This window comes from Sorex araneus, chromosome 3 (genome assembly GCF_027595985.1).
Source record: "Sorex araneus isolate mSorAra2 chromosome 3, mSorAra2.pri, whole genome shotgun sequence".
NCBI lineage: Eukaryota > Metazoa > Chordata > Mammalia > Eulipotyphla > Soricidae > Sorex > Sorex araneus.
In genome coordinates, this window is record NC_073304.1 from 220,964,838 (window position 1) to 221,090,121 (window position 125,284).

At 44.4% G+C, this 125,284-nt stretch overlaps 1 pseudogene; it reads right to left on the reverse strand.

Annotated features, from left to right (window-relative positions):
* Window positions 1-12,055: 12,055 nt before the first annotated feature.
* On the reverse strand, window positions 12,056-119,460 carry LOC129403533 (RAD52 motif-containing protein 1-like; annotated as a pseudogene).
* Between the last annotated feature and the right edge of the window lie 5,824 nt (window positions 119,461-125,284).

Sequence of the window (125,284 nt, forward strand, 5' to 3'; positions counted from 1 at the left end):
GGTAATTCCTGAGTGCAGAGCCAGGAGTAACCCTTGTGCATCGCTGGGTGTGACGAAAGAGAGAAAGAGAGAAAGAGAGAAAGAGAGAAAGAGAGAAAGAGAGAAAGAAAGAAAGAAAGAAAGAAAGAAAGAAAGAAAGAAAGAAAGAAAGAAAGAAAGAAAGAAAGAAAGAAAGAAAGAAAGAAAGGAAGGAAGGAAGGAAGGAAGGAAGGAAGGAAGGAAGGAAGGAAGGAAGGAAGGAAGGAAGGAAGGAAGAGAAAAGAAAGAAAGAGAGAAAAGAAAGAAAGAGTGAAGAAAGGAAGAAGAAAAGTAGAAAGGGAATAAAGAAATATAGATAGAGAAAAAAGAAAGGGAAGAAAAGGAAAGGGATTAAAGAAATATAGGTAGAAAAAAAAGGCAGAAAAACAAAAAGAGAAAGAAAGGGAACAAAGAAAGATAAGCAGGACTTAAGAAAAAAAGGGAAAAGAAGAAAAGGAGAAAGAAAGAGAGAAAGAAATAAAGAATAAATAAAGGAAGAAAGGGAAAAAAGGGCAATGGGTAATTCTGTAACATCTCAGCAGGATGCCTATGTTGACACTTTGAACTCTCTAACAAAAGCAGCTGGTCTGCCTTTAAAGGAACAGATAATAAGATGCCTCCTTGAGAGAATACAAAAGTACTGTCATTGGTTTAAGCCAAAAAATATGGAAAATTTCAATTTAGATTTATGGATAAAAGTAGGGAGAGAATTGTGTTATGCACAGGAAAACGATATTTACATTCAAGCCTAGCTAGGCCAGAGATTCTGGGATGTTGTACACCAACAACCAGGGAAAACAGGGGCTAGGAAGACTGGGTCAATGGTTGAACTCAACCACAGATGTGTGTGGGGCAGAGGGTATGCAAGAAAGAGAAGACGCCAGTATGACAGTAATTGTTGGGAATGATCACATTGGACAAATATTGAGTGTTGAAGGTAGATAAGGGGATATTCTTGATAACCTTCAGTATCAATATTGCAAACACAATTCCCAAAAGCAGAGAGACAGAGACAGAGAGGCAGAGACAGAGAGAAGAAAAGTGCCTGCCTTAAGGCAGGCAGAGTGTGGGGGGTGGGGTGATGGGAGGGAACATGGGAACACTAATGCTGGGAAATGCACACTGGTGGAGGGATGGGTGTTGAAACAGTATACGACTGAAACCTACTCATGAGCAACTACCATGAAACACTACCATGGACAGTACTGTAAAACAGTAAACCATAATGGCTACATAAAAAGATATTTTAAGATATGAACTAACTAGTTATAGCCTTTTCCATTCTTGCCAATTGGCATCAAATTCCTATGATTACCATGCTTTCATTAGCTAAAACGTCATTTATTGCTTGTATTCAAGTTGTATTCAAGTTTAATGACATACAAAACTCAAGTCGGCTACTTTGGATGTCAATATTTTTCTATATATCACTTGTGTCTAAAGTGACTTATCAATAAAAAAGCAATAAACACAGTAAAATGGGCAAAGGACCACCAATTCAAAAAAGGTTCAGTGAACATGAAAAGTATTTAAATTTAAAAATAAACAGAAAAATTAAAATATGGACTGGATCCCTTTTGTACAGTCATCAGACCAGCCCCCAAATGAAGAATGTCCAGAGGTGGATGGCATGGAGAATCAATGCTTTCATAAACAGTTAAATTAGCACAAATATCTTTGTCAACTAAATTTTCTTAACGACACATTCTTCAGCCCAGAAAATCCATTTCTAAATATCTATTAAACAGACCAATCTGCCCACATTCACAAGCCAGTGTGCTGTACTAATACATGTGACAAAAAGACAAAAAAACATATTTCTTACAGTATAGTGATTCGTACAGTATAGTGAAGGTGCTATTGATGTTGGGCCTTGGCACAAGCATCCTACAAGCCACTTCTCTGGACTGAGACCAGTACAGGAGAGGGTATTCTTTGTGCAGGTAAAGAGTTCACATATGTTGAAGGTCATGGGTACATTCTGTTCCAGTTGCTCAGGAAAATCTACATGTGCCTTTTCTGAAGAAGATCGTACACAGGGCAGGGCAGAAGAGTGAGACAGGGAAGAATGAGCTGTCCTTGATGTTTCTGGTTGTGGAGTTTCGTCCAAAGATACAGATGTGTGTTCACCCAGATCTGTGTGCTGCTGCTGACGCTGTTCTGATGGCAATCCCTGTGTGGGGATTGTCGAAGTGATACTTGTTGATATGCTACCTCAGCTTTCTTTGGGGCCTTTGTAGGCTGACCTGGAGTCTCTTGCACGATGGAGATATAACTGAACTGCCTTCAGTGACAGTAACATCCTTGTTTATAGGTGGATATGCAACTTTACTCAGGTTTGAATGAGGACTCAGAGACGGTGTGATAGGTGTCTCATTTGAGTGTTCTGTAGCACTGGTACTCGTCAGGGTTGCAAGGGTTTATTCTTCACTGTGCATTCTGGAGTTACAGCCAAATATTGATTTTAACCCCCAGACTGGGTAGAGCTGAAACTTTAGTTGGCCAGATTGAATGAGTCTGCACATGCCCTGATGGTTTTGTCACAGTGTGCTCTGTGGGAGTGGTAGTCTTCTTCAGGGTCGCAGAACCTTTGCTCTTCCTACTTGGTTCTGCCGTGATAGTCGTGACATGGGCTGATGATGGATGCTGAGTTGATGCTGAAACTGTTTGTTCCAAATGCTCTGGAGCCTGAGGCAAAAGGATATCAGTTGGTAGCTTTGAAAGCTGGGTGAGGGTCTCCTGCATAGGTGAAGAAATTTCCATTTCCTCAGCAGGTTCCTTGTCTGGTGAAAGCTGAGTTTGAGTCTGTCCTGAATGTAGAACTACCCTCTCACTCTGGAACATCTGTGTTTCTGAAGTGGTTGAAGATACAATCTGCCTGCCAGATAATTCCATGTTCTCAGAGAGGCCTGGAAATGAAGCCAGGACCTCCTGAGATGGAGATGATTCATCCTCCTGGGGAGATCCAGGAAACAGAGTTGGGTTCTCCTGGAAGCCTGGAGATTGCACTTGGCTCTCTTGGGGAACAGACTGTGATGCTATCATCTCAGGGTGCTCTGTAGACTGAGCTGCGTTTTCTTTTTTTCTTTTTTTTTTTTTTTTTGCTTTTTGGGTCACACTCAGCAATTCTCAGGGGTTACTCCTGGCTTTGCACTCAGGAATTGCTCCTGGCAGTGCTTGGGGGACCGTATGGGATGCCAGGGATCGAACCCGGGTCGGCCGCGTGCAAGGCAAACGCCCTACCCGCTGTGCTATCGCTCCGGCCCTAAGCTGCATTTTCTTGTTGGAATAAAAATATTTGAGAATCATTCGAAGGCTCATCTGTAGTCAAGTCCTCCTGAGAGACTGAATGTTGCGGTGGGGTCTCTTTCTGGGTTACAGATCTGGTTGTTGCAGTAGTCTGTAGAGGACGAGCTGAGACCGGATCCTGAACAAATGGTTTAATCTCAGGGTGCTCTAGTGAGTTTTTTGGGATCTCCTGGGAGACTGCATAAGTGTTCACCTCAGGAAAATCTGGAGTCTGAGCAATGGCCTCTTGTTGACCTGGCGTAGCTTCAATCTTTTCAAGGCTGACTGCAGGGTGATCAGAGTCTTCCTCATGGACCCCGAACCTAGAGAAAGTGTCATTTTAGATAACACTGATTGTGGTTGCTGAGCTTCACCCAGATCTAGAGGTGACGCTGTGACATTCTGATGTACAGATTTAGCTACAGGATCCATAGTTAACTCTGTAGACAGATCTACACTTTGTGCACCTTGGAACCTCACTGTCAGCTTGGATTCTTAAGTGGGCCCTCCTGCTGAATTTGAGAAGACTGAAGTCCTTCAGACTGTGTCGGGACTTCCTGATTGACTGAAGAAAGTATGAAATGATTCCCTCATCATTTCAGAGGGAGTTGAATACAGATCTGGGCCATCTTGTTGCAGTGCCAAAAGTCCCAGCTTTCCTGTGGAAACCAGAGAGTTGGCTGGGGTCTCTCACTGGGGTGGTGAAGTTGTGCTAACCCTCTGAGCCTCAGATTTAACTTTGGGCAATGTCAGAGGCAGAGGTTGATCCCGACTCACAACAGAATCTGTTGACACATCAGGTTCTGGAGGATAAGTTATTTCATTAGAGAGCCCTAGATTTTGATTTGTGGTTCCCTTTTTGGGTAAGGGGGCGGGGCCTCATTCGGGGTTAAAGATTCCATATTATAAAGAGGGGCTGAGTGTGTTGTAGCCTGCTGCCCATGTGGAGAATGCCCTGCTACTGTACTGGGGTGCACTGTTACGGCAACAACCACGTTGGCAGATTCAATCACGACACTGGGGATGTGTGAAGGTGAAGCGTGAGGGGGTCTTGGTGAAACTGTCATCTTCTGATTCTCCAGAGTCTGGCTTGGGAATGCTTCGTAAGTCTGAGCTGGAGAGTTTGGAGTTTTAGGAGAGGTGCCTGGCTGAGTTGAAGAAATGACTACCTCAAGATGTTCAGGAATCTTAAGCATGACGTCCTGCTGGGTTGCGGAAGATAAACCAGTTTTAGTGGTCTCAGACTTGTTACTTTCAGGTTTCTTACGATGAGCCTTATACCTCTTTGCAGTCTGAGGTAGCAACTGATAACTTTTGGAAATTTTAGGTGCTGATAAAGAAAACTTGGATGACAGGGAGCCAGTTCCAGATAGAGGGTGGAGCAGATCCCCTTGAGTGGTTATGAAGGTAATCATGAAGGTTCTCTACAGGCTGGGATGATTCTTGCTCCATAGTAGAAAAGCTTTTCTCTGGGTGCTCTGGTCCTTGAGTCTGCACTTCATGTAGGACAGAAGGTTCCCCGAGCACTGTGAGGTCGGTGCTTTCATATGATGAAAATGTAGTCTTTGTCCTGGCTCAAAACCTGGCTCAGAACCTGATGCCCATCAGGTACAGAACTCAGCTCCGCATATCCCATGTGTGGGATAGCTTCTTGTTCCCTGAAGGCTCACTTGTCGGTGAGCCTCTAGATGCTCCATGAGGAATGGAGTCAGGGATCAGAGACGCCTTTACCTGCACTGTCAGGGAATCCTCCAGACAACCGTGAAAACCTGATGTGCTGCTTCTAAGGTTCTCTTGAACAAGCTCCCTTTCTACCTCAGGGCTCAAATCTTGTCCCTGTACACCAGAATTTAATCTGTGGGGACTCTGGGTGGGAGAAATGGTAACTGTATCAGGGCAGGGAATATCCAAGGCAGTGCAGAATTGAAGGGAAGCTATACTAAGCTATAATAAGCTATACTAAGATTATTCAGGGTGCCTCAGAACCCTATGCAGACTTCACAGGGAGGTTGATGGAAGCCATAGAAAAGCAGGTGAAGGGTAAGGAAACTCAGGAGCTTCTGTCAAAAGAACTGGCCTTTGAAGATGCTAATGAGGATTGCCAGGACGTGCTGTGCCCCATTAAGGAGGAGGAGGAGGACATTATGGGGTACTTTAAGGCATGTGGGAATGTTGGTTCTATCAAGCACCAGGCACCTATGAATGCTGTTGAGGCCTATGCCATACAGAGGACAGATCAGGGCAAATGTTTTAATTGTGGGAGATCAGGCCACTTCCATAAGGACTGCAGGGCACCTCCAAACAGTGCCACTGTGAGAATACCACCTGGACCTCGTCCATGATGTTGTAAGGGAAAACATCCATTGGGCCAGAGATTGTCCCTCCCATCTTGGCGTGGCTGGTGACCCCAATTCGGGAAACTTACAGTGGGGCCGGCCCCAGGCCCCACAAAATCAGGGAACATTCCCAGCTCTAGACATTCCCTTCTCCACAACGTGTAGCATCAAAGTTCCAGGAAGTAGATTCACTGCAGGGCCTCCTCTTAGCCTAGAGATTGTTTATTCTCTTCAAGGCTCTCTGCAGTGCGAATTAGATTTAGGGTTTCAGGCTGGCTTGATGTTTCACCCTCATTGGTGACTCTTGGAGTTCTGGTAATCTGCAGATAGGCAGGTTTGATGGTGACAGAAGATATATTTGAAAGATGGGCTTCTTTCTGGATTGCAGACAGCTCATTCTTTGGATGCTGCAGTAAAGACTGCACTACCAGTTTCAGGCATGACTCTGAAGGCTGAGCTTCCACCTCCTGAGGCACTGGAGATCCCCCTTCCTCAGCAGCCAATGTAGGCTGAACTAGGGTTTTTGGCAGGACTGAAGCAGTATGACCCTCTTCAGGGGTACTGGACAGCAAATCTGAGTCCTGAACTAAAGAGGGTTTTGTTTCTAGGAGATACTGGAAGTGCAGCTGGGGTCTGTTGTGTGCTTGCTGAAACTTCAGCTTCCAGGGCCTTAAAGGGAAGCTGTTCTATCTTTTCAGAGGGTTCTGGATGCTGGGACTGGGGTGAAAAGGATTCAATCTTGTGAGGGATCTGTGGATGTTGCTCTGAACCTCCCAGTACATCCAAAGTTTCACTCTACTCAGGATAAGATATCCATACCAGAATCTAAATAATCATTCTGCATTTGCTGTGGCAGACGATGGGGTCTCTTAGAATTTCTTGGAGTTCCAACAATTTTAGCGGCATGGTGACGGCCAACTAGACCCTCCCTCCTGTTTTCAGGAGAAATAATGAAGTTTAGTACTTTTGGAATCTGTGCACTAGAGGTGGAGCAGGCATTTCAAATGTCTGGTCTTCAGGTTGTTCTAGATCTACAGTTGGAATTGTGCTTGTCCCTCTAGGAGACAAATCTAGAGGTGGACTCTGATCCTGAGTCCATCTTATCATTGGATCAACTGGGAGCCTCTGATGTGTTGCCAGCTTGTCATTCAAACCCTGGTGTGGAATGGCAAATCGATGGGATGTAGAGGGTAATTCTGGGTTTTTGTTTTTGTTTTTGTTGTTGTTTTGCTTTTTGGGTCATACCCAGCGATACACAGGGGTCACTCCTGGCTCTACACTCAGAAATCACCCCTGGCGGTGCTCAGGGGACCATATGGGATGCTGGGAATCGAACCTGGGTCGGTCGTGTGCAAGGCAAACGCCCTACCCGCTGTGCTATCGCTCCAGCCCCCTACAGAGGGTAATTCTTTACCTGAATCTTCATCCAGGGTGGGAATGAAACTCTTAAACTTCTGTGGCGGTAACAACATCCGGGGAACAGTTGAGGTGAAATGGTGATGAAAAAACCCGGACTTGGTCTGGAGTTGAAGGGCATGAGGCAATTCAGGTGCAAGAACACGGGAAGGTGAAATCCAGGGCTTGGAGGGCTCTGAGGGGTTGGGTATCAGCAGGACTGGGTGCAGGACCTGCTTCAGGATCAGAGGTCCCTGCATCAGCAACCACATTGGTCACCACATGAGGAGACATGAGACATAGGACATATAGCTGTTGCCAATGATGTAGGCAGGTAGATAGGGAAAATCCCTGGGCAATGAAAATTTAGATTTAACAGTTAAGCTGACAGGGCTTAACTTTGCCCTGGGGACTGCTCCTTCCTTTCTCAGTATATCAGTTTTCTCCCTGCCATTTTTGAAGGGTTAGATCGATCAATCAACTACAGACGTGTGCACATGTAGTGGTGTTTTTTTAGTCAGTTCATTGTCTGTCTGTCTGTCTGTCTGTCTCTATGTTGTATACTCGAGTGTTGGAGCCAGAGTGAAAATCAGTAGTAAAAATTAGACCTGGGGAAGCAGGATCACCACAAGAGATCAAAGTGATATGCAGTCCAGCAATTTAAAGGGTCAAAGAGGTGCTTTTTGGAACTTGTTAGACCAGGTTTAAACAAAGATTTCTTATGAGAATGTTGAGCCTACAGAGAAAGCAAAATTCTCAATCTAGATTTCTTATTGTAAGAAATGGCTATTAAAATGGCTATTAAAAGTTGTAATTCTTCTGAACTTCAGAATCTGTACTATCTAGGAAGAGCTGCGGAAGTAAAACTAAAACTAAAGTGAAATAAGAGTTCAGAGGATGCAAGGCTTTATCTTACAAGCCTCAGCCAATCTTAATGAGGAATTTAGCTGTTTTACAAGTAACAGAGGTACAGAAGCTATCAAAATTATGTTTTCTTATGTTTCCATAAACATTGACAGTCCAAGTGTTTTTTCTATGCTATATCAAAGTTTGGTTAAAAACAAAAAACAAAAAACAAAAAAACAAAGGGTTCTTTCTGTGTCTGAAAGCATGTTTGTATTGTGGAATTGTTAAAGTTAGAAAGCTCATGATTTGAAATAACTAAGGTACAAGAACTATTGAACTTAAGCCAAAGAAGGTTTACTCATGTTTCATAAAAATTGATGGTTTTAAAAAAATCGATGGTCTTATGCTGTTGTGTCAATGTACATATGCGTCTGCAATGGATTATTAGAATGTGAGCTGAAATAATTGTGGAAAAACAGGTTCAAAGAGTAATGGTTTAGTTAAAATATGAGTTTCTAGAGGTATGAATTTGGTTGCAAAACTTATCCTACTGTATTTTATTTGATCTCTGAGACTTTTGGTAACTAAACTTTCTAGAGATACTTAGCAAAGAATTATAATAGATTAATCTCAGGTGTCAGTCTGATAGTCTGAAGCCATAGCATTGCGCCTAGGTTAAAGCTTGAGATAAGAATGGAGATTTTTGTGGAAAATGTGGGAACTTTTACTGACTATTGTTAATCAGACTGGCTGTTAATCAGTCTGTCCAGTACATAAAAATGCATGTTATTATTCTGATAACTTTATTCCATGCAAAGTTTTGTCACCAGGTATCAACTTGACCTTCAGAGACCTTCATACACAAGTGTGAAATCTTGTTCTAGTACCTTTTTGGTAGAATCTATGAAGACGATATTGGATGGATTATCTGGACTCCTATTACAGTGCTCTTAGGGAATAGAATTCTTCAAAAGTTGCAGGAAATCAAAGTTTTTTCAAATGTGATTAAATGGTTTAGACATGTTTTACTCTACACTGGACTTCTGGTACAGTGCTCTTATTAATGGGAAGTCAAGGTTTTCGACATGGGATTGAATGGGTTAAATATGATGTTAAATTGTATACTTTATCTCTACCGATTTTAGCTTCTTTGACTAGGACCCACAACAAATGGGTGTATTGCATCTCATTGTGAGTAAAGTGAAATGTTTGCTTTTCTCTTCTTTTGTACCTTCAGTATGTTTTTGATGCTTCATGGCACTATGTTGGTTTGCATAAATCCAGATAAAAGTCTTTCCTCTCTGTAATAGGGTCTACCCCTCTGCAGACAGGAAAATCAGTTATGGGACCCCAAAGCCCTCTTTCAGGGAAACAGTCAAGGGATTGGTCTAAATGACAGGAGCAGGTATTTAACAGGTACTGTTTCAAGGACTCTACAAACCTCAGGGAGACCCTAGAGGCCGGCTGGCTCAAAGAAAGAATGGAAATCACCACTGCTATGGAGAATGAGGAATCCGGAAATCTGTGTGACTGACACAGCCTGGGCCTACTCTTAGCATCAAGAAAAACCCTGGAGACCAGGATCTCTCCCAGCCCTGAAGAAGGAGGGGATGGACTCCTTTCTGCCAGGATGCCTCTATGGAAAATGAGGCCCAAGGCCACCTCCAGTTCAACCTGAAGACTTGAGGCCATCCAGTTCATCGTGGGACAGGTCAGGCCTGGGTAACTCTGACGTGACACATAAGATTAATGCCATTATTGGTGTTTCCTGTCTTTAGCCAACCCCCAGGACTTCTCAGTAAATAACTGGGGTACCCCAAATGGAGAGTTCTCCAATCTTGCTGTATTTATGCAAAGGAACAAGTCAGATTTGTTAAGCCATTAGGCAAATTTTAAAATGAGGGTGGAGAGAAAACCATGTTTCTGTAACTTGCTTTTTAAAGAATCAGATTCAAATTCTACAGAGTGATCTAGTAAATGTATTCTAATCTTGATCTAAAAGGTATCCCCTTTGGGTAATTCAGGTAAAATGTGTTTTACCAACTGGAAAGTAAGCAGCCTAGTCTTTGGGACTCAATGTTGAACAAGCTGTCACTAGTCTGACCAGGGTATTGGAAGCCAGAGCTTTAGTAGGGGGAACCTCAGCTCAAAGTGCAGAATTAATTGATTTCCCCCAACTTGTCAATTGGCTATAGTGCCAAGAGTGGACATCTAAACTGGTTCTAAGTATTCAATTTTAGTTCTATGAACACAGTCATTTGGAGAGAACTAGAATTTTTTTTAACAGCTCTTAATTCTCGTCCATCATGGGATTAATACCCCATCCAGAGAATACTCATATAAGATACTCTGCAAAAGAGGAACAATAGGCATTGGAACAAGGTTTTCAAAAGGAAATTGACAGATAAAGGGTTACACTAAGCTTCCAACATGGGAAGAGATTGCTTTAATAACACTGGTGAAAGCCTTCATTCATGGGGAGGAACTCAGAACTGTGCTTTCTGTGCCATTACTGAACCTAGTGGAAAACCTGGGCCTCCTTTCCTAACACTTGTTCAGCGTCAAGGAACTTACCAAGGAGAGGATTGGCAGCTTGACATGCAAATGATCAAACGCTCATATTCAAGGTATAAATATCTACTGATTCCAGTTGATAGCTTCAGTGTATGGGTAGCTTTTCAAATCTGAGAAGTAGCTTGGTGCTTCTATGCCACTAGAAAAATCTGGATATAAGCCATTTTCTATCAACCATGGGTGAAGCAGTTATTCCTTTCCATTGTTTTTATGACAGAAATAGGTATGGCATTATATTGCTTTGGTTTCTGTTGCTTTAACTCTTAATGTTTCCTAAGACAGCAAACTATTCTGTCCTTACTAGGTCAGAAAGGACCTTCCACATCTCCAGGGTCTAATCATTTCAAAGTGCCATCCCTCAGTCTAATTGATCTGATCTTGTCTTTCAGATAACTTCAGGAACCCAACCAGTTCATTGCCTGGGGCCCACTAAAACTAAGGTAGCATGAGGTTTCACCCCTTGTGCAGGCAGGGCCAGCGCCCCTTTGTCAGCATGAAGCAGCTCCAGAAGATGGACCTTCAGCCATTTTCCCTTAAAGATTTAAGGTGGTGAAATCTCTGAGGGGGGCGGGGGGGATATGATATAGGCAGGTAGATAGGGAAAAGCCCTGGGCAATGAAAATTTAGATTTAACAGTCTCTGGGAAGGAGAATCTTAAGACTTGCAGATTCAAGAAAACAAAAGACCCAGAGGAAACCATCAGCAGACCCTGAGGATAATGGGCCCCTCCCCAGGAAGTTTCCCAAAGAAGGCCATCAGCACTCCCAACCTCCCTGGTAACCTTAGCAAGGAACTTTTACCTGGAAAGAAACCCCACGTGGGGGCAGGTTGAAGAAACCCTATAAAAGACACCTTGAACAAAGGAAGCTGCCTGAGCCCCTGTGCTGCTTGTGCCCACGTGGCCGAGCACATGTGTCGCCCAAGCACATGTGTTGCCCGCATCTCCCCTCTTGAGATGTGTACTTTCATGCTTTCATACTTTTGTGTCTAAAGCTCGGTTATGTGTCGGGGCTTCCTCCACCCTTGGAAAAGACCCCGTTCTCTCTTGATCGCGTTACTCTTACCTGTCTCTCCCTTTCTTTTATCCCTTCCTCCTATCCTCAGAAATCTCTGAATAAAATCAATTTACTTCACTGCTTGTCTTCTCCTGAAATTCTTTACCGCAAGTGAGACAAGAACCCAGTAACCCTGGGTCCCGGGTGGTAGAGGCGGTTGGGGAGAAAGTGACAGTCGAGTCACCTGTGGGGCCCACCGACATCACCAGGACATGACACGTGGATTAACTGGAGAGACATAGTCCAAGCGACTAGGGCGCTGGCGTCCTGACCTGAGGCCAGCCATTATGGCAGCCTGGAGATGCATGCGCGCACACTTAGGCACTGCTTGACCTTAGCAACTGCAAGCCCCTCCCCCGAGCACCTTTATGCCGCCTTTAAGCAGCCTTTATTGGGTCCAGGCAGAGCCTGGTCCCTGTAAACAGCAGGAGCCAGGCTTTCCTTCCTCCCTGGCAGGCACAAAAGATGTTCAATCAGGTCCTCTTCCCACCCCCTCCGCCCACCCCCAGCTTCCCCTCCCCACCCCTGCCAGCCAAACAGGACTGGGACTGCCAACTACTCTGGGCCTAGCCCCATGGTGGAGGTGAGGAGGGGAAGGAACAGTGTGTCCCTGGGTGGGCACGCTGGCGAATTCAACAGTACTAGTCCACTTGTGGTGGTCTTGGTGCGTCCTCCTCACTACTGAAATCCGAGACACATTCTTCCACCCCTTGGCCATTCTGCTTCCAAGAAAGCTAGCTGACCTGCAAAAGGAGCACTACTTAGGGTGGATGGGGGTTCACAAATGTTCTCATTTCCTTTATGTTTTTTTTTGTTTTTTTTTTTTTTTTGCTTTTTGGGTCACACCCGGCGATGCACAGGGGTTACTCCTGGGTCATGCACTCAGGAATTACTCCTGGTGGTGCTCTGGGGACCATATGGTATGCTGGAAATCGAACCCGGGTTGGCCAGGTGCAAGGCAAATGCCCTACCCGCTGTGCTATTGCTCCAGCCCCTTCTCATTTCCTTTGAACTCTCAGTATCTCTGATTATTTATCAGTCTCCGAGAGAGGGGATAGCATGGAATCAATGACCCAAAATTTTCTGAAGGAAAGATCTGGGGCCATAAACAGTTTATTCTGGGAGACCGACCTTAAACTGAATGAACACTCATATACACTCCTTTACACAGGCCTGGGGAAAATCCCCCTGTCTTGCATGGAGCTCAACATTAACCATAGAGAAAAAGTAGCAAGCCCCTTTCTAGAGGGCTGCCTGCCTTTCTAGCACTCCTAGAGAAACCACTGAAGACCCTAACATCAGAATGTAACAAGACTCTCTTGCCATACTGTGACTAGCACCCAATTTACTTTCTTCACAGTCCTTCTCATCATTTTCAGTTCTCATTATCTCACACTTCTAGAATATAAATTCAGTGAGAAGGGGCTTCCTCCCAGTGTCTAATTGAGTAGAGAGCTTTGAATGGAGTTGGTTCCAAGAGTGGCCTCATTTAGGGATGGATGTTAGTTTTCTGAATTCTTTGGCATTAGTACTAAATGTCTTCTCACGTTTCACAGTAAGGTGGACGTTTTTTGTTTGTTTGGGGGCCACACCTGTAGGTGTTTGAGGTTGCTCCTGGCAGTGCTCTGGAGGCCATGCAGTGGCAGGTATCAAACCCAGGTCTCCCTCACGCACAGTCCATGCTCTAGCCTGATGAACTGTGTCTCAGGCCCCTAAGCTAGTCTTGTTAAGACTCCATTGTAGGTGTTTGAATTTTCTTGATGAGTTTGATTTAACTATTTTAAAAATTATTGTTCAAAACTAGGTCAATAGTTCAAACAATTGAGTCCTTCAGTAAGCTCCTCAAAAGTCCTATCTTCCACAGCTATTTGACCACTTTCTGAAATAGAGTTAACAGAGATCAATTCAAAATAATTGTCTAAAATGACCTTTCTCTGAAGGTAGTACTCAATGATATTAGGTGTGTTCTTCCTTTATACATCAAATAATTTTATTTATTTTTTGCTTTTTCGGTCATGCCCAGCGATGCACAGGGGTTATCCAGTCTCATGAACTCAGGAATTACTCTTGATGGTGCTTGGAGGACCATACGGGATGCTGGAAATCTAACCTGGGTGGCCGAGTGCAAGGCAAACACCCTACCCGCTGTGCTATCGCTACAGCGACACCGCCCCCCCCCAATAATTTTATTTTGAAAGCATAAAATAAGAGCACTTTCCTTTTCAATGCAGACATTAAGTTTGGTTCTTTTTGTTTCTCTGTTTTGAGCCAGACTCAATGCTGTTCAAGAATTTTACCCACTTAGAACTTGGGAGTCACTCCTGGCAATGCTGTGCTGAGCTGGAACTGAAACTATGCATCCTGCATGCCAAGAGTGTACTCAGTCTTCTGAGCTATCTCTCCCACCCACTGCTTCTTGTACTTCTTTTATATTTTGGGTGTAGGGATCATATCCTCTGGTACTCAGGGGCTATTTCTGGCTCTGTGCTCCCTGGTGGTGCTAGAGGGGACCACATGCTGTGCCAGGGATATGCAAGGCAGGTACCTTGGCTCCAGTACCATCTTCTTAAGCCCTGAATGGTTCTTAAAGGTTCTTATAGTTGATAGAAATTTTACTAGATGACCAACGAAGTCACTTTTACTAGAAGAACTGCCCAGACTACAAGGCTGAAGTCAACCCAGCGTCAACTCGTGTAACAATATAAGATCTCTGACAACTTAAAATTTCTAAGACTGCAGGTATATAGAACAAGGAGAGCAATTCTGTTTGTGGATTCTCTACTGATTCTTCAGTTTCCTTCGAGGAAAAAATATAAATAATATATATATGTATATATATATGTATGCATGTATGTATGTATATATATGTGTATATATATATATATATATATATATATATATATATATAAGCACAACAGGCTCAACTGTTAACAATATGTCAGTAAGCTCTTACTGAAGGGCTTAATGGTCCCTGGGGGAAATACAACAATCTTCACATACTTTCTCTAAGGAAACATTTTTGGAGCATTTTCAACAGTTGGAGCGATAGCACAGCGGTTGGGCGTTCACCTTTCACTCGGATGACCCGAGTTCGATTCCTCCGCCCCTCTCAGAGAGCCCAGCAAGCTACCAAGAGTATTGAGCCTGCGAGGCAGAGCCTGGCAAGCTACCCGTGCGTATTGGACATGCCAAAAACAGTAACAATAAGTCTCTCAATGAGAGACGTTACTGGTGCCCGCTCGAATAAATCGATGAGCAACGGGATTCAGAACAAACAATACAAAATAAATTCTTTTGTTCTGCTTTGGGGCTGGAGTTCGGGATCGGGATGGAAACATCCAAAATACCATGATAGGAAGGTGTAATGGTGGAGGTATTTAAATATTAAATGTAATAAAATATTGTGAATTACTCTATAAATTTAAAAAGAAAACAGGATCTTGAGAAAGGTTTGGTAGTGGCATAGATGAGCTGGTTTCTCCCTGAGATTCACTTACTAGAGTCTGTTCCAGTTCTTTTTCTAACATCCCGGTTTTTTTGACTGTATACCCTAGGCCTAAGTGCCATAGATTCTGGGGGGAAAACATTTAATTAGTTTATTTCATTATCTAGATGAAGGTTTTGCTGGGATAACAGAAGATTACACATGATCTATACTTGAAAGATTACTTTGGAACAAAGAAGATTGTTGCCCCAAATAGGAGAAACACTGTTCCCATCCCATGCCCCTAATCTTCGTGGTAGGAAGACAGCTCTCAAATTGTGAAGTTAAGGTTCTGTCAGAGTGATAGTACAGCAGGTAGAGCACTTGCCTTGCATGTAGCCAACCCAGGTTTGATCTCCAGCATCCCACAGAGTCCTCTGAGCACCGTCAGGAGTGATTTCTGAGTGCTGAGCCAGGAGCATCATTAGGTGTCCCCAGCACGTCCACTTCCCCCACCCCACCCCCTAAAATTCTGTTCGTAACTACCTAAGGTTTAAACAAGTATTGTTAAAAACATCTGCCTAAGGCTTTAGCAGTTTAGCAAGGAGAGGGCTGTTTCTGATGTATCTGAAAATATGATGAGGGAGGGGGAGAGAGAGAAAGAGAGAGGGGGGGGGGGGAGACAGAGAGAGAGAGAGAGAGAGAGAATTCTTACCCACACCCCCATTCCAGTCCCCACAGAGACCTCACAGTTTATCCAAAGTCTCCTTAGCTATGCCAACTCCAGGGCTCTTGCAATCAAAGGGTGACAATACCACCTCTAAGCACAGAAGATCTTTATGCTTTTCTTCTGAAATGGTGCCACAATATCTTCATTTTCCCTTTCTTCAAGGTCAGAAAGATCCTGAAGCTGGATTTTAGATTGAAGGTCCTTCTGAACATCTCAATGCAGATTTTAAACTGTTTAATTAAAAACAAAACCTCAATTCCAGCAATCCGTGCTAACAGTTGAAGTAACCTGTGACTTCAACATTAAGCCAAACTTTCCATGAACTACACCAGCCACACACATACAGAGCACAAAAGTGCTATATGACACCACCATCAATTCACTGAGATCTTGATTGATTCTGGGGTGTGAACGGTGCTCAGAAACTTTCACTTTCAGCACAGGCTCTGCACTTGAACTTTCAGCACAGGCTCTACACTTGAACTCTCTCTCCACTTCCACCTTCACAATCCTTTTATACCATCCATTGAAACCAAAATAGTAGTCTGCCAGTTCCTGGCACTGGGAGCTGTTTAGGGCAAGGACACGATGCTGAACTGCTTTATGTCTGCTGAGACGAACCTAAAGACAGAAGAGACATACTCGAGGATAGGAACGACTTGCCACAGAGATCTAATTCAGCTGACCCAAGACTTCTCAATACAACTTTCATAAAGTGGCTGTGAAGAGCAAATCAAACAAACTTTGGTGGTTGCTGTTGTTTTAGAGCCATACTCAGCAGTAATCAAATACTCCTAGCTCTGTGCTCCGGGATCACTCCAGGTGGTGGTTGGGGCAATCATATATGCTACTGGGTATAGAACTAGGCTGGCAGCAGCAAGGTCAGCACATTAACTCCTGGCCTATTTCTTTGGTCCTTAAACATTTTAGGCGTTAAGTTCATAGTAAGGACTAATACTCATTATTTTCAAGCCATGGTACTTTTCTGCATTATTTCCATAGTCTCCCATTAATTTGAGCGTTTGTTTCCCTGATTCTGCTGGTCAGTGAAAGTATAAGTCAGGAAGATCTTCAAGACTGTAGATAAGCAAAAGAAGTAAATTGCTTCAGTGATTCTATCTAGCAGCTCTTGTCTGAAACTATAAGCTGAAGGAGAGCTAAGACAGACATGCCCCCAAGGAAGGACCTCCATGTGTAACACTCCCCTCTCCAAATTATTAGCCTTGCTAGAAGAGACTATGCAGCACTGTCGTAGCACTGTCATCCCCTTGCTCATCGATTTGCTCTAGTGTGCACCAGTAACGTCTCTATTGTGAGACTTCTTGTTACCTGTTTTGGCATATTGAATACACCATGGGTAGCTTGCCAGGCTCTGCCCTGTGGGCGGGATATTCTTGGTAGTTTGCTGGGCTCTCCAAGAGGGACAGAGGAATCGAACCCGGGTCAGCTGCGTGCAAAGTAAATGCCCTACCCTCTGGGCTATCGCTCCAGTCCAGAAGAGACTACAGTATAGTTATTTTTATAGCAATTTATGAGTAACTCTCATCTGCATAAGAGCTTCCTTATGAAATAAAAGCTATGTCTGTTATTAATTCTCTAGATACACATTATTGTGGACTTCTTACAACATTAGTTCTTAAATGTCAAATTCAACTTTCAGCCAGCATGTAGTATATGAACATATTATAAAAATTCAAATGCAAGGGTGGAGAGATAGTCCAATGGGTAAGGAATTTTTGCATTGCATATGGACAATCTGGATTCGATCCTCAGCACCCCATATGGTGTCGCCAAACCTGCCAGGAGTGATCCCTGAGAGCAGAGTCAGAAGAAAGCCCTGAGCACTGCCAAACAAAAAAGAAAAACAATTTAAATACAAATAAAAGCAAAGCAATATTAATTATTGATTTATGTGCCTATCACTATTACCAGTTTATAAGCACCTTGAGTGCTCAAAGGATCCATATTGTATCCTTTCTCATTCTTTGAAGCGAGAAAAGTTTGTTACCAGAAGTGTATCAATCGTTCGTTGGTTGAGAGAATAAATCAAGGAATGATAAAAGAGAACAGAATTTGACATATCTCATACTGCTAATATTCCAAGAGTAGCACTCCACATTGGATGGGGTTTAAAATAGAAGGCAACCAAACTTAGGGAATATATATTCCTCGAGAACATCATGCAACTACTGGAATGGGAAGGAATGGGAGTGAATATAGATGGTTGGCAACTATACCACCTCTGCTTCGCTACTGACATTGTTCTCATAACACCAAACATTAGCAAGCGGCACAAATGCTGGCCGACTTCAACTGCGAGTATGAAAGGTCGGACTGCAGTTGAATCTCAGCAAAACAGTATTCATGAAAAACGAACTAGTCCCTGACATTCCATTTGCTCTCAATGGAACATAGATCTCTGAATGCAGCAGTTATGTGTACCTGGGTCAAGAACTCAACATGAGAAACTACTTGGTGCCAGAATTGCCCAGGAGGAAGAGAGCAGTGTGGAACACTTTCAAGAGCATCGAGGAAGTGGTTAAGAGGACAAAGAACCTCCAGCTGGCCACCACTTTTCAACTCCATGGTTCTTCCTGCACTAACATAGGCCTCAGAGACCTGGGCCCTACAAAAACAGGATGAGAACGATATTCAGGTATCCCAAAGAGGAACTGAAAGAGCCATGCTTGGAGTATCATGTTTCACTCAAGTGAAAGAAGGAATCCGGAGTCCAGACATCCGTCAACGGTCAAGAATCAGGGACGATGTCTCGTTTGTCAAGGCGTCAAAAATCAGATGGGCCGGACGTGTAATGGGATTCAGAGACAACCACTGGACTAGAGCTGTTACTGACTGGATTCCATGGGACGTCAAAAGACCGCATGGCCACCCACCAATAAGATGGCCACACTTCTTTGTCAAAACCCTGAATGAACGGTTTGAGGCTCTTTGTGTTCCTGGAGTGAGCAGATATCATTGGGCTACACTAGCACGTGACAGAGACGAATGCAGACATTACTGGAGCCCGCTTGAGCAAATTGAAGATCAACAGGATGACAAGTGATACATGTGATATATACATATATATATATATATATGTATATATAAAAGCATAGGAGGCACAGCCTTTAACAACATGTCAGTAAGCTCTTATTGAAAGGCTTAATGGTGCCTGGGGGAAATACAACAAACTTCACATACTTTCCTCTAAGGAAACTTTTGGAGCATTTTCAGCAGTTGATTCAGAACAAACAATACAAAATGAATTCGTTCATTTTGCTTTGGGCCTGGGGTTTGGGATTGGGATGAAAACATCCAAAATACAGTGGTAGGAAGGTGTAATGGTGGTGGAATTGGTGTTCAAATATTGAATATAGTAAAATATTGTGAATTACTCTATAAAATTAAATTAAAAATAAAAACAGAAGCTTGAGAAAGATTTGTTAGTAGCATAGATGAGCTTCTTTCTCCCTAAGATTCAACTACCAGAGTCTGTTCCAGTTCTTTCACTAACAGCCTGCCTTTGACTGAATATCCTAAGCCTAAGTGCCATAGATTCTGGGGGAAAAACATTTATATTAGTTTATTTCATTATCTAGATGAAGATTTTGCTGGGATAATGGAAGATTACACATGATCTATACTTGAAAGATTACTTTGGAACAAAGAAGATTGTTATCCCCAAATAGGAGAAACACTGTTCCCATCCCCATACCCCTGAGCTTCTTGGTAGGAAGACAGCTCTAAAATTGTGAAGTTCAAGGTTCTGTCAGGGTGATAGTACAGCAGGTAGGACACTTGCCTTGCATGTAACCAACCCAGAATTGACTATAGTGTCTCTATAAGGTAAGGGAAAATAAAATTTCAAAAACAAAGTTAAATTAAATTTAAAAAAAAATACACCAAACCAGGGCGAGCTGTCCCTTTCACCAGGAGGCTGGCAGCAATGAAGGAGAGAGACAATCAAAATTGGTGGTGAAGATATGTAAAACGTACTGTACCTTTTAGGTTTTTTTTCCTTTTTGGGTGACACCCGGCGATGCACAGGGGTTACTCCTGGCTTTGCACTCATGAATTACTCCTGGTGGTGCTTAGGGAGCAATATGGGATGCTGGGAATAGAACCCGGGTTGGCTGTGTGCAAGGCAAATGCCCTACCTGCTGTGCTATTGCTCCAGCCCCTGTACCTTTTAGTTTTTAACAATGTGATAGTACTCAAGAGACTAACCAGAGGGACCAGAGGGAGAGTTTAATAGTCTGGGGCACACAGTCCATGTTTGGGAGATGCACATTCCATCCCTGGCAGCAGAGGGTCTCCCCCAGCCCCCAGTCCTAGCAGCTCCAGGAGCCACCCCTGAGCACTGAGCTGGGTGTAGGCCCTGAGCACCTCTGTGTGTGCCCCCTAACTAAAACAAACAAATGAAAAAGGTTAAACCTGGAATTAAACTGGATTCCCATTCTGTAGATAGTCTTGGTATTCTGGTCACTATTTCTTTTGATGTACAGAAATTTCTTGAAGTAGCATTTTGTAGTTTTCTTTGTATAAGTCCTTTACCTCCTTCATTAAGCTGATTCCGAGGTACTTGATTTTCTGAGGCATGATTACAAATGGGATGACCTTTTTCATATCACTTTCTTCTCTCTCGTTATTTGTGTATAGGAAAGCCATGGACATATGGGTATTGATTTTATAGCCTGCGACTTTACATGTTTACTGCTTCTAGGAATTTCTTGGTAGAGGCTTTAGGGTTCTCTAAATATAGTATCATGTCATCTGCAAATGATGAGAGTTTTTTTTCTTCCTTTCTGATTTGGATACCCTTAATGTTTTTTTTTCTTGACTAACTGCTATGGCAAGTACTTCCAGAACTATATTAAATAGTAGTGGTAAGAGTGGGCATTCTTGTCCTGTCCCTGATCTTACAGGGAAGGATCTTAGTTTTTCTCCATTGAGTATAACGCTTGTCGTGGGTTTATGGTAGATGGCTTTGAGTATATTGAAAAAGTTTCTTCAATTTCCATTTTGCTGAGACAAAGACAGTCTACACAATGGGAAAGGTTATTCACACAATGCCCCTCTATAGAAGGGGTTCATATCAAGGATATAAAAGGCACTGGTTGAACTCCACAAGAAGAAAACATCCAACCCCATCAGAAAATGGGGCAATGAAATGAACAGAAGAAGAAATCCTTTTTCTTCTTCCTCAAAGAAGAAATCTGAATGGCCAAAAGACACATGAAAAAATGCTCTTTGTCACTAATCATCAGAGAGATGCAGATGCCTACTGGTTCAGCCTTTCAGGAAAAGAATAAGGACACTTCTCAAAAACTAGAAATCAGTTCCCACTTGACACAGCAATAACATTTCTGGGAATATAGCCCAGAGATGCAAAAAGGTACAGTAGAAATGACATAGGCACTTGTATGTCTATTGCAGCACTATTTACAAGAGCTAGAATCTAGAAACAACCCTAGTGCCTGAGAACAGACCACTGCTTAAAGAAACCTTGGTATATCTACACAAAGGAATATTATGTAGCTGTAGAAAAAAAATGAAGTCATGAAATTTGCGTAGAAGTAGATCAACATGGAGAGTATCATGCTAAGTGAAATGAGTCTGATAGAGAGGGACAGACATAAAAGGACTGCACTCCTTTGTGGGCTACAAAGTAACATAATAGGAGACTAACACCAAAGGATAGTTAAGTAAGGGTCAGGAGACTAACACTAAAGGATAGTAAAGGTCAGGGGCACTGCCCCAAGGCTTGATAGCCAATCTCATGCTCTAGGTGAAAAGGTAGCTGGGTTGGAGAGAGGAGCACTAAATAAATAATGGTTGGAGGGATCGCTGGGGATAGTAGATGCATGTTGAAAGTAGATTATGGACCAAACACGATGGCTGCTTGTTACATGTATTGCAAACCATAACAACACCCATAAGGACAGAGAGAGTAAGAGGGATTGTGTCTGCCACAGAGGCAGGAGGTGGGAAGGGGTTGGGTTGGGGGTGGGGGAGGGATACTGGGAACATTGGGGATTGGGAATGGGCACCAGTGGAGGGATGGGTGCTTGAACATTGTTTGACTGAAATGCAATCATGAAAGTCTGTAAGTCTGTAAATGTACCTCACGATGATTCATTAAAATAAAAAAAATTAAAATAATTAATTAATTAATTTTTTTTTAAAAAAAGCAGATAAGAGAAGTTTAGAAGTGCATGTGTTTGCAAGGCCCAAAATGAATCTAAACAAGGGAATGAGCAGACTGTGACTAGAGGGGGATATTGGAGCAGATTATATAGGAGCTTGTTAAGGAGTTTGAACATTATATAGGTAGTGAGAAGTCATTTGAAAGTATTAAGTATAAAACAACCCACATTTTCTGTTTTAATATAAAAATGAAAATAGAAATAAAAACAAAATGTTAAGTAAATAAATAAGTACAAAAGAAGTAAACTGGATTCCCCCAATATTCCACTTTACATGCACTGAGGAGAAATAAAAACATACAGACACAAATATAATTGCAAAAGTGGCAGAGGAAAGTCCATCAGCCAGTGATAAATAAAATGTAACCTGGCCGTACAATGCCACCTACACAGGAATGTCAGTCGACAATAAAAGGGAATGATGCTGCTCCAAGGCTGAGCCTGTCATGGGGTGACAGTAGGGCAAGTTGTATGGTTCATGCCACTATAAGGGACCCTCCTGAACAGGCCTGACTACTAGCAAAGTGGCTGAGGGAAGGCCACAGGCCAAGGGCAGAGAGAGGACTGGAGAGAGACTGGTAATTGAAGGTGTTTCCTTCAGCGGGGGGATGACAAGGTTTTAAAGTGAAACTGTGGGGTTCAAGAGACAGCTCAGCAGGCTACAGAGCTGGCTTTTCACACAGGAGGCCCAGGCGGTATTCCTGGCAGCTCTGAGCCCCCAAGTGCTGCCAAATACACATCCTGGAGCAGTCTGAGTGTTGGTGGGTGTGGCCACAGGACCAAAAGAAATTAAACTTTGGTAATGGCTACACAATCCTGTGAGTCTATTCAAAAATTAAATTTTACACTTTAATTGGTGAATTAGAGCCCAATAAAGCTATTCTTAAAATGAAGGGCATGTATGTATGTACATGAAAGTGCTAGCAGTGAGGGCCGGAGGGAAGGGATATGGCTCAGTGGCAGAGCACAGGCTTCTAAGTATGAGGTCCTAGGTTCAACCCCTCGGATCACATATGCACACACACAAAATAAACATGTTAAAGAATTATAAATCTAAGAAGTAGAGTTGGAGTGATAGCACAGCGGTAGGGCATTTGCCTTGTACCCTTCTGAGCACAGAGCTAGAGTAACCCCTGAGCATCATTGGGCAGCTGCCTTCCCTTTCCCTGGCCCAGCCATCTGGAGCTGACCTCACACTGGACCTTTTCCACCAATGCTCAAGTCAAATCAACAACCACGGAACATCTGTCCCTTTGACTAACACACTGCTACATTCTTCCTTGGGGGTTAGTGACCTGGGCACTTGTTCGTGCCCATTTTGAGAGTTGGCATTATTTCCCTTGAAATATAGAGGGGCCACATAATTTTCTTTCATATATTAAGCCTTGTACCCATTTTGGTTTCTGAGCACATGTGATACACAGTCTGAGGTAACACATTTACTGAGTCACAAAGTGTTTGCAGATTACACAAAGCTTTCAAAATTTGTGTTTTCTCACATCCTATAATTTCAAAGTTGCTAACCTGGTTATGTGGTGCTAATGAGAGGCTCTAATTGGAAGTTTCAGATTTCTTGATTTTACAAAAAAATAGTGGGGTGGGGTGGGCAGAGACAGTACAGTGGGTAGGGGGCTTGCCTTGCATGCGGCTGACCTCAGTTTGATCCCCAGCATCCCATATGGTCTCCTGAGCATCACCAGGAGTGATCCTTGAGTACAGAGTCAGGAGTAACTCCTGAGCAATGTTGGGTGTGGCCCGAAGAAAACAAATAATCAAATGAAAAACTTCAGTAAGGGCTGGAGAGATAGCTGAAAGACCTGTAGTATTTGCTTTGCTTGTAGCAGCTCCAGGTTTAGTCCCCGGCACCCCATGGTATCCAGAGCACCACACCAGGAGTAAAAACCGAGCACCAGAGGAATGTGCCAAAAAACACCCTAAGACAGTACACATTAATCTATTTGGTGTTAAGTAAAATCACAGAGTTTATTTTCTATGCATCCTTTACTGCTACCTGTCTAATAAAGTTTCAAGTTCTCTTTCAAACAGATGGGTCACTATAAAAGATCCATAATTCTCTCTAGGAATCTTTACCGGTTTCCTGAGAATGGGAAACGGCAAGGGTGTGGCCACCCAGCTGAACTACTGGGTCCTGGTCTAAGCTCACAAGGGCCCATGCAGGGTTCTCCCAGGAGCTGTCTAGGGCTGGTTCCCTTGGATGATCAACACACTGGACTACTGCAGCAATACTCGGCCAACTGGTCTGCACGGGCCAATGTTAGGGCTCATGCCATGTGGTGAATGAAGCATGAGGAACTGGGACTTATAAATGAGTCCCTGTGCATGCAAGGCCTGTAACCCATGACCACAGAGCTATCTCCCCAGCTCAGGACTAGCCGTCTTTCAAGTGTCTAACCACATTATTAGACAATGTGGTTCCTTTGTCTTTTGTACCCTACATGGCAATGCTCAGTGGTTACTTCGGACTCTGCACTCAGGAATCACTCCTGGTAGTGCTTGGGGACTATATGGGCTGTCGGGGATCAAACATGGGTTGGCCATGTCACAAGACAAGCTCCCTCCCCACTGTACTATGGCTCCAGTCCCTGAAGAGTGTGTGGTTCTAAACCTGATTCCTGTCGCAGAATGAGATTTATATGAACTGTTAATTTAACATGGGCTAAGGGGAAAATAAAGGCTGAGTGAGCAAAGTGTCTTGCCTTAGGAAAGTGTCTTGGCACAGATGAGCCTCAGCACGAAGTCTGTGGTCAGATGAGCATTAGCTTCCCCCAGGGCTGATATGTGCTGACAGGACACACCTACAGGAAGTGTCTAGCACTGTGTCTGCCTCATCTCCTCGACTCACACCCAGAAGCCCGGGCTCCATCATTGCCAGGCAATGAATCCCAGCACTGGGAGGGGACCCAGGGCTAATGGGGAAAAGGCAGGGACCACTCAGAGTCACTAGCTGAGACACTTCATGGGGCCCATCTACCCCGCCCAGAGCTTGCCCAACTCACTGGGCTTGCGGGTGAGGGAACCACGATGCTCAGTCCGGCTCCATCCTCCCGAGGTTCTGGCTGGCTGCTCCCCTGGCAGGCTGCGCTGGTCAGCTCGCCCACCAGACCTGAATGCTGCTGGCATGGAGTCCTCCCTGCAGAGACAACAGGGGGAGTTCCCAGTGGTGGCAAGTCCGGGAGCCACCGTCTAAGGATGCTCGGAATTATCAAATGCTTCCTTTTCAGCAGGTCCAACTTCAGGGGGCGGGGGGGACTCCAAAGAATAATAGTGAGTTTTTGTTCAAATATTGAATGTAATTAAAGTAAAGAGAAAGTAAAGTGAAATTTATCAGCTACACAGGCGGGGTGGGGGGCTGAGGGGGGCGTGGAGGGAAGGTTTACTGTGGTTCTTCGTGGTGGAATATGTGCACTGGTGAAGGGATGGGTGTTCGAGCATTGTTTAACTGAGATTTAAGCCTGAAAGCTTTGTAACTTTCCACATGGTGATTCAATAAAAAAATAAATAAATAAATTTTTTAAAAAAGAAAAGGCTGGGTCAGGCAGGGCTGAACTGATGTAATGGGGTGTGGACGGGGCGGCACAGGGTTTGCTGCTTCCTGGGTTAGTTGGCAGGTTGGCACAGAGTCCTTCTGGGCTTTGCTGAATTCTGACAACACCTTTGGAAGTTTTAAACAAAAAAATACCCTGTATGACAAGTTGCCCACTAGGATGCCCACCACGGAAATCATACGTAGGGAGATATGCTGCTTTGTGATCTGAACACAGAGCAAACATCTCTCTGAGCCCTCCCCATGGGGACAGGCCTCCTCCCCCGCAGTCCCTCTGCTCCCCCAGCACAGAGGGCAGCAGGTATGAGAGCTGAGAACCTCGGGCAAAGGAAGCTGACAGGGCAGAGACAAAGGATGCGATGGGAAAGGGAAGTAAGTACCTTTGAACTCCAAAGCAGCCTAACTGTGGGCCTGCAGTTAGATCAGAAGCCCAGGCCCCAAGACTCCTTCCTGGGACTTGGAATTTGGTCACGTGGGGACCATTTTATTCTCAGAGCAGTGAGGTGCTGCTGGTTTACCTCTGTGCTGTGGGGACAGAGTGCATTTGTTTCCTGGTCTCTGCACCCAGAGCTCAAGGCTTTTCATGTGGGCACAAGTACAGACATGGGGGAGGGCACCACTCAGTCCCCCCCCAGGGGGTTTGAGCAAGGCCTTCTCTCCTCTCTGCATGCTTCTGGGGCCACAGGGAGCCAGTGTCCCTGTCTCTGTGGACGCACACCCTTACACATTCAGGCACACGAGTCTCCTTCTCAGCCTTCTAGAATGGGCACTAGGCTAGTGTTTTCTCTTCCCTTGTGGAGGTTTCTCTTGTTGTAGGGCCAAGAGACAGTAGCCTAACGGTGGCCCACATCTGCCCCTGTGGCTGAGAGTGCAAACGCCCAAATGTGGGCTCATGGGAAAGAAGACTTTTATCTGATAGTCTCCTAGCTGAGCTTTACTCTGACCTACCTTCATGAATCAGATCTTTCAAAACATCCTAGTCAAGAAGAGGTGATTAGAGGCTGGAGCCATAGCACAGTGAGCAGGGCATCTGCCTTTCACACTGCTGACTTGGGTTCAATTCCCCCAGTTCAATTGGGGGCACCCTAAATACTCCCCCACCTGGAGTGATCCCTGAGCACAGAGTCAGGAGTAAACCCTGATCATTGCTGAGTGCAGCCAAACAAAACAAAACAAAGGTAATAGGGGATCACCTACACATTTATGGTCAGCTTTTTAATCAAGGGCACCAAAATATCTGGATGCCAATATTTTTGTTCTTGTTAAAAACATTTTGGTTTTGTGCTGCTGACGTTAAACCAACAGGAGGGTTTGGAGTGATAGTACAGTGGGGAGGGTGTTTGCCTTTAGTGTGGCCAACCTGGGTTTGATCCCTGGCATCCCATATGGTCCTCTGAACACTGCCTGAGTGCAGAGTCAGGATTAACCCCTGAGCACCGCTAAGTCTACCCCACCTCCAAAATAAATAACTAAACAAATAAAACCAAAAAACGGGAAAGACAAAAAGAAAAATTTCAAAACAAGTTTAAGAAAGTTCATTTAGGGAGGGTAAGAGTGAAATGGTCCTGGGTCTATATATGTTGTAGAGGAGGATTTTCAAAACATTTTCTACTTGTCAATTTTTGGCAGTTTTTTGTTAGTTTGTGGGCCACACCTGGCAGCGCTCAGGGATCACTCCTGGTATGTTGAAGTTCAAGCCTGGATTGGCTGCAAGGTATGAGCGCTACCAGCTATACTATCTTGTCATCCCAACTTATATGTTATTAACAGAAATTATATAGTAAATGTTGGTGAAAATCTTAAACACTACAACATATACTCCAAGGGCTGGAGAGACAGTACAGGGAGGGGTTAATACACTTACCCTGTATGTGGCGAATCCAGGTTTGATCCCTGGTACCACATGCCCCCCCAATATCACTGAGGACAGAGCCAGAAATAGCCTCTGAGCATGGGAGGGTGTGGCACAACACCCTCCCCTTCCCTGCTGTGCATTTGTGTGAGTGCTCCCAACTTCTTAGACTGTAGCTCATGAGCCCTTAGGGTAACTCACGGAAACTGAATGTGAGAGGGTTGTGAGCATGTGGGCCACAGGAGAGTTATTATTTTGGGGGCCTTACCTGGCGATGCGCAGGGCTGACTCCTGGGTCTGAGATCAAGGATCACTCCTTGCAGGGTTCGGGGAACTGTAGAAGGTGCCAGGGTCAAACCTGGGTTGGCCATGTGCAAAGCAAGTGCTCTCCCCGCTCTCCTATCTCTCTGGCCCAGGAAAAGCTTTCTGAACTGAGCACTCATTCAAAATCAAGCTCCTCACGAACCCGAGGTGCTTCTGGCAGCACTTGCGCAGGGTGGCATCTCAGAAGCCAAGAGGGGCGGCGAGTAGAAAGAGTGTAAGAGGCCCCCTGTATGCTCTAGAACTTGGCACTGCTGGGGATTTCCCCGCACAGTGATGGCTCCACCCCCACCCCATTTCTGCCCCCACCCCACAGCCAAAGCTCACCTGTGAGTGATGGCTTTCAGAGGAGCCAGAAGGCAGGCTGCGACAAAGGCTTCCGTTGAGCACGCTTCTTCCTTTCGTCTCCCTCCTCGGCGAGGATGTGCTTGGTGTGCAGACAGTGGATGAACATGGCCTCCAGGGCACTGTACACGGTGTTGGCGTCGGCATCCTCACTCGTCACCACCGTGTCCCAGGACACGTACTGCTTCTGCAAGGCCTTCATGGAGCCCACAAGCCTCTTCTTGATGACCTGGAGGATGGCGCAGACAAACACGAGGTTGGTGGCACCCCTCGAATGCCACTCTGTCCTCCACCAAACACGGGATGAGACACACCCACAACAACGCTTTGTCCTGCTGAACTACTGAACTAGCACCACTTGAGGCTAGAGGCACAGAAGGAAAAATCACACATACACACCACTCAGAGGAAGCCGCTGTTTGTTAGGTTGTTTACTTATTTGGATACGGGGTGGAGAACGTGGATTTCAGGAGGCCCAAGGGCCTCTCCAGTGATTCTCAGTAACTGGCATGGCAGTTCAGTGCGAGGGCCTAAGGGTCTGTGCTACCTGTACTGTGCAGTGCTGGGCATTAGCTGGGTCACCCCTGGATTCTGGGTGCCACCAAGCCATGCCCACTGATGCTGGGAGGCTAGGTGGTGCTAAGAATGAAACCTAGGTCAGGTGCACACTAAGAGTTGCCCTAACTGCTATACTCTGTTCTGGTCCCAAGTAGCAATTAAAAAGTTTTTCAGGGACTGGAGCAATAGCACAGCGGGTAGGGTGTTTTCCTTGCATGCGGTCGACCAGGGTTCGATTCCCAGCATCCCATAGGGTCCCCCCAGAAACCGCCAGGAGTGATTCCTGAGTGCATGAGCCAGGAGTAACCCCTGTGCATCGCTGGGTGTGACTCAGAAACCAAAAAAAAAAAAAAAGGTTTTCAAGGGCCAGGGAGCTATGCAACAGAAGGGGCATAACCTTCACAAGCAGGAGGCTTGGGTCCAGCCGAGCACCACCAGGAGTAGGCCCCAACACCCGCCCGCCACACCCATCCAGGAATATCCCTTGAGCACCACCTGTGTGGCCCCACCAAAAATTACCCAACAAAATGTTTTTTATGCTTCCTCTTTCCAAAGCTTCCAGAAAATGGGCTGCCAGGATGACTTTAGCACATGTAGTAGCACCAGGGTTTGGACTTGTGGCCTCAGGAGCTTGTGACCTCATTTAGGCTTTAAGCCACTGGACCACCTATAGCCCTTGGTGTGTGTTTTTTTTTTCTTAAACAGAGGCTATTCCTGTTATGCATCGCTGGGTGGGCCTGAGAATGTTTTGGGGATGCAGTGACTGGGCTCAAAATCAGGGCCTTAAAGACAAGAGCTTGGCCACTGGCCACCTTCTCTATTTCTGAAACATGGGCTTAGAGCCACGTGGAACTGGGATTCAGAGGCAGACTCCCTCAGAGGGACTGCTCTGGAGCCTGGGGAATGCCTCTAGGCAGGGCTGAGCTTTTCACCTGATGCTAGACCTAGACTGCAGAGCATCAGTAAGAGGAAAAAGTACTGCATTAGAGCCAGAAAACAAAGGAGACAGGCATTTCTTTCTATGGTAAGAAAGAGTCCAGGGACCAGGTAAATAATAGAGCAGGGCTGACCCTTGCCCTGCATATGATCCCCTGAGCCCTGCAGGAGTGATTCCTGAGTATAAGCCGGGAGTAACTCCTGAGCATACGCCAGATGTGGCCCCCAAACAAAATACAGGAAAGGATTCTAGGGCGTTGGAGATGCTCAAAGGGCTGAGCACATGATACCTGGCATATACAGGGCCTGGCAATCAATCCTCTACACCGCATGCAGGAACTCCGGCGCACCGCTGGTGGAGAGCAGCACTGCTGGAGCCTCACTCCCACCCAAGAGGGAGAAAGACGTGAGACTGCAGAGGCCTGAATTTAGTCCGGCTGTGCCTGTCACCAGTTGGAACATCTAGACACTTCAGGTTCCTGAGTCCCAATTTCTATCAGATGGAAATAAATTTCCTCATCTATAGCACTGAAATTACTACACTGAGGGCAAGGCTGGATTTTTTGTTTGTTTGTTTGCATTTTGGGGTCACACTCGTGATGCACCGGGGTTACTCCTAGTCCTGCACCCAGGAATTACTCCTGGTGGTGCTCAGGGGACCAGATGGAATGCTGGAAATTGAACCCGGGTTGGCCACGTGCAAGGCAAATGCCCTACCTGCTGTGCTATTGATCCAGCCCCATGGCTGGAGTTTTTAATGTACTTTTCTGTCCTCCTCATTTGGCACAGTTCCTGGTACATGGAAGCTCTCAGTAAGTATTTGCTGAAAGAAGAAATTAAGTGGGGCAGAGGTGATGGCTCAAGGCCTTTGCATGTGGGGGACCTAGGTTTGATCCCCAGTACTGCATGAACCCTGAGCACCACAAGTCTTAGGAGTAGCTCCTGAACTTTGAGCACTGCTGAGTGTGGCCTGGAAATCAAGAATAAACAAACTTGAAGGAGGGCAGGGGAGACAGTTTAAGTAGGTGCCGGCACCATATGGCCCCCTCGGCATGCTGTTCTGATGGTCTGAAATCACCGAAATGTTGCCATGGTGCCCTGCTAGCACCTCTGGGCTAAGCATGAAGAGCATCACAAATGGTTCCATGATGCGACAATTAATTTACAAGAGATGTTCAGAACTGGAATATCTATAGAAATAGAAAACATCTGCATGGCTGCCAGAGACCGAGGGAAAGGGGAACAGGAGGAACTGCTACTGGGTGCTGCAGTACTTCTTTCAAGGGGGTGCAAATATTCTAAACTTAGATTGCGGCAACAGTGGGTGGCACAGTTGTGTGAATAAACTAAAAACCACTGACCTGTGTATTTCTGATGAGTACATGTCATGCCATATATGTACTCATTGACTATTTTAATATATTACCTTGAGAAGCATGTCTTTAAATCCTTTTTTTTTTTTTTTCTTTTTGGGTCACACCCAGCGATGCTCAGGGGTTATTCCTGGCTTTGCACTCAGGAATTACTCCTGGCGGTGCTTGGGGGACCATATGGGATGCCGGGGATCGAACCCGGGTCGGCCGCGTGCAAGGCAAACGCCCTACCCGCTGTGCTATCGCTCCGGCCCCTAAATCCTTTATTTTTAACTGGATCTGCTTTTTATTGTGGAAGTATGAAAGGCCTTTATATATTCTGGCTATTAGACCCTTTTAAGGTTTTGATGTTGGGCCAGAGACACAGTATGGGGGTTATGGCACTTGTCTCCCATGTGGCAGACTCCAATTCTATTTGCTCGTACCACATATGGGCTCCCAAACACTGCAAGAAATATTTACTGGGCACAGAGCCAGGATTGAACCCTGAGCAGTGCTGGTGCCCAATGCCCCACCTCCTCCCCCCCATAAATAAAGGATTTTAAATCTTTATGGAAGTTCAACTAAAATTTTTTTTCTACATTAGATAGTATTACTATATTATATAGAAGGTCCAATCAGGGGTCAGAGTGATAATGTAGTACGTAGCGCTTGTCTTATAAGCAACTGGCCTGGGTTTAACAACTGGTACCTTCTATGAGCTTGAGGCTGCCAGGTGATCCCTGAATGCAAAGCCAGGAGTAAGCTCAGTAAGCTCTGAGCACCACTAGGTATGGCCCCCAAACAAAAACAAAACAAAGATACAATGCTTCCTTCAGCTGAACTTCTAAGGGATAGTGTGGAGAGCCTCCACGGGACCGTGCTTTGTAAACAACACCTGTTTCTTGTTAATTGCAACGTGCTTCGAAAATAACTCCTAATAAGGAAACAGGATGTCCAGTCACACCCACAAGGTGTAACTAGCCTATCAGCTGCAGACACTTGGGCGTAAACAAGCAGCAACAGGTATATAAGGAGGGAAGCTGCCTAGCTAGTCGGTTCCCCGTTGTTGGTCCCTCTCTCCTCGTTCCGTTTTTTCGTTTCATCGAAAGTCCCTGAATAAATCGTGGCAAGAAGGATCTCCGAGTTGTGTGTTTCTTCGCTGGTCGAAGCGGCGTGCGACAGGGTAGGGTAGGAATAGACGACGAAGGCACATATGCACCAGAAGCCTACTGCCTAAAGACTCAGTCCTTGTCAGGATGCAGAGCCAGCCAGTGGCTCTGCCCAACCTCTGAGGAGCACTGGGAAGGTGGCATAGGGAACGGCCTTCCGAGGAGAACCAGCCTATGGAACAGACGTCCCAGTGGCCAGGAGGAGAGAAGACACAACTGAAGCTCGAAGTTCTTTGCTGGCAGAAAGTTCTCAGAATTATGGAACATCAGCAAGGAGAGAAAGCAAGCTCAGCTTCTCCCAGGAAGACACCTCAGAATTTGGTTTCCAGACAATCCAAACATCGTTCTCACACTCTGCCTCTCCCAGGGAATGCAGGGCCCATGGAGAGGCCAGGAGAGCCCAGGCCCACAGCCACCAACAGGTCCCCTTGCAAGGGCCAGAAGGAGGTAGTCTTTCGACTACATGGAAAGGAATGGACATCATGTGAGAGGGGAGGCTGGGGGAGCACAAGGTGAGGAGCCTTAACATGTGCAGGACAACTCACACACCATTCTGCCACCACACAGTGGCATCTCCACTTCCCCAGGCCAGCAACGTGACTGGAAGGACTGGGTCCTGCAGCTGCAGTGGAGTGAGCGACTGAGGCACCAGCACTCACCTTCAGGGATTTGGCTGCTGCCTACCAGGTGGGTGGCCAGCAGAGGGAGTCCAACACCAGTGCCAGACACACAAACCCCAGGACAGCCCAGGGAGATAGAAGGTGAGGAGAAACTCTGGCTACACAACAGGGGCGGCCCCCCATGCTAGCTGACCACTGGAGACCTTCAGGGGCCAGTCCAGCCAGCCCCCTTCACTGCCAGGTTGTGCGCAAGCGTCTGTATTTGGCTGCTGTGGGCAGTAATGGGGGTTGGCAGAGGGCTCTGAACTTTCTCAGACCGCATGGAGACTGGGTCAAGGGGCGATGGGTGCGGAGCTGAGGCCGCGGGCAGAGGTGCAAGGACCTTGCTGGGTTTGTCATGAGACCGATGAAGAAGCGGAGACGGGGCCAGGGAGGACCAGGAGGACACGGGAGTGAGGCGCTGAGCTCGGGCACATTTAAGGGCTGGTCCAGGTTGTCACCAAAGCGCTGGGCTCCACCGGCCACTCGCCTTGGCTGTGCCAAGCGTGTGGCCAGCGGAGGTGGAGGGGGGCTTGGAGGAGAAGCCCCTGGTTTTTGGCTTTTTTGGGGTAGACACCCGACAGTGCTCAGGGCTCAGTCCTGCGCTCCACACTCAGGAATCCCATACGCGATGCCGCGGGGGATCGAACCCGGGTCCCCGGGCGGGCCTCGTGGTGCACTACAGGGAGCTGAGGGAAACTGGGCTAAGGGAGCCGAGCCCGCGAGGGGCAGAGCGGCGAGGGCGGCCCCCGGGGTCGCGGGGCGATGGCGGGCCGGGGTCGGGCTCGCGGGCTCGGGTGGGGAAGGGGCTGGCAGACGCCGGGCTCGGGGCGGGCGCCCGGGGGGATCCGCGGGGGCTCCCCGCCGCCGCGACGCTTCCCCTCTGCTCGCCCCCTCAGTCGTCACTCACCACAGGGAGCCGGGAGGCGGTGACGGGCGCTCAGGGCCGCGGCAGCCCCTCAGCTTCGCTCCGGACGCGGTGGCCGCCTCGCAGCCTCAGACAACTGGAAGCAGCGCCCGCGGCGATGACGCAAGCACGTCGTCTGGAGGTCGGGCCACGCCCCCACGCGACGGCCCAATCGCGGAGCCCCGAGGAGGTTGAGGGCGGGGCCAGTCATTAGGGGCTTCGCCCCAGAACCCGGAGGAGCCTGAAGACCTTCCCCCTAGTGGGGCTTGCCACTGTCGCAGGTGTCTTAGGCTCTAGATCCTACTGGCTACCTTCCCTTGCCGGCCACCTTCTGTGTAAGGATCGGGCCGTCTGGGCTTCTGTGAGTGAAGCTTGCTCACTTGTGAAGCCCCCCGTCTTTGCTTTCCCAGGACGTTGGCGCTGGGGACCAACAGAGCTCAAGCACCTTCCTGCCCAGGGGGCTCTCAGGAAAACGTGTTTTCCCTACTCCTTATAACAGGAGCGCGCCCTGAAAGCCCACCGCGATGTTTTATAGTCAACTGTTTGGCATCTGTCCCAAAAACCCAAGACATTTGCACCCTTCTGGTCTTTGCAGCACTATTCACAATGGCCAAAATCTAGAGCCGACCCAAATGTCCAAGAATTGAGGACTGGTTAAAGAAGCTGTCTCTATCTTTAAAGGTACATCTAGAATGGAATACTACTCAGCTCTAAGAAAAGATGATAGCATGTAATCTGCTGCTTATGTGGATAGATCTGGAGATTATCAGGACAGATTAGTCAGGAGAAGAGACCCAGAATAACCTCCCTGACATATAAAAATACGAATCAGTACTTTGGCTCCTTTTTCCGGGTGGGATGTGGAGATCACTCTCAGGTCTGTGGTTGGGAAATGGTCACTCCTGGCAGCGTTTCTGGGACCATGAAGTGTTGTGGATCGAACCCTGGCCTCCAGCATGCAAACTCTGTGCTCAGCCAGTGAAGGCAATCTCTGCAGCCTGTGTGACCTTTGATGGCAGCCCCAACTTATCCTTCCCTGCAGGGCGGGGTGAGAGTTGGGAGGCTTCAGAATTCAACCCCAGCTCATGGACTTGGATGTGTGAGCTTGAGCACTTGAGCACTGGCTGTCTAGAGAACAGCCATCCCTTGCTCCGCATCCACAAACTGAGAGCCCTGACAAGAAAGTGACGGGCAGTTCACTCAGCACACTGACCTGCAGAATGTGCTGGCCCCAGGCTCCTTGCAACACACTCATTTCATATGTCCAGAGTGTCAGCATTGATGTTGTGCTCCTTTAGGTAGGTGATCAAATCTGGCTCACTGCTCATTTTCCTCGCTCTTGTATTCAACTTTTCCTGGCTTACAAGTGCACGGGTGATATATCAAGATGATTACTTTTCTTTTTGGGTCACACCCGGTGATGCACAGGGGATACTTCTGGCTCGCACTCAGGAATTACTTCTGGCAGTGCTTGGGGGACCATATGGGATGTGGGAATCGAACCTGGGTCAGTTGTTTTCAAGGCAAATTCCCTACCCACTGTACTATTGTTTCAGACCCCAAAGATCATTATTTTGGAGTATCTAGAAGTTATGAGTATCTTTGTTGGAGAGGGAGATCTGTGCTTCTTCCACTGCTACTGGGGTTCTTGCTGCCACAGATCTATCTCAGGTGGGATGGAAGGTGGGGTGCATGAGACTGGGATAAGCCCACTGGACCCAGGAGAGCCTCGGGCAGTACCTGGCTGCACCAATTTTTGGTTTTGGGGCCACACCTGGAAATGCTCAGGGGGTTCTCCTGACTGCACTCAGGAGTCACACCTGACCGTGCTCGGGGACCATATGAGATGCCAGAGATCAAACCACGTCAGCAGCACGGAAGACAACCACCTTTCCTACTGTCTCTCTGACCCCTCTTAATTTTTAAAAAAATATTTTGGGGCCATACCTATCCAGGTCTTACTCTTGGCTCTGTGCTCGTGAATCACTACTGGCAAGGTTCAGGGGATCATATTGTAGGGTCACGGATCAAACTCAGGTCACTTGGGTGCAAAACAAGTGCCCTACCCACTGGTCTATTACTCCCATCCCTCCACCAATGTTTTCTGAAATCGAGGTGGAGAAATATCATCTTAGTCAACTACTGCTCACACATTCATCTTTACTCTGTGCCTCTGGGCATCCTGCTCACTTCGGACTGAGGGGTTTGGTTTGTTTAGCTTTTAGAGAAGTGGGGCTTCGTCCCAACCTGGTGGTGGTCAGAGGATATTTAATGCTCTGTATTCAGGGGTGACTCCTAATTGGGCTTGGGGAACCAGAGGTGGTGCTGGGAGTGAATTACACCTTGGTCAGTAACCTGTAAGGAAAGGGCTCTCTTTCCAGCCTGGAAAACTATGTTTTTCATTGTGTTTGTGTTTTAAAATAATACCAAGCCCCCCCCCCCCAAAAAAAAGAAAATTTTCTGCAAGGTTTTAAGGGAGGAGAACCTTCAATACTAAGATAGGGCATGCACTTGTGAATAAGTCTGAGAGCTTGGGAAAACAGACAGGCCTTTAGCATCAACAGCAGTATAGACACAGCTGCAAAAGTTCTAACCATTTCAAGAGCCCGAAAGTGTGACCATAAGTAGGGGTAGGAATTGAATCTGCTGTCATTAATTGCTTTGGCACTTGGGGAGCACTTGGACAGAACCACAGGACTGCTTGTGATTTGCTTTAATACTCATCCCTGCTGGAGGATGATGGCTTTAACAGCTTTTCAGGAACGATTATTCTGGGGCCACAGGAGAGGCTCCCATCCTCCCATTCTCCCACTCCTCGTGGACCTCATCCCCGCCTCGGGGAGGGATTCCAGCTCACGTCCAGCATTTCCTGCCAACAGCCTTTATTGGTTACATGAACGTTGACCTTTTCGGCTTTACTTCCCAAGCCCATCGCTGGACTTATTCATGTATGCATTTTAAAGTGAGGAAATAGGTATTTTACAGGAAATGCTGAGAGGCTCTTCAGAAAATAAAATTTCCAGGTGGTGTGTTGCAGGGAGCTGCCTGCTCATGCAGGGTCCTTATTTGGACATAGCCCTAGGAGCTGCCTCACACAGAGGGCCAAGAACACTTGGCATAGTTCCCTGTACTGCCACCCCCAGTACGCAGAGAAGCTATTATATTGCCAACCCAAGCCTATAGAGATTAATACATTCCCACCCTTAGCCTACTGAGAAGTTAACAGGATATAGATGTGTTAATAGATTAGTAATCCCATCAAGGGCCAAGATCCAGAGACAATATGAAACAAATCTCCCAGAAGCATGAGGCCACTTTGTGGCTGCACAACCACTTATAGTCTAGCCCACTGATGTGCCTAAAGCAACACCCATGTGTTAGGTTTTAACAAACTTGCTTCTATTCACTGATATACACTCTCCATTCCTCTCAGAGAGTCTGGCAAACACCGAGAGTATACCGCCCACATGGAAGAGCCTGGCAAGCTCCCCGTGGCATAATCGATATGCCAAATACAGTAATAGTTAAAGGTCTCATTCCCTTGACCCCGAAAAAGCCTCCAATCATTGGGAAAGACAAGCAAGGAGAGGCTACTAAAATCTCAGGGTTGGGATGAATGGAGACTTTACTGGTGCCCGCTCAAGCAAATCGATGAACAACGGGATGACAGTGATATAGTGACAGTGAATAGATTAGTAGGATACACACGTAGCTGTACGGTCTGCTAATCATTAAAAGGTTTAGGAATGATCAGGTTGTTCCCCATTGCATTTTGTTATGATCAAAGAAATGTATGATCTTAGGAATATGCTTTTTGCCATTACAATGGATGACAATGCTTGCCAAGTTCCTGATAGAGATGTAGAAAAGGCTGCTTCAAATAAAGATCGAGGCTGCTGGTCCACAAGCACTCAGACCTCTCAACCACTTATTTGTCTGTGTCTTTAAGATCCTCACCTTCCCTCTTAGCCCATTCCTTTGACAGCCCGCATGCCCTCTAAGTGGTGCCAGAACTAAGGGCAAGAGGAACAGAGGTGTGTGGCCTGGAAAAGACAAGGCAGCTGCGGAATAGGTAAGGAAGTCTGGGGCGGGACAGATATTGCTGAGTAAGGGGGGACAATGGAGCAACAATTAAGTAATCAAAAACTGTTTGCACAGATGCTTGCTTTCATGATTCAAAGTGGAGGTTTAAAGTAAAATAAAGTCAGATTGTAAAATTTTTGCAGCATGTACATTCTGTTTCTCCTTGGTTTCCTAGCCAAGGAATTCTAAATGAGCCAACTCGGAAACAAGAGCTTGGATCAAGATCTCCAGCAGCATTTTAATAATTGTGGTCCTGATAAAACTCCAGTAGATAATTTTGCTCTCTGGACATTTATTATGGAAGGGATCTGCTTCCAGGAAGAAAAATGTGTTCCAGAACAAAAAAGGGAGAAAATAGAAACTAAGGAGGAGCCAGAACAAGGGACAGTCCTTCGGGTCCTCCCACTTCCACAGCTCCTATAGTAGCTGTTTTAGAAGAAGAAAGTACTAACAATCTTATAGCAGATCTGTTACAAAAATTAACTGTTGTTCCTATTAAACAGGATGAGAATGCTATTCGGGTATCCCAAAGAGGAATCAAAAGAGCTATGCTAGGAGTATCACGTCTCACTCAAGTGAGAGAAGGAATCTGGAGTTCAGACCTCCGTCAACGGTCAAGAATCAGGGACGATGTCTCATTTGCCAAGGCATCAAAAATCAGATGGGCCGGACATGTAATGCGATTCAGAGACTGGTCTAGAATTGTTACCGACTGGATTCCACGGGACATCAGAAGACCCCGTGGCCGCCCACCAATGAGATGTTCAGACTTCTTCATCAAAACCCTGAATGAACAGTTTGAGGCTCTTCCTCTTCCTGGAGCTAGCAGATATCATTGGGCTACACTAGAATGCGACAGGGACAAATGGAAATGTTACTGGTGCCCACTAGAGCAAATAGAAGGTCAATGGGATGACAAGTGATACAAAAGTGATATTCCTTGAAGATACTCAGCTTCTTCCTCCATATTCTGAGAGGCAATCTGTGTGGGAGGAAGCGATTGCAAAGGCTACAGCAGCAGGAGAGGATGTCAGGGAATTTACTCTATCTCTTGTCAGACTGAATGTGCAAGGAAACCGTGTGCATAATAGTCTTACCCTCAAGGAAATTAAATGGGTGTGGTTTGGGTCGCACCCTCCCTGGATTTTCCCCCACGGTCACTGTCGAGTGAGCAGACCCAGTAGTTTGGCTTTCTGATACACCTGTCTGAATTGAGCAGTGGCCACTTAATAAAGAAAATCTCGCTGCTGCAGAATAGTTCAAGGACAATTATATTTGGGACATATCGTGCCTTCTAATTCTCCCTGGAACTCACCAATTTTTGTAATAAAAAAGAAATCTGGTAAGTGGAGGAGGCGACGAGATCTTAGAGCAGCTGATGACATATGCAGACTATGGGAGCTCTGCAGCCGGCCTGCCAAGTCCTGTTGCTATTCCTGGTCTGTATTACAAAGTTGTTTTGGATTTAAAAGATTGCTTTTTTACTACACCTTTGCAAGAAAAATATTGTGGTTGCTTTGCCTTTCATGTTCCTAACATTAATTTACAAAACCTTATGAACATTATTATTGGGTTGTTTTACCCCAAGGAATAAAAACAGCCCCACTTTGTGTCAAAAGTTTGTAGCTAAAGCTATTCAGCCTATAAGAAAATTATATGAGCGTGTCATTATTTACATGATATGAATGATATATGTATAAATAAATATATATATATATATATATATTTGCTTTTTGGGTCAAACCTGGCGATGCACAGGGGTTACTCCTGGCTCATGCACTCAGGAATTACTCCTGAGGGTGCTCGGGGGATCCTATGGGATGCTGGGAATCAAACCTGGGTTGGCTGCGTGCCAGGCAAACACCCTACCCGCTGTGCTGTCACTCCAGCTCCCTGAATGTTATTCTTATGGCTGCCAAAATTGAAGATTTAATAAAAGAAGCATATGTGGCATTACAAGATAATCTTAAGAAATGGGGACTTGTTATAGCACCAGATAAAATCCAATGGAAAGCCCCATATGAATATTTCAGCTATAGGTTATTACAAAACCGAATTGTGCCACAAAAAGTGCAAATTTGGAGAGATTGTTTGAAAACTTTAAATAATTATTAAAAATCACTTGGAGATATTAATTGGATTCTACCTGATTTAAAATTAACTACTGGGAAATTAAAACCTCTTTTTGATATGTTAAAAGGTGATGCTGATCCTTTATCCCCCAGGGAGTTAACTCCAGAAGCTTCCTTGGCATTAGAAGCAGTAGAAGAGTATCTTCAAGCGGCTCAGCAAAAATACTTGAATTATAATCATCATTATCCTGGTGATAGATTGTTACAACTTGCCTTAAAGACATCTTTTATCTTTCCCCATGTTGTTAAAGACTTCTATTGCAGGGGCCTTAACTGTATTTACTGAGGGCACCCCTAAAGGATTTGCTAGTATAGTTGTGAAAGATACACTTCAGTTGTTTTCTATTTCTATTGCATCTGCACAGCAGTGAATTATATGCTATTTGGAAAACTTTGCAATTATGGAAAGACATTTTGAATATTTTTATGGATAGCTACTATATAGCAAAAAATTTGCCAGCAGTAGAAACAGGCATTTTGTCTCAAATGAGTACCTCTCCCATTGTTACTTTGTTTATTAATAATCAGCAATGCTTGCAAGCCCGGACCTCTAGGGTGTATATAGGACATATCAGAGACGTGTGGTGTCTATATAGGACATATCAGAGCCCATTCAGAGTTACCAGGTCCTTTATCTGAAGGCAATGAGCAAGCAGACCTTGCTCTTAGATATCATACTATTCTTACACCTGAACTGTCACTGTCATCCTGTTGCTCATAGATTTGCTCGAGTGGGCACCAGTAACATCTCCATTGTGAGACTTGTTGTTACTGTTTTTGGCATATCAAATATGCCACGGGTAGCTTGCCAGGCTCTGCCATGCGGGCGAGATACACTTGGTAGCTTGCCAGGTTCTCCGAGAGGGGCAGAGAAATCGAACCCATGTCGGCCACATGCTAAGCAAACGCCCTAGCTGCTTGGCTATCGCTCCAGCCCAGGCTATCGCTACACCTGAACAGTCAAATAAATTACATCCTCAAAATGCAAAAGCCTTTCAATATCAATTTGGACTTACTAGAAAGGCAAAAATTGTTAAAAATTGCCCTGCCTGTGCACGTCATTTCAGAATAGTTTCTGATGGGGTTAATCCAAGAGGACTCCTTCCTAATGAATTATGGCAAATGGATGTTACTCATGATCCTTAATTTGCAAAATTGAAATTTATTCATGTTTCTGAGGACACGTTTTTAGGTCTGATCTTTGAAACTTGACAAACTGACGAGGCCTTTAATAATGTATCACGTCATTGTTTTAGTCCATTTTTTCAATTTGGTATTCCACAATCCTGTAAGACTGGTAATGGCCAGGATATACTGGTAACGCATTTTATACTGGTAGCACATTTTAAAACTTTTGCGTTCACTGTGGGGCCTCTAACACCATGTCCTCCGGTGATGGTTCCTATTGCTCCTCATCAATCTGAGTTGAGATCTCCAGTGATGACAGGATCTCCTGGGATCTGAAGGACTCTCGTGCATGGGGGACCTGTGGAGCCTTGATGGACTGTCGTGCTGAGAGGGGCTGTGAAGACCTGATGGACTGTCGTGACTGGGGGGGAGTCTGTGGTGTCAGGGTGTCATGTAGAGATTTGCTGGTCTGTCGTGCCAGGGGGACAAGTGGTGGTGGGGGGTGCTGAGGTGCCTGAGTCTTCCGTGCTCCCTGGGACTTCATGGCTGCCTTGGTCTCCTTGGCTGCTTTCTCCTCAGGAGTCAGTTCTGTTTTCACTACTCCGACCTCCCTGAGCTCCCTGGAACAAGAATACAGTCAGCTCTCGCAATGGACGTCCCCCCTCTGCACCTCTTCCTGACTTCAATTTGGTATTGGACCTGTCCCATCATTTACCCTTGGTTTCTGTTGAAAGTCTCGTCCTCGTCAGAGGAATCCTTGTCTTGTAGCTTCCGTGCCATGTTTTTCTGACGTATGGCATTGAGTGGCTGATACATGTCCCTCAACCACAGGGGCCGCCTTCGCCAGAAAAAGTCCTCCTGGAAAAGGCAAGGGGAGCTCATGATCCTGAACCCCGGCCCACTCCTGTCCTGCCTCAGTGCCCCTCCTTCCCCTTGCTTACCTGAGGCTCATGTTCCACTGAACTTCTCCTACGAAGCAATAATCCAAAGAAGATCCTTGGAGGAAAACACGGACACACATCATTCATCATTCACCCATTTCCCATGCTTCCTAGGATGGAGGTCTCTGGTCTTGTTAGGATAACTACATCGGTACCTAGGTCTGGAGCCATGATGAGTCAAACCACTATGACCTGACACCTTGACAAAGTTTCCATGCATACCTGTGGCAGTTTTAAGACATTTGTTGGGTCCTTCCAAAGGGACCACACAGTCTCTCAAGAGACCATTACATGTAGCCTGGCTAGAAAAACAGGAATGACATGTAGTTGTGCTCACCACCATGGCCCCAGCAAATGCCCTGTGCAATGAACAAACTGCCCACCACACTGAGAGAAAGCACTAGAGTCTGTCCAGAAGCCTTTCCACTGGTTGCCTCTGGATTTAGTCTCTCAGGCACCCTTTACCGGAAGTTTTGGTTGGGGGAGGTGATTCTATCGTCCCAGCTGCTTTATCCCAGATGCTGAACTAGAGTAAATGCCTGTGTGCAGTTAGCCAAGTTCTTTAGCACACTAGCTTTCATCCTGCAGACAATCGCCAGTGAGCAAAGAAGCCACAGGTATCAGCATCAAAGGCAGGAACCACACTGAGGCACGGCGATGGGTTTTAGGTGTGAACAGAGGAGAGAGCAGTCTCGCGCTTTACAGGCAGTGTGTGTGTACAGAGCAAGAGGGCGCTGAGTGGAGGCAAGAAATGCAGCTCCCAGTTCAAGGACTCTGGTTATCAATGGAGAGGTCCCAAGGGACAGGGACCATGTTCTTTCCCACTCACCAGCAGTGCACCCCCAAGGGCAAGGTAGTTTCCATTTTCCCTCGGTTCCTTCTTATAAGAGTTAGAGACAGAGGTTGGGGGATGTGCCTCAATGGTAAAGTACTTGGCTTGCATGTGTGAGGCCCTGGGTTCAATTCCTGGCACCACACTGAGCGCTGAGGCTAGAGTAGCCCCGAGCTACTGGAAAGAGAGTTAAAAGGGCCTTTTGGGCGTGAGCCTCCAACTTTGGTCTCTGGCACCATATGGCCTCCCTGAGCACAGGTGGGCTGTGATCCCTGAGAGCAGAGCCACCCCACATGGGGGACTGAGCAGCCTGGCCTTACGGGGCCCTAAGACACTAATGCTGAACTCAGGCCAGGTCACAGGGCCAAGTAGCACACGGAAGGGCTCCAGAGTCCCTAAGCACGGCGGGGAAGGACACTCCAAGGTAAATGAAAGATTGACAGACTAATATTTACCTGGATCTTCCATCTTTACACTCCTCTGGTCTATGAGAATAAATCTGTTTTAAAAAAAAATATGATCATGATTATCACGGTGACCAATCTCTATACAACCTTATTAAATCCATTGATTTTGCTGTACCTACTCACTGATGTCACTTTTTGAGAACAGGAATTCTCTTCTGATTAATAGTCCCTGGACTCTCCTACAGCACATGACTTAAGGGGCACAGTTAGGAATACAGCTTAGTGACTGTTTTAGAGAAATTCAGCACATTAATCCAGATTTAAAATTTTAAAAAAATGAGGTAGGAAACAAAGTATCTGCCAATACCCAAACACAGAAACATTCTTTTTAACAATGTTTTCTAAACAATGTCAAGAACCAGTCTGATGCCTTTCCCATCGCCACTATTCATCCCCAGTGAGGAGTCCACCTCAATGCAACGAGCAGAGTCGAGTCTTACGGGAGACAAAACTTGGTTGCAATTGCAATGTTTCCTCCCCAAACAAACCAAATCCAATAAAGGTTCTATGAGATATGTCGATTCCTGGAGCTATAAATATACAGTGGATGGGGCACTTCCCTTGAACGTGGTTGACCCAGATTCGATCCCAGGACCCCAGATAGTTCCCTGAACCCTATTGGGAGTGATCCCTGAGAGCAGAGCCAGGAATAAGCCCTGAGCACAGATAGCCCCCAATAAATAAATAAATAAATAAATAAATATGTCAACTGTTAGACCGACTTCGACTGAAATTTCAATACTTTAAACATTTCCGTGTTTTTGTCCTTAAGGAGATAAAATGGAACAGTGGAATAAGGAGCACGGGCTGCTTTGCGTGTGACCCTCATGTTTGAAAGTGGGATGATGGGGCTGGGGAGGTAGCTCAGTGGGAGAATGCCTGCCTTGCATGCAGGAGACGGGGGTTTGGTACCCAGCATGACAAGAACAGCAGGAATGGAGGGATGCTAATGCTGCCCTTAGAGGACTGCGAGGATTAAACCAGACAACATATAGGAAACGCCTTGTACTGTGGTTGGCATAAATCAGTGCTGCTTGCTGGTGATGTCACAAATGAGCAGCTTACACATATCAAAGGCTCAGAGAGCTCTTTCTCAGCACTGTCACTTCTAATTTATTCTAATTCTTTGTTGGTTGTTGTGGTGGTGCCAGGGATCGAACCCAGGGCCTCACACACGCAAGACAAGTGCAACACCACTAACCTAGATCCCGAACCCCTTCAATCACATTTTGCTGTTGGTTTTTTTTTTTAAGGCTCTACCTGGCAGTTGGTACTTGTGGGGGCTACTTCTGGAGTGGTACTCAGGGACCAGGTAGCACTATGGCTAGCACCTGGGGTTCCCATGTGCAAAGTGAGTTGAAGTTTTAGTCTTTTGAGTTATCTCCCTGGCCCTTAAATCACTTATTTAATGTGCCTGCTGGGAAAAGTCAGTGGTGTGTAATTGAACAGTAGACAGATGTAGCTGAGCTCCTTGGAGTAACTACTGCACGCCTGCCATGATCAGAGTAGCCCAATGAGGGCTCAGGCTGCAGTATGCGTATGTTTGGTTTGGGAGCCACCCAGCATATGCAGGAACAACTTGATTTGCTCTTTGGGAGGAGCTCCTGATGGCCCTGGTGGGTCTGCGGGACCATGTAGTGCTGAGGATAGAATCCAGGTCTCCGTCATGCAAAGTATGGAAACTAGCCCTCGGAGCTATCACCCCTGTCTTAGCTGCAGTTTTAACTTCATCTACCAGGACAGACCTTAAACCTAAAGAGGGCTCCTGCACTGATCAGCAGGACAACAACACCTTTATCTTTCAGTCCCAGGAGGGTGGAGATTCTCCATTTTGATCCTTCCAGTCAACAAGGAAAGTAATCAGTAGAAGAATGTCAGTGAGTGGTGAGTACATCAAACCACTGACATTCTTTTGAATTTAAAAGAGGAAAAATATTTATATTGGGACCAGAGAGTGAGAGAGCTGAATGGTCAGAGTGCATGCTTTGCATGCAGAAGGTCCAGGCTGGATCCATAGCTCTGCAAGGTGCCCTGAGCACCACCAGAAGTGACACTCCCCCCCCCGCCCCGCCCCCCACAATGAGCTGGGGGGCAGGACCTGAACATTGCAGGGTGTAGTCCCCAAACAGCACACAGGGGGTTCATCTTTTTGTTTCATCTCTATCCTTCTTATCTTCAAAGTTATCTAAGAGCTTGTTATTTTGGTTTCACTTCCACAGTGACCTCCCAGGAGTCAGGTTTCTTCACAAGCCCTGGGATCATCTTTGCAATATGAGAAGCAAGCACACCTCATTACTCAAGACTGAAGAGGAAAATCAAGTGTCATAGGAGGAAAAGGGGCTTCTATTTTCCATTTGTAGCCCCTGAATCTATTATAAGACAGATTAAATCCTGGAAGTCTGAATGAACTGTTCTTACCTCAATGAGACAGAAAATTATAATCAATATCATCACGAGTACAGTCACAGATATTGCCAAGAATAATTTGTTATTATAGCCATATCCTGGAACTTCTTTTGTGAGCTGAAAGAAAAAGAACAGTTATTTTTATGCATTATTTTGGGGGGGCCACACCCAGTGATGATCAGGGGTTACTCCTGGCTCTGCAATTCAAAATCACTCCTGGAGGACCAAAAGGGATGCTGGGGATAGAATTTGGGGTGTTGGCATGCAAGGCAAGTGCCTAACCCACTGTACTATCGCCCCAGCACCCAAGAACAATTAGACAAAAAAATGGGAAGGATTCTTAAGCACATTAGAAAGAATGGCTAACTATTCTTATACAGTCTAAAATCCCATTCTCTCAAATGAGTGGACTATAGGCTTTTGTTTGATATGTTTTGGGGTTGTTTTGTTTTTGTTTTCAGCCCATACCCAGGGTCCTCAGAGCTACTGCTGGCTCAGTGCTCAGGGGCACTCGTGTTGAACTTTCTCCTTGGCCCCAATATGTTCTTACAGAGCACACCAGATATGTTACACCATCTTGTCTGTAGCCTTTCCTTCTACAATTTATTTATCTGATGTGTTAGGTCCTCTCACACCTCTCCTAGGAACAGTGCTACCTTTCTATAAATGAGCACAGGGACCATCATTATTGTAGTCAAAATTGTGTGGCCACAAAAAAGAGAGCGAGCAAGTAAAAGAGGGAGAGCCAAGAGACCCTGGTCTTCCTGCTCGTGTTCTTTCATGGCATGGCCTGAGAGCCCCAGAAGCCCCTGAGCCTGGTCACTGTGAGATACAGTTACAGAGCTTTTCTGATTGTTATCCAGTTTCAGCCATACAGTGCTCCAACACCCGTCCCTCCACCAGTGTACATTACCCCCCATCAACATCCCTGTATCCCTCCTGCCACCTCCCCCCACCCTCAACCCACCTCTCTCTCTCTCTCTCTCTCTCTCTCTCTCTCTCTCTCTCTCTCTCTCTCTCCTCTCTGTCCCTCTCTTTCACCTTTTCTTTCCGCCTCTCTCTTTTCCCATTTCTTCCCTCTCCCTTCTCTCTTGCTGTGTCCTCTCTCCTCTCACTCTACACCCCCCTGTTGGACATTATAGTTTGCAATGCAGATACTGAGAGGTCATCATGTTTGATCCTTTACTCACTTTCAGCACACGTTTCCCATCCAGAGGGATCCCTTCCAACTATCATTGTTATCGTGATCCCTTCTCTATCCCAGCTGCCCTCTCTCCCAGCCCTTGAGGCAGGCTTTCAACTGTGGACCATTCATCCTGGTCGTTGTTTCTAAATGTCCTTGGGTGTTAATCTCATACTAAGATTTAATTTATTTTTTAACATCCCATAAATGAGTGCAATCATTCTGTTTGTCCTTCTTCTGACTTATTTCACTTATGAGACTCTATGAAAAAAAATCTGGAAAAGGACCAACAAAAGGAGCCCAAACCAGGCAGAAGGAAAGAGATAATAAAACTTAGAGCAGAAATTAATGACATGGAAACCCAAAAGACAATCCGGAAGATCAATGAAACCAAGAGCTGGTTCTTCGAGAAAATAAACAAGATTGATAAACCACTAGCAAGACTCACAAAGAAAGAGAGAGAGAGAACCCTTATAAGCCGAATCAGAAATGAAAAGGGGGACATCACAACAGAAACCAATGAAATTCAAAAGATCATCAGAGACTACTTTGAAAATCTCTATGCCACGAAACAAGAGAATCTAGAAGAAATGGATAAATTCCTCGACTCCTATAATCTCCCAAGGCTGAACCAAGAAGACCTGGAGTACCTGAATAGTCCAATTAACATCAAGGAAATTGAAATGGTAATCAAAAGTCTCCCCAAAAACAAAAGCCCAGGTCCAGACGGATTCACTAGTGAGTTCTTCCAAACATTTAAAGAGGACCTTTTGCCAGTCCTTCTCAAGCTCTTCCAGGAAATTGAAGAAACAGAAACCCTCCCTAACAGTTTCTATGAGGCTCATATCTCCCTAATACCAAAAGCAAACAAAGACACCACAAAAAAGAAAACTACAGGCCAATATCCCTGATGAACACAGATGCAAAAATTCTCAACAAAATATTAGCAAATAGAATTCAACAACTCATCAAAAAGATCATACACCACGACCAAGTGGGATTCATCCCGGGGATGCAAGGATGGTTTAACATCCGGAAATCAATCAACATAATCCACCATATCAACAAAAGAAAAGATAAAAATCATATAATCATATCAATAGATGCAGAGAAAGCATTTGACAAGATCCAGCATCCGTTTATGATGAAAACACTAGCCAAAATGGGTATAGAAGGGACCTCCCTCAATATAGTCAAAGCCATTTATCACAAGCCTATGGCAAGCATTGTCCTCAATGGGGAAAAACTAAGAGCCTTCCCTCTGAGAACAGGGACGAGACAAGGATGCCCACTCTCTCCACTTCTGTTCAATATAGTACTGGAAGTACTTGCAATAGCGATTAGGCAAGAAAAAGACATTAAGGGCATTCAGGTAGGAAAGGAAGAAATCAAGCTCTCACTATTCGCAGATGATATGATACTATACTTAGAGAACCCTAAAACCTCTACCAAGAAACTCCTAGAAACAATAGACTCGTACAGTAAAGTTGCAGGCTATAGAATCAATACCCAAAAGTCCATGGCTTTCCTATATGCAAATAATGAGAGAGAAGAAAGTGACCTGAGAAAAGCAATCCCATTCACAATTGCGCCTCAAAAAATCAAATACCTCGGAATCAGCTTAACAAAGGAGGTAAAGGACTTGTATAATGAAAACTATAAAACACTACTTCAGGAAATAAAAGAGGACACGAGGAAATGGAAAGACATCCCCTGCTCATGGATTGGAAGAATTAATATTGTCAAAATGGCAATTCTCCCCAAAGCATTGTACAAATTCAATGCGATCCCTATAGGGATACCCTTGACATTCTTCAAAGAAATGGAGCAAGCGCTCCTGAAATTCATATGGAACAATAAGCCCCCACGAATAGCTAAAGCAATCCTTGGGAAAAAGAAAATGGGAGGAATCAACCTCCCCAACTTCCAACTCTACTACAAAGCGGTAGTCATTAAAACAGCATGGTACTGGAACAAAGGCAGAGCGGCAGACCAATGGAACAGGGTTGAATACTCTGACATACACCCCCAAATATATGATCATCTAATCTTTGATAAGGGAGCAAGAAATGTGAAGTGGAGCAAGGAAAGCATGTTTAACAAATTGTGCTGGCAAAACTGGACGGCTACATGCAAAAAAATGGGCTTAGACCTCCATCTATCACCATGTACAAAAATCAGATCAAACTGGATTAAAGACCTCAACATCAGACCAGAATCCCTAAGGTACATTGAAGATAAGGTCGGCAAAACCCTCCACGACATTGAAGCCAAAGGTATCTTCAAAGCTGACACGCCACTGGCTAAGCTAGTGAAAACAAAGATAAATAAATGGGACTATCTCAAACTAAGAAGCTTCTGCAACTCAAAAGAAACAGTGACCAAAATACAAAGACAGTCTACAGAATGGGAAAGGATTTTTATGCAGTACCCATCCGATAAAGGGTTGATAACAAGGATATACAATGCACTGGTTGAACTCCACAAGAAGAAAACTGCCAACCCTATCAAAAAATGGGGTGATAAAATGAACAGAAACTTTTCCAAAGAAGAAATCCGAATGGCTAAGAGGCACATGAGAAAATGTTCAACATCACTAATCATCAGGGAAATGCAGATCAAAACAACAATGAGATATCATCTCACACCACAGAGACTGGCCCACATCCCCAAAAACAAAAGCAACCGGTGTTGGCGTGGATGTGGGGAGAAAGGGACTCTCCTTCACTGCTGGTGGGAATGCCGACTGGTTCAGCCCTTTTGGAAAACAATATGGACGATTCTCAAAAAGTTAGAAATTGAGCTCCCATTTGACCCAGCAATACCACTCCTGGGAATATATCCCGGAGAGGCAAAAAGGTATAGTAGAGATGACATCTGCATTTCCATGTTCATTGCCGCTCTGTTCACAATAGCCACAATATGGAAAAAACCAGAGTGCCCGAAAACAGATGATTGGCTAAAGAGGCTCTGGTATATTTACACAATGGAATACTATGTGGCTGTCAGGAAACATGAAGTTATGAAATTTGCATACAAGTGGATCAACATGGAAAGTATCATGTTGAGTGAAATGAGTCAGAAAGAAAGAGACAGACATAGAAAGATTGCACTCATATGTGGAATATAATGTAACTGAGAAGTACAAGTTGGCAACGATGCAACTTCTGGCAGATATCTCTCTGGACTTAGTTACTAAAATACTAAATTACAGAAACCCAAAACTGAGAGGCCGCTAAGTGTGGTCACTCGACCTCACACTTCTTCATCCTCAGCAATGGAAAACAAATTACCTAATGCTTCCTTTTCAGCAGGTCTGACTTTAGGGGAGAGACTCTCCAAACAATAATAGTGAGTTTTGTTGAAATATTGTATGCAATCAAAATGAAAGTAAAGTGAAATTTATTAGTTACACAGGCGGGGGGGCCTTAGGGTGGGGGGGCTACGGGCGTGGGGGGGTTTGGGGTGTGAGGGGGCGGGGTGGAGCTATACTGGGATTCTTGGTGGTGGAATATGAGCACTGGTGAAGGGATGGGTATTCGAGCATTGTATAACTGAGATTTAAACCTGAAAACTTTGTAACTTTGTAACTTTCCACAATAAAAAAAAAAAAAAAAAGCAGAAAACAAATTTGTCCTCTTTGTTTTTGTGCTTAGGCCCTCCTATCTATTAGATAATGCCTTTTTGTGGTAATCTGCTTACTCAGTGTATTGATTCAAAGGCTTTAGAAACACACCCAGACACACCCATTAAAAAAAAAAATCTGTCCTCACCTCACTTTCCTCTGGCTGTTTCTGTTCATCCTGGCCTTCGGTATTGTCACTGATGAAGTTCTCAGTCTTCCACTGGTCCGTATCCCATTCTGGCTTGGGAACCTTTCCTTCCTCCTGCTCACTGAGACGCTTCATCAGGAGGCCGGTTTCAGAGAGGAGCGTGGCACATGCCAGCTTCAACTGAGGCTCAGAGCAGTCCGTTTTTAGAGTCCGCATCATGTGAGCAATGAGCTTCCTCACGTTATTGTTGGGGATAAGGGACCGCAGCTGCTGGATGTATTCCATCTCCAGTTGTTCTCTTGGGTCTGGTCTTTGTGTGGCAGAGACGATGTCTGTGGCCACGTTGTGATATTCCCACTGCATCTCGCTGGACTGCTTGACAGTCGGCGTGAGGTTGTCCACCATCGGGGCTTCCATCTCATGGGAGGTGCCTTTGCTACCGACAGTTTTCTCTGGCACCGTGATGCCTCTGGTGTTTGTCCCATTAGCAGCATGCGTGCTTTCTGCAGTCCTTTTTCCTGCAGATGAGTGTGAAAGTTGAAAGGACTGGAGCAAAGGTTTGTCCTGATCTCTCCAAGACAGAGACTCCTCTCTTGGTGGGGACTTGATGAGGCTCTTCACCGCAGCGAAAGGAGGCCGCTTGGCGTCTCGCACCGGCCTCTCCGGTGCTGATTCCTTCGTCTCTGTATTCGATCTGGCTTTGGCCCTTCTGCGTCCCAGGTGAGAGTAAGATTTCTGAAAATTATAATTTGTTCCATTGTGTGGGATGGGCCTGGGAAACTTCATGTTCCGAACCCTGGCATCTGCGTCTTCTAAAACGCGGAGAATGTCCCTTAGGTCTTTGGGGTTCTCGGATGGGACTTTAGGAGTGGCGGCAGATGGGCTGCCCATGGAGAATTCTTTCAGGGGCATGGAGAACACCGCCTTGTGCTCCTGGAAGGAGGAGGCCTCTTCATTGAAGGAGTTTTCCACCCATTTCCTGGGCCTCCCCGCCAAGGGAAGCTCTTTCGGTTCTCTTGGGGCCGGCTGCCTGAGCCTTCTTTTTTGGGCAATGTTCCCCGTCGTGGGCAGAGCCTCCCCTTTCCTTAGGCTGTGCTGATTGCCCCCTTCTTTGAAGCGCCTCTTCTGGAGGCCCCCGGGGTTCTTGAACGTGCTGCTCATCTGCAGTGCTTGCCTCTCCCCCTCCTCCACCTTTCCTAAGTGCTTTCTCTTTGGCCAGACAGTTTTCAATTTCTTCGGAAAGATTTGATGTTTCAGTTTGGGCCCAAAAAGTATGGAACTGACCAGCGTGGCAGTTTTCTCTCTCTTTCTAGCTTTGTGAACTTTTGCTTGAGTTCCTGCATTTATCAAGCTTTCCAGAAAATGGAGACTTTTCGACTTATTGTATGTTGTATTGTTGGATTCGAGCTGTAGAGACATCGGAATTGTGCTATTCTTCAAATGTTCCAGAGGATTTGCTCCATCTTGCATATCTGAAAAAAGGAGCTTAACGAAGGATAACAATGTTGATTCAAAATCTCCTATGTTCCCATCCAGGAGAAAAGGCACTACGTAATTTAGCCCAGTAATGGTATCACTCTCATCATTCACGTCTAGCTGCTCGTTCACTAAAAGGGACATGCTGTTTCTCTCTGGCGAGGTGTTTTCCGATTCAATGGTTAGCTCGGTGCTGGTTGTCGTCTTTCGGGCCTGTAAAACCTTCATGAAGTCCCCTTTGGTGTTGCTTATGGACTCTTCCTCATCTGTCAAAAAGAAAGAGCTTGCTTGTCATCATGAAAGATGACTGGGGAGAATTTTGGGAGCATCGACAGACAGAAATCCCAGGCAAGCAAATAAGTAATCAGTAAATGAATGCCATATGGTGGGATGGGGAACAGGGAAACCCTAAATTTACACCTATGATTGACAAAAGGCTGGCTGGAGCGATAGCACTGCGGTTGGGCATTCGCCTTTCACGCGGATGACCCGAGTTCGATTCCTTCGCCTCTCTCGGAGAGCCCGGCAAGCTACCGAGAGTATCGAGCCCTCGCGGCAGAGCCTGGCAAGCTACCCGTGCGTATTGGATATGCCAAAAACAGTAACAATAAGTCTCTCAATGAGAGACGTTACTGGTGCCCGCTCGAACAAATCGATGAGCAATGGGATGACAGTGACAGTGATTGACAAAAGGAGAAATGAAGTGGTCATCGCTATTTATTCAGAATAAATAAGGCATGAAGCTCAGTACATGTCACTATCACTGTCATCCCATTGTTCATCTATTTACTCGAACAGGCACCAGTAAGGTCTCCATTCCTCGAAGCCCAGAGATTTTGCAGCCTCTCCTTACTCATCTTTCCCAATGACTAGAGACTCTTTCAGGGTCAGGAGAATGAAACCTATCATTACTGCTTTTGGCATATTGAATACACCACAGGTAGCTTGCCAGGCTCTGCCCATGTGAGTGGGATTGTCTCAGTAGTTTGCCGGGCTCTCAGAGAGGTATATGTATATGTGTGTGTATATATATATATACATATATACATATATGTATATATATACATATATGTATATATATTACTCTATATGTCACTGTCACTGTCATCCCGTTGCTCATCGATTTGCTCAAGCGGGCACCAGTAACGTCTCTCATTGAGAGACTTATTGTTACTGTTTTTGGCATATCCAATACGCATGGGTAGCTTGCCAGGCTCTGCCGCGAAGGCTCGATACTCTCAGTAGCTTGCCAGGCTCTCTGAGAGGGGCGGAAGAATCGAATTTGGGTCGGCTGCATGAAAGGTGAATGACCAACCACTGTGCTATCGCTCCGACCGCTCTACATGTATGTTATGTGTATATATATATATACATATATATATACTAATTTAATAGATATAGATAAATTCACTCAGTACATGTATTTAGGATTATTCCACTGGAGGGCAGAGTGACAGTAGAGTAGATAAAGTACTTGTCTTCTACGCAGCCAACCTGGGTCTGATCCCCAGCACCCCATAGGGTCCCTCAAGCCTTACCAGGCCTGACCCCTGAACACAAAGTCAGGAGTAAACTTTGAGCACCTCTGAGTATGCCCCCAAACAAGCAAACACACAAACAATAATAATATGATTATTCCACTGGTCCCCAAGGACCAAGTGCCTAGTATTCAAGAGAAATATTTGCTGCCCAGTTAGACTCTTTACAGATCAACAATGACTTCTGTTTTAGTTTTTGGCCATTCCCAGCCATGCTCAGGGGTTACTCCTGGTTCTGCTTCAGAATTCTAGCAATTCTGATTTCTAGGAATTCAGAATTGAAGTCTGTTGAGTTATGAATTCAACATAATCTGGTTCCAACTGTATTCTGTGAATCTGAAAGTATTTCAGATCATTAAAAACTAACTAACCTTGGGTCTGTGATTCAGCCACAGGACAGGATTGATGCACAGCTGACTTAAATAACATGCATCTTAGAGATAAGTGACCTTCCTCTATGATTAAGGAGGAGTGTTTTAGATAGAGAAAAATTAAGATTAAAATTGAGCAAGTTCCAAATTCTGATTTAAAGTCTACACTTTTTGAGTAAAATATACCTTTCTTAATGTCTACCTGCTCTTCATGCTTATTGGTTTATATAAACACTGAACTAATTTAATAATTTATTCTTTGTGCTGATAGTTTTACTCTTTTAATAACACAATTTAACACTAAGGTCCATGTTAGAATCTATCTTATAACTGTTATAAGCTAATTGAAAAATATTAATGCCATCAATCACTATTAACATTTGAAAACTTTTCATAATGTATCATTGGGATGGCTATGAGATTAGTTCCTGGTATGTCAAACAAATCACATGTATTTGGATCTTCTTTAGGTTTATCAGAGAAACTAGTTAATAAAGTTTGCAGACATAATAATGCAGCTATTAGATAATTCAACCCTGAGTTAGAGGAGCATAAGAATAAGCCCAAGAACAACCTCAAATATATGATCATCTAATCTTTGATAAGGGAGCAAGAAATGTGAAGTGGAGCAAGGAAAGCCTCTTTAACAAATGGTGCTGGCATACCTGGGCAACTACATGCAAAAAAATGGGCTTAGACCTCGACCTGACACCAGGCACAAAAATCAGATCAAAATGGATTAAAGATCTAAACATCAGAGCACAGTCCATAAGGTACATTGAAGACAAGGTCGGCAAAACCCTCCACGATATTGAAGCTAAAGGTATCTTCAAAGATGACATGCAACTAACCAACCAAGTGGAAACAGAGATAAACAAATGGGACTATATTAAACTAAGAAGCTTCTGCACCGCAAAAGATACCATGACCAAAATACAAAGGCAATCTACAGAATGGGAAAGTATATTCACCCAATACCCATCCGATAAGGGGTTGATATCAAGGGTATATAAAGCACTGGTTGAACTCTACAAGAAGAAAACATCCAACCCCATCAGAAAATGGGACGAAGAAATAAACAGAAACTTTCCCAAGGAAGAGATACAAATGGCCAAAAGGCACATGAAAAAGTGCTCTACATCACTAATCATCACGGAGATGCAGATCAAAACAACCATGAGATACCACCTCACACCATAGAGAATGGCACACATCCAAAAGAACAAAAGCAACCACTGCTGGAGAGGATTGGGGAGAAAGGGACCCTTCTACACTTCTAGTGGGAATGCCGACTGGTTCAGCCCCTTTGGAAAACAAAATGGACGCTTCTCAACTAGAAATTGAGCTTCCATTTAATCTAGCAATACCACTTCTGGGAATATATCCTGGACAAACAAAAAAAATATAGTTCGAAATGACATGTGCACTTATATGTTCATCGCAGCACTGCTTACAATAGCAAGAATCTGGAAAAACCCTGAGTGCCCTAGAACAGATGACTGGTTAAAGAAACTTTGGTACATCTATACAATGAAATATTATGCAGCTGTTAGAAAAGGTGAAGTCATGAACTTTGCATATAAGTGGATCAACATGGAAAGTATCATGCTAAGTGAAATGAGTCAGAAAGAGAGGGACAGACATAGTAAGACTGCACTCATCTGTGGAATATAAAATAACAGAGTAGGAGACTAACACCCAAGAATAGTAGTATATAATACCAAGGTTGGCTCCATGGCTTGGAAGCTGGCCTCACATGCTGGGGGAAAGGCAGCCCGGATAGAGAAGGGAACACCAAGTAAACTGTGTTTGGACATCCTGCGCAGGAAGGGAGATGCGTGCAGAAAGTAGACTAGAGACTGAACACGATGGCCACTCAATACCCCTATCACAAACCACAACACCCAAAAGGAGAGAGAGGACAAAATGGAATACCCTGCCACAGAGGCGGGATGGGGTGGGGAGGACAGGATTGGAGAGTGGGAGGGATACTGGGTTCAATGGTGGTGGAGAATGGACACTGGTGAAGGGATGGGTTCTCAAACATTGTATGAGGGAAACACAAGCACGAAAATGGGTAAATTTGTAACTATACCCTCACAGTGACTCACAAATTAAAAAAATAAACATATTAAAAAAAGAAGAAGTTTAGAAGGAAGCCTCCAATTCAACCCGTGGTTCTCCAGTAGATGGAGGACAATTTAATTAGTGGAAATCTAGTTCAGTTTGTCGATATCCAAGAAGACACAAGTTGCCCTGTTTGCTAATAGAACAGCTTATCTCTTCCAGGGTGGTTGAGAGAATGATATCAGATAGATCAGGTGAAAAAATGCGTCATTGCAGCAATTGATACAGATATAATATAAAATTTTCTCCGTAATTTCTAAGCCTTTTTGTTCAGGATAAAGAGACTTTCACAGAATCCTCATTGAAAGTATGAGTTACGTTAGTGAGGCATTAACATGCAAGGTATGAATGTGTTCAAAATTGGGGGCATGTAAAGCTAACCTAAGAGAAGGTACTGAAAAGATTGTTTAACAAGAAAGGCAGGTGCATGCCGGAGGCAAGGATATTATTTGATAAGCAGGGATGACCCAGAAATGCTCAAAATCTATAATCCTAGATAAGAAAGGTGGCTGTGCAATCAGGACCAAGAGGTTACGGATGGCTCTGGGAAACCACGATTCCTAAGAGAAATCCAAAAATGTGGAAAAATATGGCCTTTTTAGTCGAATTCTGATGGGTATTCTTAAATGTGTCTTGAAGAATCTTTAAGGAAGAATAAACGAGAATACACATTAAAAAAAAAAAGAATAAGCCCAAGAAATTTGAATGGTTTAATGTACTACAAAAATAATATTTTTTATTTTTTTAGTTAGTTATTTTTATGGCTCACAATTATCACGTTTGACAAAAGTTTAACAAAACAAGCCTGCTGTTGATCATAATAAGGTGTACTAAGCAAATATGTAAAATGATATATGATAAAGTTTAGACTTGGTGCTCTGAATGCATCAAAAAGATAAACTACATTTGAAAAATAGTTGGATTTTTTGGGGGGAGGGGACTACATGGCAATGCTTAGGGGGTACTTCTGGTTCTGCACTCAGAAATCACTCATGATAGCATTTGGGGGACCATATGAGATGCCAGTGATTGAATCCGGGTTGGTTACACGCAAGGCAATCACTTTACCTGCTTTACTATCTCCAGCCAAAAAAAAAAATCTTTATCATGGCTAAATATTTACTTTAATTAAATTTTACATGTGCCTATTACTTATACTTGTTTGCATAATTGTTGATAGTATACTTTTAAAATAATATAGAACCGCCTTATAAAAGTAGATAAATGCAGGGCTAGAGAGAGAGTACAGAAGGTAGAGCATTCACCTTGCATGTGTCCAACACAGATTTGATCCCTGGAATCTCACGTGTTCCCTGAACACTAGCAGAAGTGATTCCTGAGTGCAGAGCCAGGAGTAAGCCCTGAGCATTAATGGGTGTGGCCCCCAAAAGCAAATTAAAAATTAATTTAAAAATCTTTTTTTAAGGTAATTATGTCCATCAGGCTGGAGTTATCGATAGAACAGTGGGTAGGGCATTTGCCTTGAATGCAGCCAACCCGGGTTCGATTCCTCCGTCCCTCAGGAGAGCTGGCAAGCTACTGAGAGTATCCCACCTGCACGGCAGAGCCTGGTAAGCTCCCGTGGCTTATTCAATATGCCAAAAACAGTAACAACAAGTCTCACAATGGAGACGTTAGTGATGCCCTCTCAGCAACTCGATGAACAACGAGACAACAGTGCTACAGTGCTGCTCTCAGAAACTATTCTGGGTGGTGCCTGGGGGACCACATGGGATCCTGGGAATTGAACCCAGGTTGACTGCATGAAAGGGAAGCACCCAGGGACTGGAGCGATAGCACAGCAGGTAGGTCATTTGCTTTGCATGTGGTCAGTCCGGATTCGAATCCCAGCATCCCATATGGTCCCCTGAGCACTGCCAGAGCCAGGAGTAACCCTTGTGTATCACCGGTTGTGACCCAATAAAGAAAAAAAAAAGGCAAGCACTCTTTCCATTAGACCATCTCTCCAGTCCCTCAACTATGACTTGTTATACTCCCATACCTTTATCCTGTCCTGCCCATATAGAGAGGACTTTTCTCTCTACCTCTTTTGGGCGATAATATTCTTATTACCATCATAGACGAAGAAGAAATTCTTCCAGAAATCAGATCCTCATCTGAATGCACCCTTCCTCCACCTACCCACTAATTCTTTCGCTTATTAGCCTTTAGTGTGATGTTGTTGAATCTGGGCAGATGTCTAAGGATAGGTTAATGGATTTGCCAGAGTATATGTCAATGTGCAATGTTGATAAAATCTAGAAAATAATCTTTTTTGTTTTGTTTGTGGGCCACAATTGGTGATGCTCAGGGGTTACTCCTGATTCCGTGCTCAGGAAATCACTGCTGGTGGTGCTTGGGAAACTATATAGGATGCCAGCAATGGAACCCAGGTCATCTGTGTGGAAGGCAAGTCCCCTACTCACTGTACTATCTCTCTGGCTCCTGAAATAATATCAGAGCTACCAAAATTGGGGAATACAGCTCTTATAAGATGTATATTTTGTCTTCACTTACTTCCTACTATTTCCAGCTCTAGTTAGGGAACCATACAAAATTTCTGACTGCTAGAAGGTCAAGTATAACATTGTGTAGTTGGGTTTCTTTTGGGGGGAGGTGGGGCCAAACCCAGCAATGTTCAGGGGTTACTTCTCTCTCTGTGCTCAGGGATCACTGCAGCTAGTAATTGGGACCATCTGGGATGCTAGGTATCCAACTCAAGTCTGCCGTATGGAAGGCAAGTGTTGTAGCTGCTAGATGATCTCTCCGACCAAACTCTACTGAAGAATTCAAAGTGCTTTTGGTGGTGGTGAAGTTTAGAGAGGGAGTTAAGGGAAGTGAGGAAGAAGCATGGACTTGCAAAGAGTCCCAGGCTGGGAACACACGATCTAGGCATTAGACACATTTAACACTTTTAGTTTTGCTTCTCCTCACATAAAATAAAAAATGTTATTAGTATCTTATTGTGATTTCGATTATTTGGTTTAGTTATTCTCTAAATAACATTATTGCAGTTGGAGTAACATGGTTACAATAGTACCAACGCTATTGGTTTCCATGTACAAAGTGAACCTCACCTGGACCACCACCGAAGTGTCGAGACACCACAGTTTGTACATCCCTTTTAGTCTGATTCTTCTCCCCGCCACACCCCCCAAATTCCCCAGGATTGATGTTCATCTTATGAAAGGTGATTTGAAAATGATTGTTATGCCCACCTTTGTGAAGGGAGTGATAGACTTGCTAAAAGTTGATTTTAACAATAACACTATCTTTGTGTAAGAAGCAAAGTGATCGATGTGCCCAATTACTGTTAGCAAATCAGAGTCATACTATCCCGGCATGAAAACACTTTTTTGGGTGTTTCATGTGTGTGTGTGTGTGTGTGTGTGTGTGTGTGTGTGCGCGCGCGCGCGCGTGCGCGCATGCATGCATGCCCCATATTCAGTAATACCCAAGGAATACTCCCAGCAGTGCTTCAGAAACTGTTTTGTGGGGGGTGCACTCACACCTCCCACATGAAAACTATGTGTTTTAACCTATTGTTCTACTTTCCTGGGCCCTTAAAAACACATTTTGAAAGTTATCAAGCTAAGGTCAGTAAACTTACTATGTGGAAAAATACTTAAGGGCGCCTGAGTGCTTTGTAGATGGAAGGGTTAAAGTTCTAAATAGGCTCAGAGGTGGGGATGGTCTAAGAATCCACAAGGCCATCCATCCTTAGAAGGATTGAATGGCAACCTCTGCTTAGAAAACCAGAAATTCTCAGGCTCTAAGCAAAATTTTCATAAGACAGTATGACTTGTACTTGCCTACTGAATTACAAAAACACATGCAATAAAGTAGCGACACCTGTCCTATGAAGAAAAGGGCGCTTGAGATCTGCTGTATATAAAATCTGTTTACAAACTGCATTCTGTGGCTGAGCTCTCACCTGGAGGACCAGTACCTTGCCCACAGTGCGGCCCTCATTTGTGACCATTAGTGTTAGCTCCCTTCCCCACTTCCATCCCTTTCTTCCATTCCTCTGATGTCTCAGGTCATGCATAGACTGCTAAGGTAAAGACGTAACTGAAATTCTGACTTTTACCAAGGGAAATAGTTTTTAGAAATATAGGGAGTTGAACTCTTAATAGAAATAATGCAACTACATAATCAGTTTAAAATGGGCCATCAGTGATTAAAATTAAAATAAAACATAAATTAAAAATCTATTAGCAGGCAATTCAGACTCACCACAGTGTGTGGTACTGGTAGAACATTGAGTGGTACAATGTAGTTTGACTGTCTTGCACATGATTTCAATAATAACTTTAAATTGACAGAGGCAGCAGGTGAGATGCCTAGGTAATATCCTATGAATGGAAACACAGAGAATTAAGTGCAGAGTAAAGGGGTTACTTTAAGTAGGTAGAAGAGGCAGCCAAAGCCACTGTGCAGCTATTCAAAATGTTCCTGAGAACCATGGATGAGGTGCTGCTCGAACTCAGTGGTGGTGGGAACCCAACTGGGAGGTGATGCGTGCAAAGCGTGTACCTTAACCCCTCTAACTATCACTTCAGCCCTCAGAAAATTGAGTTTTGTTTTTGAGTCATATCTGGTGGTGCTCAGGGATTACTCTGGGCTCTCGACTCAGGAATCATTCCTTGCAGGCCTTGGGGAACCATAGACAGTGCCAGACTGAACAAGAGTTAACCACATGCAAGGCAAATATCTAACTCACTATCCTATCTCTCCAGCTCCCAGAGAATGATAAAAATACCAGTTATAACCTGGGGAAATCTGAAAGCACTTTTTCAGACTATGAGAAAATAGGGACTAGAGTAATATTATAGTATAGCAGCTCTGGCATTTGCTTTGAACACAGTTGACCTGGGTTTGATCCCCAGTGTCCATGAGACACCAAAAGGGATTCTTGAGTATCTCAACTTAAAAAAAAATATATATATATATATAAATTTAAACTCAATTAAACATAGCTTAAGAAAAATAAACAAGCTGGGGTATGGTGCCACCAGCAGGTCAACCTGTACCTGCGGGGCAAGAGCATCAGCAGCCAGATGGAGCCTTCTGGCTTCCTGATAACCCAAAATTGCTGATGTACCTGTGACTGAACCCCAACAACTTAGGGCAAGTTTACCAAGAAACTAAACAGCCAAAAGTTTGGTATGTGGGAGCCAACCCACAGGCTACGTCTGGCTCAGTTATACAAGCTCATTTACCAACCATATTTCAGAGCCCCATAAATCTCGAAAGAGATAAAAGCCACAGTTAGGGCTGGTGGTGAGGTGCCCTACGGCCAAGCGGGCATATCCTGCAGGGCATATGCCAATAGTTTATTTCTCTGAGAAGATGGAAACAAGGGCCACCATCCAGAGACACACAAAAGAATCTCTGAACCGAGCAGCTCTCTGCGAGATGCCTCCGGACTTTAAGCCAGGCCAACTTCACTGGGGAGCCTCAGACAGGGGCAGGCATCATCCCTCCACCTGCCCCTTAAAAACCCCGACAGGCACCAACTTCCAGAACACAATGAAAAGTGCAGGCACACAGGTTCAGTGACAGCAAACTCCAGGCCTCAAGGGATAGGGGATGGGCCGGTCCCTCTCATTGGCCCCCCTCTCCCCGAGGGAACCTGGAGGTCATGCCCACAAACTGCCCTCGGCTGCCACTTAAGCTCCTTAATGGTCAAAATCCAGATACACAAAGAAACTCTGAACTGAGCAGCTCTCTGCAGAGATTTCTCCACACCTTAATTATCTAAACTTTTAAAATTTGAGGAGCACACAGCCACTCCTCTGGTCTCATGACATCTTATACTATTCATAACAAGCAACACAAGAGAGAGTAGCACTGTAGCACTGTCATCATGTTGCTCATCAATTTGCTCAAGCGGGTACCAGTAATGTCTGCATGGTGAGACTAGTTACTGTTTTTGGCATATCGAATATGCCACGGGTAGCTTGCCAGACTGCTGTGCGGGCGGGATACTCTCAGTAGCTTGCCAGGCTCTCTGAGAGGGACGGAGGAATAGAACCCCAGTTGGCTGCGTGCAAGGCAAATGCCCTATCCGCTGTGCTAGCACTCCAGTCCAACAAAAGACAGTATGGGGGAGATTGTCTGCCATAGAGGCAGGGTAGGGGTGGGACGAGGGGGTGGATCCTGGGGACATTGGTAGTGGATGGTGGGCACCTGTGGAGGGTTGGGTGTCCTATCATTGTATTACTGAAACTCAAACATGAAATCTTTGTAACTGTATCTCACAATGATTCAATTTAAAATTTTTTAATTAAATTAAATTAACATTCTGAATAAAAAAATGTATTGTGGAGTGCATGTCAAATTCAATTAGCCTAATCAATGGATGAATAAATAGCAGTACTCCAACATTTAAAGAAATCTGTGGCACTGTAGCACTGTCATCCCGTTGTTCATTGATTTGCTCGAGCGGGAACTAGTTACGTGTCCATTGTGAGACATGTTACTGTTTTTGGCATATCGAATACGCCAGGCTCTGCCTTGTGGGCAGGATACACTCAGTTGCTTGCCAGGCTCTCCAAGATTGAGAAACAAAAATAAAAAGCCTTAAAAACCTAAGTGAAAATAAATGTCAGAAAAATCAACTTACAGTTTTTCTAATTCAAGAGTCATCATGAGGATGTTTTGGACTGGTCCAAGCAACACTGATGTTGCTCCCATGTCTCTGAGGGAGAAAACACAAGCATGATGTGAATCCAAATGCAGAAGCTTTAGAGTTAAGTAGATGAGATTAATGAAGCATATCTTTGATTCTGGCTTCGCTGTAAAGCCAGGTCAACTGTTTACTCTAGACCATAATTCCAGAGAGCTCTTACAGAAATAAGAGATTTCTCTATCATCAAATTAATGACAATTTGGTAGACTAAATAAATTTCCTTCCTTTCTTCCTTCCTTCCTTCCTTCCTTCCTTCCTTCCTTCCTCCCTCCCTCCCTCCCTCCCTCCCTCCCTCCCTCCCTCCCTCCCTTCCTTCCTTCCTTCCTTCCTTCCTTCCTTCCTTCCTTCCTTCCCTCTTGTCTGACTTATCATTCTAAATTTCATCTACTTCTTTTAATTTTTTTTTTCATGTGATCTGGGAGTGGCCTTGGATTTTGCCCACATCTGGCAGTACTTGGGAGTTATGCTAGGTGCTGTACTTGTGGGTTGCTCTGAATAGAGCTCTGAGAAACACGTATGGCGCCAGAGGTCGAATCCAGGCCTCTGGCATGCAGTGCATGGGCTCCAACCACTCACCTATCTGGTCCTCTTTACTTTCTTTTTTTAAGTAATGTTTACATTATTACTCATTACTTTCTGGAATAAATAATACTTCTACATGTATATTTCTTATCTATATGTACTCAACATTGCTCTTTTCCTCTGTTGGCTGTTACCCATGTACATTCTTTCTTAATCTTTTCCTTTGACAATGAATCTCAATTCAACAATCCAGTGTTAAAATTCAAATTATAACTTTTAAATTCAATGCAAAACACAATCTTTGGCAAAAATGGAGAAAAATAAAGACCGCAAATTATAGCAGAAACCATATGAGCTACAAAACTATTACAATACTTACAGATATTTTAATGCTGGCAATTTAAAAAGATATGAATCTTCAATAGTTGTTAGAGGATTATGACTGAGAATTCTAAAAAATATACAATAAAATTAAAATTATAGACATAATCAGCAACTAGCATTAAAGTTTATATTTATTTTATTAGCATGGAACTAGAAGGTGAAAAAACATTATTTTCTGTCATTATCTATAATCATGCTTAGAATCCATAAAGCATTTTTTTTTTCTTTTTGGGTCACACCCGGCAATGCATGGGGTTATCCCTGGCTTATGCACTCAGGAATTACTCCTGGTGGTGCTTGGGGACCATATGGGATACTGAAAATTGAATCCAGGTTGGCCGCGTGCAAGGCAAATGCCCTACCCGCTGTGCTATTGCTCCAGCCCCAAACATTCTCCCTTTGGGGAACACTCAAGTCTCTAGATGATAAAGTGAAGAAGGAAGAGGGTGGGAGGGTGGAGAGAAACACAAATGTAGAACAAATTAAAAATATGCTAACAAATTTTTCCAAGTTGAAAACCCTAGGAAGAGAGGCCAAATAATACAGCATGTGGGGTACTTGCCTTGCATGCAGCCCACTTGTGTTCCATTCCTGGCACCTTATATAGGCCCCACAATAAACCAGGAGTGATCCCTGAGCACAGAGTCAGGAGTAAGCCCTGGGCACCACTGGGTGTGTCTCCCTACCACCCCCAAAGATGAAAGAAAACCCAGAGAGTGATGATGTCTGCAGGAAGTCCTTGCTCTGCAGCAAATATTATTTTTCTTCTTTTTTAAAATTTTATATAGGGCATAAACTCCATATTACTTTTTCAAATTTTTTTTAACTTTACAAGTTAGTCCACAATGTTTGATTACACTGAATATTCAAACACCAATCCCACCACCATTACACCTTCCCTCCACCAAATTCGGGATGTTTCCATCCCAACCCCAATCCCTGTCACAAAACACAAACGAAGTAATATATTTCATATTGTCTGTTATAAAGAACTGCTGAACAGGCTTACAAAAAAAGTGTTCACATAAGAAAGACTGTGAAGATTGTTCTATTTTGGCAGGAACCATTAAGACATTCTATATTGAAAGTAAAGTGAAATTTATTAGTTACACAGGCGGGGGGGGGGCTTAGGGTGGGGAGGCTAGGGGCGTGGGGGGGGTTGGGGTGTGAGGGGGCGGGGTGGAGCTATACTGGGATTCTTGGTGGTGGAATATGAGCACTGGTGAAGGGATGGGTATTCGAGCATTGTATAACTGAGATTTAAACCTGAAAAATTTGTAACTTTGTAACTTTCCACAATAAAAAATTTAAAAAAAAAAAGACATTCTATAGGATATCACTAACAAGTTGTTGAAGTTTGGGTGGTGTGAGCTTTGGTATACATATCTGAAAATATGTATAACTGTATCACTGTCATCTTGTTGCTCATCAATTTGCTCGAGCGGGCACCAGTAACGCCTCCATTGTGAGACTTATTGTTACTGGTTTTTGACATATCAAATACGCCACGGGTAGCTTGCCAGCCTTTGCCATGCGGGTGAGATACTCTCGGTAGCTTGCCAGGCTCTTCTAGAGAGGTGGAGGAATTGAACCTGGGTTGACCGCATGCAAGGCAAATGCCCTACCCACTGTGCTATCATTACACCCCTGAAAATATATATGTATGCATATATACATATATTTCCCTCTATGATTTATTGCCTACAAACTGAACCCCATCAAATGTGGTGTGGTAATTATGGAGAATGGGTAGGGAGTGTTTTATGACGTGTTGTACTGCCAGTTTTGCCGCTGCACAGTCCAGGAATATTTTTGCTCGTATGTGAGGTTCGGCCTGAGCACGTAGGGAGCAGCCTTGAGCATTGCGGCGCTTGGGTTAGGGAGGTTTTCTAAGAGGATCTGGTGGAAGCAGTCTTTTTGCCAGTCATTCTCACAGAGATCTTTGTGCCCTGACCTTTGTCACACTGTATGTGATCACTGGCTCACCTGTCAGTCTCCTGGACTTTCAGCTTCTTGAATGCCAGGGTCACCTTGACTGTCACTGGTCTGACAATATTGGGTAGTTACTAGATACTTCAGAAATAACATTATGGATAGCACTGTAGCACTGTCGTCCCATTGTTCACTGATGTGCTCGAGCAGGCACCAGTAACGTCTCCATTGTGAGACTTGTTTTTACTGTTTTTGGCATATCGAATAAGTCACGGGGAGCTTGCCAGGCTCTGCTGTGCGAACATTATGGATATATTGGTAAAATGAACCAGTTCCTTCCCTCCCTCCCTCAGTTCCTCTCTCTTTTCTTTCTTTGGTTTGTGGGCCACACCCAGGAATGCTCAGGGATTACTCCTGATGGTGCTTAGGGGACCATATGGAATGCCAAGCATGAACCTGGGTCAGCCGCCTGCAAAGCAAGCACCTTTCCTGCTATATTATCACTTCAGTCCCAGAAGCAGTTCATTTTTGACAAAAAGTTTTGTTCCAAGATGCTAGAATGAATTTTCTTTTTAAAAATAGGCAAACTTTTTAAAACAAGCAGACAAATACACAGGAGGGGAAAAAAACAAAGAAATTTTCAGTAAACTCAATTCAAGAAACATTAGCATTAGCATACCCTAATATATATACACATTAGCATACCCTAATATATATACACATGTATATTAGAATATATATGTGTATATATATACACATATATATATAAAGACAAAGCTAATATCTATTGCCAGATGCCTGGTATCTGTGATCAGCACTTCACATTTAATTGTCACAATAACTTTACTGATAGATATTGTTAGTCTGCTTTACAAATGAGGAAACTGAGCCACAGAGCAGTTATATATAACTTGTTCTAGCCATCAAGCTGGTAAAAAGCAGAGCTGGGATTTAAATTCAGTTCAGACTCAAAAGCCTGTTTAACCTGTTGAATGATGAGAAGGGGTTTAAAAGATTGTGTAAGCTTAATTTTCTCAGGGCATTCAATGCAGAAATACCCTTTCAAACCACCTTCCTGGGAGTCCAAGTGACTGTACAATGGGCAGTGTTTGCTCTGGAATTTTTTTTTCTTTAAGAATTTTATTTTATTGAATCACCATGTGGAAAATTACAATGCTTTCAGGCTTAAGTCTCAGTTATACAATGCTGAAACAACCATCCCTTCACCAGTGCCCATATCTCACCACAAAAAAACAACAACACAGTACACCTCCCATCCTGCCCCCCCTCACCCCCCCACCTTGAAACTGATATAAATTTCACTTTACTTTCTATTTACTTTGGTTACATTCAATATTTCAACACAAACCTCACTATTATTGTTAGGAGTACCCCACTAGAGACAGACCTGTTTTGAAGAGATATGAGGTCTGCGGCAGCGTGGTTTAGGATTTCTGTACTTTAGCAACTAAGTCCAGGGAGATTTCTTCCAGATATTGGATCATTGCAAGCTTGTAAACCCCATCTGTGGTCGTCATAATATGTTGGTCACCGTGCCCTTCACCCCCGGCAAGGAAGAGGCGAGAGAAATACCTTTCCCCTCCTGGGCGGGCATGGGGCCGTGGCTTAGTTCTTAGGCTGCAGACATTCTGCGAGGAGCTGCCCATGCCGAAAACTTTAGCTGGCGACTGGAGTCACGCCTGGAGATTTTTATTCCCAGCACCCCATATGGTCCCTTGAGCCCTGCCAGGAGTGATCCCAGAGCACAGAGCAAAAACCCTTACGTGCTTTATCTTCCCATCTTGGAGAGAATATAACAATTACATTTGGAGACTGAAGAGACAGCTTATATGGCTGCATGCAGGTTTTGCCCAGGTACCATCCCCAGAACTACATGAGCCGCAGATCCCCACCTATTGGCGACCCCTGAGCACGGGAGGTGTATCCCCCAAAGCATGACCTGGTGTAGCACTCCCAAACAAAAACTCTCTATTTCCTTCTTCTAATGATCTTCCGTGAGTAAATATTTAATTAGCTATAGTCATCAAGACTTTAGAGAATTGAAACCGGGCTATTGGTGAATCAGTGAAAAGGATAGAATCTAAAACTTCATTTCCTCTTTCACAAAATTAACAACTGGAATATTTGATAGAATTGTATTTTCAGAATTCTTGAATTTTAGTAAGTGGGTTTATACCAAAAACCCAGGAACATTCAGTTGAGAAAAAAGACAAATTCCTGTAAGAATAGTAAGATGGATATTGCTTTAACTTTTCAGACATTTACTCTCCATTCTGAGGGGAGCTTAAAAAGCATCCACTTCCCCCAGGATCAGTGGGAGCAGAATGCAGCTGGGGTCCCTTCAAAGCAGCATTCTCAAAGAACTGTCAGAATTTTACTTCTCTGGTGAATTTCCATGAGAAAGGCTTGTCTTTGGACTGAGGCACTATTTTACAGGGTGTTGAGGCACTTGCCTTGTACACAACCAAACCAGATTCCATCCCTATTTTTCCATTTGCCTATTTTTAAAAATATTTCATCCCATAGCTGGCCCGTGAGCACTGCCAGAGTGAGTCTTGTGTGAGGATCCAGGAGCAAGCCTTGAGCACCTCCTGATGGAGAAGCTATACATAGCTAAAAGCCTCTCCCTACAGGGAATTTTTGGAAAACAGTCATAGGTAAGTATTTCAACATGGCTGCTCTTTAAGAGGCAATGGATAAAAGCTAAGGCACAAAAGTCAGCCCAACCAAAAGACTTCAAAGGTGAAGCTGAGGAATGAGAGATCCAGAGAGACTTCAAAATGCTCTGACAAATTGCTGGGGAACTGGACCATGAGACACAAAGTCTATGTGACTATAGAAAAAAAGACTACTATCATTAATAAACAAATTCCACCAGGTTTTAAGATACAGGAGCAGTATGCCTAAATTGGTCATATTTCTAGACACTAGCTAGAAGTAATTAAAGATTAAATTTTTTAAAGTTTCAGATATACAGCCCAGAGATATAGTACAGTGGGTATGGTGTTTGCCTTGCACACAGCTGATCTGGGTGTGATCCCTGGTATCCCATATGGTCTCCCCAACACTTCAACACTTGAGTACAAAGCCAGGAGGAAGTCCTGAGTATCACCAAGTGTGGCCCAATAAACAAAATAATTAAAAAATAAATTTAAAAGGTTTCATATATAATGACACAAAATATGAGAAACAGGAGAAGAGATGAACAGGAACTTTTTCAAAGAAGAATACAAATGGCCAAGGACCGAGAGACAGCATAGTGGGTAAGGTGCTTGCTTGGATGCAGCAAACCTGGGTTCAATCCCCAGCATCCCATATGGTCCCCCGAGCAGCATCAAGAGTGATTACTAAGTGCAGAACTGGGAATAAGCCCAAACATCGCCTAATATGGCCCAACTCCCAGCCCAAAGGAGATACAAATGACCAAAATGCATATGGCAAAAAATGTTTTATATCACTAATCATCAGAGAAATGAAGATCAAAACAACAGTGAGTTATCATCTAATACCACAGAGACTGGTATCACTGTATCACTGTCATCCCCTTGCTCATCGATTTGCTCAAGCAGGCACCAGTAATGTCTCCATTGTGAGACTTGTTACTGTTTTTGGCATATCGAATATGTTACGGATAGCTTGCCAGGCTCTGCCGTGCGGGTGAGATATTCTCGGTAGCTTGCCAGGCTCTATGAGAGAGGTGGAGAAATCAAAGCCAGGTCGGCCACATGCAACAGAGATTAGACTAGTACTCATCAAAAAGAACAACAAGAACTAGTGTTGACGAGGATTTGGGGGAACAGGGCCTCTCATTCACTGCTGGTGAGAATGCTAACTGATCCAACCTTTTTGGAAGACAATATGGACATTCTTCAAAAAAACTAGGAATTAAACTTGCATATGATCCAGAAATTCCACTCTTGTGAATATATCCTAAGGGCCCAAAAGCACAGTGCATAAAAGGCATCTGCACTCCTAGGTTCATTGCAGCAATATATACAACAGCCAAAATATGGCAACAGCACAAATTCCCACAAACAGATGACTAGATAAAGAAACTATGGTATATATACACATAATGGAATATTACCCAGTTATAAGAGGAGATAGAGTCATGCAATTTGCTGCAATGTGGATAGATCTGGAGAGTATTGTGTTGAGTGAAATCAGTCAGAGGGAGAGGAACAGACTCAGAACCATCTCTCTCAAACTTTGTAGGGGAACCTCAAATGCCCAATGGCAACAGAAACAAACAGCTGAACTGGTCTTCAGTAGGAAACTTGCCACTGGGGCAGAGATGGGGGTGGGAGATAAGTTAGGGAGAACAGTAGGACAATGAGATGGCTGGACAAAGCGCCTGCTACAGGGGCAAAGGGGGCGGGGGGGGGGGGGAAGGGGGGAGGCGGGGAGACGGGTGGAAAGTAGTGGACTCTGGTGAAGGGGTTAGTGTTAGAACAATGTATGCCTGCACCTCAATCACAAATATCTTTGTAACTTTGTAATTCACAGGAATTAAAAATAATTTTTTTAAAGGATAAAGGACTGGAGAGAGCATACAGGGGTTAAGGTGCTTGTCTTGCATCCACTGACCCAGGGTTGAATCCCCCACACCCAGATGGTTCCCACCAAGGGACACTCCTGAGTACAGAGAGCCAGGAATGGCCCTGCGTGCTGCTGGGTGTGGTCCCCAAACCACCAAAACCACTCGAAAATTTAAAAATACCTGGGAGACATTAAAGATGGAAATAAATGGAAAGACGCGTCCTGACCAGAACCCTATTACTGATAGCATTCATCAAACTGAGCTGTGTTTTTAGTATCATCTTTGTACAAATCTCAGCTTTAATATTATCATCATCATCATCATCATCATCATTATTATTATTATTATTTTGGAGCTCATGGATACATCCAGCAGTGTTCAGGGCTTATTCCAGGCTCTGTTCAAGGGTCTCTCCTGGAGGCGCTAAAGGACCATCTGTGGTACTGAGGACAAAAAGATTGTCCACATGCAAGGCAAGCGCCCTACCCGCTGTACTATCACTCAGCTCCCAAAGAGGATTTTAAAATATCTATAATAAGCGTGAGGAGATAGTTAATGTATCTCCATATTCACCAGGGATATTGGCCTGTAGTTTTCTTTTTTTGGGGTGTCTTTGTTTTTGGTATTAGGGAAATATGGGTCTCATAGAAACTGTTTGGGAGAATGTCTGTTTCTCCAATTTCCTGGGAAATCTTGAAAAGAACTGACAGTAGGTCCTCTTTAAAGGTTTGAAATAATTTGCTAGTGAATCCATCTGGACCTGAACTTTTGTTTGGGGGAAGACTTTTGATTACAGTTTCAATTTTCTTGATAGTGATAGGTCTATTCAGGTATTCCACATCTTCTTGGTTCAGTCTTGGGAGAATACAGGAATTCAGGAATTTGTTCATTTCTTCAAAGTCCTCATGTTTCATGGCATATAGCCTTTCAAAGTAGTCTCTGATGATCTCTTGAATTTCTTTGGTTTCTGTTTTGATATCCTCGTTTTCATTTCTGATTCAGTTTATTTCGCTCTCTCTCTCTCTCTCTCTCTCTCTCTCTCTCTCTCTCTCTCTCTCTTTGTGAGTCTTGCTAGTGGTTTGTCAATCTTCTTTATTTTCTCAAAGAACCAGCTCTTGGTTTCATTATCTTTTGAATTGTTTTTTGGGTTTCCATGTGGTTAATTTCTGCTCTAACTTTTTTTTTTTTCGCTTTTTGGGTCACACCTGGCAATGCACAGTGGTTACTCCTGGCTCTGCACTCAGGAATCACCCCTGGCGGTGCTCAGGGGACCATATGGGATGCTGGGAATAGGACCTGGGTCAGCCGCGTGCAAGGCAAACACCCTACCCGCTGTGCTATCACTCCAGCCCCTCTGCTCTAAGTTTTGCTATTTTTTTCCTTCTGCCTGTTTTGGGATCTTTTTACTGGTCCTTTTCTAAGATCTTGAGGTGTGAAGTCAATTATTTATGTAGGCCTTTTCTTCTTTCCTGAGAAATGCATACAGCGCTATAAATTTTCCCCTTAATATGGCTTTCGCTGCATCCCATAGGTTCTGGTAACTCGTGTCTTCATTATCATTTGTTTCCAGTTATCTTTTGATTTCTTCTTTGATTTCCTTCCTGACCCACTTGTTGTTCAACACTGAATTATTTAATTTCCAGGTGTTTGATTTAGTTCTCCGCATCTGTGTGTGATTTACTTCTATCTTCATTGCATCATGGTCTGAAAAGATATTTGATACAATTTTTACCTTCCTGATTCTATTGAGGTAAGTTTTGTGGCCCAGCACGTGGTCTATTTTGGAGAATGTTCCATGTGCACTGGAAAAGAATGGGTATCCTTTCTTTTGGGGATGGAATGCCCTGTATAGATCTGTTAGCCCTCTCTCTTCTATGTCTTCCTCAACAAAATATTAGCAAATAGAATCCAACAAATTATCAAAAAGATCATAGGCCACAACCAAGTGGGATTCATCCTGGTGATGCAAGGGTTGTTTCACACAAAAATCAATCAACATAATTCATCATATTAACAAAAGAAAAGATAAAACCATATGAGCATATCAATAGATGCAGAGAAAGCATATGACAAGATCCAGCACCCGTTTATGATGAAAACTCTCACCAAAATGGGTTTTAAAAAAACCTTCCTCAATATAGTCAAAGCTATCTACCACAAGCCAATGGCAAGCATTATCCTCAATGGGGAAAAGCTAAGAGCCTTCCCCCTAAGGTCAGGGACAAGACAAGAATGCCCACTCTCAACATTTCTGTTCAATATAGTACTGAAAGTACTTGCAATAGCGATTAGGCAAGAAAAAGATATTAAGGGCATCCAGATAGGAAAGGAAGAAATCAAGCTCTCACTATTTGCAGATGATATGATATGATACTATATTTAGAGAAACCTAAAGCCTCTACCAAGAAACTCCTAGAAACTATTGACTTGTATAGTAAAGTTGCAGGCTATGCGAACAATGAGAGAGAGGAAAGTGGCATAAAAAAAGCAATCCCGTTTACAGTCATACCTTAGAAAATCAAGTACCTCAGAATCAGCTTAACTTAGGAGGTAAGGGACCTGTACAAAGAAAATTACAAAACGCTACTTCATGAAATGAAAGAAGACACGAGGAAATGGACACATATCCCCTGCTCATGGATTGGGAGAAGTAACATTGTCAAAATGGGAATACTCGCCCAAAGCCCTGTACACATTCAATGAGATCCTCATAAGAATACCTATGAAATTCTTCAAAGAAATGGATCACACACACTCCTGAAATTCATATGAAACAATAAATCCCCTAAAATAGCTACAGGAATTCTTAGGAAAAAGAAGATGGGAGGCATCACCTCCCCCAACCTCAAACTCTACTACAATGCAGTTATAACTAAAACAGCATGGTACTGGAACAAAGGCAGAGCTGCAGATCAATGGAATAGGGTCAAATATCCTGATGCACACCCTCAAATATACGATCATTTAACCTTTAATAAGGGAACAAGAAATGTGAAGTGGAGCAAGGAAAGCCTCTTTAACAAATAATGCTGGCAAAACTGGACAGCAATGTGCAAAACATTGGGCTCAGACCTCTACCTAACACCAGCCACAAAAGTCAGATCAAAATGGATTAAAGACCTCAACATCAGACCAGAATTCATTAGGTACATTGAAGACAAGGTTGGCAAAACCCTCCATGACATTGTAGCTAAAGGTATCTTCAAAGATGACACCCCACTGACCAAGCAAGTGGAAACGGACATAAACAAATGGAACTATCTTAAACTAAGAAGCTTCTACACCTCAAAACATACAGTGACCAGAATACAAAGACAATCTACAGAGTGAGAAAGGATATTCACCCAATGCCCATCTGATAAGGAATTGATATCAATTGATATCAAGGATACTTGTTGGACTCTACAAGAAGAAAACACCCAACACCATAAGAAAATGGGGTGAAGAAATGAACAGAAACTTTCTCAAAGAAGAAATCCGAAGGGCCAAAGGGCACATGAAAAAATGCTCTTTATTATTAATCATCAGGGAGATGCAGATTAAAACAACAATGAGATATCATCTCACAGCACAGAGACTTGCCCACGTCCAAAAGAACAAAAGCAACCGGTGTTGGCGCGGGTGTGGCAAGAAAGGGACTCTCCTTCACTGCTGGTGAGAATGCCGACTGGCCCAACCCTTTTGGAAAACACTAAGGATGATCCTCAAAAAGTAGAAATTGAGCTCCCATTTGATCCAACAATACCACTTCTGGGAATATATCACGGAGATACAAAAAACATAGAAGAAATGACATCTACACTTGTATGTTCATTGCAGCATTGTTTACAATAGCCAGAATTTAGAAAAAACCCAAGTGCCCAAGAACAGATGACTGGTTAACAAAATTTTGTACATCTACACGATGAAATAGTATGCAGCTGTTAGAAAGGATAAAGTCATACAATTTGCATGTATGTGGATCTACATGGAGAGCATCATGCTAAGTGAAATGAGTCAGAAAGAAAGGAACAGACACAGAAAGATTGCACTCATTTGTGAAATATATAGAAACAGAATGGGAGACTTACACCCAAGAATAGTAGAGATAAATACCATGAGGACTGTTCCATGGCTTGGAAGCTGGCCTCACATGTAGGGGGGAAAGGCAGCTCAGATAGAAAAGGGAACACCAACTATGGGGTGCTTGGAGGGCCCGCTCGGGATAGGAGATGCGTGCTAAAAGTAGACCTCAAACCAAATGATAGCAATTCAATACCTCTATTGAGAGTCACAACACTCATAAGGAGAGAGAGAGCAAAAGGGAATGCCCTGTCACAGAGATGGGGCGGCGTAGTGGGGATGGGGTGGGAGTGGTGGGAGAGATACTGAGATCATCGGTGGTGGAGAATAGGCATTGGTGAAGGGATGGTTACTCGATCATTGTATGACTGAAACGTAAGTACGAAAGTTTGTAAGTCTGTAACTATATCCCACGGTGAGTCATTTAAAATTTTTTAATAGAAGATAGTTAATATCTTGCCATTATCAAAACACATATCCAAGTCACAATTAGATACTACTTTATACTCAGTAAGATGGCTAAAAACAGATAGTAAGTGCAACCAGGGTGATGGAGAAATTGAAATCCTTATGCACTGCTGGTGAAAATATAAAAAGAGGCACTGCAGGAAAGCTTGATGGTTCCTCAAAAAAGTTAGCCATAGTTACCAAAGACTCAGCAATTTAATACCTGGGTATGTGCCCACAAAAAATGAAAACATGTCTATACAAAAGAAGTGAGTATTCAGTCAAAAAATGGAAAGGGCACCTGAACACCTGCTCTGCATGTCAGTTCTTTCTCTGGCTGACTTCATTCTGCATTTTATAGATAAATGTATGTGCATGCCTAGTTCATCCATTGCCTCTTATACATTCATGAACTTATTTTTATGCTTTATGGAATAAACTGTGGCAAAAGGACTAAGAAGTAAGGCTCAGAAGTAAAACACTTGTCTTGCAGATATAAAGTCTGAGGGTCTATCCCCAGCCCCATAAATAAAGGAGCAACAGTTTCTATCAGTCTTAGAGACCATGACTGAGTTGAGGAGTTCGCTCAAAGTGGCAGAGCAGATGTCTGGCATTTGTGAGGTGCTGAGTTTGACTCCTGGTATCATCAGATCCGTGAGCACCACCATAATTGGTGCCTAGGTCTTTTGGACATTATTGGAGAATCCTATTTTAAAATAAACGAAGGGGCTGGAACAACAGCACAGCAGGTTTGCCTTGCATGCAGCCAATCCAGGTTCGATTCTCAGCATCCCATATGGTTCCTCAGCACCGCCAGGAGTGATTCCTGAGTGCAGAGCCTGGAGGAACCTCTGAGCACTCCTGGGTATGACCCAGAAAGTAAATAAATAAATAGATAGATAACTAAATAAAAACAAAAATAGGGTTCAAACAAGCAAAGAAAGAAGGGCTGGAGTAAATGCCTTGCCTGGGGGGGAGGGGTGGGGCAGGTTCATGGCACTACATGGCCCCCCTCAAGCACCCCCTCAAGGACCAGCACCCCATGAGCACTGCAGGGTATAATCCAAAAACAATAAAAAAGACTGATCTCTTTCCCTTCCCTTTCTTTTGGTTACTCGGCCACACCCAGCTGTGCTCAGGGCTGACTCCTGGCTGTGCACAAAGGGGTCAGCCCTGGTGGTGCTCTGGGGAGCACATTCAGTGCTGGGGATTACACATGGGTCAGTGATATGCAAGGCAAGTGCCCTGCCAACTGTACCATCTCTCTGGCCCCAGGCAATATTACTTTCAATGACCTTTTGAAATAGATCTTATCTGGGGACTCCGGCTTGACCCCCTCACTGCAAGCATGCAGCCTCGAATTCGATCCCCTGTGTCACCACATTGGCTGAATGAGATTCCTGGCAGCTCTGGGGTCTGTCTTGCAGCTCTGCCATTCCTCGTCCCAGGCAACTGATTTTCAGTTGCACTGCAGTCAGTCAGGAGGACATTAACATCACAAGAAAAGAGGCCAAATCCCTGGCAAGCAACACCAGTAAAAGGTTGTGGAAACACTGTTGAGTATGTTACCCCAGGTTAGAAAAACATTCAAAAGGACACATGAACACACATTCATCGCAGCACTCAGTGTAATAGCTAAGATACGGAATCAACGTAGGTGTCCAACGACAGGTGACTGTTTTGTGAAGATGTGGAATAGATATGCAATGAAATACTATGCAGCTGCAAGAAATGATGAAATCATGTAATTTGCTGCAACCTGGTTGGAACTGGAGGATATCATATTGAGTGAAGTCAGATGAGGATACATACAGGTTGATCTCACTTCTCTGTGGTAGATAGAATAATTGGATGAGGAAATGCAATGCAGTAGAAGGGGATGCCTACATCAGTCTTGACCCCAGAGTACAGGAAGGAGAATGACAGAGAAGCAAAGAAATCAACAGGTGGTAGAAAATAAAGGGCGGGACAAGGGCCAGGGCTTTATTTTACCAATGATATGGGAAAGTGGTATAGCTCTCTACCCAAAGCACAGGCTCAACACTTAAAATATGAGACTTAAACAACCACCACTGGGACAGAGCAACAGCCCAACAGGTAAGGCGCTTGCCCTGCACACAGCTGACCTGGGTTCAGTCTCCAGCAACCCATATGGTCTCCTGAGCCTGTGAGGAGCGATTCCGGAGCGCAGAGCCAGGAGTAATCCCTGAGCACCATTGGGTGTGCTTCCCCGATCCCCCACCCCCGCAAAAAACCCTACAACCACTGGCCTTGAAATGTGCCTGTCAAGATTGCAGATTGGGTGTAGGAACACTGATGGTGGGATTGGGGTCAAAATATTGTATAGCTAAAACCCAACAACATGGTGGAAATGCCAACTGATCCACCCTTTTTGGAAAACAATATGGGCATTCCTTATAAAACTAGAAATAGAGCTTCCATATGACCCCACAATACCACTTCTGGGAATATATTCCAAGAGTACAAAAAAGCACAGTAGAAATTACATCTGCACCTGTATGTTCATTGCAGCATTATCCACAATAGCAAGAATCTGGAAACTACCGAAGTGCCCAAGAACAGACGACTGGTTAAGAAAACCTTGGTACACCTACACAATGGAATACTATGTAGCTGTTAGGAAAGAAGACGTCATCAAATTTGCTTTTAAGGGCTGGAGCTATACACAGCGGGTAGGGCGTTTGCCTTGCATGCCTTTGGCCTTGCATGCCGCAACCTGGGTTCAATTTCCAGCATCCCATATGGTCCCCTGAGCACCACCAGGGGAAATTCCTAAGTGCAGAACCAGGAGTGACCCCTAAGCATCGCCGGTTGCGACCCAAAAAGCAAAAAAAAAAAAAATTTTTTTTTTGCTTGTAAGTGGATGGTCATGGAGAGTATCATGCTAAATGAAATGAGTCAGAAACAGAAAGAAGGGGACAGACATAGAATGCTGCACTCATTTGTGGAATATAAAATAACATAATATGAGACTGACACCCAAGGACAGCAGAGACAAGGGCCAGGAATATTGCTCCATAGTTGGAAGCCTGCCACATGAGCTGGGGAGGAGGCAGCTGGAATAGAGAAGGGATCACTACGTCAATGATGGTTGGAGAGATCATTCGGGATGGGAGATGTGTACTGAAAGTAGATAAAAAATCAAATGTGATGGTCTCTCAGTATCTATATTGCAAATCATAATGTCCTAAAGTAGAGAGAGAGTATAGAGAAAATTGTCTGCCATAGAGGTATGAGGAGGGTTGGGATTTGTATGGGAGAGATAATGGGGATATTGATGGTGAAAAATGGCGGGATGGGTGTTCGATCATTGTGTGACTGAAACTCAAATATGAAAGTTCTGTAACTGTAGCTCACAGTGATTCAATTAAAAAAAAACAACTCTCAATAACTTTGTAAATCATGTTCTTTAAATATTTTTTTAAAAAGAGATGTGCACACAGTGGACATCATGTCTGTCTCCCAATCCCCCAGGTTATCTGAACGAACATGGATACTTAGTTTGTGACAGAGCCACACTGTCCTCTTGCTAGGGACCACAGACCCTGTAGTGGCTTCCAGCCCAGGCCACTGTGGCTGAGCAGATGGCTCTCTGCCAGTGGACACGGGTGGAGTTCAGTCTCAGGAAAAGCAAGACCCCAAGAGACACATGAATCCACCTCGAAATTCAGGCAAGGAAGGTCTTTGCTGCTCTCTGATATAAAAGAGAAACGATGAGCAAGAATCACGCTGAGAAGTGGCGCCTCTGATAAGCACAGGTGTGAGCACAGCTCTTAGAAGGTTCTTATACATGAGTAACACGAGTAGAAGAGCAACCCCTGGTCGTGTGTGAGAGCCCCCCATACACACACACACCCTCCCCAAAAGGATGGAGGCCTGCAGCAATCATCAGCCCAGGGGGCAAGCTCCTGGCCCTGATGTAGGATTTCTGGTGAGCACCACAACTGAATATGGGAGCATCACAGCCAGGGGTGTGTATCACCCTCAGACATCTCGCAACAAAAAAGATGAGGAAGAAAGGTAAAACCCGATTGGAGGTATGGGGGCAGCGGGGAGCTGGACCAAATCTGGGTGGTGCTCAGGTGTGACCCCGGCAGTGCTCTGGCAGCACTACTAAGTTGAAACAGAGAATATCCCCTTATAAAGATGGGAAGGAAAAGATGCACTTGGGAGACCAGAGTAGTTGCTGAATGTGACCAACTCCTCAACTTCCCAAATTATTACAAAGAAACCAGTCACCCCTAAACCATTCCAAGGTCCTCAGCAGTCTTCCTCTTTAAGGTAGAAGCTTTTGAACAATAAGAAGCTGCTGCCAGGATTTCAGTACATACCCCAAAGTGATAACAATGCCTTAGAGTAAGCTCTCGTGTGGACACTCATCTAAAGACAGGCCATTATGCTATGTGGCTGGGAGAGCGTGAGGGCTTCGCTGTGACCACAGCTCCGTCTGCCTTCACAGTGCAGCTCCCCACCTCACTGACAATCTCCACAGTGGGGTCAAGCGGTCAGTAGGAACAAGGTTTGGGTTTCCTTTGTTCTCTCTTAGTACTTATGTCTTGGCAAAATACTGATGTTCCACAAACAAGCCAGAGTGTCCACTGCTCTGAGTAAGGCATCGCCTTTCTACTTTGTCAAGTCTGCAGTTGCTACAATCATGGAACTTGTAACCTTAGAACTGATGAAAAGACTAAAAGAATTTTTTAAACAAGCCATCAGTGTAGACCTGTGTAGGTGAACGAAGAAACACTTGAAAGTCAGAAGGGAAAAAAAAGATGCTTGGGGCTGGAGCAATCGTACAGCAGGTAGGGTGTTTGCCTTACACACGGCTGACCCGTGTTTGATCCCCCATCCCATATGTAATTCCTGAGAGGAGAGCCAGGAACAACCCCTGAGCATGGCGGTGTGGCCCCAAAACAAAAAGGAAACAAAAAGATACTGAACGTTTAGGATTAGCAAACGCTGTTGGATTTCCATAACATATGTCATTCCTGATTTCATCTGTAAGAGATGTGATTAGCTCCCTTTCAAAAACAATGGCATCTAAAAAAAACAAACAAAAACAATGGCACCTTACTAATATTTTGGCAATTTATGGAAAATTTATTAATTTACATTTGCAAATAATTATGGCATATTGTAGGTGACCTGTTACTCATTCAACTGATAATGTGTTCGCCATTCAGTGTTTATTAATATTATAGATGTTTCATTCAAAAAACTCACTGAGTGATAATTACCTGGAACCCAGGAAGAATCAAGGTTTTGTGGACCCTAAATTTCATCTAGTTTATTAAAATCCTGTTTAACAAAATAAATGAAATGCAAAATCATGAATAAAAAATCGATGGGATCTTCCCCGAGATCCTGCAAGTAAGGTTTGGAGTTCAGCTTCCTTTAATTCCTTATCAATTCACCTCAGCTGGGCCTTTTTGTTTTGTTTGTGCTTAGGTTTGGGTTACACCTGGCATGCCCTCAGCTGACTGAGTTCTTCTGGCTCTCACCTCGACCTTTCCCCAGATATATTTAATGCAGGGAGTAAATTATGATCAACGCAGCCTCTAATCAACCCAGTCATTTGTCAGATAGGTAATAAAATGAGCTAACTGAATGACCAGCATCCCTTGCCTTTGGAAAGAGATGTAACATTATTTTCCCTTGTTTTTCGGCCACACATAGCAGGGTGCTCAGGGATTACTCCTGGTTGTGCTCAGGGAGAGCATGTGGGTGCTGAGACTTGAACCCAGATCAGCCATGTGCAAGACAAGTCATGCACCCACTGTACTTGTGCTCCAGACACAGAGTTTTGATCACGCAGGCAACTTGTACCTGAAAGGAATGAGCTAGGTCACTTAGAAAGATTGGGCCCCAAAGAAAGGAGCCCATCCCCCAGCACATTTGGGCTCCCACACTTTTGTTGCTGGGGTGGGTAGTGCCATACTTGGGCACTCCATGAGTGCTGGGGAACCATGTCGTGCAGGGGCTTAACCCTGGGGCTCCAGCACCTAAAGAGTGCGCTATCTCCCCAGACTCCATGACAATCTGTTGAGGTGACTGAATTACTCTTAGGAGCTAGTTCTATTTACATCACATGACAGGGATGATCATTTCTTTCCAGGTATCTATGATTCTTTCATTACCTTTTTCTCTCATTTGAGAGTAAAATTTCAACATATGCAATTCAAATAAATCGTCACCTTCTCCATTATAAATTTGTTGGGTTTTCTTCTCATTGTTTGGGGACCACATTTGGAGGTGTGAATGGGAGTGACTGCTGGCAATGCAAAGCTCAGGCTCCAGCTCTCTGAGCTGTCTCCTCAACCTCATTCATGAGTCGTTCTCAGTACACCACCCACCATTATCTCCAGTGTCGCCCCACTATCTTGTTACCCTGCTGTCTGGACTAGCAGTAGGGCTCTCATGTTTTCCCACCAGCATCTGTCTTCTTTCTTCCAGTATTCAAGGTTCTTGGTGACAAAGACCCTGCTCGATTCTTCTGTAAAGATAGGCCTGACACTCAGAAGGAATGGCACTCTGTGAATGTTCTTGAATGTCTTAATTTTTATAAAGTATGATGCCATTCCACCCCGCCCCCGCTGTCTCCTACAAAACTATACCAAAACTGAGGTTCTTACGGTGCTTGATATAATAAAATGCTTAGTAAAAATGTGGCATTAGAGGCACTGAGGTGACAATAATCTCTAAGCCTGCTCCTTACTAAACTGGTCTTCAGGGTTCTTTTTTGCCATTGTCAGTAAATTAAGGAGGTGAAGGGGAGCTGCTACAGGTAGGCACCTGCAGGAACTGTGACCCCGGCCCAGACACACTCCAACCCCTCACCCGCCCCATCTAATCTGTCTGCCGGAGGATCGACTCAGGTTTATACCCATGCAGAATCACCGAGCTGCCTTCCTGCCCTTCCTTCATCTAATCTGCAGGAAAGGTATAAAACTGGATTTCTGAAACACAAGCAGGGGAAGACTCTTTTTCAAAGTCAGACTGAAAGGAGGACCTTCCGCTTGAGTACAGAATTTCCTTTAAGCCTCTGAATTTTGATCTGCTTGTGTCACATCAAATCAGAGAGAAATCAGAGGGAACTTTTCACCCAAGTGGTATAAAACCACACGCTTCTTACACATGAGTAATCAGAAAAGTAAGTACAATGAAATTAGGCAAGAACAATGTATGTTTGATGAATGTTTTTCACTCACTCTGATGTAACACAAACACTTTTGGGGTCACAGAGATAGTTTCAGAGATGGAGCACATGTCTTCCATGTATAAGCCCAGAGTTTGATCCCACCACACCACAGAACTCCAGGTGCCTCCCATGGCCGCCTTCTAGCTCAGCTGGCCAGTGTGATGCCAGTTTTGCCAGGAGTGATCCTGGATCCCTCTCCAGCACTGCCAGGTGTGAAGCCTATGGAATGTTTTTATCATAGCTTTTTACCACCTTTTACCACAGCTCAAAGCTTTATACTGACCACAGTGAATTCACTTTAGAGGTGTGTATCTATATGTGTGTATATATATATATATATATATACACATATGTACTTTTTTCTTCAAAATAATGGTCTAGATTATGAGGGAGGGAAATATGCTAAGACAGATGTTCAGGAACTCTTCTGCTTCCCCATGTAAAAGAAGCTCCCAGCTAGGAATGAATCCATAACTCTCCTTCCCAGCCAACTCCCAGTAAAAACTGTTATACCTAGTTCTTCCCGGCTCTTTGTTGCATACATTTAAGTAGTTAGAAACTTTGTGCATGAACAGGAACCAAAGTTGGAATTAAACTGGGAATTCAAAGCCTCATCCACAGTTCAGGGCCATACCAGTGGGAATCACAAGACAATGCTAATGGATACCTTTCTGTTAGTGCTCGAGCCAATAATCAATAATAGAGAAAGCAAAGCATGCCAGGCATCATGCAAATCTCTTGGCCTCTTTGTTCCTTAGTTTCTTCGTTTGAACAAAAAGAATTGGATCTCAATACATAGAGTTCACACTGGCCTTGCACCAGTTAGTTAATAATAACTGTATGATGTTTTGATGCAGTGTTATTATGTATATTTATCTGCTTTTTTACTTACATCTTGTGTAAAAACTTCATTCCATGCCAGGACTGAAACGTTCCAAAGCTCAGTTCAGTGATTAAATTGCAACCAAGATTCCTACCAAAGAAAAAACACAGGAAAAAAAGAAGACAAAAGCAGCAGCAGAAGAAGAAAGAAGAAGAAGGAAGAAGAAGAAGAAGGAAGAAGAAGGAAGAAAGAAGAAAGAAGGAAGGTGGAAGAAGGAAGAAGACGAAGAAGGAAGAAGGAAGAGAAAGAGGAAGAAGAAGAAGAAATAAGGAAAAAGAAAGAGGAAGAGGAGGAGGAAGGGGAAGAGGAAATAAAGGAGGAGCCGAAGGAGGAGGAGGAGGAGATGCAGAAAGAGAAGGAGGAAGAGGAAAAGAGGGAGAAGGAGAAGAAGGAGGAGGAGGAGGAACAAGAAGAAAGAAGGAAGAAGAGGAAGAGAAGGAGGAGGAAGAAGAGAAAGAGGAAAAAGGAGGAGGAGCAGAAGAAAGAGGAGGAGAAGGAGAAGAAGGAGATGCAGAAGGAGAAGATGCAAAAGGAGAAAGAGGAGGAAGATGAGGAGGAGAAGAGGAAGAAGAAGGAGGAGGAGAACAAGAGAAAGAAGGAAGAAGAAAGAGGAGGAGGAGGAGGAGGGAGAGGTAGAGGAAAAAGGAGGAGGAGCAGAAGGAGGAGGAGAGAGAGAAGAAGGAGATGCAGAAGGAGAAGGAGGAGGAGGAGGAGGAGGAGATGGAGAAGGAGAAGGAGAAGGAGAAGGAGAAGGAGAAGGAGAAGGAGAAGGAGAAGGAGAAGGAGGAGAAGGAGGAAGCATTACTTCTAATTCACATAGCCACATTTCATGCACTAAACATCACTGTGAAAGACCTTTAAGGTTTATTCTTTGATGTTTATGACACAAAATAGCAAATGCTTAACAAATACTTCACTAATGAAGTTCTCTAGAACAGGGATTCATGACTTCAGCACTACTGCCACATGGGGGCTGGATACTTATGGGGGGGCTGTCCAGTGCATTGTAGCTATTCAGCAGTGTATCTGGAGGCCTCTGCTCACTAGGTACCAACAGCATCATTATAGATCTGACAATTAAAACAATAAAAACTACCTCATGGCACTATCAAGGGTCATGTGGGCACAAAATCATTCAGGTTGAGGGCCATGGTTCTATTGTTCACATTGCTCTGACTAGTAATTCTCATACTAATCCTTACAGGCAAAAAAGGATTTGCTGTACAGTTTTAGTAGCTGAAGCTACTAGGGGTAAGAAGGAAAAAAATCTTTCAAACTTAGTTAAGTGAAGATCTTTGCAGCTTTTAAAATTCGCTGTGTTGACAATGTTAGGGGAACTGTTTAGTAACTCAAACATAAGGTTTTATTTTGGATTTCATTGCACGACTGGCCTCTTTCTGGGCTAAAATGTGTCTCCCAAGCTAGAGTCTAGCATTGTGTGTGAAGTTGGGAGCAGGGAGGGATGCAATGAGGCCTGTGCAATGATGCTAATGAAACCCTTTCTGTATGTGATATTAAACAGTGTTTCTTAGTCTCAGAAAAGAGTAAAAAAAGTTGTACAAGGAATGGAATCATCTTTATGATGCTTATAAAAAACATGTTATTTTTGGAAGTGGGACTCTATTGCTAATTGATTTCCTGACCCTGCTATTAACAGTTTTGTTAGAAATAATTATAAAAATATTTCCCCTAATAAAACAGATCTTAAGAAGTTGCTAGCAAACAAAGGGTTGCTTTCTTGTGCACACATATTAAAATTGATACTGTCCAATTTTCTTCAGTTCTGTCCCTGTTCATTCTTTCACTGTACGAGTGTAATCAAATGTGGTGACATTTGGGGGAGTGTATGTAAGCTGTAAAATGCCGTCTCAGTCATAATTACTGTGGTAGAAGGAGAGTGTGTCTTCTGAAAATAATAAAAAAGAAATTTGTATTACAATAGCATTGAATTTGAACCCAGAAATAAAGTAAATGTAAAAGAAATGTGCACTAGACTTGCTTAGCTGATTATTTTTCAAATACTTGTTTACAGTGATATTAAAGATTTGCATTGTTAGGCCTCATTCAAGGAACAGTAACTCAGTCTATATTAAATCTCTGTGCTCTTCTCTAGCTGATTCTGTCAAGTGACCTTTCAAAGCATCCCAAATAAGGATCGACTGAGGTCACCATAGGCTAATGAGTCTTCACCCAAGCTTCACTTAATTCTTTAAATAAAGTAATTAGGGGATGCTCTATAATATGAAGTCTTTAAAAATACCTGGATATTCCTCTTTTCAGGAGAAATTGGGGATATTGCCTCATCCTACATTTGAGAATCTACAGAATAGAAGACTTTAGACATTTCCAGTACTTCCTGAAAACTAGTTTACTTTTCTAACTATTGTGTTGAGAACAAATTGCTGTAGTTTTCTCTTAGCTAGTTTATACATGGTTATCATAACTCACGTAACTTGGAGAACCTGGCAAGCTACTGAGAGTTTACTGCCCACATGGGGGGAGAGCCTGGCAAGCTCCCTGTGGTGTATTCATATGCCAAATACAGTAATAATGATGGGTCTCAAACCCCTGACCCTGAAGAGCCTCTAATGCAACGCCACTGGGAAGGACAAGTAAAGAGAGGCTGCTAAAATCTCAGGGCTAGGATAATGGAGACGTTACTGGGCCTGCTGGAACAAATCAATGATGAACAGGATGACAGTGACAGTGACAGTGATTTTTAACTTACACATGCTGCAAAAATGGTAGTGCTTCAAATGTACACCTTTCAATGAACTGTATCTTATTGCAAGATAAATCTCTAGGAAAAGGAAGAGGAAAATATTGTTTCAATTAACTACCAAATATATAATATTAGAAATAACTAGTAGAAGTCAAAATAATATTGAATGAGTAGATTTGAATGTTCCAGAACCCCTAACCTTCTTTCATTTCTCTCAACCACAAATCTTCATGAATTAATTGTATGACTACTTGGTTCTAATATTGGAGTTAAACTTTTCTTGGAGCAGAGAATTGATTAGGTGATTTTTATGTTCTCAATTCTACTTGGAGTCCAATTTTTTTACCTCCATGTGAAATTACTATATTTAATATAATCATTTCAAATATTCAAATGAATAGTCTCATGTTTATATACCTTCCTGTTTAGCTAGGCTAATAAAATGAGCCTTTTTCATATAATGTGAAATGAAATTACTCCTTTCAGACAGAACTTTGAACTAATTTAGAATTAAACTTTTTTATCATAATAGAAAATCAATTTTTGGTTCTATATTTTCTGAATATTCCATTAATTCACTGCTTTCATTGTACAGGGGTGGAACAAACAAAATCCTCAGAGTGCTGAATTTTTTTTTATTACAGTTGACTGTTTTATATCTATTAATTCTCCTTAAGTTCTTTCACATATGACCAAGATGGGTATAACTATCTCCTAGCTCATCCCTCTTCTTCTTGCCTCTGTTCTTTCTTTCGTTCCCTTCCTTGGCACTGCTCAGGGATCACTCCTGACTGCACACACATCACTCTGGGGGGGGGGGGCTCAGGGGACCCTGCATGGTGCTGGGGATCAAACCTGGGTCACCCATGTGCAGAAGCAAGCCCCTTACCCCTGTCCTATCATTCCAGTCCCAGGCTTTCCTTTTCTGACCCACAATGCACACCATCATGTATTAACTTTCCAAATAGTTCTCAAACACCAGTCTCACTTGGGAGCTGATTGAAGATGCCTGTTCTCCAATCAACCTACTCCAAATCAGCTGAAGCGGGAACTGTGGTGGGGGGTTAACAGGCCCTCCAAGTGATCTACTGCAGGCCTGAGTGACCCAGCACAGGTGGGCACAAGGGAGCTCTGCATGCTAGCCCTGGCTTACAACTCCTGGGTCTACGTGTCTACTCTTTTTTGGTATTCTGAGAGCATTGAGGTGTTTTTCCTGTGTTCTACCTTTCTCCTACTCTCTTTTTACAAGATTCTGTCCAAGATGTCTGTGTGACAATAGCCCAACAATTCCTACAACAGAACTCTCCTCGTGATAATCTCACATGTTCTTAATAGTACTGCTATAGAATCACTCTGTTTTAGCCAAGTATTTCATATTTAAATTTTCATTTAAGTTATAGATAATTCAGAAATATGCTGACATAGGGTGTAAGAATGTATTGCAAATCACAATGATGAAACTACACATATTTTTTAAAATTCTGGGCTAATGGAATTCAAGTAAAGTTCTTTACTTTCTTGTTCTATAATTCAAGTTTATTTTTATTTTTTAAATAATTTTTATTAAGCCAACTTTTAAAAGTTTTCTATAAAGGCCAGAAATTTAAAAATAATAATATTCTAGATTTTGCAGAGCATATTTTTATAATATTTTTTCTTTTACAGAAAAACACAAACATCGACTTTATAAACACAAGCATAGTTTGAGCTTGCTCTTCAAGCTGTGCTCTCCCATGTGTCTCGCTTGCTAGGGTCTATGTTCCTTGGCTTATTCACTTGCACTCTGGAAAAGCCGGTGCTCTCTCTCCAACATCGCCCTCCTTTCTCTCCTCCCACATCTTCCTAAGCACGTTTCATTCAATCTGCTTCACTGTTGCACCTCTTGAAATTCTTTCCTGCAAGGGACAGGCGGTGGACCCAGGATGCCTGTGATGAGGTTGGGACTGCTTTCCCTTTCCTACTGGTGCAGGCTGGCAGATGTACTTTGGGGGAATACTAAAACTAAAGAAGACATTCCCTAGCCCCAAAGTAGCTCAAGAGCTTGAGTCACATCATTTGAAATGCAAATCCTGAGCTCTTGGAGGAGAAACTGAGGTACCACCAGGATGCAAAAATCCAAGGCCCCACCCAGAAAAGGCTGGTCCCCTCAGAAAAGAAATTACACAAGAATCCATGAGATTATAAAGAGAACATCAACAGTGCAAGACATTCCTGTGACAACACCCAGACTAATTTTTAGTATGCAAAACTCCAGGAAGGGACAACCTTTTTGGAAGGATTGAATAAAAGCACCTCCTGAAAGTCCTCAGGGCTTGCTCTTCAGGGCCTATCTCACTTGCTTCTTTCTGCTTCTTTGCTTGTTTATTTCCACTCTGTCTCACCTGTGTTCTCTCTTGGACACATACTTCTTACTTCCTCTCCCTCACAACTTTCTAAATAAGTTTTAATAAAATCTATCTTGCTTCATGCACAAAATTTTTAAAAATAAATAAATAAATAATGAAGCCAGAGTGATAGTACAGCGGGTGGGGTGTTTGCCTGGCATGCAGCTGACCCGGGTTTGATCCCCAGTATCTCATATGGTCCCCCCAGCACTGCCAGGAGTAATTCCTGAGTTTAGAGCCAGGAGTAACCCCTGGGCATCCCTGAGTGTGATCCAAAAGTAATACATACACACATACATACATACATGAAAATTAAAAAATAAAAAATAAAAACAGGAACATATTTGCATAGCTCTTTGTTTTTATTTAGTAGTGCTCAGAGGATGCTTTAGGAACATTACTGGGGGGTCAGGGAATGGGGAGCCCAGAACCTCGTTCTGCTGGGAAACCAACCTGGGCCTCCTGTTGCTAAGCATCACACTCAACATTTGTGCAATCTCCCCAGCTGACAAAAACAATTCTTAAGTTAATGGGCTATGTAAAACTGGACCATGCATTGGTTTTGATCCATGGGGACATAAAGGAACTCTATATGAACATAGAGGAGATGGTATATTAGCACTCTAAGTTAAGTTTACATGGGTGATGCAAATATAAGTACTTTTCATTTATTATTAAAGTTTAAAGAAAAACTTTTGTGAAGCAAGACAGTTTATATTGAATGAAACTTTCTTAGAAAGATGTGGGGGGGTTGCAAAGAGAAAGAATTTGTTCACAAGATAACCCGGGTTTCTCCAGACCAAAAAAAGCAAACAAAGAGACATGGGGACAAGTAAGCAAAGTACACGATCCAGGGAGAACATGGGCTTGAAGAGTAAGCCTAAAGTTTTTTTTATATATGCACATGTAGATATTTATATACATAAATGCAAATATAATTTAGTGCCAGAAATAACATGAGAGGTTTTTAATGCTATAATCACAAAACTATAGAATTATATTACTGGAAGAAATGATAAAGATTAACTTGCACACCCTTTGTTTTATAAACAACAGAGCTAAAATCTCATAAATGAATGATTAACTAACTTACAAGTACTTGAGGGATAGCAGGCCTTCAAATGAATCCTTATGTAATTCAGTCAAAGAATTGTCACTGAGGATTCTGAGAAATGGAAAAATTATTTCTGGACCAAAATGCAAAATAACTATGACTATTTACTACATAGGACTAATTCTTACACATAATCATGGTGCTTTCTAAAGACCCCAATTCTCATTTAACTTAGGGATAGTGATCTCTGTTTAAACTCTTTGTTTTGTCCTCACTTATATCCATCATATACTGATATCCATCACACAAGCACAGCTATTGACTCTTCACACCAAGTAACTTATTCAAAGCATATTCTCTAGGTCACAAAATCTGTCAGATCCAAATTCTGGGTGACACCAGAACCTCAGGATTGCCACTCCCTCCTCTCTTCCAAACATTACTCTGGATACCCCATGAAGAATGAAATTAAATCTGTAAAGGAAGCCCTTTGAAACTTAACACCATTAACTTTTTTTGTTCTGGGAAATAAAACGTGCACAGAGTGCACGTGACAAATACTCAAGAATGATTGAGGCCAGTGATCACGCTGGACAAGAATTGAGTGTTTAAGGTAGATAAGGGGATATTCCTGATAACCTTTCAGTATCAATATTGCAACCCCAATACCCAAAAGGAGAAAGACAGAGACAGAGACAGAGAGAAGAAGAGTGCCTGTCTAAAGCAGGCACGGTGTGGGGGGTGGGGGGTGATGGGAGGAACCTAGGGATACTGGTGCTGGGAAACGTACACTGGTGGAGGATGGGTGTTGAAACAGTGTACGATTGAAACCTAACCATGAACAACCATGAAACACTACCATGGACAATACTGTAAAACTGTAAATCAAAATAGCTAAAATAAAAAGATATTTTTAAAAATGAATTAATTATAGCCTTTTCCGCTCTTGCCAGTAAGTATCAAATTCCTATGACTATCATGCTTTCATTAATTTAAACATCATTTATTACTCATATTCAAGTTTAATGACATACAAAACTCATAAAAGATTAGTCTACTACTTCGGATGTCAATATTTTTCTATACATCACTTGTGTCTCAATTGACACAATTAAAAAAGCAATAAACATCAGAAAAATTGGCAAAGGACCATCCATTCAAAAAATGCAAAGGTTCAGTGAACATGTAAAAGTATTTAAATTCAAAAATAACCAGAAAAATTAAAATACAGATGGGATCCCTTTTATTCATTCATCAGACCAGCCCCCGAATGAAGAATGCTCAGAGGTGGATGGGCATGGAGAATCAATGCTTTCATGAACTGTTAAATTAGCACAACTATTTTGAGGTCAATTAAATTTTTATAACTACATATCCTTCAGCCCAGCAAGTCTATATCTATTTATCTATTTAACAGACCTATTTGCCCATATTCACAAGACCATGAGCTGCAGTAATTCATGTGAAAAAAAAATCAAGGGGGCTGGAGCGATAGCACAGTGGGTAGGGCATTTGCCTTGCACGTGGCCGACCCAGGTTCAATTCCCAGCATCCCATATGGTCCTGAGCACCACCAGGAGTAATTCCTGTGTGTAGAGCCAGGAGTAACCCCTGCGCATTGCCGGGTGTGACCCAAAAAACAAAAACAAAAACAAATTAAAAAAATCAAAACATCTTTCAATACAATTACTATTAAACAGGAGTTTAAATGGATGGGGTAAACCTTTATGTACCATAAAGGAAAGAAGTCTAAAGCAAAATAAAGTGAAAGTATCAAGTGGCAGATGTTATATTTACAAGGAAAAAAACAAATCAGAAGATTAAATTTTGCACTATGAATCATTTTTTAAATTTTAATTAAGAATGTAGTCATGGGGCTGGAGTGATAGAACAGCAGGTAGGGCGTTTGCCTTGCACGCAGCCAATCCAATTTCGAATCCTAGCATCCCATATGCTCCGCCGAGCACCCCCAAGGGTAATTCCTGAGTGCAGAGCCAGGACTAACCCCTGTGCATTGCCAAGTGTGACCCAAGAAGCAAAAAATAAAAAAGAATGTGAACACATATCATGTTTGTTCATCTGTGTGGGCTGTCTCTAAAACATGTACTTCTCTTTTTCTCCTCTCACATCTTTCTAAAGTAAGTTTCAATAAAAACCAGCTGCATCACCAAAATATATACATATATGTATACGTGTGTATAAAATTAACTCTATTAGTTATAGAATGGAAAACAAAGAGACATTTTAAATAAGAGCTTGGTAAACTAAAAATTTTTATTTATTCATTTATTTTTGCTTTTTGGGTCACAACCGGCAATGCACAGGGGTTACTCCTGGATCTGCAATCAAGAATTACCCTTGGCAGTGCTCAGGGGACCATATGGGATGCTGAGATTCAAACCCGGGTTGGTCGCATGCAAGGCAAACGCCCTACCCGCTGTGCTATCGCTCCAGCCCAGTAAACAAAAAATTTTTAAAGAAGTAAACTATTATAACTAATGGAGGTTGTTATGGGATGTGAGGGGGAAATTCCTTTTATCAGAGATATTGATCTTAAAATTGTATACTAAGGAGGATTTTATGGTGCAATTACTTTTTAATATTCATATTTGGAGAGAATATACTCACAGTTTCTCAACCCAAGGGTATGCCTTCCATGTATTTCCATCAATGGAAGAAATAGAGTTTCCTTGGAAATTTCTATGAAGAAACACAGTTCAGAGACTTGAATAGGTAGGAAAAGAATGAACAGAATAAGTAAAAGAGGAGCTGAAGCGAGAGCACAGCAGAGAGGGCATTTGCCTTGCACACAGCTGATCCGGGTTCGATTTCCAGCTTCACATATGGTCCTCCGAGCACTGCCAGGAGTAATTCCTGAGGGCAAAGCCAGTAATAACCCCTGAGCATTGCAGGGTGTGACCCAAAAAGCAAAACAAAACAAAACAGAATAAGTAAAAGAATAAAGAAAACACAGAAGACACCAGCTTATTTCCACAGCTATCAGATTCCCATTTTGCCCCACTAGAGACATAATGTGGGGTGACTAGTCAAACAATGAAATATCTGACAACCTAAACTTCCTAATTCCTTGAGTAGCTAAAATAATGCCAATTAATTAGCATGTAAGTCATTTTTCCAAACTCACACCTATTGTAACTCCTACTGCAAATCAATGGAGAAACTTTTAATTTCAAAAGTATAATATACAGGGAAATGAACAAAATTATCAGCAAATAAATATTTAAAAAACATTGCCAGAGAACACCAAAGTTTTAGATCTATACTCTCTATTCAAAGTTCAAGATAGTAGAAATTTCTAGACAGACTAGGGAAATTAGAAAATGAATGGGACTAGTGAGGAGAGATATATTCAATGTACTTCACCAGGAAAAGAACAAATCACAAAGAATTATCTTTAGTGGGGGAAAAAATACACAGGAAAGAAAGTAGAAGAAAACCCAAGATGGTAACAGGAGTTACTGTGCGGTAGTCATACAGCTGGGAGAGTGGGAAAGTGGGATTTTCACACATTATCCTGTTTACTTTACTGACCTATTGTACCAAAGTTTATGAACTTACACATGTATAGATGCATGAAATTGGTAGGGGTGCGGGGGGATGGTGCTGAGGACTTACCCCTGGTACTTAACTTCATAAGTATCAAAATGAACAAGTATCACAGCAATACTAGGAAGTAATAATTTACCATACTCCCCACCTAAAGAAAAGGGAACTGAGTCACAGTGCTAAATGACTTGTCCAAGGTAACAAAGCTAACAAATGACAAACTCCGGCAGTCTGGCTCCAGAAATCATGTCCATAAGCACAAGGTGTGGCACTAGCAAAAAAAGATAAGGAAGACATACGATTGTCTAAAAAAAAAAAAAGCTAGGGCAAAAAAGAAAACAAAGGTTAGGGAATTAAATGAAGGAATGAGGGGATGAAGGATAGGTTGAGGGTGAGACAAAAATAGGGAAGGAAAGAGAGTATGGACAATTATAAGAAAAAGACTGGGGAAGAAGAAACAACATTTAAAGAAAAATGAGGATATCTTTTTTTTTTTTTTTTTGCTTTTTGGGTCACACCCAGTGATGCTCAGGGGTTACTCCTGGCTTTGCACTCAGGAATTGCTCCTGGCAGTGCTTGGGGGACCATATGGGATGCCGGGGATCAAACCCAGGTCGGCCGAGTGCAAGGCAAATGCCCTACCCGCTGTGCTATCGCTCCAGCCCCAAAGAATGAGGATATCTTTTGACCAACAAAATATGAAAAAAAAAGAGAGAGAATCATTTAACGTGGCCATGGGGGATGAGGCAGATACAGGAAGACATTGAAGCAAAGGCTTGCTACGTCAATAGGCAGAATGCAGAGATGAGAGGAAAGGTGATTCTTACAGTATAGTGAAGGTCCTGTTGATGTTGGGCCCTGGCACAGGCACTCTACGGAGTCTCTTCTCTGGACTGAGACCGGTGCAGGAGAGGGTATCATCTGTGCAGGTACAGAGCTCACATATGTTGAAGGTCATGTGTTCATTCTGTTGCAGTTGCTCAGGGAAATCTACATGTGCCTTTTCGGAAGTAGATCGTCCAGAAGATAGGGCTGAAGAGTGAGTCAGGGAAGCTGTCCTTGATGTTTCTGGTTGTGGCGTTTCGTCCAAAGTTACAGATGTCTGTTCACTCAGATCTGTGTGTTGATGCTGACGCTGTTCTGACAGCAATCCCTCTGTGGGGGTTGTCAGAGTGGTACTTGTTGAAACTGTTACCTCAGCTTTCTTTGGGGCCTTTGAAGACGGAACTCCAGTCTCTTGCATGGTTGGAGCTGTAACTGAACTGCCTTCAGTGACAGGAACGTCCTTGTTTATAGGTGGATATGTGACTTCACTCAGGTTTGAATGAGGACTCAGAGATGGTGTAATAGGTGTCACATCTGAGTGTTCTGTAGCACTGGTACTTGTCAGGGTTGTCGAGGGTTTAGTCTTCACAGTGTGTTCTGAAGGTACAGTTATATATTGGTGTGTAGAAGGTTGATTTTGATGAGAAGTCTGACCTGGGGTCTTCTGTGTGGTTGGAGAAGGTACTGTCTTCAAAACCCCCAGACTGGGTAGAGCTGAAATCTTAGTGGCGATTGAATGAGTCCGCACATTCCCTGTTGGTTTTGTCACAGTGTGCTCTGTGGGAGCACTAGTCTTCTTCAGGGTCGTAGAAGCTTTGCTCTCACTACTTGATTCTGCCGTGAGAGTCGTGGCCCGGACTGATGATGGATGCCGAGTTGATGCTGAAAGTGGTCCTTCCAAATGCTCAGAAGCCTGAGCCAAAACGATATCTGTTGGTAACTCTGAAAGCTGAGTGAGGGTCTCCTGCACAGGTGAAGAAATTTCCATTTTCTCAGCAGGTTCCTTGTCTGGCGAAAGCTGAGTTAGAGTCTGATCCAAATGTAGAGCTACCCTCTCACTCTGGAACATCTGTGTTTCAGAAATGGTTGATGATACAATCTGCCAGCCAGATAATTCCATGTTCTCAGAGAGGCCTGGAAATGAAGCCTGGACCTCCTGGGATGGAGGTTGAGCCTGGGCCTCCTGCTGAACTGAAGGTTTGACCTCATTTATGACCTCTGTAGTTTCAGAAATAGTCACACCCTTAGGATTAGAAGTGACACTGGGCAAGTTGATGTGTGGAGCTTTACTGTGACTTGGAGATGGAATATTTTCTTCAGAATGCGGGAAAGGGTGAGTGACGGATTCCTCAGATGGCTCAGGAGATTGAGCCTGCATCTCCTGCTGGACTGAAGGTTCATCCTCATTACTGATCTCTGTAGATATGGAAAATGTCACACCAATAGCTTTAGCACTGACATATGTCAAATTTAAGCTTGGGGATTCATTGTGACGTGGAGATGTAATAAACTCTTCGGGATGCAGAGGTGGATTAGTGACAGATTCCTCAGATGGCTCAGACGGTTGATCCAGGGCCTCCTGTGGCACTGGAGAAGATTCAACCTCATCACCAACCTCTGAAAAAATGGAAAATGTCACACTCAAAGGCTGAGCAGTGACATGGGGCAAGTTTAAGTGTGAAGTTCCATTCTGACTTGGAGTTGGAAGATTTTCTGCAGGATGAAGAAATGGTTGAGCTTCCAACTCCATAGAAGATTCAGGAGGCTGAGCTAGGGATTCCTGCTGGATAGAAGATTCAGTCACCTCAAGGATCTCTGGAGCTTGAGCCACTGCCTCCTGCTGTATGGCAGAGTCACCCTCAGGGCTCTCTAGAGGCTGAGACTGGGCCACCTCTTGAGCTAGAGAGTGTTCATTCTCTTCACGGGTCTCTCCTGTGTGACTTAGACTTAGGGTTTCTGGCTGGGTTGAAATTTCATCCTGCTTGTTGACTCTTGGAGTTCCGGTAATCTGCAGATAGGCAGGTTTGATGATGACAGTAGATATATTTGAAAGATGGGCTTCTTTCTGGACTGGAGACAGTTCATTTGGCTGATGATGAAGTAAAGACTGCACTTTCAGACCTGACTCTGAAGACTGAGCTTCCATCTCCTGAGGTACTGAAGACCCCCTTTCTTCAGGAGCCAGTGTAGGCTGAACTAGGATTTCTGGCAGGATTGAAGCAGTATCACCCTCTTCAGGGGTACTGGACAGCAAATCTGAGTCTGGAACTAAAGGTTTCGATTCCTCGGGAAATCCTGGAAGTGCAGCTGGGGTCTGTTGTGTGCTTGCTGAAACTTCAGCTTCCAGGGCCTTAAAGGGAAGCTGTTCTAGCTCTTCAGAGGGTTCTGGATGCTGGGACTGGGGTGAAAAGGATTCAGTCTTGTGAGGGATCTGTGGATGTTGCTCTGAATCTCCCAGTACATCCAAGGGTTCATTCCCCTCAGGATAAAATATATCCATACTGGAATCTAAGTCCTCATCCTGCATCTGTTGTGGTCGATGATGAGGTTTCTTAGATTTTCTGGGAGTTCCAACTGTTAAGTTAAAAGAAATTATATTGTGTTAAAGCCCACTCTTGACCTTTGTAACCTCGCTTTGTTCTGCTTCTGTAACCATGCTTATGACCCTGAACTGTATATAATAATGTACTATGCCTGGGTCCTGTCACATACATCATGACATCTGCCTGTCGGTTGGGCTGGAATTCATGTATGTGCCTAAAAGATAGGGACCCGCTCACAGAAGGAGTTGCTGAGAACAAGGAGCCCAGATAGTGACTCCGGTCCCACGGTCCAGCAGATAGTGAATCCAGCCCAGTAGATAGTGACTCCGGCCCCTGACACAGAGCCCAGATAGTGACTCCGGTCCCAGGGCTCTACAGATAGTAACTCCTGACGAAGGGCAAGAAGAATGAAAGAATGTCTCCAGACACACGAATTCCGAGATAGTGATTCCGGACGAGGCTACGTGACTAACGTGACTGGCCCAGAGGACTTGAGCCCTATAAAAAGACTGCCCTAACTAGCACAAACCGCTGCATCCACTTGAGGTGCAGCCCCAGCATGTTGGTTTGAATAAACTTTTTCCTTGCAAGTCTGGCCCGTCTCTGCTTCTTGCGGCTCTGGACCCAACACAACAATTTCAGCAGCATGGTGATGGCCAACTAGACCCTCCCTCCTGTTTTCAGGAGAAATAATGAAGTTTAGTAGTTTTGGAACCTGTCCACCTAGAGGTGGAGCAGGCATTTCAGATGTGTGATCTTCAGGTTGACCTAGACCTATAGTTGAACTTGTACTTGCCCCTCTAGGAGACAAAGCTACAAGTGGACTCTGATCCTGAGTCCATCTTATCATTGGATCAACTGGGAGCCTCTGATGTGTTGCTGGCTTGTCATTCAAACCCTGGTGTGGAAGGGCAAATCGATGGGATGCAGAGGGCAACCCTTTACCTGAGTATTCATGCAGAATGGGGATGAAACCTTTAAACTTCTGCGGCGGTAACAACATCCGGCCAACAGTCGGGGTGAAACGTTGAAAAAACCCGGACTTGACCCGTGGTTGAAGGGCATGAAGCGATTCAGGTGCAGGAGCACGGGAAGGTGAAATCCAGGGCTTGGGGGTGGAGGGGTCGGGGATCAGCGGGACTGGGTGCAGGACCTGCTTCATGATCGGAGCTCCCTGCACAAGCAGCCACATTGGTGGCCACAAGAGTAGACACAGGACATATCGCCGTTGCCAGGACATGACACTCGGATTAACTCGAGAGCCATGGTCCAAGCCACTAGGGCGCGGGCGTCCGGACCCGAGGCCAGCCATTGTGGCAGCCAGGAGATCCGTGGCACCCTTAGGCACTGAGGACCTTAGCAACGGCACACCCTTAGCAACCCCGCGCCCCTCCCCCACAGCCCCTTTATGCTGCCTTTATTGGGGAACCAGCAGGACCCAGAAAGGCACTTGAAAGGCACCAAAGACGTCCAATCAGGTCCTCTTCCCACCTTCTCCGCCCACCCCCAGCCTCCCCTGCCAGCCAAACAGGACTGGGACTGCCAACGACTCTGGGCCTAGCCCTGTGGTGGGGGTGGGGAGGGGAAGGAACAGTGTGTCCCCCATTGGGCACACTGGCGAATTCAACAGTACTAGTCCAGTTGTGGTGGTCTTGGTGCATCCTCCTCACTACTGAAATCCGAGACACATTCTTCCTCCCCTGGGCCATCCTGCTTCCAAGAAAGCTAGCTGACCTGCAAAAGGAGCACTACTTAGGATGGATGGGGGTTCCCAAATGTTCTCATTTCCTTTAAACTCTCAGTATCTCTGATTAATACTCTCTTAGAGAGGGGATAGCATGGAACCACTGACCCAAAATTTTCTGAAGGAGGGCTCTGGGGCCATAAACAGTTTATTCTGGGAGACCGACCTTAAACAAATGAACAGTCATATACACTCCTTTACACTGGCCTGGGGCAAAACCCCCTTTCTTGCATGGAGCTCAACATTAATTCATAGAGAAAAAGTAGCAAGCCCCTTTCTAGAGGGCTGCCTGCCTTTCTAGCACTCTTGGAGAGACCACTGAAGAGCTTAATGTCAGAATGTAACAAGGCTCTCTTGCAATACTGTGACTAGCACCCATTTAACTTTCTTCACAGTCCTTCTCATGGATTTCAGTTTTCATTATCTCACACTTCTAGAATATACATTCCATGCGAAGGGGCTTCCTCCCAGTGTCTAGTTGAGTAGAGAGCTTTGAATGGAGTTGGTTCCAAGAGAGTCCTCATTTAGGGATGGGTGTTAGTTTTCTGAATTCTTTGGCATTAGTACTAAATGTCTTCTCACATTTCATAATAAGGTGGACGTTTTTGTTTGTTTGGGGGCCACACCTGGAGCTGTTTGAGGTTGCTCCTGACAGTGCTCCGGAGGCCATGCAGTGGCAGGTATCAAACCCAGGTCTCCCTCACGCACAGTCCATGCTCCAGCCTGAATAACTATGTCTCAGCCTCCTGAGCTAGTCTTGTTAAGATCCAAGTATAGGTGTTTGAAGTTTTCTTGATGTGTTTGTTTTAAACTATTTGAAAAATTATTTTGCACAACTAGATCAAAAGTTCAAAAGACTGAGCACATGCTTTGCAGGAGAAAGGTTTGAATTTGATTCCTACCATCACCTGGTCCTCTGAGCACTTTGACAAGTGATTATAACAAAGAGGCAGGCCGGGTAATTTCTGATCAGTGCCAAGTGTGAGCCACGCTACCTACTCCACAAATAAAAATTATTTTACAAACAAAATAATATTTTTAAAAAGAGGAACACAACACCTTTTCTCTCCCTTTCTTTTCCTAACTTTGAAAATACATTTTCTGATTTTGAGCCACATTAATTACATATGTCCAACTCCAAATTTAATCCCAATGGTATGAAACACATTTTCCCGCCTACTCCCACCCCTCTGCACCCAGCCCCTCCTTCCGCCATCACTTGAACACACACAGTTAAATAGTGCATTTATATTTTCTCCTGGAAATTAGCAAATTAATTCCTAATTTGGAATACGGTGCACTTGTTTAAGAGAAATGTTCTTTCATAAAATGTTTCATACAAGATATATATGAGATAATGAGCTCTAGGTATTGTATCTTACTTGAAAAAAATGTAACTTTTCAAATGCTGCAACATAATCACAATTAAGGCCAAAATCCCTAGATCCTGTTTAAGGGGATTTCAAAAAGGTATTTCTCTGACAGAACTCAGAGGGCACTTAAAACTCTCCAAATTTCTTTTATTTTTAAATGTAGGCTAATTTATTTTCTTCTTCTTTTTTTAAATTTTATTTTATTGAATCACCATGTGGAAAATTACAATGCTTTCAGGCTTAAGTCTTAGTCATAAAATGCTGAAACAACCATCCCTTCACCAGTGCCCATATCCCACCACCAAAGAAAAAAAAAAAAACAGTACACCTCCCATCCCGCCCACCCCCGCACCCCACCCCGCCTTGTAACTGATAAATTTCACTTAACTTTCTATTTACTTTGGTTACATTCAATATTTCAACACAAACCTCACCATTATTATTAGGAGCACCCCACTAGAGTCAGACCTGTTGTGAAGAGAAATGAGGTCGCGCAGCCGCAGTAGCGGCCGCGCGATTTTGTATTTCTGTACTTTAACAACTAAGTCCAGGAAGATTTCTTCCGGATATTTGATCATTGCAAGCTTGTAAACCCCATCAGTGGTCGTCATAATATGGCGGTCCCCACGCCCTTCATCCCCGGGAAGGGACAGGCGCGCGAGAGAAATACCTTTCCCCTCCTAGGCAGGCATGGGGTCAAGGCTTAGTTCTCTGGCTGGAGACAGTCTGCAAGGAGCAGCCCATGTTGAAGTTGGTGAAGCTGGGTCTGGATTCATGCTCGTGCAGCTGTGGAGGAGCCGCACGCGCGTGCAGCCCCCGGGGTCACATCTCAGCAGCGGTGGGAAAACTCTCCAAATTTCAAATAAGAGTTTAGAACCAAGGGCCAGGACTTCAGGAAAACTTCAGAAATTCCCTCAAATAAAGTTTTAGAGTTCATTTTTTTCTGGGGATGGTAGAATTGACTGCATATGCTAAAAACTTCCAAGGTCGGCTCATTATTTTGAATTATAGCCATCCTCTGTATGTCATCCTTGTGTTTTTCTCTTCACATATTTGAATTAAATCATGTAGTTCTGGCATCAGTCAGCTCCTCAAAAGGCCTATATTCCACAGGTATTTTACCACTTTCTGAAATAAAGTTAACAAGGATAAATTCAAAATTACTGTCTAAATTGGGTAGGGCATTTGCCTTGCACGAGGCCAACCCGGGTTCGACCCCCAGCATCCCATATGGTCCCCTGAACACCGCCAGGAGTAATTCCTGAGTGCAGAGCCAGGAGTAACCCCTGTGCATCGCCAGGTGTGACCCAAAAAGCAAAAAAAGAAAAATTACTGTCTAAAATGTTATTTCTATAAAGGCAGTATACAATAATACTGGTGTGTACTCCCGTTATACATCCAATAATTTTATTTTTAAGGCATAAAATAAGAGCATTTTCCTTTTCAATGCAGAAATTAAGTTTGGTTCTTTTTGTTTCTCTGTTTTGAAGTCAGACTCGATGGTGCTCAGGGATTATACCCACTTCGTACTTGGGAGTCACTCCTAGCAATGCCATGCTGAGCTGGAACTGAAACTATGCTTCCTGCATGGCAAGAATGTGCCCAGTCTGCTGAGCTATCTGTCCAACCCACTGCTTCTTTTGTTTCTTTATATTTTGGGTGTGGGGATCATATCTTCTGGTACTCAGGGGCTATTGCTGGCTCTGTGCTCCCTGGTGGTGCTAGAGGGGACCATATGCCATGGCAGGGATGTGCAAGGCAGGTGCCTTGGCTCCAGTACCATCTTCTTAAGCCCCCATTGGTTCTTAAATGTTCCTATAGTTGACAGAAATTCTACCAACTGACCAAAGAAGTCACTTTTCCTAGAAGAATTACCCAGACTGGAAGGCTGAAGTCAACTCCGGGTCTACTCGTGTAAGTAAATAAGGTCTCTGACAGCTTAAAATTTCTGTCTCTAAGACTGCAGGGCTATAGAGCAAGGAGAGCAATTCTGTTTGTGGATTCTCTACTGATTCTTCAGTTTCCTTCTGGCACAGCTGGCAATATTCATAACACTATTAAATTTCATAAGAGGAGAAAATTTTAAAATCTTAAATAGCATGACCATTATTTGTTTTTGTTTGGGATCACACCCAGCAGTGTTTAGAGTCTTCTCCCGAGCTGGGTACTTGGGGGTGCTCCTAGATACCCATGTGTTGCCAGGAATCCAACCTTGGCCTTCCACATGCACAGCATGTGCACTACGTCTCTCAGCTGTTTCCTGGCCCCAGCAGAATCACAGTGAAGATTCACAATACATAGTTGGTTGCCATATAAAATCACAACCACTCAATATGTCAGTGCTGAAAACCAACCCTGAACTGATGCCAGTTGAGTTTCCTGTTCAGTAGGAAAACAGTAGCAATAATTAGAATATTTTGTCTGTTACTAAATTCTAGGTAAGTTTTTTAAATATTATTTATTAATTTTTATTATTTGATGTCTTTATTTTCTTGTTTTTAATGAATCACTGTGAGGTACAACAGTTACAGACGAACAAACTTTCATGCTTACGTTTCAGCCATAGAATGACTGAGTACCCATTCCTCCACCAGTGCCCATCCTCCACTGCCAATGTTCCCAGTATCTCTCCATGACACCCCTCCTCCCACTCTGTGGTAGGTACATTCCCTTTTACCCTCTTCCTTTGGGTGTTGTGGTTAGCAATATAGGCATTAAGTGGCCATCATGTTTGGTCTGTAGTCTCCAGCACACATCTCCCATCCCAAATGGGCCCTCCAAGCATTCTTGACTTGGTGGTCCCTTCTCTATCTGAGCTGTCCCACATGCACCAGCATGTGAGGCTAGCATCCAAGCTGTGGAGCAATCCTCCTGGTCTCATTCTCTACTATCCTTGGGTGCTAGTCTCCCACTGTTACTTTATATTCCACAAATGTAAGCGTTAAGTATTTACTTTTACAGTATTGCCCATAAGGTCAGCTAAATTAAAAGTATATTTTTTCAGAAAACTGTAACTTAGAAATACCTTCACATATCTGTTTAGAAGACCTACAGTTACATTTAAAAACTGAGACAGAGGGGCCAGAGTAATATTACAGTGGATAGTACATTCGCCCTGCATGAAGCCAACCCAGGTTGAGTCCCGGAATCCCATGTGGTTCCCCAAGTCCTGCTAGCAGTGGTCCCTGAACACAGAGCCAGGAGTCAGCCCTAAGCATCAGCAGGTGTGGCCCAAAACCCAGAAAAGTAAGGAGCACTGGAGTACTGTCATCCCGTTGTTCATCGATTTGCTTGAGCAGGCACCAGTAACATCTCCATTGTGAGATTTGTTGTTACTGTTTTTGGCATATCGAATATGCCACGGGTAGCTTGCCAGGCTCTGCTGTGCGGGCAGGATACTCTCAGTAGCTCACTGGGCTCTCCGAGAGGGACAGTGGAATCGAACCTGGGTCGGCCTCATGCAAGGGAAACACCCTACCCGCTGTGCTATTGCTCCAGTCCAAAGGCAGAAAAATTAACAGAGCTAGTACTTAAACAGGAGTCTGAAGTTTATAACCACTATACTATTCTGTTTTATTGACTAGCAATTGAGAAAGAAGAATTGGATCAAACACTCTACAATCTAAACTATTCTATATTTATACATTGGGGGTAATATTTACTGTAATTATTTTTCACAGGTTCCACAAAGAACAAATTTGAGACTTCTGAAAAGCATCTAGTGAATAAAAGAATAGGAAGTACTACCATTTCCATTATTTTCAATATAGGGCTGGAGCAATAACAAAGCAGGTAGGGCATTTGCCTTGCACACGGCCAACCCGGGTTCGATTATTCCTTCCCTCTCAGAGAGCCCGGCAAGCTACCGAGAGTATCTGAACCACACGGCAGAGCCTGGCAAGCTAACCATGGCGCATTCAATATGCCAAAAACAGTAACAACAAATCTCAAAATGGAGATGTTACTGGTGCGTGCTCGAGCAAATCGATGAACAATGGGATGACAGTGCCACAGTGCATTTTCAATAAAATTGACTTCTCAAATTCGATTTATTTGCTCTTCAAATAAGAAAACTGCAGTACTTCAAGGACAACTGAGAAAAGTCTTACCTAAAACCACAACGAGCAGTTTCTGAAATGCATCTGACACAGCCTTTTGAATAGCAAACTTCTGAGTTGTAATTATGATCCTAAATCCAACCAAAACAAATAGATTTACAATACCAATCTGTATTAACTGACTTAAATGAAGTCTAAAAAGAGAACTGGAGATGAAGCAATACTACAGGAGGTATAGACTCTGCCTTATATGCAGCGGACCCATGTTCGATCCCCGGAATCACATTTGGTTTCCCCTGCACTGCCAAAAGTAATTTCTGAGTGCAGAGCCAGGACTGCCAAAAGTAATTTCTGAGTGCAGAGCCAGGACTGCCAAAAGTAATTTCTGAGTGCAGAGCCAGGATAACCCCTGAGCATTGCTGGGTGTGACCCAAAACTTTTTTAAAAATTAAAAATAAATAAATCACTGTATCACTCTCATCCCTTTGCTCATTGATTTGCTCCAGCGGGCACCAGTAATGTCTCCATTTTGAGACTTGTTACAGTTTTTGGCATATTGAATACACCACTGGTAGCTTGCCAGGCTCTGCTGTAAAGGAAATAAATAAATAAATGAATAAATGAATAGATAGATAGATAGATAGATAGATAGATAGATAGATAGATAGATAGATAGATAGATAGATAGATAGATAAAAAGAGAACTACATCATGATCTTAGTAAGGGAAGGCACCACACAATGTTAGGGTCGAGCAGATCTCTGCCAGGGATGAACAAAACTGAAGGAACAAAACTGAAACTGCTCTTTCTGCAACAGCAAGGGGATTTATTCAGGCCAGCACGCTGGGGCTCTCCCTCTGCTTTCACTCCTACGCAGAGGAGGGTTAGAGAGAGAGAAAGAGAGCCCCGTATACAGAGTTCAGACTCTTTTTATACACCTTAGTAAATAAGATTACTTTGATCATTATTCTCATTTTTCCCATTTTTCCAAGGTAACTTTGATCAACATCTTCATTTTTCCCAGGTCACTTAGATCAACATCCTCATTTTTTGGGATCAAGGGGGGTCATCAGTGACATTCTGCTTTGCTAGAGAAAATTTCGCCATATGTCCGTGCCTTTCCTGGACATTACCAGGCATCTGGGCAGTTTCATTTCCTGAAACAGGTCCTTGTTTTGTGTAGCTTAGGTCACACTGCAAGGTATTGTTTTACAGAGAGTGATCAAGTAAGTTAGCAAGTTACAGAAGGCAATTTAGCAAGTTACAGAAAGCAATCAAGCAAAACATTAACCCTATCCTTTGCTGCTACATGGCCCATACCGCTCAACAAGGCTATGTCTCGAAGGCTCTGTGGTAGGTATATTCTGTCAGGGCTATTACCATACATTTTTGCTGTCTGATGTATTCTGTACATTCCTGAATAAGTGAACTAGATGGGAGAAATTAGTCAAGATCATGGCACAGAGCTCACACTGATTATGTATTTCAAATAGGCAAAGTGAAGCTAGACACCTACAGATTACACTACTATAAATTAGGAAGTTGACATGCCTCACACCACTAATATTCCAAGAGCAGTACACCACAGTTGATGGGGTTTGAAGTAGGAGGCAACCAATCTTAGAGGGAAATACATTTTTACAGAGGGAAATACATTTTACATTTTACACAAGGCTCAACCTTTAACAACATATCAATAATCTCTTATCGTAGGGCTTAATGGTCCCTGAGGGAAATACAGCAATCTTCACATACTTTCCTCTAAGGAAACTTTTTTGGAGCATATTCAACAGTTGATTCAGAGCAAACAATACACAATAAATTCTTTCTTTCTGCTTTGGGGCTGGAGTTCGGGATCGGGATGGAAACACCCAAAATACGATGGTAGGAAGGAGCTTGAGAAAGGGTTGGTAGTGGCATAGATGAGCTGGTCTCTCCCTAAGATCCACCTACAAGAGTCTGTTCCAGTTCTTTCACTAACAGCCCTGCCTTTGACTGAATACCCTAAGCCTACGTGCCACAGATTCTGGGGGAAAAAACATTTATATTAGTTTATTTCATTATCTAGATGAAGAATTTGCTGGGATAACAGAAGATTACACATGATCTATACTTGAAAGATACTTTGGAACAAAGAAGATTATTACTCCAAATAGGAGAAACACTGTTCCCATCTCCATACCCCTAAGCTTCTTGGTAGGAAGACAGCTCTAAAATTGTGAAGTTCAAGGTTCTGTCAGAGTGACAGAACAGCAGGTAGGGCACTTGCCAACCCAGGCTTGATCTCCAGCATCCCATATATTCATATTCATATTCATATATTCAGAGGCATGGGAAGTGGTGGGGGCGTGCACGGGAAAACAGCAGAGAGGGGGACCCCTAGGTTCTTATCCCCATCCCCTCCACACCCAACAAATGGGCCAGACAAAAGAATGGGACCAAAATGAGGCCCAAGCGAGACGGAATTCAGGAGCTGGAGACTGTGGAGCCGGGGTGCACGCAAAGGGAAGAAAGTTTACAGTGGGAAACTGGGGCTGGGCATCGAGAACGGCTGGCTTAAGATAGAGCGATGACGCTGGCCGCGAGTCCCTCCAGCCAACAGGACTGCCAAGCGCACACGTGGACCCCATCAAAGTCCAGAGGAGGCTGGGAACAGGCTCTGACCCTGTCAGCGAGTCTCTTACTGCAACCAGCCCTGGCGTTTCTGCAGCAGCAGCCCTGGGGGACCGGCCGTGCTGCCGGGATTCTGGGGGACACTCTGCAAGGCTGCGGGAGGCTGGTGGGTGAGGGCGGCTAGCTGCCAGTGTAAGGTGCCCCCGCCCAGCACTGCTTCCCACAGGCCCCGGCCCCCGCCAAGTGCCGACCCACCTTCAGCGGAAAGGACTGGAAGAGCGGCTGCCGGCCGCAGGCCCCTTGGGCTGAGTGAGCGGCGCGCGCAGAATAAAATAACCGCTGTGCTGCAAAAGATACAGTGACCAGAATACAAAGACTATCCACAGAATGGGAAAGGATATTTACACAATACCCATCAGATAAGGGGTTGATATCAATGGTATATAAAGCACTGGTTGAACTCTACAAGAAGAAAACATCCAACCCCATCAAAAAATGGGGTGAAGAAATGAACAGAAACTTTACCAAGGAAGAAATACGAATGGCCAAAAGTGCTTTTGGCAAAAAAGTGCACATGAAAATGTGCTCTACATCACTAAGCATCAGAGAGATGCAGATCAAAACAACCACAAGATACCACCTCACACCACAGAGACTAGCACACATCCAAAAGAACAAAAGCAACCGCTGTTGGAGAGGATGTGGGGAGAAAGGGACCCTTCTACACTGCTGGTGGGAATGCCGACTGGTTCAGCCCTTCTGGAAAACAATATGGACGACTCTCAAAAAATTAGAGGTTGAGCTCCCATTTGACCCAGCAATACCACTGCTGGGAATATATCCCAGAGAGGCAAAAAAGTATAATCAAAATGACATCTGCACATGTATGTTCATCGCAGCACTGTTTACAATAGCCAGAATCTGGAAAAAACCCGAATGCCCTAGAACGGATGACTGGCTGAAGAAACTTTGGTACATCCATACAATGGAATACTATGCAGCTGTTAGAAAAAAGGAGGTCATGAATTTTGTATTTAAGTGGATGGGCATGAAAAGTTTCATGCTAAGTGAAATGAGTCAGAAAGAGAGAGACAGACGTAGAAAGATTGCACTCATCTGTGGAATATAGAATAACAGAGTGGGAGACTAACACCCAAGAATTGTAGAAATAAGTACCAGGAGGTTGACTCCATGGCTTGGAGGCTGGCCTCACATTCTGGGGAAAGGGCAACTCAGAGAAGGGATCACCAACTATAATGTAGTCGAAGGCCATGTGGGGGAAGGGAGTTGCGGGCTGAATGAGGGCTAGAGACTGAGCACAGTGGCCACTCAACACCTTTATTGCAAACCACAACAGCTAATTAGAGAGAGAGAACAGAAGGGAATGCCCTGCCACAGTGGCAGGGTGTGGTGGGGGGAGATGGGATTGGGGAGGGTGGGGGGGAGGCTAGGTTTACTGGTGGTGGAGAATGGGCACTGGTGAAGGGATGTGTTCCCGAACTTTGTATGAGGGAAGCATAAGCACAAAAGTGTATAAATCTGTAACTGTACCCTCACGGTGATTCACTAATTAAAAATAAATAAATTTAAAAAAAAAATGACCGCTGCGTAAAAACCCGGCGGGGCGGCCGCAGCATTGGCGAAGACGCGCACCGCGTACAGGAGGCCAAAGCGGGAGAAGGCTGCGGACAGAGAACGATGCGGGGCCGCTGAGGTCACCCACCGCAGAGTGCGCGGCCGAGGCCCACCCTCCCCGCACACGCCCCGGCCCCGAGCGGGGGGCCACATCCCCAGCACGCTGCACTCTGCAAGCCCTGGCTGCAGCAGCATCGCACGGCCACGGCCACGGGGCCCGAGGTGCAGCAGGAGAAAGTGTCGCGGCGAGCTGACAGCCACGGTTCCCTTGGCACAGTGCAGGGCGCGGGGCCACGGTGGGAAGTCAGGGCTCGGGGCGCCTTTCCCGGAACACCCCGTCCTGCCCTCCGGACCCAGCTCACATGCAAGGCTTTGACCTTGGGGTCAGGGCTCAGCTCCCACACCAACAGGGTTTTGTCACTCTCGCTGGGAACCGTGAAAGGTACCACCTCAGCCCTCCTCGGCTTCACTGCATCTGCGCGCCCCAGGCTAAAGGTAAGAATAGCGTTTGGTGCACCCCCAGTCTAGAAAGTGAGTGGGAGAACAGGATTTTTAGTGTGCTGGGGATTGGAATCCTAACAGCATTCCCCCGCTAAGATGGGGCAGATTCTGGGCCTTCCCAACATCTTTCATATTTTCTCGAACCAGACTGAACAGGGCAGGCCATTTATGGATTTGATTCCATTTTTCTCCCGCAGAACAGGAGACCCAGAACTCTGCATTTCCAGAGACCAACTCCGGTCCTGCTTTAAAGTAGTTTATAAGGTTAACCCGTGGTTCCCAGATGAAGGAACTCTAGAAAGCAAGACTTGGAAAAAAGTTAAGAATAATGCCTATAAGGCATCTAAGGAAGGGACTAAGATCCCCGTGGGATTCTGGATTACATGGGAGATTGTTAATTCTATTCTCCTGTTTTTGAAAAGTACAATTGATGTGGAGGAGAATATTATAAATAATATGACCTCAGCTCCTTCCACACCTAAATCTCGAAAAGGTTTTCATAGTAAAAATATTTCTGAGGCTGGTGAATATAGCTCTACTTCCAGTGCATCAGATGAAAGTGATGCGGGTTATGAGTCTGCTACCACTTACTCAGATTCTGAGTCCGAGAGTGACTCCAGACCACTTGGGACATGCTCCCAATCGCCCAGTCCAGGCAGAGAGAAGCAGGATCCATCTTATCGCAGGTTAAGGATGGATTCTCTCAGTCATTTCAAAAAGGCCTGTGTCTCATATGGGCCTACATCTTCGTACTGTAGGGAGTATCTTACAGACTGGAGCAAAAAGGCCTATTGAGTATATCAAGATTTTCATGTGGTTGCTAAGACTTGCTTAACCCCTTCTCAGTACTTGGAGTGGAGAATGTGGCTCAGTGATGAGGCCAAGGCAAAGCTTCAAGGCCTAGGCCATGCTGGACAAAACTTTTCAGGAATTAAGTTGATTGATGATATGTTAATTGGTAAAGGGAAATGGCGTGACCCAGAATGGCAAGTCACCTTGCCGTGTGCTGTTTTTGCTCATGTCCATGACGCAGCCCTGTGTGCATGGGAGAAGGCTGATGCAGATACCGATTTTTTTTTTTTTTTTGCTTTTTGGGTCACATCCAGCAATGCTCAGGGGTCACTCCTGGCTCTGCACTCAGGAATTACCCCTGGCCGTGCTCAGGGAACAATATGCGATGCTGGGAATCGAACCTGGGTCGGCCGCATGCAAGGCAAACGCCCTGCCCACTGTGCTATCACTCCAGCCCCAGATGCAGAATTTAAGGGAAGTTTTACAAAGATTTTCCAGAGAGCCTCAGAACCTTATGCAGATTTCATAGGAAGGTTGATGAAAGCCATTGAAATGCAGGTTAAGGACAAGGAAACTCAGGAGCTGTTGACTAAACTATAGGCCTTTGTTTTTTTTTTTGTTTTTTTTTTTGGTTTTTTTGGTTTTTGGGTCACACCCGGCGATGCACAGGGGTTACTCCTGGCTCATGCACTCAGGAATTACTCCTGGCGGTGCTCGGGGGACCATATGGGATGCTGGGATTCGAACCCGGGTCGGCCGCGTGCAAGGCAAACGCCCTACCCACTGTGCTATTGCTCCAGCCCCTAAACTATAGGCCTTTGAAAATGCCAGTGAGGATCACCAGGCTGTTCTGCGCCCTATTAAGGAGAAGGAAGACATAATGGGATACTTGAAAGCATGCTGGAATGTTGGTTCTGTTAAATATATGGTGCCGGTCTATGCCTTACAGAGACAAGCTCAGAAAAAATGTTTTAATTGTGGAAAACCAGGCCACTTTTGTAAAGATTGCAGAACGCCCCCCATCCGTGCTACTGTGAGAGCACGTCCTGGGCCCTGTCCCCGGTGTAAGAGGGGAAATCATTGGGCCAGAGATTGTCGCTTTAATTTTGATGCAGTGGGTGACCCCAACTCGGGACACCTGCAAGGGGGCCAGAGTCAGGCCCCACAAAATCTGGGGATGTTCTCAGTTTCAGCCCCTCTTCCCAGTGTGGAGTTTCAGAGCTCCAATCAGTATAATTGCTGCAGCCAGTGACGGCAGAAAGCGCAGCGTTGGATATTTCCTGCCCCAGTACAGTTACTACAACCCCTTTTCAATAAGCCCACCACCTCTGCATTTTCAGTGGACATATGGAATGTTAAATCAAATACAAAAAGGAGGTATTTTCTCAATTGAATGTAGCAGGAAAACTTCTCATTCAAGGAAAAGGCTATGCTTTTGTTTCAACAGATGATAACCCCACTGAGAAACTTTGGATCCCATTATGTTTCATCAGAAGTAGAATTCATCCACCTGATTTGGATCTCAGACCTCCAGAGACTCACAACCCTTTAAATTCCAGCTCCAAGCTGGAAATCACAAGGAAAGAAGATGAGCCAGCGTCAGAGGACCTGAAGAAAAGGCCTCTTACTCCTTTAAAATAACATGAGATCACATTAAGAGCATCTCTTATACCCCTCTTTTACAGGTTATGGATTGGACAACGCCACACTAAGTATCCTGAATTAACAGTATTTTACTTTTACTCTTTCCTTGGAATTCACAGTTTCCTGAAGGAGAAAAGAATGGCTTTTAACAGGAACACCTTTTCATTTCTCTCTAGGATATCCATTTGTATTGGAGCTTCCCTCTGACTCTTTCTATTCACAGGCATGGAGACCAAACCTCAACTGTCAAAGCCTCTGATAACTTTAAAAAAGTGTTTTTTCTCAGACATAAGCTAGGTTGCACCTCTAGGACTACCGAGGAACCTGACCAAAGAATGGCTGCATTCCCCTGCTGAAGTTCTCCTGCCAGGAGTTGTGATGCTCCTGTTCCAGTGCTCCTTGACTGATTCCTGAAATTTATCAGACTCCTAATAACTGCTCCCCTGAGACTCATTGCTGCAACTACTACTGATGCTGTTACAGGAACAACTCTTCAATTTTGATCCAGACACTTCATTTCTTCAAAATGGGACTAAATGACTTATCATTGGTGACTCTTATCAGCACTGGAAAGTGCAGGACAATTGGACGCTTTACTACAAGCACTGCTCTGGGCCCAGGGTTGGACTGAAATCGTAGTACAACTAATAAGACTGTACTGTGATTTGGAATTATGTTGTGATTTGGAATTGTTCCTTATTCAAATTTTTGTGTTTTTGTAAAAGAAAAAGGGGGATATGTAGGATAACATAGTCTCAGGTAGTTTAGGTTTATTACGTTACTCTCATCACAGTGCTCCCATTCCTCTGTGTTTATTTATAACTTCTTTCTTTGTGTTCTGTTGACTTGTAAATATTGTTTTTCTCTTCTTGAGTCCTTTGCATAATTTATTCAGAGCCATGTCCTTTTGTAAGGACACAGGAAGACTTAGCAAATGCTATGCTTTTGTAACCTGAGAGTCATTTGACTCTACATATTTTCCTCCTGGGCATCTGTTCTCTGACCTAAGCCTCAGCTGCCCTTACTTCCTAGCACCCCCAAAAGCAAGGTCCCTACGAGGGACGGGATGGACCCAGGGCAAGCAGTGAGTTGTGTGCTACCCTGGCATCGGGATGGACCTGGCTAAAGTGCCCAATGCTTAACTATAAGTGAAGAGCTTGGTCATGGACAAATGCTGTCATGATCCGAACAGTGATAACTAGATTTGGACCCTGCTAGGGTTAGGAGTGATTAATCTAACCTGAGTGCTGTAGTCTGAGTCTGTGGCAAGATGTTGCCAGGAGAGCTGCCTTGCAAGCCTCAATGTATCTCTTGCTATGTCCATACAAAAATAACTAGTATTAAGACGTGAATAAGTTCTTGGAGGAAGGAAAGGAGAAAAACACCTTAAGAGGTATTTTGCCTGCTGACAGTGGGAAGGGCTTTGGAATGCCCTTAGGTATTGGCTTTGAACCTGAGAGCCCTCAGGAAGGGCTTTCTTATGTTGACTTTGCTACCTGGCTGTGTGTAGCCTAGGGGCAAGGGGGAGAGAGAAAAAGAAGAGATGATAGAGGCTGCAGTGATCCAGAGAGAGGGCAGAGCTAGGAGTGCAGGAGATGAGAAAGATGGAAGATTGAATAAACGGTAACTGATCGGCAACCAGCTTGGTCCTCCTTCTTCCTTCGCCTGTCCTTGGCCAACAGCCGTCCCGATCCAGCCCATACACAGCGGTTCCAGAGCACCAAATGCGGGCGGTGAGACAGAGCCTCCCTGAGAGCCCACGAGTGCACATGCCCTTCAGCTTGCTCAGTTTTTTACACTTGAAAAAAGGATAATATAATCAGGGGTCAGAGCAATAGTACAGCAGGGAGAGTTAATTTATTTGCCTTGCATGCAGCTGATCAGGTTCAATCCCTAGCATCCCATATGGTCTCCTGAGGACCACCAGGAGTAATTCCTGAGTGCAGAGCTAGAAGAAACCCCTGAGCATTGCCAGGTTTGGCCCCTCCCAAAAAACATAAAGGATAATATAACCAATGTTCTTCTTTTCTAAGACAAAAACTGATTGCATTAGTCAAGTGGGACTTCTCTACAATGCTAATAATTGTTTTATAGAGAATTATAAAAATAATTAATTCCCTTCAGTCTAAAGTTGCTTTACAAATGGAAAATCTTTAATCGTGGTCTTAATTTTATTCTTGTTTTTTCTGTTCTGGAAACCTAGAAGTCTAGAAACTACCACATCATCATTTCTCATTTTATGGCTGCTGTAGTTAAAACTCAAAAGTAGGAACATGAGTGATTCAAGGCACACCCCAGTTTTATCAGGATTGATGGCTGCTACCTGTAGGACATGGCTCCATCAGTCCCTTTTCTGCAAATTGCCCTGTATTGTCCTTAAGCAGGTTTTATTCCATATTGGCACCTCCTAAGAAAATGAAATCAACAGTGGTAGGGGGCTTGCCTTGCATGTGATTGGCTTGGTTCGTGCCCTGGCATCCCATATGGTCTCCTAAGCACTGCCAGGAGTGATTCCTGAGTGCACAGACAAGAGTGACCCAACCCCTGAACATCACTGGGTGTGGTGCAAAAACAAAAAAATTAGATCCAGGGCTGGAGTGATAGCACAGAGGGTAGGGTGTTTGCCTTGCACTCGGCTGACCCGGGTTCAAATCCCAGCATCCCATATGGTCCCCTGAGTACCACCGGGAGTGATCCCTGAGTGCAGAACCAGGAGTAACCCCTGAGCATCGCTGGGTGTGACCCAAAAAGCAAGAAAAAAAAATAGATCCTGGATAAGATAGATAGGACAGAGGGTAAAGTGCTTGCCTCGCATGTGGCTAACCCAACTCTGATCCTTGGAAGAGTATGTAAAATATAAAGGAACATGTTGGAAGCCCCCCACCCTCGTCTTTTTAGAAAGGATCATCCCTAATCATTAATGTTCCTGTTTTTGGTTGATGACTGGGAGTGTATCTGCAGCACTGCAAGGGGTCACTCCTGAGCAAGACATTCAGGAATAGCCCCAGACACTTGGGTGTGGTGCCAAATAGCCCTTCCCCAAACAAAACAGAGATATAGATTCCATCCAGCACTTTTTTTTTTTTTGCTTTTTTTGTGTCACACCTGGTGATGCACAGGAATTACTCCTGGCTCATGCACTCAGGAATTAGTCCTGGCGGCGTTCAGTGGACCATATGGGATGCTGGGAATCAAACCTGGGTAGGCCGCGTGCAAGGCAAACACCCTTTTTGCTGTGCTATTGCTTCAGCCCTATCCAAGACTTTGTAAAGATGATCTGAATTCTAGTTCATTCTTCCAGAGCAGGCTGAAATCTTTGGCATTCTGACACACTTCCTCCACCCACCACTATTTTCTATGCCTCAATCAAAACCAGATCATTAAGCTGTACCTGAGCTTTCTCTCTCCATAAAAAACGATTGGCTTTGGATATGTTACCTGGAGCCTGATATTGTTTCAAACCAGTAATTAGAGTTCATTGCCTCTCCCAACACCCTGTGAAACTGTTCACACAGGTCTCCACTTCACCATGAACATTCGTGGACAATAGGTGTTATCTTCCTTTTAGTACCCTGAGCGCCCCGATTGCCCTTGACACTCAAATTTGATCAGGAAAATGTGAACGCTTTCTTCCTACAAGGAATACTTTAATAATCCCCCAAATATAGACATTTCATTGGGGTCCCCTTGGTTTTACGAATGACAGTCAGGAGCTAGGGGCCCGGACTTGCATGGGAATGAGGAGGCAGCCCTTGGAAACCCTGTAGTCCTGGGGCTCTGGCTCCATTTGGCTTGTGAAGGGGAAGGGAAGAAAGTGACAGAGAATGAAAGCAAAGGACAGAAGAAATGGAGAATCCCCAAGTGAGGAGCGAGAGTAGTTCTGGGAAAACTCCACAGCAGGCCGGCTTCCCCCACCTCATTCCAGGGGACACTCTGTCACCCAGGTAGAGAGTGGTCAGCCCTCACTGCGCAGCTTCCACATCAGCCTGTAGGACAAAACACTGGTTCTGGCTTCATCCATCCTGACCCAGTGCTCTGTGAGGCCCCAGGGCCACTCCTTGGGTCTCCTTTGAGGATCTCTGCTCCGGCCTCCTGTGGCCCTTCTGATGGTTCCTGTCAATTGCCCTCATCTGTGGCCTTTGCTCTACCCCATTCGGGGGCTTCCATATTTTAAACAGTTTTCTCCCATGACAGGAATGGGCCCTGTTTGCTTGGGCTGAGAGTTACTAAAGAAAAATGTTGCCCCCACCCTTGCCCCACAGACTCTCTCTCGAAAGAGTCAGTCATAAGTACCCCTGAGGTACCTGAGTTTGCCCAACACCACACAGTCACCCGGAGAGGACAGGCGCTTCTACAATTACTTTATCTGTTTACTGTGAAGGGCAGTGAAGTTCAGTAACCATGGGAACACCCGCCATGGCTGAGCTGACTGTTTGAGGGTGTCTACCTCTCTGGGGAATGGGACATTTCTTTTTCCACTGAAAATGTTGTGGCTAGCTGAGACCAGACACGATTGTTTGGTGCAAATGCTCCCGTGGCTCCAACTATGGAACCAAGAGCTGATCCAGCGGACTTTGCATCCCAGGTACTTAGGCTGGACCAAAGCCACCCTCATGGCTGCTTAAGACTTTAGTGGTGGAACTTGAGGGGCCCATCAGGAGTGGAGAAAGCTGGAGTGCAGGGGGCGCTGTGGATCCTGGTTCCCAGAGAAGCAGAGGCAGGCTGACTCAGGTTTTTGGTCCCACCTGGCTGGCTCTGCACTCAGGAATTACTCCTGCCAGCCTCAGGGGGCCTTAAAGGATGCTGGGGGATCAAACCCGGGTCAGCTGCATGCTAAGGAAGCTCCTTACATGGTGGCTCTGGCCCCTCCTGCAAATACTTTGCCGCTTTGCAGATTTACTTCCACTTGTTTCCCCAGGCTCCCCTGAGCCCCTTGGCTGGGCTCTGCAAGACTGCTCATTTTCATTTTCGGGGTCGGAGAGATAGTACAATGGGTAAGGCATTTGCCCTCCATGCGGCCGACCCAGGTTTGATCCTGAGCATCCCATACAGTCCCCAGAACACTGCCAGGAGTAATTCCTGAGTGCAGAGCCAGTAGTAAAACTTGAGCACTGCTGGGTGTGACGTACAAAAAAAAATAAATTAATTAAATACAATTTGTATTCCTTGTGCTCTCCCTCCTCTAGCTTAAGTGGGTCTCTTACTGCAACCAACCCAGGGTTGCTCCACACTGTATCCAAGGAAGAACCAGAAAATCCCAGGCCCTGTGAGTCAAAGCTCGCTAGGCACTGCCAGTTCCTTGTCACTGCTCCTTCCTCTGTCGCCACATCCTCAGATGCTGCTCATCTCCCCGAGTCTTAGTTCAGGGGCCGTTTTCCACACCTGCTTGGGCTCCTGTGGCTCCAGCTGACCCTGTGTCCCCAGGCCCACCACCGACCAGTGGGAAACACTATGCCACTAGGTCACTCTGATGGTGATGGTTGCATCTATAGAAGCAATACTAAGCTTGCATTGATTTTTTCTTCCCAGCCACATGTGGATATGCTCAGGAGTTATCAAAATTGTGGGGTGGTGGGGATCAAACCTGGTCAGGTGCTGCAAGGCAAACACCAGCCCAGTATGCTACAGCTCTGGCCCAACTGCTTATATCTTGGGCTGTGTCTTTACTTTCCTGATGGCACCTTAGGAACTAACGAGGTTTTTGTTTTGAGGATGTCCACTAGAACTAGCCTGTTTTTGGTCTCTATGCTCTTGTCCTAAGCAACTGCTAAACTGCTTCTGGTCTTCTTTATGAACTTATAAAGCTTAATTTATTATGGTTCTGAGCCACAGTCAGTGGTGTTCAGGGCTTACTCCTGGCTATGAGCTCAGGGATCACTCCTGGCGGGACGCAGAGCATCCTGTGTGGTGTTGGGGATTGAACCTGGGTCAGTTGGATACAAGACAAGTGCCCTACCCACTATCCTATTGCTCCAGTCCTGTCCACTCAGAGCTTAATTGTGCCACTTCACACCCTGAGCACACTTGTGCGTGTGTTCTGAGGAAGGGGTCCGCCTCTGACTTTGGCATGGGGGCCTCTAGTGAGCCCAGCATTGTTTGTTCATGGGTCGTAGACATTTAGGCCCTGCATGTGGATGTGAGCTGCGGATGGCCAGACCCGGCCCCTTCCCTGCCATGACTATCTCTCCTGTCGCCAGTGACTCGCTGGCTGGGGCACTGAGCTCGGGAGAATGGACTCCAGCCCCTTTCTGGTTTCTTTTCTCACTTTTCCAAGCTCTCCCTGCCTTCTGGTGCCTGGCATGGGAGGGCAGAGGTCAGGAAGCTGGCTGGGCACCCACAGTGGCTGACCAGGGAGGAAATTGTCACGTGAGGGCTGGGCCCAGCACACACACCTCCCCCTGCTGCCGCAGTTTCCCACATGCCCATCAGGACTGCCACCTGGGGCTGCAGCCCAGCAGGGGCGCGGCTCCTGGGGGGCTCGGCTCCTTGGACCCAGAGAGATGGGACCTGAGTCAGGCACTGGGGAGCCTCAACACTAAGCCTCCTGGGCTTCCACACTCAGACCCACAGGGGCTTCCTCACTGGTGACGGGGACAGCATGACACTGGGGCCCATTCACAGCACAGCCTTTGAACAAAGCTGCCAGAGTCACTGGCACAACTCCCCGAGGAAGACAGGTGGGGGCAGGGAGGGAGTGGCTCTAGGACCTTTCCCAACAGGGCCTGTGCTGGGCTTCCCCCATCCCAGTGCCTCCAGCTAGCTTCTGGACTGGCTACCTGCTGCACTGTCTCTCCAGCCCCATCTTCCTTTTGGTAAAGAAGCAAAGCCAGTGGCTCTCAGGTTTTAGACTTGGCCAGGGTAGGGATCAGTGGTGGAGCATAGGGCTGGCATGTGCGAGGCTGGGGTTCCATGGCCAACTCGTGTGCTCTCCCATGCACAGTCAGGAGGAGTTTCTATCTTTTAAAAAATCAGTAATGAGACTGAACCTTCTCCAGTGCCACAAGAGGCCCTGGATCAGCCTCCTGAACCATCTGAGCATTTCTGCATTCAGAAGAAAATGTTCCATCTCCAAGTCAGAATGAAGCTCTAAGCTTAAATTTGCCCTATGTCACTGCTAAACCTATGGGTGTGACTATTACTGTAACTACAGAGGTCAGTAATTGTAGGATATCATTAGTTTGTCCTTTTTACCTTGCCACAATGAGTTTAGGTTTATCTGGTAATAATCTCTAAACATTTTAAGACAACATTGGTATGTCCTGTTCCCCTTGCCATAAGGAGCTTAAGTTTATTGGGTCGCACCCCTCAAAGTGCTCCCGAGTCACTTCCAGTCCTTTGTCTATCTGTAACCACTTCTCTATGCTCCCTTCCACAACCAGTTAATCAACTTTTCCCCCCCCAATCAGACTGTTAATTTGTAAGGTCAGATCTTTCTAGGACACTGAATTTGTATTGTAAGTTAATATTGCCTTTCTCCTCTACTTGTGTTTTTTGAATAGTTTACTTTAAAGCAATGTCCTATTTGTATCGACAAAGAAAGACTGTTGTTAATATGCTTTATAACTTGGGATTTAATTGGCTTTTAATACTATTTATTCCTGGACATCTGCTTTCTCGACTTAAGCCTCAGTTGCCCTTAGTTCCTAGCACCCCAAAGGCAGGGTCCCGACAAGGGACGAGATGGACCCAGGGCAAGAGGTGAGTTATGTGTTACCCTGGCATTGAGATGGGCCTGGCCAAAGTGCCTGATGTTTTACTATATGTTAAGAGCTTGGTCATGGACAAATGCTGTCATGATCCAAAAGTAATGATGAGACTAGGACCCTGCTAGGGATAGGAAAGACTAATCTGGCCTGAGCACTGTAGTATGAGATCGAGATGACTCCAGGAGAGCAATTCTATAAGCTTAATTCGTTTTTAGCTGTGTCCATACAAAATGATTGATATTATGAATGCTTATATGTTAGTTGGACAAGGAGAGGAGAAACACACCCATGGGATTCCCCTCTTGGGCGGGTGTCCTGCTGAAGTAGCATGTCCTAGAAGTAGCATCCCCCAAGGAAAAGAACTTTACCCCTATTGATTGTGACCACACTTATGTGTAAGCCACAAGCCCTCATGCTGGGGGATTTAACTAGGCTGTAAGAGTGGGCTGGGGGTCCCAGTGCCAGATCTGGAGACGCCAGATCCAGATCCAGAGGAGGAGAATGAAGCAGCATGGGGGAGGAAGAAGCAGGAGGAGAATCAGAGGAGAATGGAGATGGGAATGGAATAAACTGCAACTGAGAAAAACAGCCTGGTCCTCTTTCCTTCCTTCACCTGCCTCATCATCACCATCAACCTCCCCGGGGTGGGGGAAAAGCGGCTAGAGAGTACCGAATGCGGGTGGAGGGAAAGATAGAGCGCCGCTGCTCTGTGCCCAGTGTGCCCCCCCCTTTTTTGTGTGTTTACACAACTGGCGTCCTTGGGCGGGCACGAACATCCAACTGGTGTGCAACTAAAGGTAAGAATAGCATTCAGTAGAACCCCACTCTAAAAAAGTTTAGGGGGAGAACAGGATTTTGTGGTTAAATACTAGTCATACGCCCCCACTAAGATGGGACAAAAACAGTGAAGCCCGTTCAAATTCTTTCGAGGCAAACTGAACCTGGCAAGTTTTTTATTGAATTGATTAAGCATTTTGCAAAGAGAACTGGACAACCTGTTTCTCGGACCAATTCCGGTCCTGCATAAAAATTGTCTACAAATTTCATCCTTGGTTTCCAGATAAGGATACTTTGGAGCCTAAGGTTTGGGGAAAGATTAAGGATAATGTCTTCAAGGAATTTAAAGAAGGGGCTAGAATCCCCAAACAATTCTGGGTAACTTGGGAAATTGTTAACTCCATTTTCAAGGCTTTGAAAGGTACCTCTGAGGAGGAGGATGTTAGATATACTATGGGAGACGTTCCTCAAGAGTTAAACAGAGAGGATTTTAAGTATAAGGATGAAGTAAAGAAAGTTTCTACTATGGAGAGAGCCTTGCCCTCAGCTCCTCCCATACACAAGCCTAGAAAGAAGCCCAATGGTCAAATCTTGGCTACTCTCGTACCTAAGCCTCGAAAGCAGATCAAGGTGTTTCCAGTGCAAACATGTTCTCAGAGCAAAAATCTCTCTGCCACTCATGAGTTAACGTTCCCTACTGATGTTAAGCCAGAGAGACCACCACCTCCCTTGTGTGACTGCACTTCCAGTGAATCACAGGAAAGTGATGGGTCTGATGAGCCAACTACCAGTTCCTCAGATTCTGAGTCCAAGAGCAGCATGGTAGAGAAGGCTTCTCACAGGAGCCGCTGCCCTTCAGCCAAGTGACCTCCAGGTAGCTCAGGACATTCTCCCAATAAAAGCTGACAACTGAGATCTTTCGACTGTAAATGGTCACTCCCACCCAGGCCCCATGAGCTCCGTCTCTTTTTTCCCATCCAGGTGGAGGAAAATCAGTCTCCATCTTAGGAAGGGTTAAGAATGGACTCACTCAGTAATTTAAAAAGACCTGTGCCTCATATGGACCTACACATCCATACTGTAAGGAGTATCTTACAGGCTGGAGTAAAAAGGCTCATTGGGTACCTCAAGCTTTTCATGTGGTTGCTAAGACTTACTTAAGCCCTTCTCAGTATATGCAATGGAGGATGTAGTTCAGTGATGAGGCCAAGGTAAAACTATAGATCCAAGGCCATGCTGGACGAAAATTGTCAGGGACTAAATTGACTTATGAGATGTTAATAGGTGAAGGGAAATGGCACGACCCTAAAAAGCAAGTCACCTTGCCTCGTGCTGTTTTTACTCATGTCCCTGACGCCACCTTGTGGGCCTGGGAGAAGACTGATGCAGATGCTGAATTGACGGGGAGCTATACTAAGATTACTCAGGGTGCCACAGAACCCTATGCAGACTTCACAGGGAGGTTGATGGAAGCCATAGGAAAGCAGGTGAAGGGTAAGGAAACTCAGGAGCTTTTGTCCAAACAATTGGCCTTTGAAAATGCTAATGAGGATTGCCAGGCCATGCTGTGCCCCATTAAGGAGGAGGAGGACATTATGGGGTACTTGAAGGCATGTGGGAATGTGGGTTCTATCAAACACTAGGCACCTATGAATGCTGTTGAGGCCTATGCCATACAGAGGCAAGATCAGGGCAAATGTTTTAATTGTGGGAGTTCAGGCCACTTCTGTAAGGACTACAGGGGACCTCCAAACAGTGCCACTGTGAGAACACCAGCTGGACCTCGTCCACGATGGCGAAAGGGACACCACTGGGTCAGAGATTGTCCCTCCCATCTTGGCCTGGCTGGTGACCCCTATTCGGGAAACTTGCAGTGGGGCCAGCCCCAGGCCCCGCAAAATCAGGGGACATTCCCAGCTGCATCCGTTCTCCCCTACGTGGAGCTTCAGAGCTCCAGTCAGTAGATTCGCTTCAACCGGCCACGGCAGGGAGCGCTGCCTTGGATATTCCCTGTCCTGGTACAGTTACCATTTCTCCCACCCAGAGTCCCTACAGATTAAATTCTGGTGTATAGAGACAAGATTTGAGCCCTGGGGTAGAAAGGGAGCTTGTTCAAGTGAACCTTAGAAGCAGCACATCAGGTTTTCACGGTTGTCTGGAGGATTCCCTGACAGTGCAGGTAAAGGCGCCTCTGATCCCTGACTCCATTCCTCTTGGAGCATCTAGAGGCTCACCGACAAGTGAGCCTTCAGGGAACAAGAAGCAATCCTGCATATGGGACATGTGGAGCTGAGTTCTGTACCTGATGGGCATCAGATTTTGAGCCAGGTTTTGAGCCAGGACAAAAACTATACTTTCATCATATGAAAGCACTGACCTCATGGCAGGTGGGGAATCTTTAGTCCTACAGGAAGTGCAGACTCAAGGACTACAGAAAAGCTTTTCTACTATGGAGCAAGAGTCATCCCAGCCTAGAGAGAACCTTCATGATTATATCATAACCACTCAAGGGGATCTGCTCCACCCTCTCTCTGGAACTGGGTCCCTGTCATCCAAGTTTTATCAACACCTAAAATTTCCAAAAGTTATCAGTTGCTATCTCAGACCACAAAGAGGTATCAGGCTCATCATAAGAAATCTCAAAGTAACAAGTCTGGTTTATCTTCTGAAACCCAGAAGGATGTCGTGCTTAAGATTCCTGATTTACTGAAGAAAGTATGAAATGATTCCCTCATCATTTCAGAGGGAGTTAAGGATTCATTTTTTAGACTCAGCAAGGCACCTCTCCTAAGGCTCCAGACTCTCCAACTCAGACTCACAAAGCATTCCCAATCCAGACTCTGGAGAATCAGAGGATGACAGTTTCACCAGGTCCCCCTCACGCTTCACCTTCACACATGCCCAGTGTCGTGATTGAACCTGCCAACGAGGTTGTTGCCGTAAGAGTACACCCCACTACAGTAAGTAGCAGGGCATTCTCCGAGTGGGCAGCAGGCTACAACGCACTCAGCCCCCCTTTATAATATGGAAGCTTTAACCCCGAATGAGGCCCATGTACTCTTATCCAATAAGGGAACCACAAATCAAAATCTAAGGCTCTCTTTTTTTTTTTTGCTTTTTGGGTCACACCCAGCGATGCACAGGGGTTACTCCTGGTTCATGCACTCAGGAATTACTATTACTCCTGGCGGTTCTCAGGGGGCCATATGGGATGCTGGGAATTGAAACTGGTTCTGCCACGTGCAAGGCAAACGCTCCAGCCCCCTCGCCAACCAAAATTCTATCCCCAGCATCCCTTTTGTCCCACCAGGAGTGATTTCTGAGTGCAGAGCCAGGAGTAACCCCTGATCATTGCTGGGTGTGGACCCCCAAAAATAATGCATAAAAATAATTGTTCTTTTTCTTTCAGCTCACAAATGAAGTTCCAGGATATGGCTATCATGATGGCTATCATGATGCCAAAGTAATCGTGGCAATATCTGTGATTGTAGTCGTGATGATATTGATTATAATTATCTGTCTCATTGAGGTAAGAACAATTTATTCAGACTTCCAAGATTTTTTCTTTTCTTTTTGGGTCACACCCAGCAATGCACAGGGGTTACTCCTGGGTCTGCACTCAGGAATTACTCCTGGCGGTTCTCAGGGGACCATATGGGATGCTGGGGATCGAACCTGGGTCGGCCGCGTTTAAGGTAAACGCCCTACCCGCTGTCTATCGTTCTAGCCCCAAGACTTCCAAGATTCAATCTGTCTTTATAATCGATTCAAGGGCTACAAATGGAAAAGGAATGCCCCTTTTCCATTTCCAATTTGCTCGATTTTCCTCTTCAGTCTTGAGGTGTGCTTGTTTCTCATATTGCAAAGATGACCCCAGGGCTAGTCGAAGGAACCTGACTCCCTGGACATGCCTGTGGAAGTGAAACCAAAATAAGAAGCTCTTAGATAATTTTGAAAAGTTAAGATAAGAAAGCTGGAGCTGAAACAAAAAGCAGTCTTCCTGTGTGCTGTCTGGGGACTACACCCTGCTATGTTCAGGGCCCGCCCCCAGCTCAGTGCGGAGGGGGGAGGGGGCGTCACTTCTGGTGGTGCTCAGGGGACCTTGCAGAGCTAGGGATCCAGCCTGGCCCTTCTGCATGCAAAGCATGCACTCTGACCATTCAGCGCTCTCTCTGGTCTCAACATAGACTTTTTTTCTTTTTAATTCAAAAGAGATGCTGGGGATCAAACCCGGGTCAGCCGCATGCCAGGCAAACGCACTATCCCCTGTACTATTGTTCTGGCCTCATGTTTTTTTATGTATAGTTCCCTCACCTCTGCATCACAAAAACATCCAAAACCTTGACCAATGTCCCTATGTCACGACCTCAAAATATTTGGGGGCTTGAGATAGTACAATGGATAGGGCATTTGCCTTGCATGTGGCTGACCAGGGTTAGAACCCTGGCACTCGGTATGGTTTCCCAAACCTGCTGGGAGTGATGTCTGAGCGCAAAGCCAAGAATAAGACCTGAACCCCCCTGGTTCCTCAAGCCCCATATTGGGTTCATTTAGACTGTAACAGAGATAGTTCGGGTGTTAAGGCACTTGCTTTGCATGCTGCAGCCAACCTCAAGTCAATCCCCAGGCACAATCACGAGTTGCTCCTGAGCACTGCGCCAGGTACTTGAAACTGGAAATATTAAAGAATGCCTTCCAAGGCTCTCAAACTTTTGGCAATCATCAGAATGACCCAAAGAACCTGCTGAAACACAAACTATTGGGATCTAACTGAATTTCAATACTTTGTTCAATACATTAAGTTTGAGGTGAGCAGGGTATTTCACACTTTTCAAAAGTCCCCAGGAGACGGTGATGCACTAGCACAGGAATCACAGACTAAGAACCAATCTGAAGTTAACGATTCTCCCCCTCCTAAGCAGGGCTCGGGGCGGTGTTGGGGCACTCCCAGCTATGCTTCTCTAAGCACATTCGGGACAGAGGATATAGAACTGTTGGTGGGTGCCGTGTCGATTGCACTGGGGCACCATGGATGGAGCGGGTGTTCTCTCTGCCTACTCCGAATGAACCCCCTGCGGTCACAGACTTTTAGAAGAAAAGCACAGGTACACGGTACCAGAGACTGAAGCCTCCAGGCCACAGGGGGCTGGGACTGGCTGGTCCTTCCTGACTCCCGCCCTTCGGGGTCCTGGCTCTCAGGCCCACAAACTGCCTCCGGGAGCCACTTAAGAACACTAATGGCCTTGATCCAGAGACTCACAAATGAATCTTGGAATGGATTCGCTCACTGCAGAGGTGTCTGCGGACCCCAATCATTTCCGAATTTAGAATTCCAGGAGCACACAGCTGCTTGCACGGCCATGCGACATGTCATGATATTCAGAAAAAGCAATAGAAAATAGACTAGCATCTGCCTGTGGCAGGCAGGCTTAAGTAGTGGTGGGAAAATTTGAAATAAGGATGGTGGGAAGATGTAATGGTGGTGGGATTGGTTGGAAATACTGAATGTAATCAATTCATGTGAACAACCTTATGAAAGACAAATTAGAAAAAAAAACTGTTGGGGGCATGCAGTGCTAAGGATCACACCTGGTGGGGGTGCTCAGGGACCACATGTGGCACCTCTAACTGCTGAGCAATCTAACTGGCCCCAGTTAATGGTTTTTATTTCTTTTATTTACTCTTTTGCTTTTTATATGGTCCCCTGAGCACTGCCAGGAGTGATTCCTGAGTACAGAGCCAGGAGTAACCCCTGAACATCACCAGGTGTGACCCGAAAAAGAAAAAAAAAATCATTAAAGTCAGCACTCTGTAAGCATGTGGCCCAAACTGTGTCAGTGTCACTGTCATGTCACTCTCATCCCGTTGCTCATCAATTTGCTCAAACGGGCACCAGTAATGTCTCTTGATTGTGAGACTTATTTGCTACTGTTTTTGGCAAATCCAACACGCCACAGGTAGCTTGCCAGGCTCTGCCATGTGGGCTCGATACTCTCGGTAGCTTGCCGGGCTCTCCGAGAGGGGCGGAGGAATCGAACACAGCTCCGCCGTGTGAAAGGGGAATGCCCTACTGCTGTGCTATCGCTCCAGCCCAAACTATAATAAATAAATTAAAAAGCAAAGTATGAGTTTGCAAAGAAAGTGGGGTGGATAAAGGGAGAGCCTCAGGTCGTTGATTAGTTTAGGAATGTTGACTCTGGAGGGGGCTTTGGAGTTAACATTGATATTGCCTTAAACTGTTATTAATGGTTTTACAAATCATAATGTCTAATTTTTTTCACCAGTAATTATTGAATTGGCTCTAATTACCTGAGAACTATATTAAGTTATTATTTTTACTGTTTTAAAAGGTACACTACTGTGGTCTTTAAGGGAGAATTAAGGAAATTGAAGGCAGTTTTTTATTGACCATGAATGAGGGAAAAGTGCAAAAATAAACCTGTGTAGCACTACCACAAGCATACAAACATATTTTCTTTCAGTGTTAGACATATTTCTGTGTTTGATAAATACAAGGTCGGCAGATTTTTCAACTAAACACTTGGATTTGCTTAGATTGTACACCAAAGAACAAAAGAGTACCTTTATAGCATGAAAGGTATCATGTCTTCTCATCAGTGACTCTTTTAATGATCATCTTCCTAG